Below are 119959 nucleotides of genomic sequence, written 5' to 3'. Positions count from 1 at the left end.
CCTACTCTGCCCAAGCCTACACAATCTAATGACATTCAATACTCCCATTGTAATACATCAACTCCCGTGCTTTGAATAGAAAATACATGCTCTGTTTTATTGAAAGTACGTTTTGGGTTTTGCTATCCTAAGACGGGTGAGATTTCCCATAGACTCTGGGCTTAAATGAAGAACAGCATAATGGGTACCCAGCACAAACTATTTTCAAAGTAGACCCCCCTGTACAATTCAGAAGCCCCCTCTAGTAACGGCCAATATAGAAGCCTAGCTTTATAGAAGATTCATATTCATTTTTAACAGTTAATGGTCCCTGAGCAACTAACAGAGGAACTACAAGCACAACGCTCAATGTTTTGTGAACACTTTTGGGACAGTCGTACTGAAATTGAATATGAAAAGTTTGAGACGGCATTATCAACAGAGCGGCCGATGGAATGGCCCATAAAGTGGAATCGAGATAAGACCCCCTTTCAACTATTGCACCAGAATCCCTTTTGTCTTTAAGTGTAATTAATCACAATACCTTCCAAGACAGAGTTGTAATAAAAAAAAAAAAAAGCTAATACTTCTCTTCTGTCATCATCAGTGTAATATTCTAGTCCTTTAATGGACACCACATCTTCTCAAAGTCAAATACCAATCAGGTCTTGCTTATTTACAATACTAGAATAAAACACCATTTTATATACAAATAGTTTATTTGAGAAATGTACAACTCTGAAGCATACGTGAGATCAAGTAGAATTTTTGTTACACGTCAAGACCCAAAATACTCTTCTCGGGATTATTAAATATAGATTTTCTCTCAGCATGCTCTTTGTCTAGAAAGTAAGACGGCCTACAGAATGGCCAAGCATGTCGAAGACATCTTTGGGCACGAGACTGTCGCTACACACTTGTTAAAATGCAAAAAAAAAGGGGGGTTAAAATTAGCATGGTGACAAAAATGGTTAGTGGTCTCAGTTTCTGCTTCTCGTCCTGAGCACTTAGATGAGGTTCCGAGTCGGAACGTTACATTCACAATCCAGAAAACGTGAGGTTCTACAGTGAAGACTAGACTCAAGATCTTCCAGCGCAACTGGCAGCTTCGGCCAAATACCCTGTGCATACGTGTCTTCAGCATTTCCGCCTCATCAGGTCCCGTGTTATTACATATTATGTACATGCTGGGATCTATTAGTCCATGTCAGCTCTCCACGGCTCCGACCCTCTCAGCCTGCGTGTGCATAGTACGTTTTATAGTCAGGGTCCTATCGTGAGAGATCACTTCTACGCTACGTGTAAAGTGCAACACACTTAAGGCAAGTTTTATTAAACTATAAAATTAGGAATCTAAGCTTTTTGTAAATAATTTTTTTTTTTTTTTTTTTTTTTCTTCAAATTAAGATAAAAAGGGTCAGGGGAGGAACAGATAGCATATTTCTAAAAGCACAAATATAAATGCCTCTGGACCACTTTGTGTCCATCACGTGAGGTCAAAAAAAGAGAAATCCAAAAAAAACTTGTACAATGACGCTCATTGAGCTGGAACATTGCTTAGTAGGCCAGGTCAATGCTTAAGAGTATTGACACGTGTAGACATGACCACTTTAGTTCACGGTTACCCCCTCTGTCCCGTACAGTTGCTATGCAACCAAAGCGGATTTCAGTTCCGAAAAGGAATATTTTTGATCTCCATCTGTATCGTATTCCAGGAAGGACTGGGGCTCTGGAATGCCGGCACCAAGCAAATTCTCCAGTTCAACGTAAGATAATTTTCCATTAATACCCTGGCCCGACGTTCGGAACAATTCTTTCAAATCTGGAAAACAAAATAGAGTCTGATATTTAATACGGTTACACATATTAAAATCGATTTGGGACTCAGGGGCATGCTACATAACATAAGCCAAAGGGGACATGACAAAAGGATGATCATTAAAATGTGGCGATGACATCATTCATATCTGCGGCATATAGAAGCCCGCAGCTGTGAAGAACACTGTAATGACCCCATTTACAATTTAAACGTTTGGCAAAGATGAACACAAAAGTGAAACAGCGGAACTCGATCATTTTATATTCTATGATTTTTCATGTGTTGGATTTACCGCTTTCAGTAGATATTCCAGGTAACGAGAGTCCTTGTTTATTGGATCGGACAGACCTCTGCGAAAGTCTCGCAAGAGCGGGTTGCGATGTAACCGTATCGCTCACAGGAGCACCTAGAAAAAAACCAAAAAGGATTGTGTATATCCTGGGTTTACATTTTTGTCCACTCCGCATTGCACATACTATAGATCAGTATTGGGCATGGGGGGGGGGGTAAAGGCTTGATGTACATTTTTGCCCCACTGATATTTTTCCACTTGTAACGTGATATAAATTGGTTGTTGCCATAGAAACTGAAGGGGGGAAAAAAACTCTGAAAACTTTCTATTATTTTGATGTGATTAAACCTTCAGAGGAAAGAATATCTGCTATGGTTTATTGGCTTGGCATACTAGAGAAACAGCACCTTAACATGGCATTCTTGAGAAGGATCTGGAAAATATATACTGTGATATAATAATTATTGCATAAGTTATGGTGGGTAAAGGTGATGGAAAACCCTTCCACGTAAAATTAAGGGTGTAGTAGAAGTATTATTAAACTCTCATCTACAGACACCAGACAAGCCAGAAAGCTTGTTTTTCCCCTCAGAAATCTCATGGTGCTGCCACAACCACAAGGGATTCTGGGTAGGTGCATGCAAATAAGGTCAACAATGATCACCTTTGCCTCTATATCCACTTTATACATGGATCCCTTGAAAGTAATTGCCCCGCTGTACAAGACTTAAAAATGAAATTACAAAGTGGCTTGTTGCTATGTGCTACGCCTCTGTGATCTTAGACTATGCATGGTTAGGCTTAGTAGCCCCGAGTTAGGACTGTTTAATCAGAAAGGATACAGACTGATCTTAAACTCTCACCATCGTTCCCGGTTTGCTTGTCTCCTTCCGGCTTGTTGGTCAGGGCCTGAATGAGCTGCAGCTTTTCTCGCAGGTTCGAAATAGGGGACTCTCCCTGGTCGGTCTCCTTCGCAAAAACAAAAATATTGACATTTACGGCTCGTTCCTCGGCACGCCAACTCGTAGAAAGCTCTCATTGGCACCAAACCGACAGGGGCTAGGTTTAGAAACGTTTTTCGTTTGGATGTGAAAAATATCTGTGACAGTAACAACTACACCTTTCACAGCAAAAAGATTTACTACGAAGATCAAGGATTAGAGAAAAGGGGAACAGAAGAGTGTCATGGAGAGAAAAGTACAACAGACAGGTTAGAAAAATGAATGGGGGGGGCAGTGAGTATGTATATGCGTGCCCCCAAAACAACATTGACCTTCAATTGAGCATTACAGCTAATGTTTATGATCATGGCATCTATACATTAATGAATTGGCCATCCAATCCTTTAATCAGTTTACGTAAACTTACCGTAGCAACAGATGTATTTTCTTTTGTCTGAATCTTGCTCACAAGCTGCATTTCATTTTCCAGTACGACGACTCTTTGGCTTATGTTAGAAACACTGGAGTCCACGTTATGAAATTTAAGCTCGTTTTGTTTCTGATAATGAACCACGGTGGCATTCAGATCTTCAAAAGAGTTCTGAAGGTACAGAACTTCCTGCTGGCGTTCAGAACGACATACGTTAGGGGCACATATTACCCAAAATTGACACACATGATAGAAAACAATCATTTAGGGACCTTTTTAGGAAGCTGCCGCCAACATTTAGTTGGTAATTCAAGAAAGCGGGAGATCAGCGGCAAAACATATGAATTAATTTCCTCTATTCACGGGGGCAATTATAAAATAGGAATTACCCGATAACTAGGAGGAATAATCATACAGATCCTGGGAACACAAACTTCTGCTTCCTTTGCTCATCTGTTCCCATGGCATATACAGAAGATTGAATTCTAACATGGATGTTTATTATTATTATTATTTATTGTTATATAGCGCCATCAAATTCTGTAGCGCTGTACAATGAGTAGACAGGACATAATAAGTAGTATGTAACATAACAAATTGACAACAGAGGCAACAGGTGAGGAGGGCCCTGCTCAAAGGAACTTACAATCTATCTGTAGACACCATCATATGGATTTATGATGAGGGATATTAAACACCAATAAATGGTGTACTGGCACAGCAAAATATTTAAAGACGCACTTAAGCTGTATCCTGCCATAAAGAAGTACGCAGTCGCTTCAGTGCAACATGGGCCAAAAATCCAATGCATATATAAAGAATTGGACTCCTTTAAACCCAGCATTGTTGACCATTTCTGCTTTAATTTCTATAATAATCACCATACTGAGCATTTCCCCAATTAATATGCTCACTTAAATACTGCTCTGCTTTGCGTAATGTTGTTTTAACTCCTTAAATATTTTTTTAATGAATTGCATTTAAATATAATTTTTCTACTCGGCTGATAAATTATCTGTAAAAGCAACAGCTAGAAAATATTTCAATATGTTGTTTTTAACCCAGAAAAAAAGAAGAAAATTCAAAATCTTGCTGTCAAAAAGTTTACACCTAGGGACCCTGCTTGGAACAATGCAGCGCGATAAGAGTTAAACTCTTTTACTGTGAAAGTATTTAAAAGAGACAACAACCAGGGGCTTACAATTGTATGGATAAGGCAATCTATATTGTTCTATGGTTTTAAAGGTAAATTTGTTTAGGGGGCCGTCTCACTTAAACATTGACCTATTCTTCTTGGACATTTCCATAAATCCACAAAATACAAAAAAAAAACCAAACAGACAGGGGTGCCATGAACAGGAATAGTACGTCAGACCTGCGTTATATGAAGTCCATTGCCGGTAGTCGAAGACGTTGGGGATGGTTGTCCATCTTTTGCAGAAAGTTTTGCCTACAAAACAAACACCAAATGTTCATAAAATCTTGTAATATTGGCAGACCGGGATTCTAAGAAGGACTATTCATTTTATGTGCAGGTCGCTGAAACCTATGCTTTCTTACCATATCTTGTTGCAGTGTCTCTACTTTCTTCTTCTGCTCTTCAGCTGCCGTCTGCATGGTTTCTACGTCATGGTGAACGCTGGTTAACGTGCTGCCCAAAGTAGCAACGCTCTGAAACAAAGCAAAAACAAGGGGGTGGAGGGCTTGCCGGACCACGAATAAAGGCATGTGGATACAAGTACCTGTCACAAGGCTGGCTTGTTGTCTTAAAATGGTCAATGAAGCCATCATATGCACATGGTCCTGAGATTTAAGAGACTCCCCCCCCCCCCTGCAAATACATTGGGGGATTCAGCAGAATCCTGACCCCCCCCACCCCAGCGCTGGCTCACAAGGAGCCGATCACAAAGCTTACACAGTTTTTATGGCATAAATTATAAATGAATTCATTATTTCTGGAAGAGGTTTGGGAATTATGTTACTAATGCTGCATTTAGTTAGAAAAGTGTTCAGTTCAGCAGGGTAGGTGGAACAGCGCCTTCACACAAACAAGGAATCTATACATTGAGAGTCGCTACGTACCTTCTGAAGCTCCTCCATGGCGTTTGGAAGGTTAATCAAATCGGAAGCAGACTTTAGGTTGGCTTTTAGGTGGTTAACGGCCGACGTCAGCTGCGCAATCTAACAGACGAAAGTATATCTTGTAAGAAACAATTCAAAAAGAAAACGCCGAGAGAGAGAGCTAGGTTACAGTTGTTGTGACGATAGACAGGACGTGTGTCCGAGCTGCCAACCCCAGCGTAGAACAATAAAGCGTTATAGTAATGGGTAATAATCACTAAGTGAAGCTCTCAGAATAAAGAAACTGGTATTTCTACTTATCGTGGCTCACACAGAGGCCTGACAGTTCCTTGAAGCAGACAATAAAAGCACTTTGACCCTCCTGGTAGACTCTGCTATAGTTGCCTCGCCTAAGCCTGTGGTTGAAATGTTCACATGAATCATTTGATCCCATAAGCGACCTACTGATAGTAATGAATTAGCCTTCATTTTAGTTGATCTAATCAAAAAGTGTCCTTTGAGTGTTAAATAACATGCAGTTTAGGTGGTTTAGGTTGAAGAGAGTTTTATTCTTTCTATATTTAAGTTTACCTACTAAGATGCAGCTCATCAGTTTTAAGTAATGTGGTATCTGGCAGGACCCAGGGGTCCTCTTCGCTGATGGCCCTTTACATGAGCCAAGGGTACCACACAAAGTTAAATGAGTATTCCTGTACACGTTGCGACATGACTGTTCTGTTAGTGAAATAAAAAAAGTCCCCGCAGACTTCCCTCTACATAGAAAGACTTTGCAGGGGACCTGTGACGTTACCGTCTCTAGCAGACTGGTGAGCCAGTGGCACGGACGGGCTGAGAGCGGGTTGACTACAGATCCCAACGTCTATGGGAGAAGGCAGCTGCCTCGTAACTAAAACTCTGCTTTGATTTCAGTAAATGACGTCTCGCTGCCCCCCTTATATGAACACGAACTGAAAAACGGTAGCCGTCCTAGGCTGAGCGCCTCACTGGGCCAAACGTCTGAGTGACTCAAAATACTAAATGAAAGGAGGCGTTCGGGCCGGCTCAGCTCAAGCTCGCGTCCAAGCACTCTTGATGAAGAAGGCAGACTCCACGCCAGCTCACACAGCTACACTCTGACGGGAAACACCAGGAACATCGTGATCACCTGCTTGTTCATATCCGTAATGTTAGTCCACAGTTTGCTCAGTCCGCTGTCACCATTCAATATCTCGTTCAGTTGTTTTTTGTTTGTAACCAAATCTTCTTTGATTTTGGGAATATCTTGAAGCGAGTTCGTCTGGCCAGACTCCACTGCAACAAAGAGAAGAAATCTTATGACGATCGTACAGGGGGACGTCCAGAACAGGAGGTTTACTCATACGCCATTCGAGTATGGTCTTTAAAAATAAATAAACGTATATGTTCAAAAGTTTGGGGTCACTTAGACATGTCTTTGTTTTGAAAGAACATTTTGTCCGTTAAAACAACATGAAATGGATCAGAAATACTGCCTGTGGTAAACAATGGAATGGCTCAGTCTTAATCACCCAGTAGGACTCTGACTAATGAAAGCCTATACAGGAACGGACTCAGCCTCCCTCCCTCCAAAGTGTTAAATAGAGGAGAGAGAATCCGCTGCTGTTGACCCCCCCCCCCCCGCTCAGTGATTCCGAATGCCAAAAAAAAAAAATGCCTAAAATATAAACATAGAATATGCTGGTGTGATGAAAAAAATACATAATGTATACTTACTCGTTCTAAACTTGTCTTTAAGAACATCTATGCTGTCCTTCAACGCAACCTGCATCCAAACAAGCCCCACGCAGGTCACTACGCAAGCGGTCAACACAACAAAACCACACAGGGGGTAGCAGACTCGGCAGCAGCGCATCAACTCGCCCCTGTAAACAAATCATCGACGACGTTACATTCAGTAATCATTCAAGTTCTATTTAACAATCTGTCAATCACAATGTTCCCTGCGAAACCTGTGCATTCATCGCAAAGTCAAATTTGCGGAGTTTGGAACAATGGGATTTTCTGAGTAATCATGTACAAATACGTGCGGGGGGGGGGGAGAACAGACAATATTTGATTTTCTGCTGGCGAGAAAACGCACACAGAAAAAGTGAGCAAATCGGGACAAAAAAAACAAAACGTCAAAATCAACCCTTGACGCATACGTTGGATCGTATTATGGTTTGAATTTCAAAAATGACTATTGTAGCTGGAAACGGCTGACTTTTAACGGAATATCTTCATAGGAGTACAGAGGCCGTTTATCACTCCCATCACTCCTGTGTTCCATTCGCACATGACGGTATGTTACAGCCAGAAGCCCCCCCCCATAAGTGACCCCAACGAAAGACATCTGCACTGTGGACCCTATTGGCATTATAGAATCTATACCATGTCTGACCTAGGGAGGCGAGAGAACTTTTAAAGAATTCAAGCAACACGGTACCAATACTGATAGAAACAATCCGGATTTAAAAATGTAATAAAGGCAGCGTTTAAACGGTTATGCGCTATTTGTGTCCCGTACATCGCTGCAGAATATGATGGCGCTATATAAGTCAATAATAAATAATCTCCACTTTAAAAATGGTACATTTTACGGTTTTGTATCCTGATTATCTGGCCATCAAACTAGAATTAACAGGCTACAAGCCTACTATACATACACGATACTGTATAAAGCCTCCTATACATACACGATACTGTATAAAGCCTCCTATACATACACGATACTGTATAAAGCCTCCTATACATACACGATACTGTATAAAGCCTCCTATACATACACGATACTGTATAAAGCCTCCTATACATACACGATACTGTATAAAGCCTCCTATACATACACGATACTATATCAGCAAACTATAACTGTGATCAGAGTCAGTGATCAGATGTATACCCCCCCCAAATGCATCATATAATCCCGATCCAGACAGCAGCCCCCTTTATCTAATTCTACAGCAGCAATAAACCCACACGACCCCCGCGCCGCCTGTCCTGCGTAAACATCAATCTCACCCCGATTGCCAGACGCAAAGGTTGCAGATAAGACGCAAGCCGGTACAAAGACTAAAGATGCATAAATGCTATTAGAAGCGCAAGGAAGAAAAACAAAAAAAGTACACTGCCGCTCAAAAGTTTGGGGTCACTTGGACAAGTGCTTTTTTTTTTTTTAAAGAAGGGCAAATTGTGTTTATTAAAATAACATGAAGCGGATCAGAAATCCAGCGCAGACGGGGTTAATGTTGTAAATGACTATTGTAGCAGCAAACAGATATTTATTTTTTTAACTCTTCATAGGCGTACAGGTCTTTTATCACTCCCATCACTCCGGTTTTCCGACAGCCATTTATCACTCCCATCACTCCTGTGTTCCGATGGCACGTTGTGTCCGCTAAGCCAAGTTTAAGTTTAAAAGGCTATTTGTGGTTAACTCGATAATCCTGATAAGCAGAGCAAATGGAGCCGCACGGAGCTGAACCCAAAGGCTCTCACCTAATCAGTGGCTGTATATAATGTGCTGGCGCCTGTCCCTACGCTTAGGTGACACCGTGTGTTATATATATATATATATATATATATATATATATATATATATATATATATATATAGTCCCTGCACTCGGGTGACTCTGGAGGTATGTGAGAGGTTATCGAGTACATGTGCCTTCACACTAAAAATACATCACATAGTATCAGCTGCCTCTCCACCCCTGAACCTGCATTCAAAGCTCGTGGCCAGCGCTGCAATACCCCATTGTGGTAATGATATTTGCCCCCATTGTTTACACTCCGCACGGTAGGTGTTTTTTAAATAAAATTGATTAACCCTATGTATACTGATCACGAAAAGATTCCATTTAAACCACAGGGTGTGATAGGGTAGAGATTCCTGTTCATTGTCTTTGTTTGGGGCACACTGTATCCAAAACCTCAAGGCCAGGGCTTCTCAACCTTTGGTGTGGATTTGGGGTGGAGAAACCCTTCCTGCAATAGCGTGTCAGCGAGTGACATCATTCTGTGTTTGGCCCTTGTCTATTAGTTTGTATCGCTGCCACTGTTCCACATTCATTGCGCGTTTTGTCTGAACTATTCTAGACTTGCAGGCAGTATTTGTATCCGGAATATTGTTCCCTGGTGTGAGTCCCATAATCCAGGTCCTGTATCCTCCGCTTCCCTCCAATTCAAATAGAAAGCATCATAAAGGATGTTATTATGAAGATTGATCAGGTTATGAGATCCCCGTCCACACCTCGTGACATCAGCGCATCAATAACCCCAATTACCCTACCAAGCGGCACTCGGATGGAGAAGAGACCTCTTACTCTGCCTGTTCCTCCATTTACAATTATTTGCCCCATCATCCAGTGCCACCTGCCCCCTGTTTGCCCCCTCCAACCAATCACCATTCCACATGCTGTCCCCCCAATAGGTGTCACCTTAATCCAATCGGTACCCCTGACCTAAAGTCATCTTACCCCTGCCTGTCCCCAGTGTTAACATACCCCAGTCACTTTACCCTAGCTTATCTCCCAGCTATTGTCACCTGCCCCCAGCCTGTGCCCTTCACAGTGTCACCTGCCCCCAGCCTGTGCCCTCCACAGTGTCACCTGCCCCCCCGCCTGTGCCCTCCACAGTGTCACCTGCCCCCCAGCCTGTGCCCCTCCACAGTGTCACCTGCCCCCCAGCCTGTGCCCTCCACAGTGTCACCTGCCCCCCAGCCTGTGCCCTCCACAGTGTCACCTGCCCCCCAGCCTGTGCCCCTCCACAGTGTCACCTGCCACCCAGCCTGTGCCCCTCCACAGTGTCACCTGCCACCCAGCCTGTGCCCCTCCAGTGTCACCTGCCCCCCAGCCTGTGCCCTCCACAGTGTCACCTGCCCCCCAGCCTGTGCCCTCCACAGTGTCACCTGCCCCCAGCCCGTGCCCCCCACTCAATGTCACTTTCCCCCGACCTGCGCACCCACTCAAGATCACCCGATCCCAGCCTGCTGCTCCCAATTGCCCACGCATGCCCCCTTCTCAGCTCTCTCACCTTCCCAGGCGGCCGTGCCTCTCCCCCAGCGGACTGTACTCCTCCTGCTCGGTGTCAGTGTCCGAGTCGGAACCCGGGGGCTCGGTCCGCAGCAGCCGATGCCCGCTACCCTTCTTGGGCTTCTTCCTCCCACCGTCCCCGGCCAAACCAATCAGCGCGTTCAGCTCTTTCCGCTTCTTCATCTTCTTGTGCGGGGTCGGAGGGGCCTGGGGCCCGGCAGAGAGGGCCCCGGAGCCCATGGGAGCCGGATCACTCACTGGCGGAATGGTAGGCTCATGGAGGCCGCGGGGAGAGGCCGCTGGCCAGCTGGCTGAGACCCCTGACAGACTGTGTTTCCCGGGGGGGACTCTCTGCGAAACTGCGTCTCCTGTCTCGGTGTCTCTTCCTGGAGATCCCGGGGTCGTCTCTCCCCGTCACCAAGGAGGCGGTGCCACCAAGAAACCCCTCCCCGCGGCTTCTCCAATAGAGCTCGGCTTATCATCTACAGTGTATCCGGTGACACTGAGTAGATGCCGCTCAGGCCGGGGCGGAGTCTGTGGGGGCCCCGTGGAAGTGCTGCGTTTGCCGCAGGGTCATATATGTGTATTATTGGCTTGACGTTAGTGCGGGGGGTGTGTATTCACTGCCGGTGATAAGGCACACGCTGCACCTTGGCGGGTGTTTTACATTACAATAGTTTTTATTATCCCTGAGGTGGGGCACACCTTTTGACCTTATAGGATCGGGCTTTGGGGGTATCATTGGTTGGTAGTTATTAAGTGGCACAAACTTCAGTCCTTTTGTTTCATTATTAAACCATAGTTGATGTAAGCAAGGTTTACTTTAATGAATGTGTGGTAAATAAGTGGCACAGCCTCCCAGCAGAAGTGGTAGGGGTTAATACTGCGAGGGAATTTAAACATCCATGGGATAGACATGTGGCGTCTGAATTTTAAAAGCGGTCTGAGCCATGCATCGGGAAAAATGGGCAGACTAGATGGGCCGAATGGGCCTTATCAGCCATCAAATTCTGTTTGTATGTGGACAGCTGTTAAAGCCCACATTGTGTGAGGGGCAAACGAATAGGATTAGTGGAACGGAGAACCAGAGACCCAGAGAGGGTCCATTCGGTCTGAGGTGTGCCGTGACAGACGTACCAGGTAGGCCTATAGAGGGCCACCCCGTAAATAGAAATGAAAGAAAGGATAGAGGAGAAAAGAGGAAATAAAAGGAAGGAAATTAATAGGGGGGGCAACGTTAGGAGCTGTAACGTAGCTGTGGAAGGGAGAGGCGTTGGTTAAATAACCATAGCCCCTCCCACAACTACAGGCTAATATACATCAGCCTTCACATGTATGTTCCAACAATTAACATTGTATAGCTTCAGATGGGCAAAGGAGCCTACAATCTGTTGGTGTTAGTAGCAATAAGGCCATTGCTATGGCGATTAGCCCGGTGTTTTGCAGGGGAAGGCAAGCGTGCCCCCCCCAGCTAACTATTGGCTAACTTGCTGTTTAGTGACCAGAACCTGTAATCCTGATAACAAGGAGTAGATGCGCTCAAACGTTTAGGGTTAAGGAAGCAGGTATTTTCTGAAACGGCTATAATTAGGGCCAGTCCCGGACTAAATGATGAATAATTATTGTGGGTTTGCGTTATTTAAGCTATAAACACATTTTCCGCTTTGCTTTGCCGTGTTATATAAGCACTGTTGTGACCTTTAGGATTGCAGAACACCGATTCACTCGCACCCTGCAAACATTCTGGGCTAGAAAAGAGGTAGCGAGAGGCACAGAGGGGCACAGAGGGGCACAGAGGGGGGGTGGGGTGTTGGATCTCAATAAGACGATCTTTCCCAGGTAAAGCAGCTTCCATTGCTCCGGACCTGTGCCCCTCGGAAGAATTCGCCACCGCCTGGCGCCCCCTCATCATACCTGGGAACTTTCTAAATGAGGTTGAAATATTAACCCTTTTATATCCCATTGTAGAGATTCTGTGTAGTGACTTGCCGGATATGTGAACCAAATTGCTGGAATAGCGGTCGTTATCGAAACCTTGGCTTGTCATTATTTAAAGACAAACCAAATCAGGTCACTTGCATTCAAGCCGGGATATCAGCCATAACATACTTGTAGCGAAAGCACCAACCGGGAGCCGTATCAATTATCAAAGCAGCGCGGAGCAAGAAGGAAGTCGGTTCCGGGCTGCGTGACTCTGAGAATCTACTCCTTCACCATGAAAGGAAAGGGTTAACAATGCGCTCCTGCTGTTTGTTGTGCAGATTTTTAAGTGTAGTGCTGAGTATGGCCGCTAGAGCGCGCTGTATCCTATGGGTTTTTACAGCAGAGCTTGGACCCTTCAGCTCCTTCTCTTAGAACACAATAGACAGTCCTGCGAGGAGATTACACACGAAGCATCATTCCGGTGTCAGCGGAGAATGGAGCCCCCGGTGCTATCTATTATCTCTGTAGATGGATACAGGCTTCTGCATTTGGGGGCTGTGTTTTGCCTATCAGTAGTGCTTTTGAAGGGGATCCAGCTGTACCAGAGAAGGAAGACCCTGCTAGCAGCCTTACAGCCCTTCCCTGGACCCCCAAGCCACTGGCTGTTTGGACAGGCGCATGAGGTAAGAGGCCCAGCGATGGCTGGTCCTCATTTTGTAATAGGCATTATTGTATACATTTCCTTAGAATGTTGCATTGTGTACGGTTACAATGTAACACACAAACGATGGGGCGCCAAGAATGCCATAAACGGGTTGCTGGGTACGAGGGTATCTCAGTGTTCCCTAAATGTTACAATTATGTGTTTGTAAACAGGAGAAATGTGTTTATAAGTAACATTGTGTAAATAAAATTCAATGTCACAGAAAATGTCTTTGTAAAGCCCCTCTCTCTAGCCACATCTCTAACCGGACCCTCTGAAACAAAGGGGTCCCTCTGGCACTTTGAAATGTTGGGGGGGGGATCCCTGACTACGCGACAGCAGTATTATAACATCGACGGGCAGACTGGGGATGACTAGGCGGCCCTGTCGCTTTAAGGGTGCCACATGACGTGCCTGTGGCCACCCATTATGTTCCCAATGTGCCAAATGGCATCATCAGGCACCCCCCCCCCGGATATTCTGTTGATGTAAGTTGTATTTAACACAATATTCTCAGTGGGGAGTTCTGTGAGTCAACTACAACTCCCAGGGCAATGACAAGGAAGCCCTGGCACTTTAAGGCCAGTGGCCACCTGATGATGTAACGGCTGGGTATATGTGGCTCCGTCATAGGTTTTGCATACAGAGCCACGCGGATGCAATGCAATGGTGAATTAATTGCATGAAGCATCCTCGGGCATCAGGGCATATGGCAAAACTTTTTTTCCCCCCTGCAGTTTCGTCAGGATGGGCAGGATCTGGACCGGATGCTGAGCTGGGGGCTCCAGTTTCCATACGCTAACCCAGTATGGTTTGGGCCATTTATCGTATACTTGAACATCACTCACCCAGAATATGCCAGGACGTTACTCTCTAGGACAGGTATTGAGCTTCATCAGTAAATATGCAAGCAAGCAAATGTTATGCTGATCACGGGTTTGTGATCCTTGGTTCTTTTAAGGCTGCTGCCATTATTAGCAGTTAAGTCAGAAAATTAAAATGTTTTACCCCTTCTGTAATAAATGTGAAGGACAATAAATTCTCAGCTGCCGATCTGGGATAGTAAAAGCCCCCAGTGGGCTTGGGCTGCAGGAAAGAGACATAATCATCTATTGAGTTTGTAAATATTTGCCAAATTCTTTTGTCGATCGGTTATTATTTTTTTTCATTTTATTATTGCTTTACATAGATCATCTTTTCTTGTTTCCTGAATATTACAGATCCGAAGGATAATGTGATTTATGATCATTTCATTCCCTGGATTGGTAAGTTTAAAGGCTGCCCATTTTACCGTAACAATGATAAAATGATAAATGATTTTATAAATACATTTCTCTCCTTCGCTAGAAACTCCCTGCTAATAAAATAACTCGTCACAGAATATCCTCTGGTGTAAATGTGATAATCTAGAAAAAACTTTAGAAATATTGTAGTAAAAGTCATACGCACTGGGGGATTGTCTATTAGGGGCGCCTGAGCTCTGGGTGTATGTATGTATATGTGTGTATCTATGTGTTTACGCACGCAAGGGAGCCCCAAAGGCTCTTAATCCAGCTCCGATCACGCAAGTTATTCAGTAATTTCCTATGTTTAATGTAGTAGTGTTGCCATGCACTCACATTTTTATTTTATTTAGGGAAAGGGCTGTTGGTCCTGGCCGGACAGAAGTGGTTCCAGCACCGGCGGCTGCTGACTCCCGGGTTTCACTACGATGTGCTGAAGCCGTATGTCAGGCTGATGTCTGACTGCACCAGGGTCATGCTGGTAAAAATACTTTGCGTTAAGCTTTTCTAATAAGTTATGTGTTTCTATGGCTTAAAAAGTGACATAAACACCTATTTACCAAAAAAAAACCCCCCAAAAACCGCAAAGCTTGCTACTTACTCCTAGCGAGTCTATATTGCTCTGAGCTGTTTAACCATAACGACTCACAGTACTCACAGCCAGCCTCAGCCTGAGTGTATCAGACTGCGTTTCACTTGAACCGACTACGAAGACCCAATTTTTGTGAATATATGGCTCCTTTTTTTATTGGTAGACGGGTGCCATTCATCCTTGTAGCATTCAAGTTGTTTTTGTATTATTTTTTTATGATTAATTCTATTGGGAAGGAATTACAGGCTTAGAATTCTCGAGTGATGTGTCTTCTCTTCAGGACAGTCTGCAGGAGCAGGTGACGGCTGAATCCATCGATATCTGTCCATACATTGGCTTGATGACGCTGGACGCCATTATGAAATGTGCTTTCAGCTATGACAGTAACTGCCAGAGCGACAGGTGAGGCGGGGAACATACTTTGTGTCTACGCGTGCTATTGCCGTTTTAATATGCACACATTGGGGTCGATTGACTAAACAGAGAGTTTGCAAGAGAGGTCACTATGCGATGAATGGCAAATCCCAGTGAGCTTCTCCTGCAAGAAGGACTGCGGCCCATGCCTTCACCTTTCCTGTAAACTAATGTCACGCGTGTGACATGCATGACCGCGGGACAGCAAATGCTACCTTCTGCCGCGTTTCCAGCTCTACTCGCAGCACCTGTATGCTAATTCATGCAGGTGTGTGCTAAATACTTACATGTATGTATTATGAGTGCGTGCGATCACATTAGCTGCTGAGCCCTTTTGAGATGGGACAGGTACCACATTAGGGCTCAATATGTTTTCCATCATTAGACCTTTATTCATTATGTATGTTGATGGGGGGGGGTACAGTCTGCATGCGCAACCCTTTAGTTTTTTGGCCCGGGAATCACCTTAACCAGCGTTATGCCTTTGGTACATGTCCATCACTAGGCTACATTTAACCACTTTATTGCAATAAGGCACATGCGAGCTTCTTTGTTTGCAGGGAAAATCCGCACACCAATGCTGTTCTTGAACGCGCTTCCCTGGTAAATGGAAGAGCGCTCTTCTCTCCGTGTCACAGTGATCTGATTTTCTCTCTCAGTCCACAAGGACGTCTTTTTCAGAGAGCTAGTAGAATCTCCCGGGAGCACACAGGTAACGAGGGGAGCGGGGCAAGGTTTAAAGTGCAGCGATGTAACCTTTGAACTTTAAAACATATGTACATTTTCGCAGCTACGTATATAACGGTGGTATGGGGGAAAGGGCTGGACGTTGACCTACAATTTCTATTTAGATCTAAACCTTTTCCCAAAGCTATATCTTATGTATATACCATGGGGCATCCATCTTTCTGTTTGGAAGGTCCATGTGATTATTCCTCCTCATTAAGTTATCTCATTGATTTAACCCACTAGAGCTGGGGAGAAAGTGAGTGCTTCCGCTGTGAAGAGAGCGCTGATTTCTGTTACTTTTCGGGTTGTTCAACAATAATAAATTCTGCAAGGTGCTGGTGCATTGAGGAAAGGGTGTTGGACTGGTTTGTAAGGTTTGTCTAGTTTTCCGAATAAATGTTGGTCGTGCAAGAACAGAGGTGATTATTTACTTTGGAGCGCGTGACTTTCGAAAGTTCTACAATCAGCATTTCCAAGAATTACAGGAGGAGGAGAAAGATCACAATCAGGAGAAGACATTGATTAGATAAGCTTGTTTTTCCAGCTTTTTTCCACAGATATCTAAGCTTCCTAGAATCTCCAAAACAACCGCACTAATCGACAGCACAAAAATTAAGGTGGATTTTTCCTAAAATCTGTGACGGTGATCGTTCCCCTGTGCTCTGCCACAGTAACATTAATTGTGCTCTGCAGAATGTTGAATCAATAAACCTTAGCTGGTCAAATTGTTCTTTCCTCTAATGGTTTAGTCATATAAAAACTATACATTAAGAAGCTTTTTTTTTTTTTTTTGTTTCTATGGCAACAACCTATCAGTGCCTACTTTTTATCACATGACATTTAAGTCTTCCCAGTAAAAGAAGAGATGAGATCAAATGTGACATCAGTAAAGGACATTTATTTTAAATGTAAACCTATAGAAGATCAAACTGTAACATATTATAGGATCTCCTCGGCAGGACCGTTAACTGTTTGTGAAAAACGCTCTTTACTGATCCTACAGATAATGTGATCAAGCAAAGGAAAGAATCCCTTAAATGTGAAAAGGAGCCAGAAAAGATCCAGGAGAAGAGACGTCTCGATTTCCTGGATGTTCTTCTTTGTGCTCATGTAAGTAGTTTGTTGGCTGTTCAGTCTTCTTAGTGCCATTTAAGTACAAATGACTCTCCGGCCGGGATCCATTCGCACGCGTGGACGAGAGTGGCCGGGAAAACGCAGAACTCTGGAACAGACCGGGAAATCAAAACCCGGTTAGTTATGGCGGACTTGGTGAAACGTCTGCGATGACCATAATCATTCAAATACAATTTCTTGGGTGTAATTTCTTAGCTGTCGAGAAACACCGTGAAAACCATGAAATATAGAAATGACCTTTTCTACTAAGGCATGGAGACTTTAGTTAGTAACCTTTTATTAGGCCAACATAGGGAAAAAAAAAAACAAATAAGGAAGCGTTCAGGACTTCAGAAGTCTTTTCCTCATTCTATTGATTCCATCCATGGAAAGACCTCCTAGATAATGAAAGCTTGTGTGACTAAAGGGTATCAACTTCAATTAAAGACCCCATCTACTCTTGAGCCACTACAGCTAAATCCTTATCTAGAAAGCATGTGTTCTTCATACTGCTGTGCAGGATTTACCTGAAATACGTTTATATTTTGGAAGTAATATTATTTTTATTTTTTAGATGTGCGGTGTCAACAGATTTTGCAGAAGTAGCAAAATGTATCTCATTCATAAAAATAATTATGCTCTTTGACCCCACCTCATATATATTTGCACATATTCAATGAATGACAAATTCCCACGTATGGTTTATTAGCTACCCCCCCCCCACACCCCCCCGCAGCAGTATCTATCAGTATTTACAGTAGTTGTATGGTAACCCCAGGATGAAAATGGTCAGGGTCTGACTGATGAGGAGCTGCGCGCAGAGGTGGACACCTTCATCTTTGAGGGACACGATACTACGGCCAGCGGGATCTCCTGGATCTTTTATTGTATGGCCAAATACCCCGAGCACCAGCAGAAATGCCGGAGGGAGATCCACGAGGTTCTGGCAGAGCGGGACACGGTGGAATGGTGAATATATTTGCTATTTTTCTTGAACATCTCACAGAACTTTTGGAAGTTACAGAAGAGTTGTGTTTCCACCTGCTTCCATACTAACTACAGTGGGGGCAAAGACGTGAGTGAAACTCACGAAAAGTCGGACGCAGTGACATCAGAGGAGGTCACGTATAATTCCAACATGTTAAAATTGTTGTGCGCATAATGTGACGCATGTGCATCACCGTCCATACACTCCCTGTCTTTTGGTTGAGGTTTGACTAAGTTGGTCTTCAGGTAAAGAACGTTCGTAAGGTAAACAAGTCATTTCTTTGCATTCCCTCGCTGTACGAATGTCTACCAGAAGTGGAAAGATATATGGCTGAACGTAAAACAATGCAAAGGATTTAATAGGGTGTGAGGTCCTCCAACTGCTAGACGAATGGGCAGACTGGATGGACCAAATGGTTCTTATCTGTCCACAATCTATACGTTCCTATGCTTTTTTTTTTTTACTGAGCTATGGCTTTAGAGTTACCCGTAAAATAAATAAATATATATATTTTTAATAGCCTTGTATTTTAGCAATTACAGTAAATTATCATAAAGCCTTATTTGTTAAACATTCCTAGTACAAGGTGAGATTTTTTTTAAAGCACAGGATGTTTTTTTTTTTAAAGATGTCTTGTGTATCAGCTGAGTAGTCGACTAATTTGATGAGATGAGAGTGACAAGGTTCTGGCAAAACCAGTCCCAGGTCAGATGACGCCCCGCTTTGAAACAAATACCGGCACAACCAGAAAAAACGTAAGTTATGTAAAATGAAAACATATTCTTCTGGTAAGGCTTTGTGTATTTCTTCTTTTCAGGAATGACCTGAGTCAACTGCCATATACTACCATGTGTATCAAAGAGAGTTTACGGCTCTACCCCCCTGTGCCGCTCCTGGCAAGGCAGATGAACAAGCCAATCACATTCAGCGACGGGCGATCTGTACCCGAAGGTCCGAGCCTTCAGAGACCTATTCACTAAACAATTATCTGTTGGCGAACTGCAGTGAGACAAGTAAAGTGTGGGCTCGTTGATTGACACCCTCCTCTCTATTACTATTCTGTCTACTCATCGCAGGGTGCTTGGTCTCTGTGTGCATTGACAGCATCCACAGGAACCCCGATGTATGGACAAACCCCGAGGTACAGAATGATCTTACGATGTTGTCGATAAGATGGTTTGTTTGCTTTTGTAAATAACACATCTGTGGTTCTTCCCAGGTATTTGACCCGTTGAGGTTCTCGCCGGAGGAGTCTTCACAAAGACATTCCCATGCTTATCTTCCCTTTTCAGCCGGACCAAGGTGCTTGTCACATATGTTTTGTAAACCTGCAGTAATAACTTGTATAATCAACACTGTTAGCATAGGAAAATGTGAAATATGTGACTTGTGCTTTTTAGTATTGATGCATTGCAAAAGGTCGACATTGCATTCCCATCCAATACTCCTTGTCCTGGAGAAGATACTTTGAAGCTCTCTAGATTTTAACCAGAGGGTCCGAAAATCAACTTGACCTCGGGCCAGCGTGTTTAATCTTCATGCCGTTCCTGTCCACTTGCCACCCTTTTCATGTATTTCGGATCTAACGTACAAAAATACCTTTTCTTGGTCTAGAGAACAACCAAGGGCAGCTCTAGGTTTTTGGTGACCCTAGGTGAGGAGGTTTATATGGACCCCATCTTTAACACAAGTTAAAAAAAAAAATTAGGTATAAAAGACGGAATGTAGTATTTATATACCACTGTAGTATAAAAATGCTTTAATGTTTATGTGCACGTTCTTCTGTTTACCAGGAACTGCATTGGCCAGGACTTTGCCATGAACGAGATGAAGATCGCAGTTGCTTTGACCCTCAACACTTTTGAGCTGTCGCTGGACCCAACACAGCCACCGGTTAAGGTGTTAAGACTTGTACTAAGATCTAAGAATGGTATACATTTACGACTCAAAAAAAGCAAATAAAGCCTATAATGAATAAATTGCACGCAATAAAAAAAAATGGCGTCTTATGGAAAACGGAATGAAATCTATCCTGCCGGTATCCAGTCATTTTATCGATTCTATTCAGTAGAACGTTTTAAATCTGATATATGATGGATATACTCTGTTAAAGCGTGTGCTTGATTTATTTTGTTATCTTTATGTGTAAAATAACACTGCAAAACCACAAATTAAAAAAAAAGGTAATTAAAATGTAGGTTTCACTTAGAGTCTCCGGGGGAAGACATTCTTCCTCTGGTCTCCGGGTCAGTTTCTTCTTCCGATTAGTAAACGATTGTTTGGCAGAAAAGAGCAATGCTGGTACAGAGTGGTAGAAAGGTGCATTCGGATGAACATCCCCTTTGAGTCTGTGATGATTTCGTCACTTTTACAGTTTTGCATTGGAACTGCCCTTCATACATAAAACGTTTGCAACTTTGAGATATTCAGGGAAAGTGACACACATTATACTTTAGATGACTTAAAGGGGCAGTGCACAATTATAATAGCTAAGTGGTCCCTTTAAATCTCTGTGTTGCCCCCGTTGCAAATGTATTGGCTGATTCTGCATTTGAGAACCCCCCCCCCACATGGGGGGGCGCATGCACAGATAGCGCTCCCATTGACTATTTCTTTACATCTTAAAGAAAGCATATTAAAGAACTCCTTGCTGGATTCCAGGCGACAATTCAGAATATCTTTACCTCCTGACAACTAATCCTTTTTCTCATTAGGATCATTATTAGACCCATTTGGTTGTCACTATAAGCGAGTCGCTACAATGTAATCTGTGTGATGGGCTATTACAGGGTTAATGTTTGAATAGCCTCAGGATCACGTCAATTAGTACGAATCTAATTAGCGATATAGAAGATGTGATGCAGACATGCTTAGAATAAAAGAAAACAAATATTCCGCAGGGTTAACCAAACTGCTCATTTATTCTACGTGAAACACTATACTGCTTTTCTGGGCATGCTTCAGTAGAGGTGGGCGTGCTTTGTCTTCTGATTGGTCGGTCTCTCTTGTAGCTGAGAGACGTAAAAGAGAATGAGAGAGAGATCAGGTTGTGTGTGAGCGAGAGCGGGTCATACGCAGAGCTGCGGGGACATGGGGTCTGTAACGGGGCAGGATTCGGGGACCTCATGGCTATCGCTGGATCTGCATCATTACGCACATCTGGTGGGGCTGCTGTGTTTGGTGTCCGCCGTGTTCAAAGCAACCCAGCTGTATGTTAAAAGGAAAGAGCAAGTGCACGTTATGGAGCAATTTCCAGGACCTCCTTGCCACTGGCTGATGGGACATGTGAATCAGGTGAGTTCACCAAGTCGAAACGTTAGCTCCTCCGCTATCAAGCAGATCAGTAACAAGAAGAGGCTACCATCACAACCACCAAAATGCTACAAACTTACCATTCCAGTCCCTGGGAGGGGTTCGTTTCGCTAACTTGTAGCGGAAAACTAGTTTTTCACCCTATTGACAGGTGAAATGGACAAGGATGTGCGTAGTAAAATAAATCTGCATGGTGTTCGTATCTAGAGTAGGAAAGCAGTCGGGATCATTTTTTTCCCCTCAAATCAATGTATGGCTTCTACGCATCTAATCATCTGTGGAATACCGTAGATTGACTGCATTATCCCCCACCGCTGGCAAGATCAATTGTTGATTTTAATGATGTCAAGTTGTCACGAGTTAGTGAAGCAAATCTGTAACATATCACACAACTCTGATGTGCTAATTAAGAATTAATAGCTTCAGCGCGCATCAATGTCAGTTTCGTAGAGATGGAAACGATTTGGATGTACTGGTTACCTGGACAAAAAAATATGGAGGCGCTTTCCCGGTGTGGTTTGGAAACTTCTCCGCGTTCCTGTTCCTCACCCATCCTGACTATGCCAAGGCTGTGTTTGGCCGAGAAGGTAAGACATTAACATTGTAGCCGATAACCCATAAATAATACCCGTGTATAGGAAATGCGATTAATTAATGAGAGTGTGATAATAAATAACATTCTATTTGCTTCAGGGGGTTCAATGTGGAATTCCAATAAAAAAGGGCTTTTTCATTAAAAAACAGGCATACAAACATACAAGAACAGTATTCTTAATATTAATATTAATTGTATAATGAAGGATAGAAGCAAATTACAGGATCATTATCCTTGAAATGATTTGGAAGGAAGTAAACGTGTAATCGAATTTAAAAAATATAATGAAAGTCTGGGAAATTTTTGCCTTAGAAGCAGATTTAGGATGAAGGTTCAGGATGAGGTCTTCAGTTTTGCTCCATGCAAGGATGTAATATCATGGTGTTGGTAATCATCTTAAATGCGGTTTGGAGGCTTTAAGTGGTTAAGCTAGCTTTTGGCCTGAATCAAGTCCAAGCTGGGCCACACCTGAACCAAATTCATGGAGATGGGGTGAAAGAGAATTCAACCCACCCTCAGCAGACACAACCATCTGACTTTGACGATCCTTCCGACACCCGAGGAAGACCACCCTTCTAACACAGAACCATGCATGGCGTTTGTCTTAAGCGCTGATTAAGCCTTAACCTAGGGGTACAGCTAAAGCACCCAGCTTAAGCGTTAATATCAGGAATCACTGGATATTGTGGTTTAAGCGCTTGGACTGGGGCGTGACAGTAAAAAACGTGAAGTATTTTCTTGCTCAAGAAATAAAATTCACTGATGCTCAGACATTTATATCTCGGTGCACTCAGGTTCAGAGCTTTTCTATCAACTTATTAATACTGTTGCGTAAATGAATGTGTTACTGTTTTATGTATTGTTCATATTTTTGCATTGGTGTATTTCTTTTTTTCCAAATATACCCCTTATTGTGCTTATATTCTTAAATTTACAATCATTTCCTTTTATTCGTATAGAACCCAAATCCGATTTATCCTATGGCTTCATTGTTCCGTGGATTGGTACGTTGGCTCTTTGCTTATATTAAGGGTTAGTCTGCTATAAAAAAAAAAAAAAAGTTATCGCTGTGGGTAAAAAGATGCTAAAAACTTGTTTTTGTGACCCATTAATATATCAACTTACTTGAGTAATAGGTAAAATCACATAATGGTTGTTTTTTCACCGTATATTCTTAAACTATGGGTCTGTTTTCGGCTAAATGCAGCATTAGAAACCTCATTCGTAGTATAGTTGTCTTCCTTGCATTTCTCCATTTAAGAATTTTGTGAGGCTCACAAGTTTGTGGTGTGATTGTGATAACTGCGCAATGAGCTGATTATTACTCCTGTTGATTTGTTTAGGGAAAGGGCTGTTGGTCCTGTCGGGACCGAAGTGGTTCCAGCACCGGCGGCTGCTGACTCCCGGGTTTCACTACGATGTGCTGAAGCCGTACGTCGGGCTCATGTCTGACTGCACCAGGGTCATGCTGGTAAGAGATGGATATCCCTGCCATAGTAACATCGTTTAGATACCAGCGCAGGGTAACCGGACAAAGGCTGCAGTTATGGGACCTCAATGTCTTTCTTTGCGACCCAACTAGAGATTCCTCCTCTTCTCAGCATGCATCGCAGATTAGAGGACATGAGACATCAAGCAGGGAGTCTGACGGAACGCTCAATCACGGACGCAGCAATGGGCACAATTTGCTCAATTTGTTGCTTTTGTTACTCCTGAAAAGAGTAAAAACGTGTTCAAGTTAAGAAAGATCTAGAAGAACCGTGCATCCTTTCACCTCTAACGTTTCTATGTTGGCCATAGTGACATTTGTTGTCATCGGCTCTAAATTAACTCGTAATCTGTTTTCAACAAAAAAAGACATCTTAATTTTTTTTAACTGCCAGCAATACGTTAATGATTGGTTAATAGTTTAACACTTTATATGCTGGGTCAATATTTGCAGATCACATGATTTCTGGAACTGTGATGGGACATAAAACATATAACTCTAGCGTGATACACTGTAGCAGATCTGTCATTTTATTCTTCCTGAATGTTTAATGGCATGAAAACGGCACAGAGACTTTTCAGAAGCATCTTCAGTTTCCATGGTAACAGCCGATCAGGGTCCGCTTTTGTGTCACATGACCGCTTTTGTGTCACATGACAACAGGTCATTGTTTCTCAAAAAAGTTGGGCATCAGCAGTACTAGGAATACTGGGGAATAGGGGGCGGCAGTAGCTTTAATCCATTTACTTTTATTTGATTTTGAATTCTTACTTTAAACGTTTCTTTATTTCCCAGGATAATTTGGAAAAACTTATCGCAAGACAGAAGACGGTAGAGTTATTTCAGCATGTCAGCCTAATGACTCTGGACAGCATCATGAAATGTGCCTTTAGCTATGAAAGCAACTGCCAGAAAGACAGGTCAGATAACATATTCTAGATAGAGAATGTATCGTTTTTCTTTTCAAGATCAATATAACTGGAATACCTGGGATATCCTAACCTAAAAGACGAATAAAATCCTTACTTTCCGTCCTACAGTGACAATGCATACATTAAAGCGGTCTATGACCTCTCCTACCTGGCAAACCTCCGGCTACGATGCTTCCCGTATCATAACAACACTGTATTCTACCTCAGTCCTCACGGATATCGCTTCCGAAAAGCGTGTGATATCACGCATGATCATACAGGTACTGTAAGTCCGCGTGAACTATCGACTACATTCAGATCTCAGTTCTCTCTGTAGGTATCCCGACCTAGGGCAAGAAATCCCAGAGGGTTAAAAAAAAAGACCGCCGTTTTAGCCTTAGATCACTAGAAATGACCCCATGGCTGAGAGAGGTCCCTCTAACCCGACTTAAATGTTGGCTTTTTTGCTAATAATGTTTTTTTTTTTTTGTATGAGACTTTACCATTACTGCTCATTAACATATAGAATACTGTATATAAGTGCACGGACTTTGGATTTTTCGAAACAAACTTAATAGATGAGCGTTTTACATTTGCCGTGTTCAGTTTGTGACCTTTCCTCCTGTAACTCAGATAAGGTGATACAACAAAGGAAAGAATCCATCAAAAATGAAAAGGAACTGGAAAAAATTAAGGAGAAAAGACACTTGGATTTCTTGGATATCCTTTTATTCGCTAAGGTCTGTGATCATACAAAATACAAATATGTCTTCTTATTAAGTGTAGGCACAGAAGACTAAAGCTCCCTGAATTAGTGTGAGGGGATGAGGTGGGTTGCCTTAAGAGCTACTCAGACAAGCATAAATACAGTATGAGTGCGTGGCAAAGTGTAAGTGTGCGCAAGTGAGTGGTTTTGACCCCCCCCAATAGGGTTGTCTTATATTAAAGCCTTTTCTTTTTTTCACTTTCATTAAGACCCAAAGTTTGGGGGTAGGGGTCGCCTTATAGCCAGGGTAGTCTTATAATCGAGCAAACAAGGGTATATCTGTGTTCTAAGAATGAATGATCCTTACCGTTGAGGAGGGTACAATGCTGAACTTTAGAGTTGGGTTTATCTCAAACAGTTAATATGTGACCTTGTTATATATGTTTTGGTACAGTTCCAAATAAACACTAGCACCCATCCTTGCATTAAACTGTTTTCCAAAAAAAGAAGTTATTCTCCACTTTTCACCCTGCTTTGCAACTTTTGCCCTAATGAACATGGCTCAGAATTTGGAATGATTAACCAAATTAGTAGAACTATGATGGCAGAAAGCTATACTTTTTGTCATAAAGTATTTTCTGAGGGTTCATTAAATCTAATAAAGTAATCTATATATGTATCTTCCTATTAGGATGAGCATGGTAACGGCTTATCCCATGAAGATCTACGGGCTGAGGTGGACACCTTCATGTTTGAAGGACATGATACAACGGCCAGCGGGATCTCCTGGATCTTATACTCTATGGCCAAGTACCCAGAACACCAGGAAAAATGTTTCGAGGAGATCAAGGAAGTGCTGGGCGATCGGAGCTCTATGGAATGGTCTGCGCCTTTTTTTTTTTAAAATGTATTCAGATTTTGAAATTGATAATGTTAGTAGAGCCACAACCAGATTACAGTTTAAAGCTTAACTTTTTTTATATCAAAATAAAAACAAAAATAAAAAAATAATAAAAATTCATGTCAAGAAGTTGTAATTAGTAGGATGTATAAAACGGTTTGTTTGATCGTGAACATTAAGTTTCCTTTCCAATATTCTGTCTGCTTCTTCTAGACAAACCCTGGTATATCCCACGTTTTAAGAAAATATCAAAAGCTTTCTATTGGGCCGATGTAGAAAGAGAGTCACATAAGTTTTCTGGACCTCATGGGAAACCTCTTCAGACCTCTGAGATGTCGAAAGCTTATGTGTCTCTATATGGTTTTCTATGTTGGCCCAATTAAAGTTATCAACTTTGACCAAAGACTCCATCTTTTTTGGACCGATAACAATATCCATTTTTCCACTTGTGGCACAACCTGGCTGAACAACTTACCCTTCTTGGTGGGTCATTATATGGTCTGTTAGATGGGCTTTGAGATCAGTGGTGCATTCGGTATAATCCGCGTAGAATTCCATATCCTTGGCCGTACGGTGAATGCGTACAAATATTTTTGTTTCAGGGAAGACTTGGGAAAAATTCCATATACGACAATGTGCATCAAGGAGAGCCTTCGGCTTTACCCCCCAGTGCCCGGTGTCGCCCGTACTCTTAGAAAAGAAGTCACGTTTTATGACGGGCGAACTGTCCCCGCAGGTAACCATTTCCACCATGTTTCAAGGAGCTTCGTTCGATAAATCCACATGAACCAACCGTCAGCCTCATGGAAGTCAAAGCAGTTTTGAGGGCAGAAATTGAAATCTATGTTAATTTAGGTATAGCAGCGCACACTATTTTTCAAGAAAACTAAAAATAATAAAATCTGTGTATCTTTTCTTTACAGGTACCCTGATTGGACTGAGTATTTATTCCATTCACCGAAACCCAAGTGTCTGGGAAAACCCAGAGGTAGAAACCCTTTCATTTCTGGAGCTTTTTTTTAAACATACCTTCCAATGCATGCATATTAATACTGGACGTCTAAAACACCCGACCGCTTAGACCTAGAGCCTTGCATCTCCACCCCTGAACCCATTCCCATAATAATGACATGAAACCGATATGTGGGTGTTGGCTCCCCAGGTGTGATTACCCATTACGGTGTGCCGATCTCGGAATATGAACATAACATTTCCCCTATTAAGTGGACATTGTCATGTGCAGCCTCCAACAAAGAACGCTTGTTAAAGTACTTTATTATGCATTCTTCAAATTAAAAATAATATACTTAAGGAGAAGCTGCAGCTCCAGAGAGCATTTTCTGTGCATGTGCATGGGGGGACTGAACACGTCTACTGGAAGCTAGGGAGCTGAGGGACGGGGCAAACAGAAAGGTTTGTTTACGTGGAAATTGATTCTGGTTTTTGTTTTTAAAACCTTTGCTTGGGATTCCTAGATCACTTAGTTAATGTTTGGCTTAGGTGGCCTTAGGATGCGTTGCCAATGAACTAATTGTTGCTCTGTCTAATGTTCCAGGTGTTTAACCCTTTGAGGTTCTCTCCGGAGCAATCCGCGAACCGACATTCTCACGCCTTTGTGCCTTTTGCCGCAGGACCAAGGTATCAACCTGCGCCGTCTGGTCCAGATTACCAATACAATCATTTCAGGTTTAGGCTGGGCACAAAATGTTCTCTCCTTTATCTGTTGTGTTAATTGATAACCTATATGGAGACCATAAAAAGTAACTCAAGGCCAGATTAATTGAGAACAAAAAAATATATAGCGCTGCCTTTTAGAATCTCATTCTTGCCCTTTTAACTTAAGAGTGTTTTAAAGGGACAGTAAATAAATATGCATTATATATATATATATATATATATACCGTATATATATATTTGGAAATGTGCTATTATATATAATATATATTATATATAAGGTATCTATAGCTACACACCTTTATGCAGCCAATACTGATTATATATATATATATATATCAGTATTGGCTGCATAAAGGTGTGTAGCTATAGATACCTTATATATAATAGCACATTTCCAAATCTAAAAAGAAAGTTCTGATTAGCTAAGAAAATATAAACGGACACTTGCCCTATGGATAACCCACTAGCCAATCTATATGGGATGCTGATATCATCAATTAATTCCACACACAACTATCCCAATTGGGAGTGGGCCACACAATGTATAGTTTGCCTAGGGTCCTGTAGCTCTGATTGCGTGGACTTATGATCTGTTTTCTTTTTCTAGAAATTGTATCGGCCAGAACTTTGCCATGAATGAAATGAAAGTAGCCGTGGCTCTGACTTTGCTTCGGTTCCAGCTTGCTCCTGACCTAGCCAACCCACCCATCAAGATCCCGCAGCTAGTCTTAAAATCAAAGAATGGAATCCACGTGCATCTCACAAAACGCCGATAAGAAGACCTGTCTGCGGGCCAGCTTTATTTCCTAAAACACATATATATATATATGTCTTCATACGCTATAGGAGACGATGCCACCCCCTGTCTAGGACCGCACTTTGCCCTATAGCCTTGTTATTACACGTGGACTTGTTATATAAACTTCATAAAATGGGATGGTGTGTGAAGTAGAATTCTTAGTTGAATTAATAAAAAAATAAATAAACTGACTTGCTGATTTATAAAAAAAGGTCCAACACCCCCGTATACACAGAGCGTCTCTTCTGACCATCATAGAGGTATAATCTTAGCTCTATGGGTGGTGTAATAACGTGCTTCGTCTAAAAGCTTTAAAATGTTTTTTTCAATTTTAATCAATGTTAATCGAGATAAATCCAGGTTATTTATACCAGCAATGAAATAAAACCTCCAGCAATTTGTAAATGGCTTATAACCAGGGTTGATCAACCAAGGGGATCCTGGGGCATTTGTTTCCGGGCCCCATATTGGCGGAGGACTGTACAGGGTCTAAATTAGTCTCAAAATGAAAATCCAGTCCATGCTGTCGGTGTCTGGGATACATCACTGACCTGCGGCGGGCGAATTCCAGAAGCCATACCTCCGGCAGCCTGCTGTACTTTTTATCGATCTCCAAGATGCCTCTGTATTTTCGTTTAAACCTCCACCAGGACACGTATAGGTTATAGGTAGTCGGATCGTACAAATGGGCAGCCCCACTACACTACCAAAGTGATTTTATAGCAACAGTATTAGCTGACTGGCTAAAAAAGCACTTCCATTAAAATCAATGGGAATGCCAAATGTGCATGCGCGCGGGTGGTCGCTCCAGACCCCCTGGAAATCTTATAGAAGTCAGTGCTGGAGATTGGTTGAACATCCGCTTGTACGCACTGCGAACCAAGAGATGCGCTCCATCAAACGCAACTCCTGCGGGGCAAGTAGCAAGAGGGGGAAAAACAATGAAAAATGCATTATTATTATCAGTATTAATAATAATATTATTTATTGTTTTATATAGCGCCATCATATTCCGCAGCGAATAAGAGGATTCTCATCAGTGCTTCTATTTGGATATGGTAAAAAAAGGACCAAAAAGGACAAAAAGCACAAATTATAATTTATACAAAAACATAAAATGTTTTACATTTTGATCCATTGAGATGTTTCGTTGTAATTGGAATCTAAAAACACTGGCATTCTATCATTTTTAGAGTGTGGAGGGTTATGTGACGTATAAACGACATGGCTCCATTGGAATCACTACTGCCCCGCACAGGGCACCTTTTATTATAAGAATCCCTGGTCCCCGGCGGCTATATGGATGCTGTAAATGTAACTCGGTCCCATTGGAAGGCTTGCAGCCCCCGTTTCACACACTAGGAGGCACTCAGTGAATCTCAGCAGGGGACACATCCGATGTCAAAGGACAGCAGAGGGAGGGCTGGCGGGTGACGAGCGACAGTGCTCTGCTTACACGTGAAACAAGCAAGGAGCAAAAACACTGAACAAGTGGAGGCGAAGCAGGCGCTGCAGGATCATGGCTTCCAGCCTGTGGAAGATCCTGAATTACTCGTGGATTTCTGTGAATATCTACCAGATCCTGCAGCTGGTGATCCTGTTATTCTCACTCATTCTGGTAGTGAAATTCGTTACATTCTATTCCAGATGGAAGTATCTGAAAAGTGTTCTGCAAAGCTTCCCTGGGCCACCAGGCCACTGGCTGTACGGACACGTCAACCAGGTGAGAGCCAAGGTATCCGTACCGGATGCAATGATACCGTGTTATACCTGAATACGGTTTCTGGCCATCCCTGGCGGGACAGTCTGTTGGTTGTTACGGTCTAATACGAGACTAACGAGGGAATAGTTGGAAGGCGCAACCCCGTAAGTATCAAAATATATATATAAATCAATGAACCATAAAATAAGGTGTAACATGCATTGCTTATAACGAGGGAGAATATATCTCAGCCCTCCGTCTCCTGTCCTCTGATGTCAGAGATGCACCACCTATTAAAATAGAAAATATACATAATTTAACAATAAACACATGCAAGACGTGCTGACTTTGAGTAGAGATCTTAGAATCTATTACACTTTAATTGTATTGGTGCATAGGGTGTTGACATTGTTCATAGGGTCTTGTTCCTGTATATGATGTATATATATATATATATATATTTATTCCTCCACGTTTTCCGTACAGTTTTTCACTCTGAGAAATGTGACCTTTGGTTATAATTCATGAAATATCAAGTAAAGATTAGACGATCGTTATCTCTATGACTTGCTCAGCGGTACGGGATCGAAGTGAATCTGCATGTTTGCTAAAACCTTTTTTTTTTTTATCTCAAATGGCAAGGCGACTTGACAAAATATTTTCACGCTTACCCCCTTGCAAACGATTTTTCACTATTAACCCCTTGATGACAAAGCCCGAACATGTACGGGCTCAAAATGCATCGTTTTTAATGGGTTTACGGATAGGCCCATTGTCCTTAAAGGGTTAATAATCCAAACATGCCTGGGACAAAAACCCGAGATGAGATACAGAAGTGTAAAAGATAAAATCGGAAACGTGGTGGATCATACCACTTCTCTGTGCAACAATGTCCCATATATTTTGGAGATTTGAGATAATGAGCTCATTACAAGTTTGGTTGGCCCTGTGTAATGTATAATTAAATCCGCGAGATGACTATATTTGAAAAATGGCGTCTTTCCGTGAAGTGGATGCTTTTTATCGACACAACATAGGAAAAGAAGTAAAATTAAATATGTTTTCGGGAACCCCAGCGGTATCTTCTTCAGGGTTAGTCCTTCATAATATATTCTCCCATTAACCCATTTCTTTATCTCAATAAATCTTATTTATTATTCATCTTCCAGTGTGTTTTTTTTATTATGCATTTTAATGGAATGCTTTCCCTGGGGGAATTATCACGGTGTGCCAGACGGAGTAATTATCGCTTTCATTGACTCACCTTTGGCCTACCATTCAAAGATATTTATCATCTGCCCCAGGAGGCATTAAACCTGAAAACTATAAATATAACTAACGTTTCTCATGTCAAAGTGATTTTCAGTAGCCGTGGGAAGTATGAGAAAGCAGCTGTTTTTCTTGTCTGATTAGCTCTATTTGTTTAACCCCTTAATGACAAAGCCCGTACATGTCAAAATGCATTGTTTTCAATGGGTTTAGGGACCGCCCATGGTCCTTAAGGGGTTAAACCCAATGGATAGACCTTTGTTTCCAACAAATTGTTGGGTTTTTCATGCTTTTGGGGGTTTATTTTAGTGGGGGATTTGGCAGGAGAGTTGTAGTTTCATCTCACTGACTAAACCCTGCTGAGCTTCTGCTAGACTTGTGCACATGGACCAAAAATGATTCGGACAATTCTTTCTGCTAACAAATTTGAAACAAGAAGCGGCAAGAAAAAAATGCACAAGTCTAGCTTTTTCTGCAAAGAATAACTTGAACGGCCCTGTATAAAGCACATTTAAATCAGATTTCTTGAAGATCTCCATATTGATTGAACTATGCATTATGCGGGGCCAGCTTAGCCCCCTAGAAAATTTTGCAGTGAATTCTTCCACTTTAGAGAATAAACCCCATTTGAATGTCTCAGTTGATGTAACATTGACACCTGTCTCGTACCGGATCACGGAAGGACCTGGCCGCGACACAAAGCTTATGAAAGGTCAACCCCCGAGGAGCATCTCCTGGCGAAGAACATGGTTGTCCTTGTGTAAAGCATTGATTTCCTGAAAGTCACCTCACTGATTGAAATAAGCATCAATGAAGGACCAATCAAAAGTCCTTACAGGAGAATTTCATTGAGATGTTCCTTCATAATGTATACTAAACTTAAACTACAACGCTACAACTCTCACTTTAGTGAATACTTAAACACCATTATTGTGACACATTTTTTTGTTACGATATATTACTTTCACTTTTGATGCCACCCATTCTCCATGATACTTTTTTTTTTTGCCATAATAATTTGTATGTCCCCCCAGTTTCGTCGTGATGGCAAAGATCTGGAACGGCTAATGGTCTGGGCAGAGCAATATCCAAAGGCATTCCCATTGTGGGTTGGAAAGTTTGTGACATCCTTGATCATCACTCACCCCGAATATGCCAAGGCGGTGTTTGGAAGACCAGGTATGAAGACAAGCTACTTACAACCTAACTTTCACTTTATCATAAGGTCGATACAGGGAGAAAGAAGTCTTTTTTAGATTCCTTGGGGCAATATTGGATAAAAGCCTAATCATTTTTTTTTTTTTGCCCTTTTCTTGATCAGTAGATATACCGGTAGTTACTTTGTAGGTTCAGTTGTATGCCTTTTTAAATCTGAGTAACTATGTAATAGTAACTAGATAATTTCTTCAGGAAAAAAGATACATTTCATACAAGTCATGACGATAGATAGATATATATATATATATATAGTTATATATCTAATTAGATATATAACTAGTGCAGGTGCATAAAATACAAAAATTCTTGATCATTATTTGCACATAATATTTTAGACAGACTGTTAAATAAATGACCATCGAGATTTGTCTATTTTTAACTTTTAGCACTGTTATTAAACATGTATTCTATATATTTTGAAATGCCTTTAAGCCTTTGACCATAATATATATATATATATATATATATATATATATATATATATATATATATATATATATACGCTGCGTAGATTGTTGGGGCTATATAAATAAAAGATAATAATATATAATTTAAATAGTCATCTACTTTAGCAATGCTTTCTAAAATTTAAGCTAAGATATAATACTTAGAAACTGGAGTTATGGAGTGATTCAGATATATCATATGTAACTATATATATATAATTTACTATAATATATATATATATATATATATATATATATATTATTCTGCATTTATCTGCATCATGCTCTGGGACATGCATGTAAAAAGTTGCTAATACTTATTCTATTTTCATAGATCCAAAAGCACCAACTGGTTACAATTTCCTGGTCCCATGGATTGGTATGTGCTTAATATAGTTACTATTTTGAATTTCTACAAGCCAAAGCTGTTAACTTTATGGCTATGCATTGATTATAAAAATATACATAAAAAAACTAAAATTCTAAACTAATGAGAAATAGTGTAGAGTGTAAGGGAGCATTTTTCACCTTAAAAATAAATAAATAAATAAAAAATATATAAATATAAAAAAAATAATATATATATATATATATATATATATGTATATATATTTGAGGTTTTATCAGCAGGATCTACGTTACGGAAGAAATTCTAAGTAAAATTGCAAAAAACATTTCAACCTATTTTTTTAATAAACTACAGGCTCTACAAAAAAAGCGGTGTTAAGAGAAAGCCCCACCTGTCCTTAAAAACAATATATGCACTAAACATAGGAAAAGAGGAATTATGGTTGAACAAAGATATGCTCAAAATAGCAAAAAAGTGCCGATCACTTGGCGGGGGAACCCCTACGTCACGAAGGGGCTAAACTTATTTTTAAATCTGGTGTTTGATCTGATACTAATATTAAACGCATTGGTGGGAATTCTCATTTATTACTAGTATCAGATTAAAAGGTTTTCCCCAAATATTGCGTTTCCGTTGATCGGGAACATAGATGAATTTATTCAGCTAGCTCTAAGTGTGCCATGACATCATCGTTTTACCTGGAAGGGACATTTTGGTTACCGGCCATGTCAGCTGGCATGATCTTCTTGTCTGTTGCAGGGAAGGGGTTACTTGTACTATCCGGGGACACCTGGTTCCATCACCGCCGGCTGCTCACGCCGGGCTTCCACTACGACGTGCTGAAGCCGTACATCCAACTGTTCTCCGATTCCACAAAAGTAATGCTGGTAAGTTGCACATACACGTTACAGGAATGGCCTTCATAAGTGGGTAATATATATATATATATATATATATATATATATAATGTCTTAATATTTTATATTAATTACCTATTCTAAATATTATTTTTTTCCATTACATTTTCTATTTATTAAAGGCGACCTTCAATGTTTATATAAATATACCAAAATACTGTGCATTAATTGGCCATCATATATTGTAGTATACAAATTAACATTACACGTCTCCAATGTATAGTGTCTTCTTTATTATAAAGTTATATAGATAAAGTCAACAAGCCCCATACATAGATACATAGAAAATGAATTAATCATAAATAATGTCAATTATAAACACAATATGAAAATATATAGTGATTAAAGCAGAAGACCAAGGATACCGCACAACGTTTCAGCTAAAGTAAGTCATCATCAGAAGGAGAGTATTTTGTAGGAGGTTTGTGTTAATATTTATATAATAAATATTTCTATGTATTAAATAAACTTGTCTTTGTTAGTAAGCGTAGGGGAGAGCTTCTGTTTGAGGCTAAGCTCACTGGCCAGGGGATGAGTTTCGCTCATACTCATAGACTATAAAATACTTACAAATATTCATTTTTAAGAAACAAAAAAATCGTTAATATCTGCTTTCTTTTAGGATAAATGGGATTCTCTCTGCAATAAAGATGAATCAGTGGAGCTTTTTCAATATGTCAGCATGATGACTCTCGACAGCATAATGAAGACCGCCTTCAGTTACCATAGCAACTGCCAGACTGACAAGTGAGTCGCCTATTTAAAATGGAACTCCCGCAGTTTTTTATGATTAATATCAGTAGTGCAAAATATGAAAGTTGCATTTTAGCCATGTTGTAACTCTGTTACCTTAGCCTAATCTACCCTGACTTCTTATCACACTGCCTGTGGTAAACAGTAGAATGGCTTGGTACAATCCACCAGCCTGACCCCCTGACTAATAGAAGTCTATGGAGGAAGAGACTTCATTAGCATTGCCATAAAGAAGCAGCTCAGTGTCACTTTGAACAGGGAAAGGACGTGCAAATCAAACCCTGTCCTACTGGCTTCCCTCTCCAATCATACAAGGTTCCCCCGTACAGCCATTACCAAAATATCTTGAGTCATTTAAAATGTAATTAAAACTGACAAGCTATTTAACGGCTGATTGTTTTTCCTGCAGCGACGGCTCCTACATCCAGGCTGTGTATGAGCTTTCCTTACTCACCCAGCTCAGGATCCGAACGTTTCCGTATCACAATGACCTCATTTTTCACCTGAGTCCTCACGGCTTCCGTTTCCGCAAAGCCTGCCGGATAGCGCATCGTCACACGGGTCAGCGCAGGTTGCATTCTTTGATCGCTTCCCTTTCTGCTCTTATTTTTTAACTAGCCATGAATTACAAATGTATGTAACGTCCCTCTCTCTCTGCGTAACGTAGATCTTCAGCCTGTTCTGTACCGTATTTGGAATGTGTAGTAAATTATTCACAATGTTGGAATACAGATCGTTGAGCAATTAAATGCTTTGTTTTTTTCTTTTATTATTTCTTTTTGATTCTTCTGGGATAGAAAAAGTTATTGAAGAGAGGAAGACACTCTTAAAAGATGGAGAAGAAATGGAAAAACTAATGCAAAAGAGGCATCCAGACTTCCTGGACATTCTTCTCTGTGCCAAGGTGGGAAATGCTGATGGACACCATATGCGTGAATGTCCTAGATTAGGCTACTGAAAGGGCTACCTCTTCTGAGCTAGCCCCAGATGGTCTTTAATTTTTCATCAGTGCAATTGTTTAAAGATTTCTAGATATCTAGATATCTGATCACTAGAGATACCTTTGTAGGTCTTTGTTCAGTGGCATGTAGGGCATAACCGACATTCTTCTCCACTATCACTTCTTTCCAGAACTTCTAGCACAGAGAAGAAGTACGTTAAGGGGCATTTCATTGGTGTACCTAAGTGTTAGTTACATTTATTTTTCCTTAAATTTGTGCTAATAGGATGAAAATGGTCAGGGTCTGTCTGATGAGGAGCTGCGCGCAGAGGTGGACACCTTCATGTTTGAGGGACACGATACTACGGCCAGCGGGATCTCCTGGATCTTGTACTGTATGGCCCAGTACCCCGAGCACCAGAAGAAATGTCGGGAGGAGATCAAAGCGTTGCTGAAGGAGAGAGAGAGCATGCAATTGTTAGTTTGTTACATGATGCCAGCATGATATGCTTGGATTAATTAACTTTGTTAATGTATATTCTTTCTGGTCAGGGCCGGCCTTAGGGGTGTGCGACCTGTGCGGCTGCCCAGGGCGCCATGGCAACAGGGGCGCCGTCTGGAACTTAAATTAAAACATTGTTTGTTTTTTTGTAACTTTATTTAACATCCTCCATGTTAAATAAAGTTTTTTTTAACTTTATTTAACATGGAGGATGTTAAATAAAGTTAAACAAAATAAACAAACGGTGTTTTCACTTAAGTCCCGGGCAGGGGCACCGAGCGGTTGCTCGTGAAGTTTTCAGCAACCGCTCGGCGCCCCTCACTCTCCGTGACTCCGCGGTGAAGCTTGCACCGCGGCAGAGCGGGAAGACAGACGCCTCCCACTCCCACCGCAGGACTCCGGCAACGAGGTAAGTAAGGATAGGGAGAGGGGGTAGATAGTGAGAAGGGGCAGAGGGGGGGAAGACAGTGAGGAGGGGCAGGGGGGGGAAGGCAGTGAGAAGGGGCAGATGGGAGAAGGCAGTGAGAAGGGGCAGAGGGGGGAGATTTTTTTCCTTTCTTTTTTTTAGGATGGAGGGGGCACCAGAGGAGTAGTCCGCACGGGGCACCAGAACACTTAAGGCCGGCTCTGTTTCTGGTTACTATTATTTTTTTTTTATTATACATTGCAATATTACCAAAATAATGGTCCATGGAACGGTCACCTTGCAACTTTTTGACATTTCTTATACGGTATTTTGTAAATGCAATATATACACTATATATATATGCGTCTCACATACACAATCTGTCAAGCATTTTATCGCTATAACAGCTACATTGTGCTTGCGTGTAGCTCGTGTTTATCACACTTACACCTGCCTTCATTAATATGTCATTACGATAGTTTTGGGGTATAATTTCCCTTTATTTTTTTCTTTTTAAGCAATAGATGTGCATTAAATATTTCTTGTCGATATTTTAACATGCAAGACAATATATTTTCAGCTGTGAAAAAAGACATTCCGGAGCCATATTGTATCAAACTGACTCGCTGTCTTATTCCTAGGGAAGACCTGAGTAAGATGCCTTATACCACAATGTGCATTAAGGAAAGTCTCCGTCTCTACCCTCCGGTACCCTCTGTATCCAGACAGCTTGCTAAGCCAATCACATTCTCGGATGGGCGGTCCTTACCTGCAGGTGGGTTTGACACAGGGGTCCCGCTAGTAATTCAATTTTTTGTTTGTTTTCAAAAACCATCTTCTTTCCCATGGCTTTACCCTTATTGGATTTGTTTTTCAGGCTGTATGGTCAGTGTTAATATATACTGCATGCACCGGAACTCCAGCGTGTGGAAAGATCCAGAGGTATGGCGTACCCGTATAGCGTACCCGTATAGCGTACCCGTATAGCACTGTGCATGTCCGGTCAGGATCAGGATCATTCATGTATCCATTGCAATACAATAACAGCGCTGGATTTACTGGATTAAACTGGGAAAACTCCTGTGGGTTTCTGGGTTACTCTAAGAAATGTGATGTTGGTATTTTGCTAAACATACGAGTAACTTAATCAAAGACAATTCTTTGATGGCCTGGCCTCGGTGAGATGTCCCAATAGCTTTCGATGGGAACTCAACTCTGGAGATCATCTGATAGCCCAGCAAGAACGAAACAAAGAATTTGTCCAAATCATTTTTGGTCCATTTGCTCAACATTTGGTCTACATTTTTCTTCCCAATTGTTGGGCAAATGTGCCTGTATAAAAATCCCACCTCTAGGTTATTTAATAATAGATTAACCATGAATGTTTTCCTCTATACCCCTCGTGGATTAAATGTGTTTTGCAGGTGTTTGATCCACTGCGGTTTTCTCCCGAAAATTCCTCCAAGCGCCATTCCCATGCCTACGCGCCATTTGCTGCGGGACCAAGGTAAAGAGTATGGGTGACGTGTCCAGGGTGGGTCAAGAACCTAAAAAAAAATCAGTCAATCAGACTAAAAGATACATCTGCTAAGGTTCATTTGCTTAACATACTATAGAGCAGGGGTCCTCAAACTACGGCCCGCGGGCCACATGCGGCCCGCGGAGCGCATTTACCCGGCCCGCCGGGTGTTTTTGCCTGAGGACATCCATGTGTTCCGAAAGATGCTTTCGGAACACAAGGATGCCCCTGTGAAGTCCCTGCGGCACGCGTTTACTTTAAAAACGCGGGGACCGCCGGGAGCAGGCGCACGCAGCGACGTCACTGACGTCCCATGCGTGCACCCATGGCAACCGAGTGAAACAGCCGGCACCAGCAAGCGGCTTTTAAACACTGATGCGGAGGAGAGAGAGGGGCGCCTAGCAACCGCTCGGCGCCCCTCGTTCTCCCCCGCATCAAAAAAAAGAAGACAGCCTTTAAAAGCCGCTCGCTGGTGCCCGCTGCTTCACTGCTGGGTGCCGAAATATGACGTCATATTACGGCGCTCAGCAGTGAAGCAGCGGGCACCAGCGAGCGGTGCAGGAAGAAAGAAGCATCGTGCTCCCGTCGCTGGACGTCAAGGTGAGGGGGGGGGTGTATATAATGGCTAGGGGGGAGAGGGTATATAATGGCTAGGGGGGAGAGGATATATAATGGGTAAGGGGGGAGAGGATATATAGTGGGTAAGGGGGGGAGAGGATATATAGTGGGTAAGGGGGGGAGGATATATAGTGGGTAGGGGGGAGAGGATATATAGTGGCTAGGGGGGAGAGGGTATATAGTGGGTGGGGGGATATATAGTGGGTAGGGGGGGAGGGTATATTTGTTGATTTAACTTTACTTGTTCTTCATTTTAAATATTGTATTTATTCCCGTTTTGTTTCTTCACTTCAAAATAAGATATATGCAGTGTGCATAGGTATTTGTTCATAGTTTTTTTTTTTAACTATAGTCCGGCCCTCCAACGGTCTGAGGGACCGTGAACTGGCCCCCTGTTTAAAAAGTTTGAGGACCCCTGCTATAGAGCAATACATGTTTAGCCTTATGTATATGGTTCATTTCCAGGACCCCCTGGGTGTGGAACACATTATTAATTAGAACACATTTTTCATTAAAGTTGGATAAACCATGACTTTAAGTGGAGGGTTTGCATCCCCAAAGATAACCCAGCTTTCCCTGTTTTTCATCTCAGAAACTGCATCGGGCAGAACTTTGCGATGAATGAAATGAAGGTGGCTGTCGCTCTGACTTTGAAGCGATTCGAGCTGTCACCGGACCTCTCCAAACCGGCCCTCAAACAACCCCAGCTTGTACTGCGCTCCAAAAATGGCATCCACGTGTACATGAAGAAAGCAAGCTGATTTCAGCTTTCAAGCCAGAATTATTACGCACCTAACGGCTACCTCCGGACCCTCGCTGTAATTGCAGCCCATCTCGGTTTGGGATTTTAATTCTTTGGTTGACAAGAAATTCTTTTATAATTGAGAAATATATTTTCTGATACAAACTCGGGGTTGTATAGAATTGAACGGTTTCTAATTGCATGTTTAATATGATATTATTATTATTTGATACTACTTGGTAAAATGGCAGACATGAAGAACTCAATAAATTAACATATACTAGAGAGGCTACTAGAGTTGGATTTTAGGTTGTATCTGAACTGTTATATTTGCAGGTTTTTGACCCCAAAAGCACGCTCATACCTGGAATACGCTCTTTGGAAGATACTTGCTCGATGGCGCTATCGTTTGGATTCTAAAACAGGCGCCACTCAGTAGGGAAAGTGGAGTTTTCTTTGAGACGTACATTTAGAATCTGGATTCTTTCCAAGAAAATCAAATAACTAAAATAATAATGTCACGAGGAAGCGAAAAAGTGGGATTTTCAGGAAATTATGTTTGGAATTTCCAAAAAAATGGTGGCAAACCTATAGATATTGTGTTCCACAGAGAAACGAGTACTGATAAAGCTAATCGCTATTAGTAATATGGTTTATTTAATCAGTCTTTATGGAGAGATACAATAGTCTGGCTGGTCCACCTCAAACATTGGCACTTGTTGGCCCCCATATAGCCCACTTCCTTCTAGATTGTAAGCCCAGCAGGACCCTCCTTACCTTTTGCGTCTGTACGTCCAAATGGTTATGCGATGCAGGACAGATCTTTGCGATATGATGGCGCTATGTGAATAAATAAGTAAGTAATAATAAAGCTCCAAGCTTACGAGTGAACTTGTAAGCTAAGAACTCGGGTCAGAGGCATTTTCTAGATTAGGTTTAGGGTGGCCGCAAAACCAGAGGCATCCTCTCTGATCAACCCAAGCTGCCCACTTTAATTATGGGGCGCTGTGCCAAGTGATACCATGGGGTGTTGGTATATGCCATCATATTGTGGCACTCAGCAGTGGGGAGGGCAGCCATGGAGTGGGAGTCCGGGGGTGCTGCCTAGGTCAGGACTAGGGTCCTACACCACATGACCCTTAAAATTAAACACGCATACAGTCACTAAATTGCACAACACATACAGCGTCTCTTAGTAACAATAGGATATATCTGTGTCACGCTTTGCTAGCAAACAAGGCTGGCCGACCCTGGAGAGAGGTCCAGCGCTTGCCCCCGATACTTGTATCACACTGGGGGGCACATAAAGTGGTAGGGGCTAAAACAGTGCCAGAATTTCAACATGCCCGGGATAGTCAGATGGCTCCTAAATTTAAGATGAGGCCAATGACTGATTAATGGTCTTTACAGCAGGAAAATGGTTCTTATCTGCCATCAAATTCTATTTCCTTTAACTTCATTGTAAGTGAACATGACATCATAGATAACCACGGGAAATTTCTGATGATTGCACCACCAGTCCTGTAGCATGACTTTGCATGAACAGAAATCATGCCTGGTTATAATGTAACCTGTGTTAAAGGCAACACCTTATAATTAGCCTATGCTTAACGACAGCTCCCATTCATCCACCCACAACACTTTTAGACGTGTTTCCTGCACTCTCATTCAATATTAATATTAGGAATATAATGTACTCTTTCACTTCCCAAAGGACCCAGTAATAAAATGGCAAAATAACCCACACATTTTGGCAGACAGCAAGCCCATTTGCAGAAATGGAATATATGCAATACTCATGCATAGAGCTCAAAAAGGATCCAGTCATGGTGTCAAAGGTGCTTAAAGTTCTTTTTACTGTAAATGGCTCTGATGGCTAAATGTAAATCTGCAAGTAAAAACACACAAGAAAAAAAATGTAAAAGCATCAAAGGCATCAAAATGTAAAAGCATAGCAGCCCAAAGGGCAATAGCCCCCCCTGATCTTCTTGCCAGCTCTTCTTCAGCCCGAGAGGGGGGGGGGGGTAGAAGGCACAAGACATTTATAAACACCCAGCGCATGAACAGGGAGGCAAAAACACCATGTATCAGCCATTTAATGCCAACATGTGGATTGCATCGTAAAACAAAAGCCATTTCAACCTTCCTCGTTCCAAAATGATATGCCACGGAATTACGAGTTGATTTATTTAAGATTGTAAGCTTGCGAGCAGAGCTCTGTCCACCTAATTTATCGGTTTGTCGCAGTCTGTCAATTCTCACCTTGAATATATGTATTGTATTAGCTAGCGCTGCGTAAATTGTTACCGCTATATAAATAAAAGATAATAATAATAATAATAATAACAATAATAATAATAACAATAATTATAATAACAATAATAATAATAATTTCCGACTACACAACATTCACAGTCCCTTCCATAGGCATACCTGGGAACGTCTGAGCTCCGGCTACCTTGCGGAGCGCGGCCAGGATTACTGATATCAGTGGACAGCCCCATGGCATCGATGGGCCGCTGAAACACCCCATTTAAAGGTGAAATGGGCAGGGATTAGGGCCTGTCCAGACCCCACTCCTGCGACCCAGAGAAGGGGTGCTTCACACCTCCCCCGGCTTAGCCCCCCTGAATGCTGTGATCAAACTCTGAACTAGTGATGCCGGTAGTAAGCAATGTATTGTTAGGTTGATATATACCGGGATATTTATATATATATATATATATATAGATATATATAATAAGAATATAATATATACAATTATATATAAATACACACACACTGTATAGAATCTCAAGAGGTTACATCTGTTAATACCGTCTGCATATCCAACATACTTTCCATACGTGAAGCTCTGTATGAAGGCGATGCCATAATAATATCCTGGGGTAAGTTCTGTGCAATCTAGTAAGTGACTCAGCTGAAAGTTAAGACCGCACTCATTTATTTACAGCCCAGTAGGCTGAAGGTGGTGGTGAAAGTCCACACCCAGGGTGCTCTGTACAAAGGTAACCTGTCAAAGTGGGAGTAAAGAATGACAGATATGAACTGCTTTAACCCAGGTGAGTTACTGCGAGTTTCATCACCAAATCACGAGACGATGACATAACTGATCGTCAGTTTGTAAATGTAAGGGAGGCGTACTTTCTGCTACAAGGGGGAAGAGATTACTTTAAAGTATGACTCACTTTCCTGTATTTAATGTGACAAACCCTGCTAGCCGAGAGCCATAAATGTCACTTTTAGGGATCCTAAGCATGGTCTTCTAGGGGAATAAGACCCAGGAACACTAATTTGCAGCAAACTGAATTGTTTGCAAGCACTGGACGCAGCCAGCAGCCTACATAGAAAATAGTTAGGGGGTGAGACGAGAGACAGATGCAATTGGAGGGGATTCTGCATCCTTCCATGCATTTACAAAGAGGACACCATGAAAATGTATCGTATGCATTAAACTGTTGCCTTTCTGTCATCTCGAACCAGTCTGCCCATTCATCGCTGACCTCTGACATCAACATACCTGGGAACCTTTGGCCTCCGGCTACCCGGAGCCTTCTCACGCGGCCAGGACTGCCCACTGACGTCGGTGCTCAGCCCACCTCAGCCCAGTAGGGGGTCACTATTATAGTCTGTGGGGAGGAAATCCTACTAAAAAATAATAAAAGAAATAACTGTAAAATCTTAATGCTGTAAAAGCCTTTGATGATTCATATCGGGTTATATGAAGGAACGCTTGACCTGCCAGGTCAATTTTTACTAGCAATTCAAGCCTTGGATACGAAACCTAATGCTGGATATGTTATGCTGGCTTTATGCCTGAGGTTTGGCGGGGTTTAATTGAGAGTAAAGCACATTTTTAATCATTATTATAATTATTATCCTGTGATGGAGAAAGTTCTCCATCCTCTTTCCTCAGGCTCCAAAAAAAAGGTCTACCTAGTACCTATCAGGAAAAAAAATGCTACTGCGATGTGGATTTTAATACCAGATATTCAGAATTTTGTGTTTTTGACTATTACCGTGAAAATGTATGAATAAAAATCTTTCTCCATTTCATGTCTGTTGCAGCGCGTTTCCTCTCTTATCCTCCTGCAACATACTGTGAAAACTTGCAATTTAACATGTACGTTTAATCTTTATGTCCTGATTTTTGTACCAACCAGAAAACAAGTTAAAGTTAACATTTTGGCAAATTGGAAAAAAGATACCATGTACAAGGAATCAGAATATTATTTCATAATATTGTTTTATAATTATCAGCTAAGGCATCACCTTCCATAGGCAGGTGATTTGGGTCACAGAAAAGGCAATTATCGACCTGGAACTGGTTCAGATATGGACAAGAAAACGAGCTAAAACAACTATTTAAGCTATGGAGCCATACTTTTTTACTCTGTGAAGAATGAGGATATGATTAAAATATACGTATATGCAAAATAAATGTTGAATCCATGGATAGTTACGACCTCAAGGCCATGGATGGTGCAACCGAAGCTAGTAGAATAGTCTTCACTACACAAAAGCTTGAGTTCTTTTTTTATGAAGAACTGAGTGATGAGTTAAACCCTTTTGTTGGGTAACAAGAAGGTTCCCAATATGCTCGTACACAAAGGGTTAAAGGAGTAGAAGTTTTATGAATATTAAGCCTTGGATCTGGTTTCTTTCTTCTCGTTCCATCCGCTGCAGGTATGGCCTCCACCCACATGCATTGAACCATGATCCCTGCCTCTCTCGCTGATAGGTTCTCGCTCCTGATATAAGAGCCTCATGCTTCGTTCTACAACTTAAACAAGCTCAGGCTCCAGCTTGCGTCATCAACGACTATCGTTAACATGGCATTCCATGCGCTGCTCGATCCAGGAACTCTCACTATAACTCAGCTCTGTCAATGGGCCGGTTGGCTCGTCTTCTTGCTGCTGCTTTACAAAGTTTCCAAGCTTTACCTAAAGCACAGGGACTTAGTCTCAGCCTTCAGCCCTTTCCCGGGACCTAAGACCCACTGGCTCTATGGAAATGCCCATGAGGTAAGCTAAAAAAAAACAAACAACTTTTACTATTACCTTGATATGATGAGTAAATCAGGGCTTACATCATACCTGCGCCATAAAAACGTTTCAATGGAATTAGCATTTTTTTTTTGCATACTATCGATGCGAGGGTTGAGGTCTTCGTTATTTCGTCACATTCTGGATAGCGTTGATACAAAATAACGTAGACGCCGTCGCATTTGTGATAATCCTGCTGGCACTCGATCCAACTGGAGAATGTGGTGCTCCCTGATGATGTCATTAAGTGACGGAGCCAAATTTTTTTTAATTCAATCTATATTTTTGCTTGGAATTCTGCCTGCATATTGCAAACAGATTAACAAGAGTGTCGTTATTTATTTATTATCCCCAGTTCACCCAGGATGGAAAAGATATGGACGTTATGCTTGGTTATGCCGGAAAATATCCTTACGGTTACACGTTGTGGTTGGGACATTTTTTTCCTATTCTCACAATCTGCCATCCTGATTATGCAAAAGCCATTCTTTCCAGACAAGGTAAGACATGACAATATTTATTAATTAACACACATATGTGCACAGGAGATCCGCTAGCCAACCACGTAAATATTAATTAATCGTATTATTATTATTATTATTATTATTATTATTAATCAGCAGACATTCATTGATCAAAATATAGATTGACAAACAACTAAGCACCACAAAATTTGGTTTAAATGTTAAACTACTATTTTTTGTGTAAAAATGTGTACTTACAAAGCAATTACTTAATGGGGAGGAAAAATAGTCTAAATAGTGTAAACAAGAAGTCAAGATTGCCGCTCCCATGGTATAACCTATGACATATATGTTGCTTATCTTAATCTCTACGCACCATTACAGAGCGTAACAAGCAATGGCCGTATAAAAAGAAAACCGCATTGAACTGTGGGAGCAGCCGCTTAAACTTTTTTTAACTAAAAACTTAATTTTTAGTGTATGAAATATGAACCATAAAAATGTTGGACATGGGAAAGCAATAGATCTGCTTTAAAAATTATTGCATAAAAAAAACGACCTAATCAATTACTATGACTTGTAATATGTATGTAAAAAGAAGATTTTGCCATTTACCTAAAAACATTTTTGTAAAAAAACTTTTTTTTTACATAATTGCAATTTTTACAATTATTTTATCTCTTTGTTTTTACAGATCCTAAGAGTATGTTGGGCTATGGCTTTGCTATTCCCTGGATAGGTACGCCATATATATTGGACTGATAAGGATGCTTCCTAATTACAGATTGTAATTAGTCTATGCGTTGATGTATTTACAGTATCGGCTCTGTGTGTTATAGGAAAAGGGCTGTTGGTCCTGTCGGGACCTAAGTGGTTCCAGCACCGGCGGCTGCTGACCCCTGCGTTTCACTACGATGTGCTGAAGCCGTACGTCAGGCTGACATCAGATTGTACCAATGTCATGCTGGTAAAAATTACCTGAAAGAAAATATTATAGTAATTGTTGAATTTGTCACCTTCTGGATCAGGGGCAAGTAAAGCCTCATCGGCCCTATGCCTCGTTACACACTAGCACATATACTTACACACATACCCTCACAATAACACACACAGACGTACATACTCACGCTAACGCACACTTACACATACACACTCATGCTAACACACATATACACACTCATGATAACACACAGAGCAGGCCTTAAGTGTTCTTGCGCCCTGTGCGGACTACTCCTCTGGCGCCCCCATCCCCCCAAAAAATAAAGGAAAACAATCTCCTCCCCTCTGCCCCTTCTCACTATCTACCACCTCTGCCCCTTCTCACTGCCTTCCCCCTCTGCCCCTTCTCACTGCCTAAAAAAACTTTATTTAACATGGAGGATGTTAAATAAAGTAAAAAAAACCCAAAAACCCTGATGTTTTAATTTAAGTCCCGGGCAGGCGCCCCTGTTGCCATGGCGCCCTGTGCGTCCCAGGTCGCACACCCCTAAGGCCGGCCCTGATAACACAAACTGCCTCTAACACACACTTCCACACTCATGCTAACACATACTCCTTCTAGCACACACAAACACATCCATCCAACACGCACATGCTTACACACACTTACACTCTCACACAGTTACTCATACATACATACATACATGCATGCATGCACACACACCCTTGCCTGATCTGTGGCCTTCATGAAAAAATATAAAAACAATATAAGTAAATAAACCAAAAATAGTTAGATTTGTTGATGAAGATCTTTTTTGTGGCTCATCTTACTATTACTCAATATTACTTAAAAAAAAAGCTGGTTTAAAAAAAACACTTTCACATTTCAGAGTCTTATGCAGTGGTGTATTCTGGTCTAGGACAATTAGGCCCAGGTGGCAGCAAACCACAAATCAGGAAGCCTATCACCCGCTTTGGCAATCAGAATTCCTGTTGCATAAATTCCCCTACCGGTGGGCTAACAGCGAGGAGGGCAGCGTGAAGGTGGCAGCCGGTGGCGATGCCCTGGGTTAGGCCTAGGGCAATGCTGAAGATAGATACGCTACTGGCCTTGCATGTTCCAAATGAACCCCCTCCTGGCGTAGACCGATGACGTATCGTTCATCGTCCAACTTTTCATCCTTTGAACTTCTCATTTTCTTGCGTGGTCTCTTACAGGGAAAATGGGAGAGATTGGTCTCAGATCAGAAGCCAGTAGAGCTTTTCCACCATGTCAGCCTGATGACTCTGGACACCATCATGAAATGTGCCTTCAGTTATCAGAGCAACTGCCAGACTGATAGGTCAGTATTCGACAGCTGACAGTGCCAACGAGCGCCATATTGCAACGGGCATTAATCCATTATTATTCCTCTTCTTTTTTGTGCAGTGAGAATGATTACATCAAATCTGTGTATGAACTCTCCTATTTGTTGGAAAGAAGACTTCGTATTTTTCCATACCATAATGACCTAATATACTACTTCAGCTCCCACGGACAGCGATTTCGAAAAGCCCTGAAAGTTGCCCATGAACACACAGGTCATTCATCCGTACATTTCATTAACAAACATATTCTCTCAGTATGATGCAGGTTGAATTTAGGATTTAATTGTGAAGATCTGATTTCTGTTTAGAAGCCCATTCCTTTTATAAGAAAAAAATCATAAAACTGGGTATTAGTCTAGTTTGTAGAATTTCTTTTTGTTCCTAACAGAAAGAGTAATTAAACAGAGGAAAGAATCTCTCAAACAGGACAATGAGCTGGATAAGATCAGCAAGAAGAGGCATTTGGATTTCCTCGATATTCTTTTCTTTGCCAAGGTATGGCCTCCGAACGTAGACTAGTTTTTCCTCTGTGTAGGCGCGGTATGATTATTAACATTCATTGTTAGTCGGCTTGGAAACAGTTTTAAATTTTCACCTGAACAGGATGAACATGGCCAGGGTCTGTCGGATGAGGACCTGCGAGCAGAAGTGGACACCTTCATGTTTGAGGGACACGATACTACGGCCAGCGGGATCTCCTGGATCCTTTACTGTTTGGCCAAACACCCCGAGCACCAAGAGAAATGTCGAGAGGAGATCATGGAGCTCCTGGGGGACAGAGACTTTGTAGAGTGGTAAGTTTAACATCTCCACAATTTTGGTCGCGATTGGGTTGTATGGTGCATCATATTTGTGATCACATCTATGGAACTAGCTTAAAATATCAGTTTCTTACGTTTCTAATGACTCTATTGATTGTTTTTCCAGGGAAGACCTGGGGAAGATGCCGTACACCACTTTGTGCATAAAGGAGAGCTTGCGGCTCTTCCCTCCGGTACCAGAAGTGGGCCGCGAACTGGATAAGCCAATCACATTCTGCGATGGGCGCAGTTTACCAAAAGGTCAGCATTTAGCTGTGTATTGACATTAGTTAATAGTTCAGAAGTGTATTTAAGTCAGTTAATGTATAAAAGGAAATCAGAGGCTCAATAGATACCTACATAAAACTAGATTCCCACACCGATGGGAGGACTGCTTCTAAATAAAAATGAGATGAAGGCTGAAAATAATATTTCCATGAGATTTATTGTTTACCATATAATAGATAAACATGGCATTAGCATGTCGTTCTTCACATAAAAATTTAGAGATACGGAAACAAAAAGTGAATTTACAATCTAGACTATTTAGAGAGATCTTTGGGTTTTTTCAGCTTCTACTGGAGTAATTCCAACAGTCGTGCGTAAAAACAGATGAAAACTAGTTTCTGGAATATAGCGGGCATCTAGGCATTAGAGACTCTAGAAACACATTTATTTTCCATGGGAGGCAAAAAATAACAATGTTCCCTAGTTTAATTTTGCGAGTACCCACAAAGCATCGCCACGTTATGCCAAATCCATTGGTAGTAGGGGATATCTACATGACGTCAAAGAATGATATCCTCACCCATTCCTTTATCTCTGACAGGCACTGTTGTGGTGTTGAATTTTTATGCCTTGGGCAGAAATCCCAGCATATGGCAAGACCCCGAGGTAATTAGACGGATGCTTTTTCACACATTGTGTTCCCGATGCATTTCTATTAAATCAAATTCAGGTGTATATATAATGCTGGTCAGATGATTTTTTGAAGATAGGGAATGCATCATGCAGGGCTCAACTTCCAGCTATCCACCCCTCATGCTTACATGACCTTGGGGTTGATCATAACATTTCACACCTTACTTAATCTCGTTTATGAATGCTTCCAGGTTTACCATTTTTATACAACCCAATAGACAGCATGGAGGCAAAGATACTTGGTATTCTTGTACTGTATTCTTTCGACACATGTGGAACATCAGGACCACCTTCTGTTTTTTCAGGTTTTTGACCCCATGAGATTTTCGTCTGAAAATACATCTGGCAGACACCCCTTTGCCTTCCTGCCCTTTTCGGCTGGGCCAAGGTAAGTCAATTAGAAGCATGTATTGTACAACTCTAGAACGATGGGGTTTCTACTTCTTCTCTGCAGCTATTTTACTTTATGTCAGAATAAGAGCGTGGTTAAAAACTGGCCAGAGTAATCCAGTCCATGCGATAAAAGACCCTGTGAGCGACTTGATCACCTGTGACGTCAGTTACTGCAGAACGTAGGCGCTTAACTGAGCCTCGGCTAAAGCGAAATGGCAATACATTGTTATTGAACCGGCACCGTATGAGCGTATGAATTATACAATTACTTTTATGATCTGTTCATTCATGTTACAATATATGGTGGGTGTAGGTAGATATTAATGTTTACAGGTTTCTCGAACAGGCTGGTAGAATTTTTTCTTTCTAAAATACAGATGACAAGACAAAGCTGAGAATGGTAGATGTTGAAGTGCACCAATAGTAACCCAAGAAACATAGAATCTGATGGCAGAACAGACCCATTTGGCCCATTAAGTCTGTCCATTTTTCCTTGGGCTTGTCTTAGATTCAGGATAGCTACATGCCTACCCCATGCATGTTTAAATTCCCTCACTGTATTAGCCTCTACCACTTCTGCTGGGAGTCTGTTTCACTTATCTACCACTCTCACCACTAGTGACCACTTTGTCCGTTTATACATTTCATACGTGGCTGACCATTACTTGTCATGTAATGTTTCCCAGATAAAGCCTGTTATGTTTTCGCGCAGGAACTGCATCGGACAGAACTTTGCCATGAATGAGATGAAAGTGGCAGTGTCCCTGATCTTAAAGAGATTCAAGCTCTTACCTGATCCTGAAAAGGAGCCACTCAAAGTCCGACAGGTGGTCTTACGTTCCCTTAATGGAATTCATGTCTACCTGAAGAAAGCAGAAGCTTAAGAAGAGGAAGACTGTGGGGGATAAATATATGTTTTTATGAGATCCCTTGGATACAGATCTGAAATTTTTTACATTTTGTTTATTTTTTTAGTATAAATTTTTTTTATGAAGTAATGAAAATGGCAAATTATTTTCTTATTTAATAACAAACAACCACTGGTGTATCTCCGTTGATCTACTTGTAACAATTTGTATTATGCTGTGCTCTGTACTTGTAATTCCAATAGCCACTAGGGTGTGAAGCAAAAAGGGCCACAAATGCACAGATAGACTGCACCCTCCCTGTGCTGCTTTTATAGGGTATTCTGTGTCATCCTTTCTGGCGAAGATTCAAAGTATATGTCTGCTATACAAATTGTAATTTCCACTCAAGATGAATTATATGATGTGGTTTCACAATGAAAATGTAAAAAAAAAAATGTTTTTAAAAAAATACAAATGATAAAAATTTTAAACAAATCTGTCAATAAACGTGTATTATCCATAAAAAAAAGGTTTCCCCCCAAATGCTTAATGTCCATGTTTCGCTATATTTTAAGCTCCTCTAGGAAAATGTCCATTTTACAAATGGCAATAAAATTAATTTATTTAGTTGGTACTATTATCAATATTATGATGACTATTAGCTGATTTTGGAGAGAAAACATACTGCAAATGAATGTATTATTTGTTGTCTTACATATTTCCAAATAGTGTTTTTCTGCAGGTTTTTTGCATAAGCTATTAGCTTGAGCTATAATAATAGGCATCTGTAAGAGAGACCGGTATCTGCTATCAACGTATCATTAAAATATATCACAAGCCGTCCACATATACAGATAGATGCATACGCTAATAGAGCTAACAGAATAGAATTAAAACCAACAGCTTCGGACGTAAGTTTTTTTTCATAGACCTCGCCAGCGATCTATGGTTGGCATTCCTCTACGCACAAGAGAGCAAGGAGGTCCGCGGCCGGACTCGCCTTTACGCTTGTCGTGAGCCTCGAGTGATCTCCGAAGGGCGAAATTCACTCACTAAGAATGGAAGCTGCTTAATAGCCGGTCCTTTAGTGCATGTCCGCTCAGGACCAGCTCAGATTTTAGCTCTCTTGTGTCATTACAAAGGAAAACTTTCCATGAACGTATCAGTCTGACCCCGCCACGCGGGCCGCCCGGAAACAAAACGTGAGACAAATGTCCTCTGCATGAGGATCCCCAGACGGACGTTTCGGGCTTCATAGGTCCATCAGTACCTGCTGGTATCCCACTTGACAGAAGAGAGGAAGGAGGACCCCGCGACCCCAAAAATTCAGGTGTTTTTGCCGAGAGCTCATCCGGGAGATCCCAGGTCTACTGATGAGGATAATGACGGCTGAGATATAAGTCTGGGGTTGTTGGTTTCCTCATACAGAGAATTTTTGTCTGGCATTTTCTTTTATAGCAGCAGTGAGTTAAACTTGGTGTGCCTTCTGAGCAGAGAAAAATATTATTTTCTTTAAAATTGTTTGCTCAGTCACTGAATACCAGACCTGCCGCTAATCACACTTACACCTGGCAAAAGGAGCAAAGTAGGCTGATGGCCAATTTACCCCTGGGCTGCTCCAGTGTTAACATTTTGGGGCCACTATCCGGAGCTTTTTTTGGGGGGGTTCTGCTTTAATTGTAATTCCAATCATTCCGCCAAGCGTTTCAGACACCGTTTTCTGCGCTCCCTTTCTGTTTGGAACAGGACTGGTTAGTACATATTGAGCCTGTTATCAGACACGGGTCTCTGGCTCCTTTATTACTGGGCCAATTGGCTGGATTTGGCTAGTAAAATTACCTAAATAATAATAATAAAAAAGAATATATAAATAACAATGTGTTTTTTTCTCTTTAATTCTGAATACCTTTATTAATTTGAATGTTTTTGTTACTTTAAATAATTCTTGAATTCCACTACATTATTACGTTCTTTTTCCCCAGCCTTATGTTGGAAAGATTGAAATGCTCCGTAGAAGACACCGCCGCTTTCACTTGAAAATTGGCATTGTTTTTTTTTATTTTTAATTATTGTCTCACAAACTGTTTAGTGTCCCATTTTTTCCACATGGTGGAGTCACGTTGACGGGACGGCTGGGAGTGGTCGTGGGTTTGCCATCAAGCACTAAACAGGTAATATAAACCCCAGTTGAATGAGTAACAGAATGACAAACGGCGCAGGACCATGGCTTCCAGTCTGTGGACGACCCTGACTGCTCCTTGGTCTTCTGTGACTCTCTATCAGGTTCTGCAATTAGTGGGTCTTATCTGCTTAGTGCTGCTGCTGCTGAAAACCATTACGCTCTATAACCGGTGGAGGACTCTGGCGTCGGCTTTTCGCAGCTTTCCTGGGCCTCCTACCCACTGGCTGTACGGACATGTCAATCAGGTGAGTACCTGAGTAGCGTTACCTCCATGCGGTGCAAAATTGGAACAATCGGCAAGAATGTTACATTGGTTTAGTTTCCTTCGTGCAAAAATCCGTAAAAAATAAAAACCAAAAAAAACAACGTAAATACCAATAGAATTATAGAGCATTAAACTCAAAAAGACAGCAAAACATTTTTTAAGGTAATTTTTTTTTTTTTTTTATTGTGAAAATAACAGAAACATTGAATCTGACAGATTCTTTTCTTTTTTTTAATTTGTTTTATATAGCACCATCATATTCCGTAGCGCTGTGCAATGCGTAGACAGGACATAAGTAGTATATAACATAACAATAAGTCTTACAGAAACAACAGGTGAGGAGGGCCTTGCTCAAAGAGCTTACAATCTATTTTAATCTTTCCTTGGTCTTGTTTTAGATTCAGGATCGCTTTATGCTTATCCCATGCATGTTTAAATTCCCTCGCCATATTACCGCTTCTGCTGGGAGGCTGTTCCGTTTATCTACTGCCCTCTCAGTAAAATCCCACTTTCTAACATTTCTCCTCTGAAATAAACTTCCCTCCTGTACTTTGTTAAATCCCTTAAATGATTTAAATGTTTCTATCATGCGTTCTGTTAATTGGAGGAAAAGACAATTCAAGCAGCATTGGTAGAATTGTGTAAATTGTTATGATTATATCGGGTGTATACCTGCGGCAATAAGACGTGCTTTTCTTGATTTTCCAGTATTGGGAGGAGTATGGATGCTGTCAAGAGCCTTTTCGTTAAGATTACAGAGGGGTTACGGTGCTTTCTTAGCCATTATTATTATTATTATTATTTATTATTATTTTTATATAGCGCCATCAAATTCTGTAGCGCTGTACAATGGGGGGACAGGACACAACAAGTAGCATGTAACATAACAATTTGACTTACAGAGACAACAGGTGAGGAGGGCCCTGCCATGGCAGTGATTCTTTCTTAATAAAATAATAAAAACACATAAAATGTCCTTAAACTTATCAGGTTTGTTGTACTCCGTAAACGGGGGGGGGGGGGGGGGTAGGGGTTTAGGGGATTCAAGACGATCCCAAAACCTATGGTTACTGTGGGGGCAGGAGATTATTCCAAACCCCTGTTTAGTTTCTTCAGACTCCTGCGCAGATAACAAAGGTCAACCTCGACACCCATAAGTAATCTCAGGATCGGAAGGTCACGTTCCTCTAAGTAAAAAGTTTTAGAAGTCTCATAAAAAAAAGAAATCAATTATTAAACTTCCTGATTGTTCTACATTAAATTTGCTGCCTACGACCTAAGCCAAAACGTGAAGATGAAAATTAAATATCATTAGTTGGGTTGTTAAAGAAACAATATATATATATATATATATATATATATATATATATATATATATATAAAAGATTCTTTGTTTTCTTAGTTTCACCGCGACGGCGAGGATCTGGACAAAGTAGCTGGTTGGATGGAAAAGTATCCGAATGCGTTTCCGTTATGGGTTGGAAAATTTTTTGGTAATCTGGTTATTACGGACCCGGAGTATGCCAAGGCTGTGTTCGGGAGATCAGGTAGGAAAGGGTTAAAAAAAAACCAACATATATCCTGCATAAGGAAATGCATTCTGAAAAGAGCAGTTAATGGATGGTCACATGACCTAGTGAGGTCTATTGCTCTATTCACTAAACGGAGCGCTGTGGCTTTATCTTAACTATTTAAGGGCTGAGCTCGCCCTGCAGAATGGATAATTCAGTGGGTGGAAGGGACCTTGAAGAAATCTTGGTATTTACCTATACATTATACAGGGCCACCTAAGGTCTTCCTGCAGCAGAAGCTCACTGGGCTGGTCAGGGATGATGGGAGGATCTCCGCAACCCACCCATGGCTTTTACTGCTCACAAAAATGTGACATTGGGGAAGGTCAGTGGGACAGAAGAAAACGGGACAGTTGGGAGGTATACTGGTGTGCATAGTACGCTGTGAGGCACTTGGACAGAAATATAAAATATTATATGTATAGTAGAAGTATTATTAAACACTCATCCACACACACCAGACAAGCCAGAAGCCTTGTTCCCCCCCCCCCCAGAAATTCCATGGTGCTGCCACAACCACAAGGGATTCTGGGTAGGCGCATGCAAATAAGGTCAACAATGAGATATATATATATATATATATATATATATATATGTGTGTATATGTTCCTCTAATACTCTCTGTGGTCTGGCGTTAACTGCTTCAATCCAGCCTCATACATTGATCAATTAATCTAACTTCTAATTTTGCAGATCCCAAAACATCAACTGGTTACAGCTTCCTGGTTCCGTGGATCGGTGCGTACTTCATATTTACTTAGAACTTACTTAGAACCAAGTATTGGAACGACACTATATGTTTTCGAGACTACACTATATGTTTTTGAGATTTCTTTTGTTTAGTATTTCTCGGTGGATTTCGAGCATGCGCGCATGCTTCTATCCCAAGCTTTAGATAGCAATGTGTACACAGCACCCCATATAGTCCATACCATTTTTAGAAAACATGGAACTGGAACCACTGGCTGCTCCCCTGCATCCTTACATCACTCGACAGAATTATACAGATATAGAGCGGGAGGTTTCATGTAAAATAAATTTTTTATACATTGTGTGTGTGTATATATATATATATGTATGTGTGTATATATGTATGTGTGTGTATAATTTAGGAATTTTTTTCCCTCTCCATTATGCAGGGAAGGGGTTACTTGTACTATCCGGGGACACCTGGTTCCATCACCGCCGGCTGCTCACGCCGGGCTTCCACTACGACGTGCTGAAGCCTTACGTTAAGCTGATCTCTGATTCTACAAAAATCATGCTGGTAAGTGACCACAACCCTTAAAAAGGATGCGTGAGCCAATCGGCAACAATCAGCAACTTTAAACAGGAGAGATAAGGAAGATCTATATTAAAGGTCCACTGCATTTGTTTATTTAGTCCAATAAACTTTAAATTGTAAGATTTTTGATCCTCTTCAGGATCACATAAGAAATGTGACGTAGATGATATATTGTGGACTAAAATTTCTGGTGCAGCCCCAATTGCACCCAGGTTCTCAGGCAAAGTACTGTCTGATGAAAGGCTGGAAAAAAGTTAAAAAAGTAAAAAAAAAAAAAAAAAAATCATTTTATTATTAAAAAATCTAGAAAAAAGTTCCTAACACTTTGTTCCCTTCAGTTACTGATGAAATATTGGGTTTTTGTTTTGTTTGCCTATCCCTTGAAATTATAAGCAAAATTAAAAAAAAAAAATAATAATAATAAAGGATCTCATACTCGTTTTGATAAATTTCATGTAACAATGTGCCGTAGGATAAGTGGAATCATCTGTGCAATGGGGAGAAGTCCGTGGAGATGTTCCACCATGTTAGTTTGATGGCACTAGACAGCATCATGAAATGTGCCTTCAGCTACAACAGCAACTGCCAGACAGACAGGTGAGTCTCGCCTTATAACGTGACATCTGAAGACGCTAACGTATGATCGTGGCTTCAATTCCCTAAAATCTGAGCTGGCCCGAGAACACTATTCTTGGCCCAGTCATTATATAATACTGAGTTTAGTTGATTACTCAAGACAAGCTACAACGGAAATAATTGGGACAAACCTCTCCAAAAAACAACCTGCTAACTAGACGGATTCTTTTTATTTTATCGTTTTTAGTTTTTGCGTTGTTTGTTTTCAGTTCAGATGAACTTTGGATGATTCCTTAAATTTGGAAACATTCAAAACTATTTTTTCAATTGGGGGGGATCTCTCCCACCTCCTTGGGTCACCTCTCAGCTACAGCAATAGCTTTGTTGGTCTTAGGAAGGGTAATGCAGGACCACCGGGAGCAGCGGTACAATGTCAATGGATAGACGCATCCACCAGCATGCTATGGGACTGAACTTCCCCAAAATCTGGACAATTTTGATGAATTGATCCCTCAGGAAGCTGATAGAGCCGCAGTAGTAGGGGACTGGGCAGGCACTGGCAGACAGATACACCCTGCCACATGGCATGGGATTGAAGGATAGTGGTGGAGCTGCAGCAGTGGGCAGCAGGGCCGGACTGGCGAGGAAGGGACGAACCTAGCAGTAATTTGTGACAATATTTTCTTTATTTATCTTGTGCTCTACAAAAAAAAAACATGATTGCGGGCAGTATAACCATATTACTGAAATACATAGTATTTTATTTTTTTTAAGTCTTCTAATTTTAAAACAAGAGCCCTAAAATAATCAATTATTAAATAATAATAAAATAAACTATTAGTAGTTGTACAGCTGCTACAACCCACCCCACCCCAGCATTTCTGCATTTAGTCGTATACTAGATATTTTCTTTATCGTGCATTGTGTTTTCAATTTGACGCGCGTTTAATTTCCGTCTTGCAGTGAGAACTCTTACATTCGGGCTGTGTACGAACTCTCATATCTGATCCATCACCGAAGCCGCGTATTTCCATATCACAACGACCTACTTTATTATCTAAGCCCCCATGGATTTCGTTTCCGGAAAGCTTGCAAGATAGCACATCAGCACACGGGTGAGCGAGGCTCAGATCTGCTAGTTACAATTAAGTCGTTGATACGCGATCATTACCATGCCTTCATTATTTGTATCAATCTTAGAATACAGAATGTTCATTATGTTTTTTTGCTATGTGTGAAAATAGTAGCAAACAGGAATGAGTAAGAGGTAGATTTTAGATGGTTTTTGTCCAGTTGAGTTGACCTTTAAGTTGACTAAACACTGGGCTTCTTGTTGAACAGACCCAAAACTATTATGTCGCAGTCTTAAAGGGGAATGGTCACCAACACACCTTCTAGCATAACTCAATTCTGTGGCTTGCGCTACCATTTGTATCTTTTTTTTTTTTTTGGAAAAATTTCATTTGCAATCTAGAAAATGTTATCGAGCAAAGGAAAAAACTTTTGGAATACAAGGAGGAGCTGGAGAAAGTCAAGCAGAAGAGACATCTAGATTTCCTGGATATTCTTCTGTGTGCCAAGGTGAGACAAGACAATGGGACGTCAATGTGACTATTGGGGAAATAGCAGATTTTTTTTATGTTGAAACAATATTTTAATAGACACCATGGATTTCTTTTTTAAGGATGGAAATGGTCAGCGTCTGTCTGATGAGGAATTGCGGGCAGAGGTGGACACTTTTATGTTTGAGGGACACGATACTACGGCCAGCGGGATCTCCTGGATCCTCTACAGCATGGCCACAAACCCCAAGCACCAGCAGAAATGTCGGGAAGAGATTAGAGAGATGTTAGGAGGTAGAGACACCATGGAATGGTGAGTAAACAAATTATAGCATTGGCAGGGGTCACACACAAACACAACATATACACTCATGCTAAGACACACTCCATCTCACACCACTTACACATACATGCTCACACACACTTACACACTTACACATTCATGCTTGTACATACAAATGCTTTTACATACACTCATGCTCACATACACTTATACATAGACAGTCATGCTCACATACGCTTATACATACACATTTATGCTCGCATACATACAAACATACATTCCTGTTGCTTGACTCTACAATATCCATGGAAACGGCAGACACATTCTCTAAAGATAAGATTTCTAGAGAGTCCAGCCCTCTCCCTACAGTCCTTGGACATAGGTGTAACTAATGAAGGGTATCTCCGTACACCAAGGACACCTGGAAGACATTTGCTGGACTTCAACCTCATTTTGCCTTGTATATTTAGAAAATATAATGGCAGAGAGGATACATATGTCACTCTATATACTCTTCATAACCCGCATTGTATTTAACAGATTGTTACTGAACATTTATTAATTGTTTTATTTCTAGGGAAGACCTGAGTAAGATGCCTTACACTACCATGTGCATCAAGGAAAGCCTCCGACTTTACCCTCCAGTGCCAATTGTATCCCGGGAACTTGCGAAGCCAATCACATTTTATGATGGACGGTCATTACCTGCAGGTGGGTCCACAAGCTGGGCGACATTATTAATTGTGTAATTAAACAGGTTCTTATAGGGCATTCAACTTGTTACTGGAGTAATTTACAGTTTTATTGTGACCTCTGTACTGACCTTAGATATATAATACACAATTTATTACATGTGCAGTTGTTCTGAGTTGAAAATGTTGTATTGGGAATAAAAGGTTTATGTCTGCTGTCAAACTTTATGGTTAGATGAGGGCAGTTAATTATTTATAGGTAGCTCAGGGGCTGGTTATACTTCCAGTTAGGGTGAAGGTTTGGGAGATGATGGGTCAGTTCACTTCAGACTGAAGCTGTTAAAAGATAACAAGACTGTAAATAAACAGAGGAAAAGAGTTTGACATAAAAAAACTCCTTGTTTTTTCTGGCAAACGGTTTAAGGGTCACATGAACAAAACGTATTAATGAAAACTAGCTGGATGATGGGTTGACCTGGGATGTTTTAATTTTTACATCGACAAACACTTTTTTTGGGTGATTCCGAATGGGATTAAAACATGACTTGAAAACCATTCTTTCAGTTATAAGTGGCCATGGCTTAATGTTTATATATGGTTGTATTTCAGTTTTAATATCAAGGGGACCTGGACACAATTTTATAGTTAGTGGCTTGATGTTATGAAATTAATGTGTATACACCGTTTACCAAAATGGCTTTTCTCTGTTCTTTTTCAGGCACTGTTGTTAGTTTACATATGTACTGTATTCACCGGAACCCTAACATATGGAAGGATCCCGAGGTATTCTATACATTAATTTCTATTCACTTATAGAGATGTTAATTATATGTATGGCCCAGTGTAAAACGTTCACTTTTTACAGGTATTTGACCCACTCCGATTCTCCCCAGAAAGTTCTTCCAACAGGCATTCATATGCCTTTGTGCCATTTGCAGCAGGACCAAGGTAATGTGTAACCTTATGATGAGGACTGGGACTAGTTCTGCTTATATATATATATATCTATATTATATTATATAATTATTTTTTTTTTATATAAAAATGTGACACTATTTTTACCAATTCTCTTAGAAACTGCATTGGGCAGAACTTTGCGATGAATGAAATGAAGGTGGCTGTAGCTCTGACGCTGAACCGGTTTGAGTTGTCACCGGACCTCTCTCAGCCGCCTAAGAAAATTCCGCAGCTTATCTTGCGTTCCAAAAATGGTGTCCATTTGTTCCTGAAGAAAACTAGTTAAAATGATGGCCCAACCGCTAACTTTAGCAAAGTATTGTAGTTTCACACCTGATATACCTCTTTTTTATTTTTATGAAATTCTACTGTAATTACTATCCATAAATAATTGTAGACTGTAAGCTCCTGCAAGCAGCGTATAATTATTTCCTTTTGAAACATTCCAGTATTACAACTGGTTATTAAAGAGAAATGTAATATCGCAGACATCCTCGCCAAACACCGCTTAATATGCAGTCATAAAAGTGTTAGTTGATCAATAAATTAACAAAACACGTACCTTATGGAGAAGCTGCTACTCTTAAGATGCAGCAGAATGCCTTTTCCGTGGTCCAACGTGTCACGCCTTGAAGCACCTGGTCAGTGGTATGAATGAGCCACGTTCCCCCGAGTGAGCGAAGGAGCTTACTGGCAGTAAGTACTCATTTGATTTAGTAGGGGGGTACGCGATGGAGGGGGAAGATATCTGACTATATTCTCCCTGGCGCTTCCACATATTCCATTCCTTTACATATTCCCCTTGCAAATAGCGGTTTATAGTATAGCCTACAAATTCAGAACCTTAGGGTGCGTGTGGACAATGGGCAGAGGCATTTCCCTCGCCCGGCGAGGTTTTTCCTGGTTCTGGGAGCCTCCGGACTCCCTACCAATCTCCCTGAAGCCCATTTTCCAAACTTGGGACCTCTGTGTACTACCTCATGCCACATGCTTACTCAAAGTAACCACGCTCTGGTCCGTATCACACGCCTAATGAAGCTGTCGTGCTTTGGATCCCTGAAATGTTGAGGGATATCTGCTTTGTAACCAAACGTCTAAGCGTAATGCCGCTGCAGCCCCTCTAATACTTAAGCTGCTATCTACTAAAAACATCATCATGGAAGTTACGGTAAGAGAAGTAGGCTTTCCTGGTCGCTACACCGATTGGGCTACAACTACCATCAAACTCAACCTTAGCATGATCATAGATATAGTCCAGCACAGCTATAGTTGATGGGTCACCGCATCATGGGACGAACATAATGGGAGCTGGGTCCCCATGAGCTAAGCAGAAGGTAAAGCATGAAAACCACTGAAACAGCCCTCTACATCATACTTGTGATTGTGGAGAACCTCTCTCACACTCAAAAACAAGCCTCTCCCTTCTGCTCCCCTCATAAGAGAGGGTTTGATAACCTCTGCTTATGTAGAGGAGAAAGGAGAGGTCTGTGACGTACCCGTAGAGACCTCCGCATTAGATCTTCCAGGCACTACGCATGACTTCTGTCTTCTCTACCTTCTCTGCTCTACTGCCTGCCTGGTGGAGCTAGAGGTAATGGGCCCAGTGGTTTCAGTTTACATGCGCCTGCATATTGACTGCTGATTGGGCCTATTAAAGAGAGAAGCTTTATCTCCGTCAGCTTTTATGTTAACCTGGCTCTGTCCGTGGTACATGTCTGTCTGTCTGGAGGTAAAGGTAATGGGGACCATGCCTCAAAAAAAACAAGCCCAGCACCCAGGAAATCTATGTTATTGATCTGGGTCCAAATCAGTTACATACAAGTGTTTTGTATGCGGGCCGAGATAATAAATGTGTCCTTAAACAAGTAACCTGTATTTAAGCAGGATTTTAACACCAACTAAGAATTTGTGGATTATCACCTTTACCGGGAGCTCGGTACTCAGGCTACCCAGAGACCTCCATCCTTGGGGGGAGTGAGTGCAAGCAGCATGGTGAAAAGCGTACATAGGAGGGGCTATAGTTACCTGTGCAAGATACGGTACATATATATATATATATATTATTTTCTATTTATATAAATATATTTTCAAGGCTGTGTAGTTTCGGCAATTAGCTAGATTAGCCATGACCTTTTTCTCCTCTGTCTCCTTTCTCTCCCTTTCCCAGCCTCTGCTCTCATGCGTTGGACGTTGTCCTCTTAGGCTGTCTCTTCCGGGCAGGTGCCTCTCCTTGTCATAAACAAATATATTTTATCTGTGTGCATTCTATGGCTCGGCTCAGACAATCCGGCCACCAGTTGAGGGCAGGAGCAGTCTGTGTTTGTTGATATGGCGGGGTCTCTTCCGGTGGCCCTGCTTTCTCTGAATATAACTCAGCTCTGTCAATGGACCGGTTGGCTCGTCTTCTTGTTGCTGGTTTACAAAGCGTCCAAGCTTTACCTGAAGCACAGACAGCTGGTCTCAGCCTTCGGTCCTTTCCAAGGCCCTAAGACCCACTGGCTCTATGGAAATGCCCATGAGGTAAGGCACGTAAGGCTCATCATCATAATATCTAAACTCATACAAGTAACAAAAACAGAATATTGCTGTAAAGTTCCCCGAAAAGCAGTTGGGACCAATGGGAGCTTAAAAGCTTACTTCATTCTACAACTTGAGGAATGGACTTTAGTTAAATATAAGGTCTTTGGACCATATATATATATATATGTATCTGCGTAGAGTCTATACATTTATTCTGAGATGCCCCTCGAACATAGAAAAGTGGTTAATCAGATATCACTTCAGATAAAATTCCATTATCATTCAGTTTGATTACATATGAAAGGAGCAGCTAATGGTACAATTATCTTTATTACCAGATATGTTGTTAAATACAGAAGAAAACAAATAACTTTCTATTAATGAAAAAGGATTGTTAGTGAACTCATAAATTTGCCTCTTTTTTTCTGGTTTACTCTACATGCTTTCTTTATATAGATTGAATTTTTTCTGGTTATGCTAATATATTGTCTTTATTTTACATATAATAATATGTGTGAGTGTTTTTCCAAATCTAAATAATTCTATAATATATTTTATTTGACCAACCATCATATATTTGACATCTACGTTCACAGGGAATAACAATAATAATAATTAATAATAATAATAATAATGGCACCTATAGGTATTTTTTTATTTTTTTTTAAAACATGAAGGTGTCTTTTAAACCTATATTTTACGAAAGACCATATGAAAACGTATGAAAACACTGGGGAAGCTGGTGGCATCCCTTCTGAGATTATTCCAGGGATAGCCATTCATAGTAGTGAAAAAATGATATTACATGATAATACATCATATGACGGCATAGAGAAGATTTGTCTTTGCCTTCCGCTGCATCCAGTGTTCTACCACTAATACTTTGTGTTATCTAATCAATTTATTGCGCTTCTAGATCTGGAGGATATTGTTATGTGGGCTAAGTTATCAGATACGGTCTACCTATTTATTGCATTTGAAGTTTGGTCTGAACTTTTTTTCTGATAATCTCTGGATACAGTTCTTTGCTGATGAACACATGACAATATGACAATTGTGTTAATGCACATGTATAATGACAAGGTCATGTTGCAATAGCACGCAATCTATGCCCACGCCTTCTACCTGAAGAAGCTGAGCGTCCGATTGTAGACCAGCTAGAAAGCCCCCATTATATTGGTGTAAGAGACCACATTCCAGGCCTGTAGGACTTTGTCATCTTTCTCCATCCACTTTTCCAAACATCTAAACCATTTCTAAAGACACTTTGTATTCCCATGTCCCAACATCCTTTGGTGCAGTTTCTGACGCCAATGACTGGCATATCAAACAATATGTCCAACTACACATAATGTGTTTGAGCACCAGATGAAGTGTGCTGTGTCTTTTTGTACAGTTCCACGGGGATGGGAAGGACTTAGACATTTTGTCCGGTTACGCTGAGCGATACCCATATGCCTACCCGCTGTGGCTGGGAAATTTCTTCGCTTCACTCACAATCTGCCACCCTGATTACGCAAAAGCCATTCTGTCAAGACAGGGTAAGAATATCGTCAGCTACAGTGTTTTTGGAGTAGATATTAGACATGCGCAAATGGCCCAAAAACAACCCAGGCACATTTGTTGGTTCGTTTTTGGCCCATTTGTTTTTGGGCAACAAATTCAGTTCTTTGGGGAGGACATTTTTAATTCAGGAACGAAATTCCTTGCCCCAAGCCCACATTCACTATCATTCACTCTCTCACACTCTCATTCTTGTTCACTCACTCACTCTTAATATTTCCCTACCTTCTCTGCCGATCACTTTCGCATCTTCCTGTTCTTTAGCTTCTCTCCTTTATCTTTTTATCTTCTATCTTCATCCGCTGACATAACTTGCCAAGAACTTCCGCCAAATTGGCGGTGCTTCTGGTGATACCCTCTCCGCGATCCTCCAATCGGGGGGAGAGAACGTCATCAAAATGAAGGTCAACTTCCGCCCAAATCGCACACTTCCCCGATGACCTTGTCCCGGATTTGATTTTGTCTGCCGCTGAACTAATCTTTGTGGCTTTGTACAAATGGCCAAATTTGCCAAAATTCTGTAAATTTGCAATTTGTACAAATCTGAATGCTCACGTCCAGTAGTTATCACATGTTTACTGCTGATTGTGAGGCTCAGATTTGTTTAGATTTGTGTTATTTAGAATAAATCTGCTTGTCTATCACACCTGGTTGGCGCACAGATACTTGACAGGCCAGTTTTAGAGATACTGCAGGTAACCCTTCCATTTAGAAGTACTGACCCTGAGACGGTCCTAGTCCTTTAAGCCCATCCCAATATATTTGTGACGTTAGTTTATTAATTTAATCTTCCCTACCTGTTATCGGAAGGTAAAATATGAGAACAGGATATAGAATCATTTCACTAAGCCTTGGCATGATGTCACACTATTCTCATATTTACGATGTTGTGTCCTTACAGATCCAAAGGATAATTTTGGCTACTATTTTATTACACCATGGATTGGTACGTAACACCATATATAAACACTTGATTCACATATATTTGTGGAAAGCACTATGATTTTTTGTTTCTTTTTTGTTTCCATATATTGATACATATTTTGACACAACAAATGGAGACTGGAAAATCAATAGAAGTATTGTTTTTCGTTTATTTCTATTACACATTATATTGATAAATAATTCACTGTCACTTTTATAACAACAGGCGCAACACTTTATTATATTTTCCATATATCAATTACACCAAGCTCCTTCCATCAGTAATCTAGAAAGTTGTCTTAAAATTGCTTTTTTTTTTTTTTTTTTTTATCTTTCTATATTTTTAGTTAGTTCTGCTAAACGTGCTTAAGATTCTGCTACGGCTAGGAATCAGAAGGTAGACGATTTTATTTTCTAGGTGTACCTAAAAAAAAAATAGGTATTTATTTACTTTATTTACTATTAGGCTATTACCTAATTTAATATTAAGTCATATTAAACTATTTTTTTCTTTTACCCAAAAGTCGTTGCAGTATTTTGAATATTAAGATTTGCGATACATTTTAGTGATTGTACGATAAGGTAGAACCTAGAGGCATTTTACTGATTCTATGTTCTGTATATTATTTAGGGAAAGGGCTGTTGGTCCTGTCTGGACAGAAGTGGTTCCAGCACCGGCGGCTGCTGACTCCCGGGTTTCACTACGATGTGCTGAAGCCGTATGTCGGGCTCATGTCTGACTGCACCAGGGTCATGCTGGTAACAAGAAAATAATATGGAGAACTGTCACACAGTGTGATCTGTAGTTATTAGCCGTTAGAGATGCGTATTGGTGCATATTGGCATCAGGGTCTAGTATGGCCACTTTCAAGCACCTTCATAGCGATTTAAAAGCTCTTTCATAGTGACTTGGAAACTCTCGACAGCAACTCGCAAGCAGTGACGCAGTCATATGCCACTCGCCAGCAGTCATATGCCACTCGCCAGCAGTCTTATGCCACTCGCCAGCAGTCTTATGCCACTCGCCAGCAGTCTTATGCCACTCGCCAGCAGTCTTATGCCACTCGCCAGCAGTCTTATGCCACTCTTAGCAGTCAATGGCAATTTTTTTCTGCAAATTAGCGAGTCAGCCCCCAAGTTGAATTTTGAGAACTTTAACTCAACTAACAATTCAATATTTAATGAATCAGTCCCTGAAAGCTGATATAAGCCTAGCCTTAATTAATCTGTTAATCAGTCTATTTTTGATGAACTATGTTCTTCTCTACCTGGTTTCTCGTTGTTTTAGGATAAATGGGACAGATTGGTTTCAGATCAGAAGCCAGTAGAGCTTTTCCATCATGTCAGCCTGATGACGCTGGACACCATCATGAAATGTGCCTTCAGTTATCAGAGCAACTGCCAGCATAACAGGTTTGTCAGCCTCCTATATTATAATGTTTTTAATCTGCTAATCTGACAAACCAATGTCATGTTTCTATTGAAAGCACGTCTATATTAAAAGTCAAACGAAAGTATGATTGTAATCCATCAAGCAGTAGATCTTAGTCAATGAATGCTCAACTTGGGCAATTTTCGTGAAAAATATTAAATCTTAAGCAATCATCTTACATTATTATTCCTCTGATATTCCTACTGATCGGTACAACATGACATTATCATCACGTTATCCTAAAGCTGCCACAACAAGAGGACATAGTCTTAAATTAGACGGGCAAAGGTTTTAAAAGTAATATCAGGAAATATTACTTAGTGGATGCGTGAAATAGCCTTACAGCAGAGGTGGTAGAAGTTGGTACAGTCAAGGGCTTAAAGCTAAGGAAATGATTGCGAAATTGGGCAGACTAGATGGGCTGAATGGTTCTTATCTGCCGACTCGTTCAATGCTTCTGTATTCAAACTGACTTATGAATAATTATTAAATACTTTCCTTTATCTACTCTTTTTTGCAGTGAAAATGCCTATATAAAAGCCGTGTATGACCTCAGCTACTTGGCGGATTATCGGTTCTGTTGCTTGCCGTATCACAATGATCTCATTTTCTACCTAAGTCCTCATGGATTTCGCTTTCGGAGAGCTCTGAAAGTAGCTCATGAACACACGGGTAACGTTGCTAATCACGTGTTCCCTTGTGCTTCCTCCCCATTTGTTAATAGGGACACCATGTGTGTATTTATAACACGTGTCGAAACTGAAGAAGGTGCCCAAATAGGATATTTGTTGTTTAAATGAACAGTTATGTGGCCAATAATCTAACAAGAGCAACTTGGCCTCCTCACCATAACAAGTAATAGAATATCCCTGATTATTGCTCTGTTCTGTAGTTGTGATAAAACCTACTGATAAAATGTAAAACCCGAATACTTCCAAAAAAGTGACTGGAACAGAATCTGTAGGGAACTTTACAATATCTTTCACTTTATGGCCCTAATCAGAAATTTTAAAATAAGAAGACCTATGGAAAATATCAGAAAAATGGTCTTTACCCCAAATATCTTAAAATAAGAAATCAGTAGAGTAGCAGGTAATTTCAATTTGTGTTCCATTTAATACCATAATACCCTTACTGGGAAAGATATACTGTTTCATTAAATGCAGTCATCAAAAAGCGCATATTTCACTCAAAGGAATAGAAATGGGGTGCCCAAAATAAAAGAGATATTATAGGGTTAAAATGTGTTTATTTTATGTTTTAAAAAAACTCCATATATATAATACATTAGTATTTATTGTAAATTTATTGTAAATCATTTAATATATTTTATTGATTTGATGATTCTTTGATTGGTTGATTTCGAAGGGATAGAAAACACAATAATAAAGTGTATGAATGAACCAGATCTTTAGTGCTGTTTATTTATATTACCGTAATTCCTACCAGATAAAGTCATTAAAGAAAGAAAAGAATCTCTTAAACAGGACACCGAGCTCGAGAAAATCCTCCAGAAGAGACACTTGGATTTTCTGGATATCCTGCTGTGTGCTAAGGTGAGGAGTTCTCATAACCTCCATTCTCATAATCATGGTGCGTCCTCATGATTTATAGTTGGCTTAATGATTTTATTTTATATATTATTTCTACGCTGTAGGGAAAAGCTTGGGAAATTTCACATTTTTAATGATTGTAAGCACAAATGTGTAGGAGCGCTGCCTTTCAACGTGAGGCTTGTGTGTTATGGGACTTCATAAACTCGTTAATTAACACAAACAGAATAAAAGGAGAGCCACAAAATTCTCTGTGCTATGAATGTCAATACAAGGCTAAAGAAACATTTTAAATTCAATAGGATGAACACGGTCAGGGTCTGTCGGATGAGGACCTGCGCGCAGAGGTGGACACCTTCATGTTTGAGGGACACGATACTACGGCCAGCGGGATCTCTTGGATCCTTTACTGTTTGGCCAAACACCCCGAGCATCAGCAGAGATGCAGAGAGGAGATCAGAGAAGTCCTGCGGTTCAGAGAGATCGTGGAATGGTGAGAACCTACATGCTTGTATCTCATTGCTTTTGTTACATTATCACCGTTCTAGTTCAAGAAGAATCATAAAGGACACCTGAAACGACATCATTGGAGAAAAGGGGTCATACTAAAAGGGAACTTTTCACGAGCCGGATACAGACCAAACGTCTCTCTTTAGCGGGGCAATCCCGGCTTGGGGTCCACATCTCTTTGTCCTTCTTTATTCCCTCATACTTTTCTTGGAGCTTGAATGTTTGCATCAATAATGTGTATATAAACAGCAGAAAATGTTTAGAATTTAAAGATTCATTATTTTACCTATAGGTGCCTCATTCAGGAATGGTAATAGCTATTGCATGAAAATGGCTAGTAAAGCCGTGTCTCCTAGCCACACTTCTAACAACACCCCCCAAAAACAAAAGCATATCTCTGTAGCCATTTGAACTGTAGGGAGGTATTCATACACATTTATAATATCCTTTTATTCTCCCTATACAAGGGACGATCTGGGGAAAATGCCCTACACCTCTATGTGCATTAAGGAGAGCTTGCGGCTCTATCCTCCAGTTCCAGGGGTGGCTCGTGAGCTCAGCCAACCAATCACATTCTGCGACGGGCGAACTCTCCCAAAAGGTATTTGAAATGAGATCATAAGTTGAAGTAGACTTGACATCAGAACAAATGTGTCTTTAAATAATATGATGTCAAAAGCTTCCGAATCAATCGAAACTCACTGCCTGCTCTCGGTTGCTGGCCTGGAATCCTGATGTAAAGCTAAACGGTGTCTTGACTCCGGGCAGACTGAATTAAGTTACTGGCAGGACTTGGGCAGAACTTTTAAATAGTTGGGCCCTCTTTACGAATCACAATTATTTTTACTATCAATATATTTCTTTATTAAAAACAACACCCCGTGGTCTGAGCCCATGTAGCCGACAAGGTGATGCACGTTGCTTAATATTAAAGTCTTTACCTCTCGCAGGCGCTGACGTACTTCTGAGTATATATTGCATGAATAGATGTTCCAGCATATGGGAGGCTCCAGAGGTAAGATGTTTCTTTGGCGTTTATTCACTAAAGAGAGAGCATGACGTCATTGACTTCATTATGCATTATGAAGAGCCAATGAAAGTAATTTATCCTAGCAGGAAGAGCTTGGTTGGCCCTGTATAATGCATAGTTAACTCAGTGAGATTTCTTCAGTCTTCTCACACATTGAATTATACGTAACATACATCAGCTCGGCCCTTCTTGCAGAAGTTGCTTGCCAGTGTTTGCCCTTCATAATGAATACAACCACAACTCTCTTGCAAACTCTCCCTTTAGTGAATAAATTGCTTTTTCTTTTCTTTTGGGCACCAGCAGTAACAAAAAATGGTGGCAAATGGAGGTTTTTGGAAATGTACATATCTTGTCTTATAAATTGAATTGTATATGTTCTTGTTACAAAAACTATTCTTTAAAAAAACATAATATTGGTTTATTATAAAACTATATATATTTATGTCCTATGTTAGTTTTGACTGTAAGCTGCACAGGGCAGGGACCTTTTGTATTCATAACAATTGGATCCCAATCATAGTGTCTGTATGACTGCTGCACCTGATCTGCCTCGTTACTGCTAATTAATAAAAAAATACACACACACACACACACACTATACTGATGTTGAACAAACAACTTATCTTTTGTTTTTTTATAGGTTTTTGATCCTTTGAGATTTTCTCCAGAAAATTCATCTAAAAGACATTCACATGCCTTTCTGCCCTTTTCAGCTGGATCGCGGTAATAATGTTCTATCTGTCTGTCTGTCTGTCTATCTATCTATCTATCTATCCATCTATCCATCCATCCATCCATCCATCTATCTGTCTATCTATCAATGTAACTTGGAAATTCTCAGGTTGGCTCATCTGAAGTTCCCGGAACTGCTCCATATGGAAGCCGGAAGGGGCAGAGGCGGTTAAGGGGGTAGCGGCTGCTGTGCATTGGGACCCTGCTAGCCCCCATTACATCATAGAAAGTCAAGAGGGAGTTTGCAGGAGTATTTGGAAATTAGAACTCCCTGATATCACTGTGCATCATGAAGGCAAAACCTCTGCTGAATGAATTGAGTTGGCCATGTCATAGCTAGATCAGCATGGAGAGATTAAGATGTGTCCCACATTGAGTAGACATTAGGCAGGGCCAATTCAGGTCTCCAAAGAAGGTGGAGAATTGGCAGTGGCCATTGTCCTCACTTTTAAAATAAATTGCTCTCCTGGAGCTCTGGTCATCAGCTTTGATGTGGGGCAAACTTGGACTATTCCCAGGTATGATGGCCAACCGGTCATTAAAGCCCGGTGCGTGCCACTAATAAGTAGTACAAAAGTACAAAGCAGTTTCCGGCTGGTAATTGGAACTATAAGAATAGGAAGAATTGATAAATTCATTTTTTTGTCTTTATAGGAACTGTATTGGCCAGAATTTTGCCATGAACGAGATGAAAGTGGCCGTAGCGTTGACCTTGCAGAGATACGAGCTGAGTCCAGACCCTGACAATGAACCCCTCTTGCGTCCTCAGCTAGTGTTACGCTCCGTCAACGGAATTCACCTCAATTTAAGGAAAGTAGAAAGAATGGGCAGAAAAGAGTGAGAAGAACATGAGCATGAGTCTTCTACCAATATTCAGTCTGAAATTCTAATGTATGATTGTATCAACAAGTTGAATAAATATTTTGTTTTAAAGGTGCTAAAAAAATACAAATTCAACTTTCTGTGCTATGTAGAACTATGTTTGTTTGTATTTTTGTTTGTTTTGTTTGATTTTTTAAGTCATTTGGTCCCCACGTGATGACGCGCTTTTACCTTGGGGTCACGTAACATCACGTTACGCGACCCCGCTGCGTTCCTGCCTCCCCGGGCCGGTCTGCCCCCGTGCCGCCCCTGACCGTCACAGCAATAGTTAAGTCACTTCAAGTGGAAGGTATTAAATATATTATGTCGTACATAGAACTATATTGTTGAGCTGTGGTATATAAATGTACTGTAGGTTTTGGGGAAAAAAAAGCGTTCCTACACAAAGTGATACAACACTACTGAATGAAAACGGAAATATCACGGCAATATGTGTTAATAACGCAAACGCTGTGCAACGAACAGAAGAATAAAGCAAGAGAAGACAGCTGATGATATAATAAAAACATGTTCCCAGGCGGTGAATCTAAACATTTTACTTGAATAAAAAATAATTAACAAATAAAAATATTAAAAAGTGATGTTTATTCCATCATCTCAATAACTGATCTTGTTGTCATGCCTGAGCTTTGTCACGCTTCACAGAGGTGGATTTTGATGGATAATTCGCATGTCACTGTGACAGTGGAGACAAATATTATTATTATTATCTTTTATTTATATAGAGCCAACAATCTACGCAGCGCTTAATACAATACATATATTCAAGGGGTCTGACAAGATGAGAATTGACGGACTAAGACAAACCGAGACATTAGGTGGAGAGAGCCCGGCTCGCAAGCTTACAATCTTAGCAAATTCACGAACTTGGGTAGTTGATGCCTTCGGCTTTGTGTGTAATGGTTTAATACCCTCTTACCAAGAAGTCTACCTTAGAAAAAAAGCTGAGTTTGGGGGGGGGAGAAATCCCAGAAAAAATGCTCACCGTTATCACAGTATAGCTCTTTAAATGCATAGAGCAAGCCTAGTTAAACTGAGAAACCCTATAGAGACCCCTGGAGACGTATAGGCAGAAGGGGTTACATGACCTAGCCATGCACTCAGGAAGGAACTGGGGGAGGATTTGGGGTCAAACATCGGTCAGCGACTCAGTATCACCTGGGTGGGATTTATTTTGGAGGGAAAATATACTGTATAAATTTATGTGAAAATAACCATATTTATTATTTCAAACTGATATACAGAGGAGAGAAGATTCCCGCCCTCCCTCCCCGAGTCTAGGAGTTCAGCGGAGGACGGCTGCATTGGATTGCGTTGGGATCTGGCGGAGTGATCCAGAGGTTTTTAGACCTTGATCTAGTTTGTGGTATGGGCATACATTCATGTTGTGTTAGATGTTAGATGTTAGAGTGATGCCCATACAGGTTTTCTACATTCAAGGTGTTTATTGCCCCGACCCATCGTGTCCTGAGTTTTACAACGACCGGTGGTATCTGGCGGGGCTGGTGTCGTCAATAGGACCATTAAGTTATGGTCGGTTCAGTTTTAAATTCAGAATTTTAAGACGTGTACATTTCTTTAACCCCTTCGCGACCTTTGCCGGTTCAGGACCGTCATAACAAGAAGGTCACTAAATGACCTTTGACGGTCCTGAACCGTCAAAAAATTAAATAAGCTTAGAAAGTGATCAAGGATCACTTTCTTCGCTTAAACGGCCTTGCTGCAATGCCTCGATGTCGAGGCATTCAGCAAGGCCGAGATCGGCATCGGGGGCCATGTCTGGCCCCTCCCCGGGGCGTCAACAGCCGCCATACATTGTATGGCGGCGGACGCCCGTTTTAAAAGCGTTTAGGAGGCGATCAACGATCGCCTCCTAAACTTAAATGGTGTCGCTGGAATGCCTCGATCAGGAGGCATCCAGCGACACCAAACACTTACCTCTGGGTGGGCTGTGACCGCTCCGGAGAGCGGTCACAGCCGCCGCTGCCGGTGATCTTCGCCATCAAGCAAGATGGCGGCGGCCCGGGAAATAAAACAATAAAGACGAAAAAGTTCGCTAGAGGGTCTCCAGACCCTCTAGAGAACTGGCTCCACTTGCTGGTTGAATACAGGTACTGCATTCAACCATGCAAGTCAATGGAGCCCAGCTTTCTAATCACTATGTGATTAGTAAAATATTCAAAAAAAATAAAAATAAATAAAAAATGGAAAAAAAAATAAAAAAAAAATGTGCTAACATTTAAAAATAATTATGCAGTGATGTCACTAGATGAACCATCCAGTACCAGCAAAATGTGTAAAAAAAAATATAAAAAAAGTATTAAAAAAATAAAATTAAATTAAAAAATAAAGTTTATTATTTTGAGCAAGTGCTAAAAATTCTCAAAAATCTCAACAAAGAGTTAAAATAAAAGCACTTCAAATACCCAAGGGGTGTCTAATATATAAAAAAAATGGCTGATGGGGTAAATTGGAGTGGCCTAGCTCAAATATAGGGCATAGGTACAGACTGACCAAAATGGAGAAAAAAAGCGCACTTCCCAAATGTGGCATTTTAAATCTGAAACAACCCGACAAACCCATGCATGTCGGGTATCACTGCACTCAGGAGATGTTCCTGAACACACATTGGCGTGTTGTTTGACAGTGGCATATACCAGGACCTGTATATCTATAACTAAAGTACAATTTGTGTGAAAAAATAAAATAAAAAATTACTATTACAAAGTTTGACAAAGTGTAGTTCTATAATTGGTGCATGGAAAGGGTTAAAATAACAGCATTTGGAATACCCTGGGGTGTCTAGTTTTCAAAAATATATGGTTTGAATGGGTTAAATTGAGTTAACCGGCTTCAAAGATATTCCAAAGAGGAGAGGGAGGCACAATGACCAAATGACCACCTGAATTACGCATGCCCCAAAAGTAGCCTTTTACCAGCCAAACAATCTGACAAACCCATGCATGTGGGGTATCGCTGTACTCAGGAGATGTTGCTGAACACACATTGGGGTGTTGTTTGACAGTGGCATATACCAGCACCTGTATATCTATAACTAAAGTACAATTTGTGTGGAAAAAAAAATAAAAAAAATTACTATTACAAAGTTTGACAAAGTGTAGTTGTATAATTGGTGCATGGAAAGGGTTAAAATAACAGCATTTGGAATACCCTGGGGTGTCTAGTTTTCAAAAATATATGGTTTGAATGGGTTAAATTGAGTTAACCGGCTTCAAAGATGTTCCAAAGAGGAGATGGAGGCAGACTGACCAGATTTGTTAAAAAAGATTTGGAAATCATAAAACGCTGCTTGTACTTATTGCCCTATAACTTACAAAAAACAGCAAAAAAACATAAAAACATTGGGTATTTCTAAACTCAGGACAAGTAGTAGAATCTATTTAGCTAGTTTTTTTACTTGCTTTTTTAGGTGAGTAAAAGATTTTTCAAATAAAAGTCATAAAATGTGTTTTTTTTTCAATTTTTCACCATGTTTTTTTTATTTTTTTTATAGTAAATAAGATGATACGATCAAAATAATGGTATCTGAAGAAAGCCCATCTTGTCCTGAAAAAAACAATATATAACTTATGTGGGTACACTAAATGGGTGAGGAGAAAATTACAGCTGAACACAAGCACCACAAAAGTGTCAAAACAGCCTCGGTCCCACAGGGTACAAAACGAAAAATGAGCCCGGTCCTTAAGGGGTTAATACTGTTAAATTTGGAGTAATAAACAATGTCGCGGCATTTAGTAAATAAATGCCGTGGCCAATTCTAAATCCAATGTGCCTCCGTGTCATTTATTTGGTGTTCGAACAGTGTATACACAGTGCCGTAATGATAATGTGTAGTGCATGGGTCAAGAAAACTTGCAGATACTGTTAATGATGACCTGCTGGGAAAGCTGGGAAAGGGGAGGCAGTCCTGGCACTTTAAGAGCAGCGGCCGACTGGTGACGTAACTGCGCCTGACAGCTGGATACGCGTGGCTGCACCCAGGGCCGGACTGGGACTGAAAAGCAGCCCTGGAAAAATTTGGAGACCAGCCCCATATAGTTTATCTCACGGTGAAGCTCTTATACCCACACGCACCCCTTATACACACCCGAGTCACACTATGTGCAATTCTTTTTATCTCATTATTTGTATTAAAATGCCAGAAAGCAAAAGTGTTAAAAGGCCCTAATAAATTAAATACATTACACATAATAGGATCAAAACATTTACTACTGCGAACATTGTTAGATGAAAGAGTTCCATTTTATTTAGTGGAACAAAACACTGATCACATTATTCTTCACGATATTCTGGTAAGAAACTTTTATTTCTTTATTAATTCATGTAGACTATTTTTTTCCATATTTAATAAAAGCTATGATTGAGACATATTTGGTTTTTATTTCCTTTCATTTGACAACCTACCCCCGAGTTATGCACCTCTGCCCCCAGGCTTGCCACTCTGCCCCCCTGATATGCCTTCTAACCCCCTATATGCCACTCTGCCATATAGGGGGTTAAAAGGCATATCATGGGGCACTCTGCCTCCAGAAAAGCCTTATGCCCCACTATATGCCACTCTGCCTCCCTGATATGCTTTATACCCTCTCTTTATACCCTCACTCTGCATCCAGAAATGCCTTATACCCCTATATGCCACTCTGTCCCATGATATGCCTTCTAACCCCCTATATGCCACTCTGCCATATAGGGGGTTAAAAGGCATATCATGGGACAGAGTGGCATATAGGGGGGTATAAGGCATTTCTGGAGGCAGAGTGGCATAAAGGGGGTTAAAAGGCATATCATGGGGCACTCTGCCTACAGAAAAGCCTTATGCCCCCTTTATGCCACTCTGCCTCCCCAATATGCTTTATACCCTCCTATATGCCCCTCTGCCTCATGACATCCCTTTTAACTCCCTTTATGCCACTCTGCCTCCAGATATGCCGTTGACCCCCTATATGTCACTCTGCATCCAAAAATGCCTTATACCCCTATATGTCACTCTGGCATATAGGGGGTTAAAAGGCATATCATGGGACAGAGTGGCATATAGGGGGGTATAAGGCATTTCTGGAGGCAGAGTTGCATAAAGGGGGTTAAAAGGCATATCATGGGGCACTCTGCCTCCAGAAAAGCCTTATACCCCCCTATATGCCACTCTGCCTCCCTGATATGCCTCAACCCTCCTATATGCCACTCTGTCCCATGATATGCCTTCTAACCCCCTATATGCCACTCTGCCATATAGGAGGTTAAAAGGCATATCATGGGACATTTTTGTTTACTTTATATGGCAAGCCGATCCAGCTTGCCATATTAAATAAAAAATAATATATGCCACTCTGTCCCATGATATGCCTTCTAACCCCCTATATGCCACTCTGCCATATAGGGGGTTAAAAGGCATATCATGGGACAGAGTGGCATATAGGGGGGTATAAGGCATTTCTGGAGGCAGAGTGGCATATAGGGGGACACACTTACATACACACACATGCCGATTTTTTTTGTTTTTAACAAATACAAAAAACATTATACAGTATAAAAAATACATTATTTACTCACCTTCTACTTCTCTTGACTTCCTGGTAGCTGCACACTGTTCTCCTCTATGCTGACAGGATGCCACTGACCTGACATCCGGTGCTGCAGCAGTCTGAGTGCGAGGGGGCGGAGCTTCCACCTCACGCTGCTCCCATCACTATGCAGCCATCAGACTGCTGGGAATGTAATCTAAACGGCCGGTGCGTGCTGATGCCGCCGGCCGGAGCTACTTTAACACTTTTTTTTTTAATTTATATGGTAAGCTGGATCGGCTTGCCATATAAAGTAAAAAAAAAGTATTAAAGCAGAGCCGGCCGGCGGCATCAGCACGCACCGGCCGTTCAGATTACATTCCCAGCAATCTGATGGCCGCATAGTGATGGGAGCAGCGTGAGGGGTGAAAGGTCAGTGCGAGGGGGCGGAGCTTTCACCCCTCACACTGCTCCCATCACTAGACGCACACGGCTGCTGGGTGCTGATGCCGGCCGGCCGCATCAGCACACAGCGGCCGCTTTGGTTAGATTTCGGGAAGCCTGGGGGGCAATTGCCCCCCTGCCCAGCCCGCCCCTGGCACCGAGGGAGGCGTTCATTGCCATTTGCAGCCGCTCAGCGGCTGTCTTCATGGTAAGTCTGCCGCCGCCCAGCCCACGGACCTTCCGGCCCACCGGGAAATTTCCCGGTATCCCGGTGGGCCAGTCCGGCCCTGGCCGCATCAGCACCCAGCGGCCGCTTTGGTTAGATTTCGGGAAGCCTGGGGGGCAATTGCCCCCCTGCCCAGCCCGCCCCTGGCACCGAGGGAGGCGTTCATTGCCATTTGCAGCCGCTCAGCGGCTGTCTTCATGGTAAGTCTGCCGGCCGCCCAGCCCACGGACCTTCCGGCCCACCGGGAAATTTCCCGGTATCCCGGTGGGCCAGTCCGGCCCTGGCTGCACCCTATGTTTTTAAGCTCACATAGTGTGTATATATATATATATATATACATATATATATATATATGTATATTAGTCATGCTATTTAATTAATAAACACATTTTTGCTATTTTGCGGCTTTTAGGGCTCTAGAACCCTGTGATACCCAGCAAACATTCTGAGTTTCTAGAAAAAAAGGAACAGCAAAAAATGTAAAGAAATGAATGACTAAGTAATTAACATTACATTTGGTGAAAGTTTTAGTAATGTATCTGCCCTGCCTTTTTTCTGGCTGTAAGACCCAGGCTTCCCCTCCCCCCTACTAATTATGCTCTCCACCTCCAGGTTTTTCTTGTATGTCTCAATCCCGGAAAAGAAGCCGCTCTTACATCTACAGCCGTACGCGCCAAGCCACTATATAAGCAGCCTCCCATTCAGAGGCGCGGGGCATTCACTGCCCATCATTATCATGGCACCTTATGGGCTGCTGGACCTGCTTTCATTGAATATACCCCAGCTCTGCCGGTGGGCTGGCTGGTTCTGCCTCCTCTTACTCCTTTCCCAAGCGTACAAGCTTTACTTGAAGCGAAAAGAACTGATCAACCAACTCCGGCAATTTCCAGGTCCTAAGACGCACTGGCTCTACGGGAATGCCCACGAGGTAAAGATGCTGTTCCACTTATTCTGCTGAATAGAACAACTTTGTAACTAAATACGGCATTAGAAACATTTTTCCTAATATTGCTGTCTAAGCAAACGCTTCCGAGGAATAATTATTTAACAAAGTAACATTTTCTCAAGGAACGCTTCGCTGCAGCCGTCTGACACACAGATAGAGCTCTGTTGGCTTGAAGGTCTTTGTTGCCATAGCAGCACAAAATCACTTGATGTGATTAAACAGTTTTCCAAAAAGAATTAAATAACAAATGTAATATATTGAAGATTGTGTAATGGTTTTAATGGATATATGATGGGGGAACTAAATGGGACACAGCACATGGTACAGTAATTGTGTTTCCATAGCGGGATTCTATTTTTGTGGCTCAGCTAATACTCGAGTAACCTTCGTACTCATCCAAAGATCTTGATTCTTGGAGGTGCATCACAGTATGCGAAATGGGTCTCTCTATACTGGCTGTATCTTGCTATCCATATCATTATAGACAAAATTGAGTTAAAATAGAACATATTGAGTTAAAAGGAGGTGCAGCTACCTTAGGTACAAACGTCACTTGAGTTTACAAAGCCGAATGTTTGGCTCACCTCTTACCTTCATCGACAGTAAGGGCATAACATGAAGTAATCGCACATAATCCTCGTTAATGATCAGCCATAGTCCTGAGTACCGCTCAACACGACAAACATTCTTCATTTTGGCCCGTATGACATATGTTTGACATATTAGTACTTTTATAGAAATGCTGTGTTCTGCTATAAGCTAGAATGTCCGTTTTCCTCTTATTCCGATCTACCCTGTATTATTTAGCAAGCCACAGATAACACAAGAGGAAAGTACGGATCCAAGCAGATTACTTTATAGTTTATCTAACTAGACACACAAATAAACTCAATTTACAAAACCGTCCATGCAAAAACATCCAATGATCTATTCTAGACAGCGATGCCTTTACCCTCTTTTTATATTTTGGCTACATTTCAGTGTATTTAAGAGTGGACTTTGATCCACGGTTACAGTTCTCTAGATCCAGATAATGTATATCTTATCATGTTTACATAGAGCTTTGTACCGAATCACATCAATGAACCGCTCCGTATCTCTGTAGGTGAGAGGAGTTCATTAAGATTGCAAAACTTATGTACTCATAATTGTGATAATAATAATAATAATAATAAACACTAATTTGTTCCTTTTTCATTCAGGGATCCCCTTTTTTTGCACTCGACTTATTACATTACATTTATATACATAGTGCCAGCAGATTCCGTAGCGCTGTTACAGTAAAATAATTTACATTTACACACAATATCAAAAAGGAGAAGAGAGCTTACAATCCTCCAGACCCGGACTAGCCATCTGGCACACCGTTGGCCCCGTTTACATAGGGGTGATGCAGCGGTTGGCAGGAAAGTAGGATATACATACCGGGTCCCACCATCCCCGTGCATATAGCAAATGATCACTTATTTAACACTTTCACCGTCGTATAAATGCTTTACACTTATTTCTTCTTGTCTCGATTGTAGTTCCGCCAGGATGGGAAGGATTTGGACATTGTGGCTGGCCATGCTGAAAAGTACACTTACGCTTACCCAATGTGGCTAGGAAACTTTTTTGCTTCACTTATTATCTGCCACCCAGATTACGCGAAGACCATTTTATCCAGACAAGGCAGGAAATTATATATATATATATTTATATATAAATGTATTTTTGCTAAACAGAATTTGTGGACTCAGAAAGCTCTGATTGAACAGAATGGTCTTCTGTAGAGCAAAATGTTTTTCCTTAAAGGCATTAATTCAATAATGTGTGTATCTCAATCACAAATGAATATAATCAGTCAGTAATAAATATATATTTACTTTATTGATCTTCGAGTTGCGTGTCTTCTATTGATACACACGGCTGCAGAACTTAGAGACTCTCTAAAAAGTCTTATTTTATATCTTGCAGATCCAAAGGATGATTTTGCGTATTACTTCATTACCCCATGGATTGGTATGTAATACGACTACTATATCGAATTATATATGCATTTAACACCATTGTCCTTAAAAAAAACAAAAAAAAACCCACTTGACTCTTCTTTGAAGGATTCTTCATGGTAGAAAACCTCAACTTTGGTTGGATTGGAGAAGTGGTAATTCTTGGGTAAAAAGTATTTTTTCCTTCCAGCAGTAGCTTTGTAGTGGGAAGTGAATCTAATAGGGTCTGAAAGAATACATGGAAACCTTATTAAGGTACCGTTTTTAATATGTATGGGCCTATTTACATTAACCTTTTTGTTTGCTTTGACCAGTTCTATATTTGTGTGTTATTTAGGGAAAGGGCTGTTGGTCCTGGCCGGACAGAAGTGGTTCCAGCACCGGCGGCTGCTGACTCCCGGGTTTCACTACGATGTGCTGAAGCCGTATGTCAGGCTCATGTCTGACTGTACCAAAGTCATGCTGGTAACAATAACATAGAAGTTATATTATATATTATTATTATTATTATAAATACAGACGTCACAAGAGTAGTTTATATAGTTTATGGACAGGCAAGGAGAGCTAAACCCAGTCCACTTTTTTTACCCCTATTTTCTTTAAGCTTGAGCAAGCATTGAGGAACCCATATGGATTTTGTGATATCAATGACACTTATTAGAAATTCTGGTACCAGCTGTTAAGTGGTGATATAAACCAGAGCTGCTTGGTGATGTTCCACAAGTTCTTCCAATAGTGCATAGATTCAGGAACATCTCATTGTTACATAGTACATAAGGTAGAAAAAAAAACCCGATGTCCATCAAGTTCAACCCTTCTTACCTAACCTTCCTACTCTTGATCTCAGACCAGCAAGTATGAATTAATCAGAATTTGTTCTTTACATGATTTAAATTTGCTCTCAAGTCTCAACCCTACCAAGTCTCAAGGTATCCCAAGTACAAGGATGGAATGAGGTCAAACATCACAAGACTTCCCTTTCTTCCAACTCTGTCCTCTTCCTGAATTTATTATTCATTTAAAATGCCAAAGGAGATCATTAACACCTAACTGAGTCATATCCACTCTGTAGATAATGATTTTTTTTTTTAGTAATTCAGACTATAAATCAATGCATTACCAAACCAACATTAGGGTCATACTGTGACACCCTACACCCCCAGGTTCTGAAGCCACAGACCATACAATGCTCTACAATTAACTGTTGCGTATAACACTTGATCTATTTATATTGTGCCCTCTCTCTCTCTCTTGGGTTTAATTGTTTTAGGATAAATGGGACAGATTGGTTTCAGATCAGAAGCCAGTAGAGCTTTTCCATCATGTCAGCCTGATGACGCTGGACACCATCATGAAATGTGCCTTCAGTTATCAGAGCAACTGCCAGCATAACAGGTTTGTCAGCCTCCTATATAATAATGTATTTCATTTGCTAATCCGGCAATCCAATGTCATGTTCCTGCCTCTTGGGGTTTTCTTTCTGTTTGTTTTTTTTACCATTATCCTGAGATATTGAATCACCTTTAAGTTTGTATCATCCAAAAAACTGGCATTGGTAGGACACTGGAAATGCATGTCCCATGCAATTAATCATACCATTCCCAAATATTATAAAATGTGGTCATTATGGCTGGACAGTGACGTTAGACCAATAAAGTGATAAATGAACTCACAATTATACACCTTAAAGGTTCAAGACAAACTATAAGTAGTGCTAACTCGGTTATGATGTTTATGTTTAAATGTTAGTACGTTAGTATGCAACAAGACAACCAAAGAGTTACTCAACATGGCTCAGCAATGTTTGAATCTAAACATACAAAGTACATTTAAAATAACAGAGGAGTATAACACAAGGTACGACATTCATAGATTCATAGATAAAATATATGGCTGCAAATATAATTGAATGTTAGTACTGCAAAAATTTGTAATATGTTAAAATCTCCATCCTGTATGTAACAAGTTGACATATGCACCCAGACCCCCTGAAAAAAATCCAGGGAGGTTTAGGGTCAGAGTATGCAGAGTATGTTATTGGATGTTGATGTACTTTATCATGTTTAGACTTGCCTCTGAAAACTCAATAAAATCTCTTTAAAAAAAAAAAAAAAACTGGCGTTGGAGGCTACGGAACTGATTATTTTTAATTGTTGTTTTTTTTTAATTTTGAAAAAGTTTTTTTTAAATGTTGAGAAAAGTTCGAAGCTTTTAGTTTGCCAGACGTCCAGGTTTAATATTTGGGTGTTGGAACTATTGGACAATGAAACTTCTTTTTTGCCCCTTAAAATTTCTAAGGGATAAGGAATGTGGTGTCTGGGTTTTATTTTTCCTTTTCACAAACAGACAAAAATAGCCTTGTCAGCCGCCCTTACCTTTCAAAAAAAAGCTTCTCCACCCTCTCATCCATTAGACGGATTAAAACTCACAATATTAGCATTGTGTGTGTCTGAAAAGCTTTGGACTCCACCTGTTATGTCCTTTTTTTGTTCCTACAGTGAAAATGCTTATATCAAGGCAGTTTACGAGTTATCTTACCTGGTGGATCACAGATTCCGCTGTTTCCCGTATCACAACGACCTTATCTTCTACTTCAGCCCCCATGGGTTCCGTTTCCGACGGGCATTGAAAGTAGCTCATCAGCACACAGGTAACCCTACCACTAAGGTACGATGTAGCGTGTAGGGAAGATACGCAACCAAAGATGAGCCCAAATGAGTCTGATGAACCCAGTTGTAAAAGGACTTGTTCATGCTACACACAGACAAGTTATATACACTAAGCATTAACAAAATAAATATGGAAATGCAATGCATTGGAAAACAAAAATGATATCAAGCTGGAGGATAAGGAAGAACCTGCTGATCCCATCTCTAATGACAAAATAAAGGAGGAATCCCCAAACAGTCAGAAATTACAATATTTATTAGACAAAAAGGATGCCCATGTTATAGCCACGTTTCAACCATAATGATGAGGGTCTGATATTATTGTATAATGCCCTTCCCTGATGAAGACCCTCTTAATTAGGGTCAAAATATTGCTTTTACATCATATCATAAAAATGATTTTCCCAGCACCAGGAACCTCAATATGACCGCACACCATCCACCACAAGTCTATCCTTTATGTTTGTTTCAGGAGCCAAGAAGTCAAATTTAGGAGACAACTTGACTTTCATAGATAACCCGATAGGAAAATTGGATTTAGTCGTATTAGCCCAACAGACAATAGTTGAACTCGATACCTTTTGTTAAGCCAAGACAGAAAAAGATGTAAAGTTAGACATTTGTTCTTCAGATGGTAAGAAAAATCTATTATAAATTAGCCAAAAAAACACGCTCAGAAGCTATGGCTTTTTGATTACTGGGATTTGTCAAGCACTGATATAATGAATTTGGGCAGAAAATTTAATAGATTAATCAAGAAAAATAATATGATAGGGTAAACAAGGCGGTTTAGGTTTAGTATAATTATCATGAAGGCTTCAAAGCTCATATAAGAGTAGACGAGGGGTTTCAAAGGACATTCCTCTTGGAATCCCAGTATATTAACACAGATGACTGCCGGCGTTTTATTATATTGCTTTAAGGGTTTACGGCATAGGATCACATTTTTAGACTCCACATAGAAAGCTCTTTTAATAGCTATGGCTTTGTCTCCCTACACAGATGAAGTAATAAAGAGAAGAAAAGAATCTCTGAAGCACGATAAAGAGCTGGAGAAAATCAAACCGAAAAGGCATCTGGATTTTCTTGATATCCTTTTGTGTGCGCGGGTAATGTGTCTCTCCTCCGAATATCTGAGTCATATATTATAAACATTAGTGTATCACATTATTATTACGGGCAACTTTTTAAAGAAACTCATATTCTAAATGGATTCCATGGGGTCTGAGGTTCTCAGGTGGTTCTAGTGCTTCCTTCTAAGTCAATTCATATTAAAAAAAGAAATGAACTTTAAACTGAAGCTATGCGTATTTTTTCTAACAATATGGGAAAATGGGTGAAAATATCCCAAATGGTTCTTCTGATGTAAAACACAGTGTTGGAGTTCCGAAGCTGTATTAGATGTAGCTAAAGATGTGCTTTGTTCAAATTTAATTTTAAAAGTACAGACCAGCGTTCATAGGAAATGTTAGAGGGGACATCGATGTGTTCTGATGATGTCCCTGAGATGACCACCAACATCCTTCATTAAATTAATGATAGCTCTGATAGCTGAGGAACTACGTGATATTTCTCAGAAACCATTTTCTTTACATTTTCTTAGTCTTACTGGCTGCTTCATTCTCTTTTTCTAGGATGAACATGGTCAGGGTCTGTCTGATGAGGACCTGCGCGCAGAGGTGGACACCTTCATGTTTGAGGGACACGATACTACGGCCAGCGGGATCTCTTGGATCTTATATTGCATGGCAAAGTACCCAGAACACCAGAAGAAATGCAGAGAGGAGATCCAGGAGGTCATGGGAGACAGAGACACTGTGGAATGGTAATGATATATAATCCAAAATCTTTGATGCTTTTTTTTTAATGGTTCAATTTTTACTCCATAGTACCCAGCGGCCTTGGGTAGCCACCTCTCTAGTGTCATGGAAGATGACCTATCGATTCTCCTTAGCAACACAAGACATTCAAGTGCTTCCGTTTTCTGAATAAGGGTCACCACAAAAGGGAATTACAAAAATATCAAATTCTGGCAAAAACTGTCAAAGTTGAGACTTCAATATCTGACCCTCACGAATTGGGGATTGTTAGGCCCGAAGCCTAATTTTCTCTTTATGAATTCTGTTTTCCCAGGGACGATCTGGGGAAACTGACTTACACAACCTATTGCATTAAGGAGAGCCTACGTCTATATCCGCCGGTTCCTGGAGTAGCTCGCAAACTCAGCCAGCCAATCACATTCTGCGATGGGAGGAGTTTACCAAAAGGTCAGTTAACGATGTTCTAAAAGAAAACAAAAAAATAACATAATTTATATACAAAGTTATTATATAATCAATGACCCCAGCTATCTTTATTATTAAAAAAATCCTATTCAACTGGGGTGTCTCCTTTTTTTGCTCTTTTTATAATTATTTTTTGTCCTATAAAGATTTAATTACCTTGTTTTTAATCTACCGACAGGTGCTATTGTACTCCTGAGTATTTATTGCATGAATAGATCTTCTATCATATGGAAAAACCCAGAGGTAATTGGAAACAAAATTACCAGTCAGTCCATGTTTATAGTGGACCCAGAATCACAATGACATATCGGAGAACGAGGGGTTATTAAATTCAAGGATGCTGGCTACTAATTAAAAAACTAAGATATCCCTAGACTGTGGCAAGTAACAGACAAAGCCAACAGAGCGCTACCAGAACAAGATTTTGTATTCCCTGGACCTCTTGGGTTATTGTGACCGAGAGATGAGTCCCATTTTATTATTCATAAAATCTCTATACACATTGCTGAGTCAGCATTCACTTATACTTATAGTTAGCTTGCAATCAGCGGACTTTGTGGTCTCCGCTATTCTTGTAGCATAACATGCCAAATGAAGGTGTAACGGGCTTATATCACCTTTTAAATGATTATTCCTGAACTGTTATTTCCAGGTGTTTGATCCCCTGAGGTTTTCCCCCGAAAATTCATCCGAAAGACACTCGCATGCCTTCCTGCCCTTCTCGGCAGGATCAAGGTAAGAGCATCCAACAAATGAGCATTCAAAGTAAAACGATAAAATCAAAAAGAATGGGAACCCTAATCGGTTAAACTTAAACTTTAATACATATCGTTAAAAAACCATAGAAGGGGTAAAATAAACTCAAACTAAAAATAGTCATATAATATATATATATATATATATATATATATATATATGTACACTTGCTCAAGTTCTAACACAATATAAACAATATAGCCCTAGTGTGGTTCCTGTAAGTCTAAAGGGTTAACTCCTATAACCAAACGCTACATTTTCGGTCATCCAAATGTCCAGATCTCATACAATGGCTTGGGATAAAAATATGCTCGTTAAACTGTGATTACGAGTAATGTCCTAAAAAATTTTGCGCCGGGTAAGAACATTTTGAAATAAAAAACTTAAAATGTGTTAAAATGTAAAAAAAAATAAAAAAATATTTTATTACCAAAGTAACCATCGGAATGGTCCTGCTGATGTCACCATTCCTTTGGTTGCTATGGTTTTCATTCCACTATTCAGACTTCATACCATAATGACATTTTTATACGAATGACCTAATTACTTGGATCCTTCGCTCTCGGAGGGTGATGATGAACAATTCGGTGGAATACACTGGTTTATCTTGACACGGTTTTAGAGCGTTGGCAGTCAGATATTGGATGTAGTTAATTGATAGTCGTTCCTGCGTTGCTCGTGGCTTACGTTTGCCCACCAGCCCTCGTGCCTAGGAGAACTCCGGATGTGCCCCACGAGTGGTTACTTAGCAGCCGGGGATGGGGTGTTGTCGCTTTGTTTGAAGTTGCATCTGTTTTCCTTCCACCAGGAACTGCATCGGCCAGAACTTTGCTATGAACGAGATGAAAGTGGCAGCGGCCTTGACCTTAAAAAGATTTCAATTGACTCCCGACCCTGCCAACGAGCCGCTGAAAGTACCCCAGTTAGTGTTACGTTCGGTGAATGGCGTTCACCTGTACCTGAAGAAGGTGGAATGAGGAGGAAACGGGTTCTAAAATGATGTATTCATTTAAAAATGTTTTTACATTTTTTTTAAAGAAAATCTGTCTTCCATTTTGAATGTCTCTATGATGTCATTTTTTTTACGTGGCTGGAGCTGCATATGGATAAATAAAATATATATATTGTTGAATGGTTTCTTTTATTACGAACATTTAACTTATTCCCACAAATATTAAATGAGCGCTCTTCTGCTATAGGATATCATTCTTACCTTGCGTTTAATACAGATTATAAAAGTAACGTTTTTTGAGTGCCAGTAATCTGCTGCTCACAAGATAAAACAGGTCAGGTTACTATTGTTCAGGTTTATAACTGAACCTCAACTCCAAGCTGGCACCTTCTGACCCTCTCTCCGCAACTCGCATACGCACTGGCACATATTGTTACATACTAACTCCTTCACGCCAACACATGCACACTCATGTTAACATTCATTCATGCTCACACACATTCACATACATATTCATGCTCACACACTAAACACTTATAAATGTAAATATACATAAACCCTCACATACAGTCATATAAATTAATTATAAATGATACTACACGTAGTGTGTAGTGTGGTGTCCTGGACTCCTGGGTCTCTCTCTGTGATGGGCTGTTTTTTACTAGTCTTTTGGCAACTGAAAGGAAGAAATCAAATCATTTAACTGAATGCAGTTCCTACAATGTCCGTGAGATCGGGTTTCCAGCATTTCAACACACTGCAGTGACACTGCGATCAAGTTACACAACAACACAACACACAATCCCCACTGCCCTGCTGCAGCTCCCTCCCTCCCACTCCCTGCCGGGTCTATGAGTTCCCTCCCTCCTCTTCACCAAACAGAAACGTTAACTATTTGCTGCCCTCCATACCAAGAATCCACTCCTCATTCCGCTTGCCTGTTGCGGGCTGGGATGGGGCCGGTCAAAATGCATCCACAAAGGGCCGGTCCGACTGACACTTTGTGAACAATTTCACGGGGAGGCCGGAGCGCAGCGGGGTCAAAAAAACGTGAGATTACGCGACCCCAAGGGGAAAGTGCGAGCAACCGGAGAGAAAGCTACCGGTGAGGTGAGGGGGGTGCGAGAGGGAGGGAGCGCATGTGTGAATATATGTATGTTAGAATGATGATGTATGTATAAGTGAATGTGTGTTGACATGAATGTGTATGTAAGCATGTTTGTGTAATCGTTTGTTAGCATGGATATATATTTGTATGGATGTGTAAGGATGTGTGTTAGCGTGTATGTGTATGTGTTTATGTGGTAGCATGAATGTGTGTGAATGAGCATGAATGTGTGTTGTGAGTGCATATGTTGGTGGCAAGGGGCTGATTGCCACCTCTGATTGCAGGCTGCAGCCAGTGTTAGCCGGTACCCAGCATGGCATCCCCCATACTGCGCTCTGTACTGTCCTTGAATACGGATGAGCTGTACCGGTGGGCTGCCTGGATCTGCCTCCTGTCAGTGCTGTACAAAGCAGTCAGGCTGTTTTGGAAATGGAGAGAACTGGTCGCAGCCTTCAGACCCTTCCCTGGTCCAAAGTGCCACTGGTTGTACGGAAATGCTCACGAGGTAAAAAACATACATTTTGTCCAATATCTACCGATTTTCCTAACTTTCTCTGTTAAAGAGACACTCTTGCCATCATACGCACTTTAATGCATATGATTATCCCCCGATATATATTTGCCCCTTTCCCCATCACCAGTTATTTAATCAGTAGAGCATCAGTAAACATGGGGGGCTGCAGCTGTGGAGCTGCACCTTCTCCCTAAGATAAGCACTTTTTGGTAAATGGTTTGAAGAATGCGTATGAAAGTACTTATATATATACTTCCATATGCATTCTTGTTCTTAGTCCCGGGTATTATCCTGTCCGTTCAATAACACCCGACTGTCCCGTGTGGGGAATAGGTATATATTATTACATACGGATGATCATGCCTGTAATTCAGTTTCTGCAGATCGGGAAAGATCTGGATCGTGTGCTTGCCTGGTCCCAGAGACACCAGTATGGCTTCCCGTTGTGGCTGGGAAACTTCTTAGCTTGTCTGATAATCACTCACCCGGATTACGCGAAGGCTGTGCTGTCTCGACAGGGTAAGGAACGACTTTTCTGAATATATAATAAAGTGAATATTTAGTATATTTGGTTTGTGTTAATGTGTGATTTAGGACTGGTTTTCCTCCTGGTTGGCAGACGAATGCCTTGGGTTCCATGTTCTTAGGTTGTTGATGGAAGTGAATCATCTTTTTTTCCCCAGATCCAAAGGACAACATGGCCTATAAATTTATAGTCCCTTGGATCGGTACGTATTTATCCTCATATCTCACATCTCTAATTCCTACCACATTTTTGCCTAAAACCCAAACTTCTGGTAAATGAGATTTTTATTTCCAAATGCATTTAGATGTTTCGCTGTTACAACGCTGGGGGTTATTACTGTATACAGCGCTGGGGGTTATTACTGTATTCAGCGCTGGGAGTTATTACTACGCTGGGGTATATTACTGTATACAGCGCTGGGGTATATTACTGTATACAGCGCTGGGGAATATTACTGTATACAGCGCTGGGGTATATTACTGTATACAGCGCTGGGGTATATTACTGTATACAGCGCTGGGGTATATTACTGTATACAGCGCTGGGGTATATTACTGCGCTGGGGAATATTACTGTATACAGCGCTGGGGTATATTACTGTATACAGCACTGGGGTATATTACTGCGCTGGGGTATATTACTGTATGCAGCGCTGGGGTATATTACAGCACTGGGGTATATTACGCTATAGCTCTGCAGTAGACAGCAGGAAACGTGTTACTCTAACCCATCATCTTCCATGGGGTAAAATTATAAATAATTTCACTCGGAAGGCCTGGGGCGCGCTGTGTTTCTCCCGAGATTGCCTGCAGGAAAATCCTGTAACCTCTTGATATTTGGACTTCACCTCAATCCCAACCCAACCTGACCCTTTTCCATTAAATCCCATATATATATATATATATATATATATGACTTTTCGCACTGTTCTGATTAGGCACTTTTGTGTCCGTTGCTGCAGGGGAAGGATTATTGGTGTCGTCCGGACCGAAGTGGTTCCAGCACCGGCGGCTGCTGACCCCCGGGTTTCACTACGATGTGCTGAAGCCGTACGTGAAAGTTATGTCCGACTGCACCAGGGTCATGCTGGTAACAAATCTTCTATATATATAAAATCAGTTCTTGGCGTCATGCATGCTTTAATTCCCATACTGTACGCATATATATATCACTATATCACCCACCTAGCGAGTCTTACTTCCCCTATCATCTAAATCCAGCCCTATTCACTGTGTAAATAAATGTGAACTTTGTGTCATAAAACACACACGCAGGTTATTTAGTACAGCGCTTCGACAAACTTTGGGGAAGAAACTTTTTAAGCACATTACACCCGAGACCAAGAACCAAAAAACAAGTTATCAATATTGTAACAGCTTCAACGTATTGTACAATTTAAGGTTCTGGTTAATGAACTATTCCTTCCTGCTCTCTCTTTACATCTTAAGAAGATGTCGTTTTCGTGACATGTTTTCTTGGAGGAACCTTGTATCATTCTGAGCACCGGCTTGAAATGTCCTGTAGACCGTTGGTGGCCAACAGAGCACAGTTTCTGTAACCCTGATTATAGCGTCGTTTGGTGTGTATCCACACGGGTCGCCATTCAATCAGGCTACTAGATTTTGTTCATAGCAGGTGCCGCTCCGATCAGGGACCGTAAACACTGTCTGTTTGGACAACAAAATAAACTGACAAGCAAAGGGCTGTTTAGAACTTCAACTGTGACGGCTTAACAACATTGTTTAATGAATTTATTAAATCTACTTGCCCCATCCTTCTTCTCCCTGCCCACCAGTGAGGTTCTGCAAGTTAACAGAGTAACCACTGTTCCTCATAAGATATTATAAGGATATACAGCTTACCTAAAACATTATAGAATTTGAGGCAGATTAGAACCATCTGGCCCATCTAGACTGTCCATTTTCTCCCCATGTAAAGACTCAAACCTTAATTAGTCCTCGGGATTGTCTTCAGGAAGTTTCCCCCTGTAGAGCTAAATTGTAGAAGCCTCGGTAAGTTCTCAATGATTGTTTAATTACAGGTTTGTTAAACTTGCTCTTCGAGAGCCAACATCCAGACAGTGTCCTGGCGATTCTACTCCACCAACTGCTGGAGGGCTGCATGCTGGGCACCAATGTTATTTTTCTGCTGAATTTAAATTAATTGTTAATATGCTATGTTCCCTAGTACATAGCATATTACCCCTCTGCTCGAATCTAGTATTTTTTAGCCTCGGCCCTTGTGGTTTCAGGATAAGTTTGGGGAATTTGTTCCAGATCATTCGTTGGAGGTTTTTCATGATGTCAGCCTGATGACACTGGACACCATCATGAAATGTGCTTTTAGTTACAACAGCAACTGCCAGACTGACAGGTTGGGAAACAATCATTATTGTCTTTTTTTTATATTTCACGATCGACATAAATGATTGAATAAAAGGGAAGAATCATTCATATAATTTTCTGCCATAAGTTTCTCCACTTCTTGGTCTCGTTGGACGGACTATTCTTTGCTGGTAATTTTAAATGAAATTTCAGTTCATGGATCACTTTGTTTTGCCCCCTCTCTTTTTTAGTGAAAATGCATATATAAAATCTGTATATGAGTTATCCAGCCTTGTGGACCACAGGTTTCGGAATTTCCTGTATCACAATGACCTTATTTACTCCGTAACTCCCCATGGATACCGCTTTAGGAGAGCGCTGAGAGAAGCCCACCAGCACACGGGTGAGCAACGTGCTTTCCCTCACCAACTTCCCACACCTTAGTAAATCTATCACCGGCTACATTTTATATATTCTGTAGATAAAGTTATACAGCAACGGAAGGAGTCTTTGAGATATGGAAAGGAGCTGGATAAGGTACAGCAGAGGAGACACTTGGACTTTCTGGACATTCTACTCTGTGCAAGGGTAAGCTCCAGTGGACAACTAGTGTGATTTTGTTTTATTGGGTTATTGTTAACCACCTCCAGGTATTATATCTCCAGGTGTTATACAGGAAGGTGCAATTTTATGTTGAATCCATGGATTGTATCCCACCATGTGCTTTGGGAGTCTACATCTATATTGACCTGCCTCAGTGTGAAGACAAACGTCTTTGGAACAATGCATTGTTTCTTTAGGATGAGAATGGCCAGGGTCTGTCAGATGAAGATATACGGGCTGAGGTGGACACCTTCATGTTTGAGGGACACGATACTACGGCCAGCGGGATCTCCTGGCTCTTCTACTGCTTGGCCAAATACCCCGAGCACCAGCAGAAATGCCGAGAGGAGATCAGAGAAGTCCTAGGAGACAGAGATTGTGTGGAGTGGTGGGAATTATCTGTAGATATATACAGAAACATTTTTAATATTTCTTCAAATAAATACCATCAGCAAAATAAGCTCTGATTTAATATACTGTGAATTGGGATAATTGACTCATATTTAAGTATATAGGTGTATGTGTTTTGCCATGTTTTCAAATAGATGAGTTAAATGTACAAGGAAAGTGATTTCCCCCCAAGGTCTGTCATAGATTATTTCCCATTACTTGACTGTGCAACAGAGGCAGAGGTAGGAAGAGAGAGAGAATTAATACTAGATCAGTGTTGAAGTTCTTTTAGGTTTTGTTTTTTTACAGGTTTTACATTCGCAATGTGTTGATGAACATCCGAATTCATGGGGGATACACTGAATGTATTACATATTATATATAAACAGGGAAGACCTGGGAAAGATGACCTATACCACCTGGTGCATTAAGGAGAGTCTGCGTCTCTACCCCCCAGTGCCAGGGATCGCACGTAAGCTCAACAAACCTATCACCTTCTGTGACGGGCGAACACTTCCAGCGGGTTAGTCTGCTTTATGAGAAAATGGAATATAGAATATATATCATTATATAAGTTATGGTGGGTAAAGGCGATGGAAAACCCTTCCACTTAAAATTAAGGGGGTAGTAGAAGCATTATTACACACTCATCTACAGACACCAGAAAGCTTGTTTTTCCCTCAGAAATCTCATGGTGCTGCCACAACCACAAGGGATTCTGGGAAGGCACATGCAAATAAGGTCAACAATTATCACCTTTGCCTCTATATCCACTTTATACATGAGCGGTGATCTGGTTACTGCACCTCTTACCAAGTTCTGTCTAAAGGCTGTCTTGTACAGCGGGCAATTGCTTTCAAGGGATCCATGTATAAAGTGGATATAGAGGCAAAAGGTGATCATTGTTGATCTTATTTGCATGTGCCTTCCCAGAATCCCTTGTGGTTGTGGCAGCACCATGAGATTTCTGAGGGAAAAACAAGCCTTCTGGCTTGTCTGGTGTCTGTAGATGAGTGTTTAATAATACTTCTACTACCCCTTAAAACATATATATTAATTTTTTATGCGCCATCGGTCACATACAACGATCTATAGTCCTCTGAACCCCTGAAAACATTCTAAACCATACCTGGGAGAAAGGTTAGCTAATACTATCGCCACTAATACATTCATATTCTCTTTTTTGCAACCAAAAGGTATTGGTGGAAATATGCGCCTTATTCTCGTGAAGATTTTTTGATTTGCCCGCATGTGTCCTAGGTTTTTTCAGATGCTGTGGATAATGGATCACGTATGATGTTTGCATTTTCTTGTAGGTTCTGTGATCATTTTGTCCATCTACGCCATAAACAGATCCTTAAGTTTATGGAAAGACCCAGAGGTAAGGAATGCACGCGTTCGATATAAACGGCAAATAACTGATTCATTTCTGTCTCGGGTGGTCTCTCAAATAAAGACAATATTCTGGCTTAGGCTTAGGCTGACAGTGCCTAGGAGGACAGGTTTGGAGGAAGCAGCATGCCTGAAGCGAAAGCTTGGGTAGATTGCTCTATTGGACCATCAAGCTCCCCTGTGCTTTGATGCTCAATGGATCGTTACAAAGAAGCCCTGTTGCCATAAAACCCCATAGCCACTTCCCCCAGTAACCATTCCTTAACATTAGAGCATTTTGGGCAGGATTCATATAAGTTTGTGTTGTATTTTTGTTTTGTATTGTATTTTTTATATATTTTGTATTGTATTATATATTGTATTTTTGTATGTTTGTATAAATGCTCTTTTCTGTTACATCTGGTAATAAAATACGAATGATAATGTTCCAATTCTCACGTTGTTATGTACATGTTCCAGGTGTTTGACCCTTTGAGGTTTTCTTCAGATAATTCAATCAACAGACACCCCCATGCCTTCCTTCCATTCTCCGCAGGGTCTAGGTAAGGATAACGTTTCTATAAAGAAACTCATTATAATAAATAGAAAATAAATACATTTTTGAATGAATGAAGTTATTTTTTCCAGCCTTTTACAAAAACATGATTTGTTTATTCCAATGTATTGTGATTCTTAAAAAAAATCATCTGAAGTCTTTGCGTTACTCCAGGAACTGCATCGGGCAGAACTTTGCTATGAATGAGATGAAAGTGGCAGCGGCTCTGACCTTACAGAGATTCCAATTGCTACCAGACCTTAAGAACGAGCCACAAAAAGCTCCGCAAATAGTTTTACGCTCTCTGAATGGAATTCGCCTTTACTTTAAGCCCATGGAGTAAACTGATGAAGTAATTTAAAGTGAAATATTAATAACTCATATTTTAGATAAGATGTGCTTTTCATGAGCTTTACAAAGAGGAAGGTTTACAATTAAAGTTTTTTAGATTGTAAGCTCTTTTGAGCAGGGTCCTTCTCACCTTTTGTTCCAAATTGCTATGTGATGTACTACTTGTTATGTTTACCACTTGTACAACGCTGTGGGATATGACAGCGTTATATAATTCAATAAATAAGAGCAATAATAATAAAAGTTGCATTTTTTTAAGTCGATTTATCGGAAACCTATTGTAAACGTGTTTAATCTTCCACCAGTAGGGGGCAGCAGACAATAGACACAGAATGCCCTATACAGAAGAAGAAAAGAAAATAATGCAATTAACCGTTTACTCACAAACAATATGCAAATACCACTAAATCAGCAAAATAATAATAAAAAAGAGGCGGCTTTTAAACTGAACACTGCCTGAGCAGTTAGCCCACTTTTAACCCCATTCACACCAGAGGAATGTATCGTAATACAACTTAATGAACAAACTTCAGGTATTCAGCTTCCTAAAGTAACAGAAACCCTTTTTTAAAAAAAAAAGTGTTTTATTTGGGCTACTAAGCCTATAACTTTATTTACTGCCATACTAGTGTCTTGGCTAATAAGCTTCTGTGCTCATGGCATGCACCCTGGGACTTCTCGCCCTATATTTATTTAGGGTGCCCATATCGGTAATTTTTTTTTACAGGACAGGTAAACATTTCATGCATTGTTAACCAGCATATATAAAGTTCCTCTCTGCAGTATGTGGGATGTGGAACAAAGTAATTGATTCTCTTCTGCGATGTCATACCTCCCACATACTGTAGGGGGCAGCACTGTATTACCTGATATCATGAACTAATTTTGCAGCAAAAAAATTTAGCACCAAAATCATCTAAAAATTATATTTATCTGCAGTGTGCCCGTGCGCTCAATTTGTAAAAATGATTGATTTCTACAAATAGCTGGTTTTAGACATACAATTATAAAAAGTCACATAAAGTCACAAAAGTGTAACCACAATATTCTCCAGTTTTCCAACTATTAAACGTAAAAGATAGACATGTTAACGCTATACGTGAAACCTACCAGTCACTTTGTGTCTTAGTCTTCCCTCCCTATCTCTTTTATTAGGAGGAATTATTCATTTCAGCAGCACCCCCACAATCTGTATTTAAATGCTTGTTAGGTCTGCGGTTTCCTTTATGTATTTTTTGAGCAGCCCCTGGAATGTTGTTAATCCTCAAAGATAAAACAAAGATACTGCACTTATCCCAATATCCACTAGAGGGCAGTGCAGTCCTTTATTCATATTTTTTACGATTTATAATAATGTCCCAAAATATATTTTTCTTAAAATCTGTGAATTTTAAATTGTCACATTTGATTACATTTTATCTATTTATTCCAAAAAATGTATTTTATTAAAAGTCAAAGTATATGTAAAGAGGCATGTTGCTTTTTTCATTTGTGGTTGTTAGAATGTCCACCATTGCTGGACAGGTGGACCTTGTTCAGTTATTATGGTTATGTGGTGCTGGCTACCAACAAGGTCTTATTACTAGTCACATAAGGTGTGCACAGCTAAAGGGCACATTTATTTGAGTGACGTCTCTGCTCACACACCTAGAAAATAGTAAATACTGAGAAAAACATTGAATGGTTAGGGACCGATAAGAGTCTATGTCCAGCCGGCTGTAGTGATGGGATTTGTAGTCCAGTACTCACTGGAGGGCTGCAGGTTACCCAACCCTGCAGGTAAAAGCCGCGGTACTGCAGCGTGTAATAGGCTATCACAACAGAGGCCGAAACCAATGCTTATCCTAAGTAATTTCTAGATAGCGAAACAATTTAAGTAAACGGATATATATCAGGAAGATAATCGTGAGCTGCGTGTCATTATTACACATTGCACATGTTTTATCTGCTCCTGCAGTCATGTCAGTGGGGCTGCACGGGGCCAGATAATTGAGTTTATTCATGCAGATGGTGTATTATCTGCTGCTACAGGAGGAGGTTTCAGGCAGTTAAGAGATGCCGTTTGCCAGTTAAAGATTAGGTCCCCCTGAGAATAATTAACAATCCCAAAACCCAGTTTTCTAGCAAAAAAATAAAAAATATTCAGCTGCATCTTGCAGTTGTAGCAGGTGTAATGGAAAGATAACGGCGGCTCCCAGGATGACAGACTCTAGGGTTTGTGTGCAATAGAACCTCTGATGTGAGGGTTGCTACTGTTACAGGATTCTTGCCCATCGGAACCCTATTTCTCCTTCTATTGGTATTTCTAACCGGATTCTGAGGGTGGTGGTCAGCATTTAGGGAAAGTGAGTGGTTATAATGCTGAGAGGGCAACGCGGTGACCTTCTGTGGCACCTGCTGAATGTTCTTAAGTGTTCTAGGCTAAAGTTTTAGAGCTCTATCTGTAACATATGTTGATGATCTAACAGTATTACTATTATTTATTGATTGATAATCCCACAGAGCTGTATAATGAGTAATCAGGACTTAACAAATTGTGCATAAAATATGGGTAAGGTTAGATGGAAGGGCGGCCCAAGACATGCTGCCCCCCCCCACCACCACAACAACACCCACATTATGTTATTTCATAATTATCTTGCCTCTTCATGTTTTTCTGTCTTCTTTCTTCTCACTTACCAACATTTACATATACATGCTTATACACAATTACACATACCCATCTATGCTCACACACAAAAACATACACATCCATGCTAACACATTTACCCATACACATTCATACTCACACACACATATACATCCATATCCATATCCATACATGCATGCATACTTCTCACTAATCCCCTTAACTCAATCGCAGATTTCCCTCTGGCTCTGAGCAGCCTTGCGTTAAACCCCACTACGTTCCTGGCTCCCCCTCAGTACGCCTCTGCTCCCAGTGCACTTCCGCAAAGGGTGGAGCTAATGGAAACATCCTCTTCCCCGATTGGAGGATAAGGGGGGATGGACTGTCTACGTAGCTCTACGTAAGTTCACAAGAGGCCAGGATATTGTAGATAGATTCGTGTAGAAAGAGAGGTGCAGAAACGTTTCTCTTTCTCCATTAATCTGTCCTGAAAGAACATGTCTCCAGGTGCTGCCTAGGACCCATGGACCCACCATGGTCATCTGGTTAGATACAATGTATTTTACTGAGAGGGTGGTATATAAGTGGAACAGCCTCCCAGCTGAAGTGAAAATACAGTGCTGAATACAGTAGGAAAATTTAAACATACATGGGATAGGCTTAAGGCTATCCTGAATCTAGGCAAAGACCAAGGACTGATTAAGGTCTGAGTCTTTACATCATGAAAATGGGTAGACTAGATGGGTTCTGATTTACCATCAAATTCTTTTTGATGGTAGATCTTACATCCAGGGCCAGCCCGACAATGGAGCCGAGTGGGGCAACTGCTCCAGGCGGCACTTTTTTTTTTAAAGAGAGAAAAAGGGGCTCCGAGTGGTTTTCGCTTACCAAGATGTCAGTACCCGCTCTGCGCCCCCTCTCTCTCCTCTGCGGCGAGTCTCCCTGTTCGTTCTCGGTGCCGGCTTGTAATGCTGAGCGTTGGAGGATGACGTCATTTCCGGCGCTCAGCATTACAAGCCGGCACCGAGACCGAACAGGGAGACTCGCCGCAGGACTGCTGAAAGGTAAGTACAAGAGGGGGGGGTGTAGGGTAGATAATGGGGGGGCGGCAGGGACGGAGGGAGAGGAAGGGTGGATAATGGGGGGGGGCATTTTAAACTTCGCCCCAGGCGGCATTTTGTCTTGGGCCGGCCCTGCTTACATCTTACCATCTTACAGGAATCCCTACCTTCCATTTCTTTTTTTGACTACAGAAAGTGTTTTTGAAAATTGTATTACTGGTTACATCTGATGTAACTTGAAGAGTACTATTGGATTTTTTTTGCCTACAGTTCTCACTACTCTCAAATAATACGATGCCGAATAAGCTTGATGAGAGTTGTAGTCCCCAGAATAAGAGAGTTAACTGTCTAGAGGAAAGTTCAGGAGATTTAAAAGATAAACGCCCTTTGTTGTTGTGATGAATTATCACCCTCGAACATCTTGGCTCCAGAAAATGGATCTGTGTGTGTTTGCTGACCATTGGAGCAGCTTTCTGTCTGCCTTAACCATGCAACTTGCGCAAATACAGTAGCAACCACATTAATCAAGGCTATCACCAGTTACCTACAAGCTCCCAGACTAAAGATGCCCCCCCCCTTAATTACTTTCTGATAAGAAAGTCTTTAAAAGTCAAGGAGCAGAATTCTCTATCACGCTGATAATCACGTACTGATGAAACTGTAATATGAGATCCGTTTATCCGCTATTTCCTCCTACGTCTCAAATAAAGTCACCTAACAGGCTTTTCATCGAATAATTTTGCAATACAGAAGCATAACAGTCCTGTGTTGTATGTCCCGGTCATCAAAAAGGCAACAATAAGAAGCTTAAAGTCTTGTACGAAAAAACCTTGTGTTAAAAACATTCTAGACATTAATCATTGTTGCGCATGTACTTGGCAGCTAGATACTGACTTAGATATCCGTCCATTTAAAGTGTTGCGTTTAATTAAATATATACAGCAGTGTTAGAATATTGATTTCTACCCTCATCACTTCCCATCAAGATTACTGTAACCCCGTATCAGTCTTCCGTATTATATTCTAAGCAATCATCTGTAAGAACTGTTTCTCCTAGACTCTTTTCAAGATTTCTTTGCAACCTATTATGCAAATTCAAGGCTTCAAACAATTTACGGAAACCCATTAATCCCCCCTAACACTTTCACAAATGTGTCCAAAATACTAGTTGGCATAAAGCATAATCAATAGTAAGACTGACTACCTGGAGGTGGCCATATAGTTGACAGTCATATGATATTTTGGTGGCTTTCCCTGTTCAAACACAACACTGTGCTGATAGTTTATGGCAATGCTAATGAAGTCAGTCCCACCCTAGACTTTTATTGGTCAGAGAGTCTGCTTGGTTGAATAACACTGAGCCATTCAATTTTTTTTTTCTTTTTACCACAGGTGGTACGATAAGGAGTCAGGGTCTTAGATAACTGAGAAAGAAAATAGCACAATATTTTTGAAAATGTGTTTTTCATTTAATGCTAGTAAGAAATAAAAAGTTTGGCAGGAGTTGAATAAAGTCAGGTAATTATTATAATTCTTTTCACTCTCAGCCAGACTCGGTGTATATTATCTGATTTATCGCCCCGGGTTGTACCTGTCTGAATGCACGCCGTGCAGATAAATCAAACTGTCCCAGTCGCAATACAACGAGGGGTTAATGTTAATTTGTCTGTTAATCAGCTTTTTTTCATCAAGCCGACGTGAACCTTTTCATCTGCCTGAGTTACAAAATGCTCTAACCAGCATGTTATCAGCTCGCGATGTTATCTGCCGGCCCTGCAGTTCTACAGGAGCTCGGCCTAACGCGGTATCAGCGTCTGGCTCAGCAAGGAGGTTCTTACACAATTTCCACCTTCCTTGTCAGGAGCCTCCAACTCCTATCATGACAATGCCGTATCAGCGACGGGGGAGATGGATGCCGCTGATTGCCACCGGCGACTTGGCAGCGCACTCGCAGGGTAACAAATTAGTCTGTGTGAGAAGTCGCTGTCGGGTACACAGAATCGGCAGGACGTCTGTAATATGTCCCGAAAGGGTGGAAAGGCGTCTCGCGGCGGCATATCTTGGGTGTTGTCAGAAGAATGCTGTCGGGACGTTGTAACGACGTCGCCATTATCAGTAGCATTCACGTGCATCATCGCCTCGGTCTCAGGCATTGTCATCTCGATCCGATATTTTATTACAGCGGGACAAATTATTTAATAACATTTTATCCGTGATAAGAAAAATGCATATAGCCGTAGCAGCCCAAGAGGGAATGGAGGCTGCGGTTGAAAAGATGCAAAACTGCAAAAGCTTTTGGAGTCTCAGCGGTCTCTTTTTCCATCTAGGGAGAGGACCTCCGAGGTCCCAAAATCTTATGTACCTTATGCAGGTCCTGGGGTCGGTGTCCCTGTGACAAGCAGAAACCTCATTGCTCCTCTGCGCAATAGGCCGGCTGGGAGATCCGAGGCCTAGAACAGCAACTCCATGCCTCCAACTGCCCCGCTTTTGCCACTCTCTATTGCCGAAGGGCAAAGTTAGAGCTCGGCAGGACCGCGGCATTCAGGACCACGATCCCGCGGCCCCAATTTCATTCTCCGGTGTCGGGGATACCGTGTCAGCGCATGCTAAGTAGCGCTGCCAGCGTCCCAATTCGCTGGGGGGTAGAAGTTGGGAGGTATTGCGACCCCCCGTAGTGAATGGCAAACTATTGGCTAATACTTGTGACACTTTGTGGCAGCATTCACCGCATATCCCGAAAGGATTAGGCCAGTCCTATAATGTTAGCAAAGTGTCCTGAAATGAGTTTCTGTGGATGAGGAGGGTACAGTGTAGAAACGTTGTTCATTTGTGATTTATACCATCACAACCATTTTAAATCTATCGGAGGTCTTGGAGGATCTTGGTAAACTTACTGGTTATGGTTATGCTGAAATCATTATTTTTTGGCAGAACACTCGGTTTGTTTCTAAACATGTCTTAACATTCTCACAACGCTGCCTGGACTAGTACACTTAGCGTAGCGTTTAAAGCGAATAAGTCATTATGGACGCACAACCCCACCTATAAATAATAGCTTCTCACACATATAATAATCCAGCAATGTTTACAACAGCTAAATCAGAACAAAAAGAATAGCATGGCAGATCAGCTGAGGTTTATTATCATCAAGTGGGACAGCACCTTTAGCCGCTTTATACCAGGTCTCCAAACTGAAATGAGAAATTCGAAAGGTTCTAAATTGCTTGTAAAAATATAGTTTTTGAAATGGTTAATTAATAATGAATCTTCTCAACAGGGCGAATGCTGACTTTAGGAGTACGGAGTTATTATTAACAGTTTAGCAAAACATTGACACCTTTTGGATTAATAATTTAGTGCCCCGCGTGGAACGGGTTTTACCTGCTGACTGTGCAGTGAATATGTATTTTAATTTCTTTGCTATTTAACTGAATGTAACCTTTTTTTTTAATGACCATCTGATCTGAGAAATAAAAGTTACACGAAATCAATCATTTATTCTTCATTCATTCATAAAAAAAATCTATTACATTTACAAATCTGTTTATTATTATTGCATTTTCTTAATATTCCAACTAACATTGATATTCATCCATTGATAATCTGGGGCGCCAGACATCCTCTGCTGAATGGGGTCCATGATCTACTACTCAATTTGCAGAATTTTGCAGAATTTATTATTCTGGTTATTCCGAACTGTCAGACTGTGATTGTATTTCATTAATCTATTTATTTCCCCCAAATCTTTATCTTTTTGTTTGAGTGTCGGTTTTGTATCTTCCCCCCGTACTTTCTGTTTCAGGTAAAGAATCGCAACTTCATCCTTCATGCCCTGTAGTGTTCTTCTATCATCTTATTTTCAGACCAACCCTATACAATAACCTATTAGGAATGGGAATCGTTACATAGCAGTACTGAGTACGTTGTCTGTGACCTCGATTGGGTTTTCATACGCGTTGTCATGCTCACTGGATCTGCAATTAGAAAAGAAAATCACATCAATCCTCGTTACCGTGAATCAACGTCTGCCCTGTCAGACACGACCTGTCACACCCTGTGTCCCTGTCTGTTTTTAATGTGTTATAAATGTATTTATATCTATCCCTCTTCTCCTTGGGCACCTGAAGGGTTAATTCAGCTCTGCCTTTTGCATTATTAGAAATAACATATTTTTCCAAAATGTCATTGAATTCCTTTTTTTGGCACGTAAAGGGTAAAGCTCATAGAAAAGCAAATAGTTTTTTTTCTTAGAGCCTTAGAGTGCTGCATACTGTAATGTAGTTAAGCATTGAAAAAAAACTGGTTTTATTTAATTTTGTTCCAAGACAAAATACCCTACCCCCCCTTGTACTTACCTTTCAGCAGTCCTGCGGCGAGTCTCCCTGCTCGGTCTCGGTGCCGGCTTGTAATGCTGAGCGCCGGAAATGACGTCATCTTCCGTCGCTCAGCATTACAAGCCGGCACCGAGACCGAGCTAGAGGGCTCGCAGAGGAGAGAGAGGGGCTCTCTCTTCCGCTTTAAAAAAAAAAAAAAAAAAAAAGGGCTTGGGGCGGCCCATTGTCGGGCCTGCCCTGAGTGGGTGCCATCATGATATCTTGGGCTGTTTGCCATTTTATGGCACTGCAAATGAAGTCCTGCTTGTACAATGAAATTATTTCCTCCATAGACTTCCATTAGTCAGACTGTCAGTGTCTGAGTGATTAGGACTGAGCCATTCCATTATTTAGCAGGAATCATGATGTTAGTCTAGTAGAAAATATACAAATGCCAAACATGTAACTGTCAAAAACTCATTTTTAATACAATGCTAGTAATACAGATTATTGGTGAGAGCTCCACTTTTTCTTGGTTTATGTATGTGGATATGGATATAGGAACCTATAGGGTACAGTATGACCTCTCATTAAGCCTATAGCAGATTATGATGCATTAATCCATGGGCACAGCCTTATATTATATAATGGCGTTATTAATAAGAATCACTATTAAGTATCTTCCTTCCATTCTCCCGTATCGTTTTGTAGCATTTACACTGTGAACAGGAACACAACTTGTACCGCAAAGAAGTTAAACTGTAACAAAAAAGTAACTCCGTACCCGAGCGCTTTCTGCTTGCTTAGTGTTTCCTGCTGTTTAGTTTCTTCTGTGCCAAAGTGCATCTTATTCATAGTGGTGAGAATGAGTAAATTTTTTTTTTCCTTATTATTATTTTTATTATCATTGATTTATTTTGCACGTGAAATGTTGGAAACCTCCCCAAATCCAGGATGCCTGTTAACGTTGAGATTGCTCTTGACAATTATGTTAATAATATTATCTCCAGGCCAGATTTTACTCGGCCATCCTTTGCAAAGTTTAAAAGCTAAATTAATATAAAAAATCTCCAAAAAGTGAAATCAAAAAGCCTGGACTGTGATGTTTTTATGTGGACGTCAAAGGCCAGTGACCCAGCTGTTATCACAGGAACAGAGATTTTGAGCAGGTAATACTAATAGCCCTCCTGTCTGTTCATAAAAACACTACACATTTACCAAGATAATACGTATCCCATGCTGTGGTATATACTCACCTGACATCATGCACCCTATACTGGTGGTACGTGCCATTGGAGGGCACATCTTCGTCTGTAGATTTCATCGCCATGTCTGGGTCCTTGATATCTCTGTAGGAGAACAGATTACACATCAGTAAAGATAAAAACAGTAACTATTGTTTGCACGAGACAAGCATAGCATGTTTGTCTGGAAATTCTCTGTATAAAGCTGACTCTGAAGGCCTTTCAGCCATATTGGGACAGTCGGCAGCAATGCTTCCAAATAATATGTGTTCCTCTATATGGAAAAAGTTGAAGAACAAGTACTTGAACCATCATTTCTTCTGCGGTTGTTGGAATGGTAATAAAGTTAAGAGATGAAAGATGCAATTCATTAGAAGTCAAAAAGCATTAAACTGCCCACCCTTGTATGTACAAAGTTTCCAAGGGATGGTGCAATGTCTGGGAGCTTCTAAACCCTTTGTTAGTTTAAGTAAATGTATGAATATTTTTTTTTAGTTTTATAATGCCAACAGATGCAGACCTCTGTATACCAAGAAACACACAATTTGGCCCATCATCTGACCATTGTTTTAGTTGTAAAGACTCAGACTTTAACCAGTCCTTGGTCTAATGTTAGATTGAAGATTTATACGTGTCTGATGCATGTTTAAGTTCCCTCACTATAAGCCTCTACAACTTCAGAGGAGAAGATGTCTACCATCCAGGAAACTAAAACTTCCTTATTTTACATGTAAACCTCCAATCCTCTTGTTCTAACAGTTCTCCTCCATGCATTACAATCCACCAAGCATTCAACTGTAAGACATTAGACTGTATTGAAACAACAGAAGCCGCCATGACTTGGGGGGCACCTGGAGGCTGTGTTTCCCATTATAGATGGTGGACCCCTACATTATGCTACATACCTCCAGCAGGTGACATTGGACACCAATTGCAGTGGAATATCTGATTCCCTTGCTTGGATCTATGTGTAAGTCTCTTTGCGAGTTTGCGAGTTCGCAAGTTCGCAAGATCCCAGTTTGATCTTTTCCCTCCTCGCTGTCTGACCAATACTATTAGTTCTGATGGCAGGCTTGTGTAAATTGGTGTTGGTTGCATAATTTGCATATGATTTGCATTTTGTGTTTTACATATGGTGTGATGCATGCTGGTCATAACTCACCACTAGTCTTTTAAAAGGCTCTTGGAGGCTGGTGGTAATTGTTTCCCCAGTAAAGTTAGTGCCTGTTTTATGTTAATACAAGTTTGTTTTGCTGATAGGATAGACCTTGGGGTAAAGCGCATTATTGCTATACATTTGTGTTTGCTACAGTGCCACTGAGGTTCCCAAAGGGCTATGGTTCCTGTTATCTTTGATACTAGTCTTGCCTGATGGTTAAAGTTTCACGGGGAGGAGGAAGGATTGCCTAGTGGGTGTACCCAGTTGGGGTACAGGTTGTTCCCGTCACAGCCTTGAATAACATTTCTCAGTTGTAGCTAGTTTAGTGATGTTCATCATTATAATAAGCTAACACCCATATTGGGTATCTGAATGACATAATGACATAATACTGATATTATTGGTAAGCATCAAGATTAATGTCTGCGCTGCGTAACTATCGAGCTATGGCACTAATGACGCAGTAGGGGGCACTGGATATAGTATGCCACTCATGGCACAAAAACCAGAAGAGCCGGTCACGAGGGAACGTGTACATCTATAAAAGAAATATCCCAGGCTGGCGTTTGCTTTAGCTGCCAGAAGCGAGAGAGAGCTTAATGTATTGACTATTGCGTAATATACCCCACTACACCATGCAGCTTGCTTCGTGATAAATGTGAAACATTTACAGCAAATAACAGCTAGCCTGTCATTAACATAATTACATGTACGGTGTTAGAATGTGTAACGTTACAATGAAAATAACTTCAGAGACAAATCCCACGAAACAAATATGTGTCTGGTGGATGTTGGTGAGATATAATGAAGGATGCGCTAAAACTTACTGTGTTCTTCTGTTCCACACCCTGTTAGCCACGTAAACCACGAGAACGAGAAAAAGGAACACGGCTACTGCTATCAGCCCCGTCAGCCACTGAGGAAACTTTCGTAGATTGGCAGAGCGTTGGTCTAGAAGAGAAATGTGGCAAACGTAATATAAACATGCGCACGTGACTCCCCTATCAAAAATAATATGTTCTTTCCGCTCGTTGAGTTCGTTGGTGCTCAAAGAACACGTGGGATTTGTGGAGTATCACACATTAAAGAAATAATTACTAAATATTTAATATTTTTGTGTTAAATTCTGAAATGAGGGTTAACGTCCAAGTGTCAGAAGGTGGTGGGACAGGAAAGTGGGTTCATTTCAGAAAACCACAGAACCATAAAATTACAAGTATCTATTAAGTGTGAAAGTCCACAGATCTAATAATAATTAGCTAACAGGTCAGTTAGAGGTACATGCTGTGCTCCTTTTCGGACCATGTGTAGCATCACGGTGCTGACTATTGGGATATGACGCCATTTTGAATGTACTAAAGGAAAGTCTCATGAAAAAAGGCACAGTTTTCCCAGAATAATGTCAATTATTAAAGTTGTGAATCTTTTTTTCTTAAAAAATCTGCTATGGTTTTTATACTTTTGTCTGCTGAGAAACAAGCAAGTAACAGACCATTATTAGCAGGACCTAACGACCAACGTCGTCCAGCAGAGGTTTTCCATTGTTGGCATGACACAATTTCATAAACAAAATGGCCAACATAGCATATGACTGAAAACAAGGGATTGGTGAATCCAGTGGTTTGAACAAATATGCCAGGGGGCCCCTATGAGACTTACAGTGAGGCAAGTGCTGCTTAACGGGCCACCTGAATAGAAGCATGCAGAGGGAAAACGGATCGCCAGAAACGTCACACCGCATCCTAATGCCCGGGGTCACGTGATTTTAGATGAACTGTGTGCCGGCACGTGCATCTACATCAGGCTGGCGGTTAAGCTTCACGTGCGGCCGGTACCTCACAGTGCTTTGAAAAGTTACTCAAACACAGCAAAGTATTCTGGCAGCTGGTGGGGCACTTTGAATCTATTCACATATATAGGTGATTATGATTTTTTTTTACACACACACAGTGGAGATGGGTTTGGCACCATTGACGTTGGGGGTCGCCTTCCGCTTTGTCTTCCGCAACATCCTTAAACAATGGCTCCTGCTTACTCTGTCTTACACGGTCATCTACAACCAAAACATGGCTGCCTATCCAAAAATAAGAGGTAGAAATGGCCGGGCAGAGGCACGTGACCTGATTTTACTGAGGACTTAATTAAATACCCCCCCCCCCATGGTGTATCCTTAACCAAATAGCCCTGTTCTCTCATTACCACCCAAGCACTCTGTTGCCACAAAGAAGATAAGGGAGCTTTAGCTTAATAGATGTTCCTACAGTCACAATGGTATAACTATTAAAATACATATACAGCCCTCAAAAACATTAATTCATATAAATGTAAACTTTTTGTTAAGTGGGAAATCTGAAAAACATGGTAAATAAAATGGTAACAGTTAAAAAAAAGAACACAGTAGAACTTACTTTTTATAAACAATACAGAAACATTTACAAACATTCGTTCAATTTACAAAGACTTTTCTCAAAGGGGTGCGTAAAAGGTTAGGAAAGGTGTTCTGAAATCACAGAGTTTCTTACAGGAAGAGGTGCGTTGCTGACGTTGTGAAACAAGGAGTGTAGTCATTGAGAAACACTCTTGTAGTTTGGCCAATGGGCGGTATGACAATAGACTTCAATCCAAGTCATTAAGATGCCACTTTATATTGAAGTGCGTGCATTGAATGCTTGCAAACCCTCCAAAAAGATGTATTTTTTTTACAAAAAAATAACAAATGGATTGCAGAGATATTTACCAGTCATGGAAATTCTTTTGTTGATTCACACTCCATTTTTAGAACTTTAAGCTCCATTTGTGATCATAATGCCACCTGAGATATAGCCTAAGGTCATTGGCAATGTGGGATCCCAGCCTCTTCCAACAAAAAGACAAAACAGGGATCTACAAACCCACAGAAGCATCTAGGCTCCAGTAACCAGATACTCGTGAGGTCCCAAAACCTTGGAGAACTTCACATCTTCTTATATGTTGGCCCAATAAAAGGTATCCACCTTGACTAAATACTCTATGGGCTAATATGGCAATATTCTTTGTATTACGAAGTACATAGAAAACTTTGTCTCTTGAACATTAGAGTTTTACACTCCTGCCAGATGCGTAAAATTGGACCCTACACTAAAAACCTGCCAAGCCTATGAGAGGAGCTGCCAACTTCACAAGGACATGGTGTTTTCTACTAGTATACCTAGGAGGGGATTATTGAGGAGCAATGTTTGGGGGGGTTTTCTACAATTAAGTTTATGGTGGGACACTTGGACTCATCCCAGAACAAAAAGGATTAAAAAAAAAACATTAGCCGAACAAAAATCTTTATCAGCAGATGACAATAAAACAAGAAATACTGAATAATTAATGATTTTATGTTAAAAATAGTTGATATTGCAAAATATTAGGCTATAATGTTCGTCACTGTTGCATTTCAGATTTCTTTGTATTAGCAATTAGACTGAAAATAAATCACACTGAGATTAAAAAACGCTCAATTATTATTCATCAGCTTTTTTTTATAACATTAGCCAATCTTTGCTTCTCAGAAAAGCAGTTTGCCAGCACGTAGCCTGTCAACATATTACACGCGGAGGCAGACAATCAGTGCATTGTCTTCGATTCTGGCTTTCCTCGTGTTAAAGAAACAAAGTTTGAAAGTGAAAATGTAATTTCACTCTAAAACCCCCACTCTCCAAAGAATAACACAGACGCTTTCACTCTCTAATTTCTCTTCTCTTAGGGGTTTATTCACTAAACCATGAGCTGCAGGTGAATTGCAGTGAGCCGAAAAGGTGGAACCTTGAATAATTTCACTTACAAGAAGAGTTGAGCTGGTCCTGTATAACATATGGAGCTTGAAGTCATCCTGCCGCTGTTTATACAGCCCTTCTTGCAAGAGAATCTCGCAGCGGTTAACCCTTCATATACCGCATATTTCTTGTGTTTCAATATATAAAATACAGATACTCTTGATTTCCGATCGGTAACGTACCTGGCTGGCAGCAGACTTGTCCCAGCGCGAACAGGAAAAAGAACGCAAGCTGCAAAGAGAGCATGATCAGAGGGGGGGATCTCTCCGATGCCTCCTGGATAGATCACTAAACGGAGAATCACATCGCATTGTTCTGGAGAAGGAGGAAGCATTCCAGGGCAGTTAATACCAAATCTGAAGGGTGTTTGGATACACCTCTTGGCTTTGGGAGGGATCTAACCCATTACACAAATTATTTGCATTCTCTGACAACGGCTGATTCTTTATCTGGGAAAAGTTTGAGTGATTAATACGTTTTATTTGGTAATAATAACACAAGTTGGAACAAATCTCTCTCTCGCCCCATTAAAATGAGTTTGAGTCACGTTCAGACAAAGCTGTTTACATTCGGATTCGAGATTAGGGGCAAGTTTTCTTTTCTCTGTCGCAACGTTAAATAACAGGCTTTCGTCAGGATTACATTTTTTATAAATACATTAATAAATGTGGCTTACCTTTGGGAGAAGCTGCAGCTCCGGGGATTCGTTTGATGACTGGATTGTCCTTTAAAGATACTTTTGGTAAAAACTGTTCTCAGTACTTATCATGGCATAAAACAGGGTTCATATTTTTTTCAACTATGTTTTCTACCCCTGTTATAAAACAATTTATGTGAAGACCTAAAAAAAAGTGGCCCCAGCACCCCAGCGTGTCTAGCAATCGTATCTTAAACAGGTAGCCTATAGTTAAGAGAGAATAAGTTCTGGGGAGAGATACTACTTTTGTGTTCTTGAGTATGAGGTCTTGGATAACCTGACAATACCGTAGTGTTGAGTGTCCAATAAAAAGTATAACTGTACTAAGAATTACTGACTACAAGAGACAGAAAGATGGCTTCCCACCAGCTCTTCTTGTAGTACCGTTGAATGTCCCAAGTCTCTCCAGGAACAAATCTTTAAACCTGGAAAAACAACGTTACGCCACATATTGTTTCTTTAAAAGATACAAAAAAAACAACAAGGGCGTAAAATTACTTAGAAAAGGGAAAAAGAGAGAGAGGGTTTGGAGGAGGAGAATATGGTGTGTATTTGCTCTTATTGCAGGCCGAGAAGGCAAAAGAACCATTCGGATGTGTCTGGATTTTATATCTTGTGTATCCGATCGGCCATGTTGATTATACATTAAAAGTAGGAGAAAGCGAAACCAATTGGCATCCCAAGGCCTGAAATCTGTCTCCGACCCTCCTGGTCTATGTGTCTATGGAACGTTGCAATGATGCATTTCCTTTAAATCTAGATAATATCTGACTTTAGAATATTTGGTTTTTACTGATTAATTAGTAACTACCTAACTTGTTTTCGGACAGGGTCATCAAATGATGAGGCTAATCTCTCAGCCTTTGTTTGCAAATTCCTTCCTCGCTAAGCAGGAAAGTGCATCTCCAGGAAATCATTCGCCATAAACGAGAAAAAAAAGTGTCAAGATTATTTATTTTGGACGATTTAGTCATCGGTTCCTGAGCAATAATATCTGTTAGGGATGCAATGGATTGAAAGTAATCAATCGCTTAACACCTTCAGGATAAAATTATTAATATAAAGAGTCCAGTAATTTGATGACCAACAGTGGTCGTGGAAGTATAGGGAGCTGCCCTTGGTCAGCGACCATCAGTTATCAGTTATACGTCACTACTTATAACATGACCACAGCTCTAAAGATAGCCAGACACAAAAATATATAAAAAAAACCCCTTTTTTTTCCGCAGTGAGGAAGATCGATCTGAGCCAAAAAAGCCAATTAAAAGTCATTAAAGATGTTCTGCTTGGTTCCAACCGGCCTCAAAGGCTAAAGGGTACATGCATCTGCTAAACCAATGCAGGAAAAAAACATAGTTCCAATTTAGGATGATAGTAAGATTCAAATGCAATCTTTATAGAGGGACAAACAGATAATCATGAGAAATTTGCATGGAATTTTGGTGTGATTTTGTTCCCTTGCATGGGAGCTGTGGGTTGGATGTTGAGATATAAAAAGGATTTTGTAGACTTGTTGGTAGTGAATTTGCATCCAGCAGGTGGAGCTAAAGCGAAAGGTATTTTCACAGGTGTGACAAACCTAATTCCAATGAAAAAAATTAAATAAAAAAAAAAAAAAAAAAAATTAATAATAATAATAATAAAAAAAATAATAATAATAAAAAAAAAAAAAATAACGGTGTGGTTCCTGGTCCTTTTTATTGTCTGGTGAATCAGACAAGGCAAAATAGCTTAAAGATTTTTTTTAGTATTTTTTTAATATTCTATTTTTTTATATAAAAAGTATTTGCCTGAGAGTATTATTAGTTTCAGGCAATTAGAAAGTAACAAAGAGATGCTGTAGTCCTTCGAACTTAATAAAGAGCACAAGGGCCTTTGAGATGTATAACACTGTCATCCAAACACCTTGGCTACATAAATAGTGATTTGAAATGAAATTGATTTATTTTCTCTCCTTAATTGAAATACTGTTTCTGCTCAGACGATAATCCCTCTTGAACATGCACGTATAATTACAAATTCATAGAACATCTTTCCCAGGAGCTATAATAGTTGTGGACTGTATCCTCCGAGATGGGTGTCTTATTAGAAATTCACTGCCGAGAGTTAACGAGGCTTCATTAGCTGTAGAGAAGAGATAGAGCCGGACTGCACAGGCCCAATGTTCCTCCGGGGAGAATTTAATTGGAATGACTCTGTAGCACAACAAGAGCAGATAATGTGTTTTTCCTAGATGATTGTTTTTACATATCCTAATGTTCTTATAGATAAGGTTATGCAGAGTATCCCAGGGGGTTCTTTGAATAATAAGGTGAAATTATATTGCCTAGCTGTGAACTATAGTAAGTCTTGGCCAACTGGCCAGTAGAATTCCCAGAGCCCAGACCCCAGGAGCTGTGCGGCTAGGTATTAGTATCCATGTGTGCATCTTTGTGTTGTATGCCAGGCTGTATGCGTTAGTGTGTGTTAGTGTTGAGTGCCTAATTGAGTTGGTGTGAGTTTCTGAGTGGGTGTGCTGGTGCGAGTCTCTGAATGAGTGTGTTAGTATGACTTTCTTTGTGCATGTGTGTTAGTGTGAGTGTCTGGGTGTGTGCATTAGTATGAGTGTGCTAGTGTAGGTGTGACATAATGTATGTGGGTGTGGTTTTGGTGGGCATGGTTTTTGATTGGGCGGGCAGCATTTCATCCTTGGACCCGGTCGCACAATGTCTTCGGCCACCCTGATCATAAAGCACCTTTTTTAAGAAAATAATGAAATATTATGCAGCAGACTTAAAACATCTGCAATAAAGCCATGTCTCAGTTTCTTCTGTTTCTTCATTAACCTTTCCGTAAGGCTCTTAGGTCAGGTCAGATATGTGATAATTAAGACAAAGGCTTATTTGTATCAATTGGCTTTTATCACCCGTATCCCACTGTCCATGTTGTTGGCAGCTAACGTGTCTTGTAATTGCTGTTGTTCAGGCTGTTACTGAAATGCCCTGGTCAGTAGTCACAGAGCAAACCATTTAGAATTGGACCACAAATAGATATAATTGAAGTTAATTACACGCACTTGTAGATTTCAGGAAAAAACAAGAGATCGCATTATTAACCCGAGAACAGTTAAAGTGAATAGGTGGCCGGGTGGCTTTGCAGTTTGCTGAATGGGATGGCAGCCTGAAAAGACCCTCGGTTAGTTCAGCATCAGAGATAAACAGATCGTATTCAGATCAGATTTATTTCTGTCGTTTAGGAAGTCCCCGGCAACCGGGCAGGGCGTCTGCTGTGAAGATTTATGGAACATCCAAAGCAACAAGAGAAAGGTCCATGCGCATAAAAAAGAGATGCACTTACTAGAATTAAAGTGCGGTAATTTATCTGTCAAATAAAACGAGTTGGCACCGTTCAGTCTCAAAAGAAAAAAAAGAAAACACTGGATATGGCTGAATTAATAAAACAATGGCAATGCATTAAAAACATGGGGCCATAGGCAGTCCGTGATCATGGCTTGGATTTTTAACTCATGCAAAGTTAAAGGGCCATCGTTTTTAAACAAAACAGCATTTTTCACATCGCTCAGTGGGTTTGACATTTCATAGCTAACAGGGTAATGGTCATGACATTGTCCCGCTGGCAGCCACCATTGACCTTATATCACAAAAGGCAACTTATAGTAATGGACACTCCATTATCCTTGTAATAATGTAGAACCCACTACTGCCAGACAACTGGACCAGTAGAAGACTATCCACATGGTAGCCCACACTACGGTGCAGAACAACTAGGAGAGAATTCAGTCTCAAGAGGAGCATCGCATGGATCCATTAGCACTGCAAAATGCGCCCAATGACTATGGCTTGTGACCACCATGTGGACCTCATCATCCACAGTATGCAAGGCTTGAATATTCACACATGCATAGTTTTTGGTTTCATGCAATCTAAATGCATTTTGCCTTGGCAGCAGACTTGATGCTTGAAATTGCTGAACATACTAGAAAGTTAATAAGTGAGAGATAACATATCCTCTAGAGCAGGGGTGTCCAAGTTTTTTCTGCAGTGGGCCACTTCATCAGAATTGTATACTTGCGAGGGCCGCACTTATTTTTCACTGTGACAAAATATAGCCTTTAATAAAATATGCAGATTAAAATAAAGTAAAAGACACAAAACCTGGTTGGCTGGGCATGATAGGAGTGTGATTGCTGTCAACAATCATATATAAGTTAATGGTTATTGTATTTTTTTGTCCAATTTTAGTGCGTTAACCACACTTGTTAAAAGTAACACCACAATTGGACAAAAAAAAAATCAACAATATGACTTGGCATGATAGGAGTGTGATTGCTAACAGCAAACACACTCTTTTTATACCAGGCAACCAGTAAATGCTAGAACCTAGGCATGATGGGACTGTGACTGCTGTTAGCAGATTGCTGTTAGCAATCACACTCCTACCATCCCAAGTCCGCCAGTACATGGTGGCTGTAAGTGCAGACCCCATACTGCTGGCAGCATCAATACACAAGGGGGGCAGCTAGCCAGGTTTCAGCATGTACTGGCTGACCTGGCATGATAGGAGTGTGATTGCTAACAGCAAACACACTCTTTTTATACCCAGGCAACCAGTAAATGCTAGAACCTAGGCATGATGGGACTGTGACTGCTGTTAGCAGATTGCTGTTAGCAATCACACTCCTATCATCCCAAGTCAGCCAGTACATGCTGGTACAGGGTGGCTGTAAGTGATGTGTAGACCCCATACTGCTGGCAGCATCAATACACAAGGGGGGCAGCTAGCCAGGTTTCAGCATGTACTGGCTGACTTGGCATGATAGGAGTGTGATTGCTAACAGCAATCACAGTCCCATCATGCCTAGATTCCAGCACTTACACATCCATGCTATCACACACATAAATTCATTCATTCACAGATTCATTCCCTCAATCAGGCATACTCATTCAAACATCCACCCCCACTCCCTTACCTGCACTACAGCTCTCGATGCCGCTCACAGACTTCAGCAGGGGGCGCGGCCTCCCGCTTCCTCTGTGCAAGAGGACAATAAGACCTCTCACAAGTAAGCAGCAGGGCTCTTGTGATCCTGGCTGCCGACCTCACGCGTGCCGCATGTTGGACGCCCCTGCTCTAGAGTGTAAGCTTGCGAGCCGGGCTCTCTCCACCTAATGTATCGTCTTGTCATACCCCTTGAAAATATGTATTGTATTAAGCGCTGCGTAAACTGTTGGCGCTATATAGATAAAAGATAATAATAATCATTTTGGAGGAGTAATCATGCAGACATTGAAAACCTTTTTTTCATGGTAGACATATGAGTTGTGTTTTTAATATGTTTATATTATTTATTCTAATCTCTAGGTTTGGAGCTGTTAAATGAGGAGTTTGTGAGATTTGAGGGATATATATTTTAAGAAGCAGGCAATACATAAGTACATTTATATTTTTTGCACTAATGTGACATTATTTGATTCAATTAACTAAGAGAAAAAAATGTAAGTACATAAGTTATGATAACTTACAAATTATGGAACGGACAGATGCCACCATGTGAGACATCATTACCCTAACATACAGTCTGAGAAGTTTTGTCCAACCAAGAAGGTTACAGAAGAAAAAAAAGACAAACAGAAGAAATTCAAGAAGAACAAAAATGATGAAAATCCCTGGGGCTTTCAAGCAGGTGGTCTCTCTGTGAATACAGCAGAATTTATGGAGCAAGATCTAGTAGAGAAAGCCAAACATATGTGTTGTAAATGTTTCTCCCTCCTCTGTATGGCAGATGTGTCCCTGGGGTGAAATGATGTAAAACAAGCAATAAACCTATAGTCTACATACTTGTTAATCCCTTTTTACCGTTGCTTTCTTGTAAACCATTGTGATGTAGACGTGTCTTTCCTATTTCCATAAAGTGGATCTCACTCCCACCAAAGTTGCTCTTATTTATAGTACAACAATTGCCACAGAAGCCAAACTGTGCTGTGGTCTGAGGCATGCCACATTAACGTGTGCCAATTGTCTTCCATTAACACAATCAGTGACAATCAGCATCATCCATCAAGACATTACTTCCCATCATTAGTTCCACCAGCAGGTATCCAGTAGTTTCTACATATATTGAGATGCATTTTGTGTGGCTTGATAATGTATCACTTTATCTATTCATTTGTATACATTTAGAGTGTGAGTGAGTGTCAGTGTGTGTGTATGTGTGTGTGTGTGAGTGAGTGTCAGTGTGTGTGTGTGTGTCAGTGTGTGTGAGTGAGTGAGTGTCAGTGTGTGTGTATGTGTGTGTGTGAGTGAGTGTCAGTGTGTGTGTGTGTCAGTGTGTGTGAGTGAGTGTCAGTGTGTGTGTGTATGTGTGTGTGTGTATGTGTGTGTGTGTTCCTTAACCAAAAAGCACCCCCAGGCTTAGAGGTTAGAATGCTAATGCAGCTGAGATCTTGTGTGCTTGTCCCCAACACATTGTGTCATCTTACATTGCACCCCTTGTCTCTGGGGCACCTCTTGCACTTGCTTGACTCCCCTAGTGCTAAAACCAGTCCTGTTTTGTGTCAAGGGTTAAGTGATATTTAGAAGTTATTAACCAAAGTTTTTCAGATGTATCAAATTATAACATTTTACCATAATAGCAACTGACTTCCAGATAAAGAAAGGATATTTTATTAATTAAAAAGGATAAGCACACAAAATAGCAGCAGAACAACAGAACGACAGCAAAAATCCAGACAAATTAAGCCAAAATCTTCTAAATGTACAACACATAACACAAGTAAACCTTTCAATAAGAACAATAACATCATAAAAAGGGTTAAATGAACAACAATATGCATACATCTAATCAGACATTTGTGAGTATTAAAACAATGATGCACGCATGCAAGCACACATATACACACACATATACACACATATACACATACACACACATACATACATACACATATACACACATACACACACATACATACATACACATATACACACATACATACATACATACAGTTGAATAAATCACCAAATATGGGGATATGTACAGTGATATAACAAATATAACACATATATAGAATATAAAATGTATTGTAAATGTGATGTATCTTTCCTATGTGTTAATTAATCTAGAGAAAAAGATCTATAAATAATACTTAGGATAAATTCTCTCAGGATAATACCAAATAATACACAAGGAAAATGATTTTATTTATTTATCCCACCACAACCATTAACAAATAAGCATAGATGCAGAATACATAACATGAAGCTGCCGGTTCAGGCATTATTATTATTATTATTTAATTTTTTATATAGCGCCATCATATTCTGTAGCGCTGTGCAATGGATAGACAGAACATAACAAGCAGTATATAACATAACAATATGACTTACAGAACAACAAGTGAGGAGGGTCCGGCTCAAACAGGCTTCAATCTGACCTATAGATACATTACTGATAATCAGCATCCGTTAATTTCAATAATTTACTTAATTTATTTGAGTTCAGATTTCCAAACTTCCCCCATACGTCAGTATCAACGTTTTCTCTTAATGTTCACCATCTTAAAAGCAAAATAATAAACATTTTATTTATAATTATATTAGTTTCAGATACAGAATAATAGCATATAGCAGATATTTAGAATTCTACCTATTCTATATAATACACACATAATAATAAATATAAAGTTCTAGGCTACCCTCTAGTAGAGGGTCTGTGCGGAATCATTCCCGGTGATAGGCAATTTGTCAAAGTGATTGGATTTATTGCCCTCAATTTGTGATATCAGTACAGTGATCAAGATCATTCAGTGGCGCTTTGGTATTTTTAATTAACAGGTCCTGGAGCTTCGGTCTTCCCTCTGCTCTCAGGATCCTGCGTGTCTCAGAGGTATTGGATCTGTACTGTCCTTGAAGTCAATTCACACCGCTAGCTAAAGGGCAAGTGTTTTCCCAGAGACTGTATGACACAATCAAATACCCACTACCCATTCCTTCTATTCTCTCTGCTCCCTCCCAAGGGAGGCCATGTTAGCTGCGGAGATTGTTTCTGTCAGAGCTCTCAGACCATCTTCATCACTTATGACATCCAGATCCCCGATGGGGAAAATGTCACTGAATGGGATGTCATTTACTGCCTATTAAACCTGTTTGAGTCTGGATTACACGCAACAAGAATTTTCAGGAAAAAATGTTTTCTTGAGGAGCATACTACGTTTTTTAAAAATACAATCTCTTTTACGTAATCATTTATCGACCTATAGAGGACATTATATGATATTTTTGGGGAATGTAGTGTTTCTTGCAAACAAGTGCTTTTTGTATTATAGACCGTTTTCAATGCCATGAATTACAATGCGAGTGAAAGATTTGTATGATTTGTCCCCATCCCTCCACATGCTTGCAACAGAGCCACCAATACCTAAAGCTTGCAATGGGGCCATAAGGTCCCAATCATTGAAAATGGGCCACGTGTCCCGCAAAGGCCCAGTCCTAAGTAGCAGGCCACCAGGATCATTGAGAGGGCTGTGACAGATCAGCGAACCCGGGGCCCATGCATGGGCAATGGTTGCACCCTCATGATGGCGGCTCTGACGCAGTTCAGTATTTTCACCCGCTCTTGTATATTTTTTTGGCTTTTTTGAGTTTCAGAATAATCCCAGTCCATGAGGATGGGGCAGTGGAGGGCATCAGACTGTCACAGAGAGCATTGTTTATATTAGACATATTGGATATTTTATGTGCTTACGTGTTAAACAACCTAATTTCGTGGCTATTTAGTGAAGGTAGGTCCGGTAAGGGAGTTGGGTTTTAGGGATTTATACCATCATTGAATGTTTTTTTTTGTGGTGGACAGGACTAGGCAATGCCCACTGAGCATGTTGTTAGCTCTTATAGTACAGGGCTGTTGTGTTGGGTTTGTTCCAAGTGGAGGAGATAATTGTTCATAACTGGTCTTATGTGATGGTTCATGAACTTACTACATGTTATATCCCATGATGGTGCCCTACTAATCAAACAAAACTAAAAGGCAGACATGTATTTTGTGTTTCGGTCCTCTTTGACTGGATTACTTAATTCAAAATATATTGTAGCAATATATTATAAATAATCTCAATCGCTAGGGGAATGAGCTGATCTGGATAGCTTTCGATATAGTCCAAATACATTTCAACTTGATATAGATAATTAATGATTTAATTCTAATCAAAATATTTAAGTGAAAAGACCCAGATCAGTGACTTCACCTGAAACTGTATTGATGGAATGTACATTGGTAAGTCACCGAATGCTGAAAACAAAGTATGCCGAGGGTACTAGAAGAAGCCAAAAATCCTAGGGCCATCCCAGCAAAAATGTGATGAAGATGAGTGTTTCCTCCATGTGGCTCCTCCTAAACTAAACAGTACCTCGGGCTCACACCTTTCTGTGAGACACAGTGAAGTATAAAGAGTTGTTAGGTGTTTAATTGGGTAGATCCAACATGACCGATGTTACTTGCCCACCAGAACTGTGTCCTACCTGGACAGTCACCAAAACTTTAGGCAAATAAATTGGTTCTTCTTACCACCCTTGGCGATGTTGGCCAATGTGTCTAGAATACTATGACTTTGAGATTTTTTTATAAACCACCTGTATTCAAGCAGGAATATATTTGCAGGTTCACCACTGCATCATCACCCAGAGCCATGGAAAATCCAACCATCTTCTATCAGGAACCCATGGTGAAGCATAGCTAAGCAGATTTATTTTTTTTGAAAGCCAAGAGTCTAGATTTCAATAACTGCATCTGTTCGGCTGGTCTGAGGCCAACAAGTGAGAAAACACACTGTCTGCATTTTGTTTTTTAACAGCGAATTTAAAGAGATCGGCCAAATCGCTGGTCTGTGTTATGGAAATCAGAAGCGTCCTTCCACTCGGCAGATGCAGGCAGACTAATAATAAATGTTTAGTCAACACGGTGGAAAAATCCTTTGTCCGGTACTTGTGGGCACCCTTGTAACAGCACACGAGTTAGCTCATTCATCCCATTGAAAAGAAGTGTTTTACTAGTCCTGTGTTTTGTTAACCCTTTTCTCTTCCAAAGAGGCAAATCCACTTATTCCGATGCCTTCAGAAAAGAGTTTCCATCCTTTTTTTTTA

At 40.7% G+C, this 119959-nt stretch overlaps 9 protein-coding genes across 9 annotated transcripts; 8 read left to right on the top strand and 1 right to left on the bottom strand.

The window, feature by feature from the left end:
- Positions 1–1625: 1625 nt before the first annotated feature.
- Positions 1626–10815, bottom strand: LOC149288521 (EF-hand calcium-binding domain-containing protein 14-like). Its single transcript, XM_089491680.1, has 9 exons — positions 10577–10815; positions 7275–7423; positions 6688–6833; positions 5544–5642; positions 5022–5132; positions 3459–3650; positions 2954–3059; positions 2091–2204; positions 1626–1801 (listed from the first exon to the last, which is right to left on the bottom strand). Exons 1-9 carry the CDS (start codon positions 10813–10815, stop codon positions 1626–1628), a joined length of 1332 nt encoding a protein of 443 aa, XP_089347806.1.
- A 2177-nt stretch (positions 10816–12992) lies between these two features.
- On the top strand, positions 12993–20282 carry LOC149288520 (cytochrome P450 4B1-like). Its single transcript, XM_089491678.1, has 12 exons — positions 12993–13181; positions 13939–14083; positions 14422–14466; positions 14838–14965; positions 15357–15478; positions 16051–16202; positions 17223–17329; positions 18111–18301; positions 19138–19271; positions 19397–19461; positions 19540–19622; positions 20114–20282. The coding sequence occupies exons 1-12, from the start codon at positions 12993–12995 to the stop codon at positions 20280–20282; spliced, it is 1530 nt and encodes a 509-aa protein (XP_089347804.1).
- Positions 20283–21410: 1128 nt separating this feature from the next.
- LOC149288519 (cytochrome P450 4B1-like) lies at positions 21411–28687 on the top strand. The gene is made up of 12 exons (XM_089491677.1): positions 21411–21614; positions 22075–22219; positions 23187–23231; positions 23571–23698; positions 24512–24636; positions 24757–24908; positions 25261–25367; positions 26025–26215; positions 26837–26970; positions 27158–27222; positions 27790–27872; positions 28519–28687. Exons 1-12 carry the CDS (start codon positions 21411–21413, stop codon positions 28685–28687), a joined length of 1548 nt encoding a protein of 515 aa, XP_089347803.1.
- Positions 28688–30229: 1542 nt separating this feature from the next.
- Positions 30230–40110, top strand: LOC149288518 (cytochrome P450 4B1-like). Its single transcript, XM_089491598.1, has 12 exons — positions 30230–30433; positions 32716–32860; positions 33680–33724; positions 34454–34581; positions 35234–35358; positions 35774–35925; positions 36162–36268; positions 36591–36781; positions 37854–37987; positions 38090–38154; positions 38637–38719; positions 39942–40110. Exons 1-12 carry the CDS (start codon positions 30230–30232, stop codon positions 40108–40110), a joined length of 1548 nt encoding a protein of 515 aa, XP_089347724.1.
- A 4813-nt stretch (positions 40111–44923) lies between these two features.
- LOC149288517 (cytochrome P450 4B1-like) lies at positions 44924–50905 on the top strand. Its single transcript, XM_089491676.1, has 12 exons — positions 44924–45115; positions 45492–45636; positions 46295–46339; positions 46440–46567; positions 47758–47882; positions 47969–48120; positions 48296–48402; positions 48511–48701; positions 48835–48968; positions 49537–49601; positions 49934–50016; positions 50734–50905. The coding sequence occupies exons 1-12, from the start codon at positions 44924–44926 to the stop codon at positions 50903–50905; spliced, it is 1539 nt and encodes a 512-aa protein (XP_089347802.1).
- Positions 50906–53092: 2187 nt separating this feature from the next.
- Positions 53093–60528, top strand: LOC149288516 (cytochrome P450 4B1-like). Its single transcript, XM_089491600.1, has 12 exons — positions 53093–53296; positions 54719–54863; positions 55581–55625; positions 56027–56154; positions 56645–56769; positions 57712–57863; positions 58223–58329; positions 58433–58623; positions 59171–59304; positions 60004–60068; positions 60151–60233; positions 60360–60528. Exons 1-12 carry the CDS (start codon positions 53093–53095, stop codon positions 60526–60528), a joined length of 1548 nt encoding a protein of 515 aa, XP_089347726.1.
- A 2042-nt stretch (positions 60529–62570) lies between these two features.
- Positions 62571–71347, top strand: LOC149288515 (cytochrome P450 4B1-like). The gene is made up of 12 exons (XM_089491675.1): positions 62571–62762; positions 64159–64303; positions 65227–65271; positions 65881–66008; positions 66538–66662; positions 67202–67353; positions 68131–68237; positions 68537–68727; positions 69212–69345; positions 69695–69759; positions 70415–70497; positions 71161–71347. Exons 1-12 carry the CDS (start codon positions 62571–62573, stop codon positions 71345–71347), a joined length of 1554 nt encoding a protein of 517 aa, XP_089347801.1.
- Positions 71348–78316: 6969 nt separating this feature from the next.
- On the top strand, positions 78317–87201 carry LOC149288514 (cytochrome P450 4B1-like). The gene is made up of 12 exons (XM_089491674.1): positions 78317–78508; positions 80053–80197; positions 80483–80527; positions 80852–80979; positions 81785–81909; positions 83013–83164; positions 84186–84292; positions 84818–85008; positions 85317–85450; positions 85647–85711; positions 86121–86203; positions 87033–87201. The coding sequence occupies exons 1-12, from the start codon at positions 78317–78319 to the stop codon at positions 87199–87201; spliced, it is 1536 nt and encodes a 511-aa protein (XP_089347800.1).
- Positions 87202–88597: 1396 nt separating this feature from the next.
- Positions 88598–94911, top strand: LOC149288513 (cytochrome P450 4B1-like). The gene is made up of 12 exons (XM_089491602.1): positions 88598–88789; positions 89173–89317; positions 89482–89526; positions 90286–90413; positions 91576–91697; positions 91900–92051; positions 92130–92236; positions 92449–92639; positions 93031–93164; positions 93958–94022; positions 94493–94575; positions 94743–94911. The coding sequence occupies exons 1-12, from the start codon at positions 88598–88600 to the stop codon at positions 94909–94911; spliced, it is 1533 nt and encodes a 510-aa protein (XP_089347728.1).
- Positions 94912–119959: the final 25048 nt, after the last annotated feature.

The sequence above is a fragment of the Sceloporus occidentalis genome, unplaced genomic scaffold, assembly GCF_023333645.1.
Source record: "Sceloporus occidentalis isolate IW3139 unplaced genomic scaffold, rSceOcc1.0.p SCAF_51, whole genome shotgun sequence".
Classification (NCBI taxonomy): domain Eukaryota; kingdom Metazoa; phylum Chordata; class Lepidosauria; order Squamata; family Phrynosomatidae; genus Sceloporus; species Sceloporus occidentalis.
This window is presented reverse-complemented; position numbering and strand designations above follow the sequence as displayed.

What these genes read in the sequence shown, in the direction of transcription:
- LOC149288519 (XM_089491677.1), top strand. Translation starts at nt 21,411, where the DNA reads ATGGGGTCTGTAACGGGGCAGGATTCGGGGACCTCATGGCTATCGCTG. An exon ending in AGCAACTGCCAGAAAGACAG is followed by an intron (nt 24,637 to 24,756) that starts GTCAGATAACAT and finishes TCCGTCCTACAG; the next exon opens with TGACAATGCATACATTAAAG. An exon ending in ATATCCTTTTATTCGCTAAG is followed by an intron (nt 25,368 to 26,024) that starts GTCTGTGATCAT and finishes TCTTCCTATTAG; the next exon opens with GATGAGCATGGTAACGGCTT.
- LOC149288520 (XM_089491678.1), top strand. Translation starts at nt 12,993, where the DNA reads ATGGAGCCCCCGGTGCTATCTATTATCTCTGTAGATGGATACAGGCTT. An exon ending in TGTTTGGACAGGCGCATGAG is followed by an intron (nt 13,182 to 13,938) that starts GTAAGAGGCCCA and finishes TCCCCCCTGCAG; the next exon opens with TTTCGTCAGGATGGGCAGGA. An exon ending in AGTAACTGCCAGAGCGACAG is followed by an intron (nt 15,479 to 16,050) that starts GTGAGGCGGGGA and finishes CTTTGTTTGCAG; the next exon opens with GGAAAATCCGCACACCAATG.
- LOC149288513 (XM_089491602.1), top strand. Translation starts at nt 88,598, where the DNA reads ATGGCATCCCCCATACTGCGCTCTGTACTGTCCTTGAATACGGATGAG. An exon ending in ATTTATAGTCCCTTGGATCG is followed by an intron (nt 89,527 to 90,285) that starts GTACGTATTTAT and finishes CCGTTGCTGCAG; the next exon opens with GGGAAGGATTATTGGTGTCG. An exon ending in CCATTCTCCGCAGGGTCTAG is followed by an intron (nt 94,576 to 94,742) that starts GTAAGGATAACG and finishes GCGTTACTCCAG; the next exon opens with GAACTGCATCGGGCAGAACT.
- LOC149288517 (XM_089491676.1), top strand. Translation starts at nt 44,924, where the DNA reads ATGGCATTCCATGCGCTGCTCGATCCAGGAACTCTCACTATAACTCAG. An exon ending in GACAGAGACTTTGTAGAGTG is followed by an intron (nt 48,702 to 48,834) that starts GTAAGTTTAACA and finishes TTGTTTTTCCAG; the next exon opens with GGAAGACCTGGGGAAGATGC. An exon ending in GCATATGGCAAGACCCCGAG is followed by an intron (nt 49,602 to 49,933) that starts GTAATTAGACGG and finishes CTGTTTTTTCAG; the next exon opens with GTTTTTGACCCCATGAGATT.
- LOC149288514 (XM_089491674.1), top strand. Translation starts at nt 78,317, where the DNA reads ATGGCACCTTATGGGCTGCTGGACCTGCTTTCATTGAATATACCCCAG. An exon ending in TCTACGGGAATGCCCACGAG is followed by an intron (nt 78,509 to 80,052) that starts GTAAAGATGCTG and finishes TCTCGATTGTAG; the next exon opens with TTCCGCCAGGATGGGAAGGA. An exon ending in ATATCCTTTTGTGTGCGCGG is followed by an intron (nt 84,293 to 84,817) that starts GTAATGTGTCTC and finishes CTCTTTTTCTAG; the next exon opens with GATGAACATGGTCAGGGTCT.
- LOC149288515 (XM_089491675.1), top strand. Translation starts at nt 62,571, where the DNA reads ATGGCGGGGTCTCTTCCGGTGGCCCTGCTTTCTCTGAATATAACTCAG. An exon ending in AGCCATTCTGTCAAGACAGG is followed by an intron (nt 64,304 to 65,226) that starts GTAAGAATATCG and finishes GTGTCCTTACAG; the next exon opens with ATCCAAAGGATAATTTTGGC. An exon ending in TTTTATTACACCATGGATTG is followed by an intron (nt 65,272 to 65,880) that starts GTACGTAACACC and finishes TATATTATTTAG; the next exon opens with GGAAAGGGCTGTTGGTCCTG.
- LOC149288521 (XM_089491680.1), bottom strand. Translation starts at nt 10,815, where the DNA reads ATGGGCTCCGGGGCCCTCTCTGCCGGGCCCCAGGCCCCTCCGACCCCG. An exon ending in CCATGGAGGAGCTTCAGAAG is followed by an intron (nt 5,133 to 5,543) that starts GTACGTAGCGAC and finishes GCTTTGTTTCAG; the next exon opens with AGCGTTGCTACTTTGGGCAG. An exon ending in AGACACTGCAACAAGATATG is followed by an intron (nt 3,651 to 5,021) that starts GTAAGAAAGCAT and finishes GAACGCCAGCAG; the next exon opens with GAAGTTCTGTACCTTCAGAA.
- LOC149288516 (XM_089491600.1), top strand. Translation starts at nt 53,093, where the DNA reads ATGGCTTCCAGTCTGTGGACGACCCTGACTGCTCCTTGGTCTTCTGTG. An exon ending in CTTCCTGGTTCCGTGGATCG is followed by an intron (nt 55,626 to 56,026) that starts GTGCGTACTTCA and finishes TCCATTATGCAG; the next exon opens with GGAAGGGGTTACTTGTACTA. An exon ending in CCATTTGCAGCAGGACCAAG is followed by an intron (nt 60,234 to 60,359) that starts GTAATGTGTAAC and finishes CAATTCTCTTAG; the next exon opens with AAACTGCATTGGGCAGAACT.
- LOC149288518 (XM_089491598.1), top strand. Translation starts at nt 30,230, where the DNA reads ATGGCTTCCAGCCTGTGGAAGATCCTGAATTACTCGTGGATTTCTGTG. An exon ending in TTTCCTGGTCCCATGGATTG is followed by an intron (nt 33,725 to 34,453) that starts GTATGTGCTTAA and finishes TGTCTGTTGCAG; the next exon opens with GGAAGGGGTTACTTGTACTA. An exon ending in GCGTGTGGAAAGATCCAGAG is followed by an intron (nt 38,155 to 38,636) that starts GTATGGCGTACC and finishes TGTGTTTTGCAG; the next exon opens with GTGTTTGATCCACTGCGGTT.